At 38.0% G+C, this 122,367-nt stretch overlaps 2 protein-coding genes across 2 annotated transcripts in view; one reads left to right on the forward strand and one right to left on the reverse strand.

The window, feature by feature from the left end:
- The first annotated feature begins 28,973 nt into the window (after window positions 1–28,973).
- OSBPL10 (oxysterol binding protein-like 10) lies at window positions 28,974–108,578 on the forward strand. The gene is made up of 12 exons (XM_010007619.1): window positions 28,974–29,026; window positions 30,333–30,508; window positions 32,023–32,102; window positions 42,217–42,408; window positions 62,159–62,369; window positions 71,412–71,566; window positions 88,675–88,821; window positions 95,269–95,752; window positions 104,323–104,509; window positions 105,930–106,112; window positions 107,659–107,812; window positions 108,470–108,578. The coding sequence occupies exons 1-12, from the start codon at window positions 28,974–28,976 to the stop codon at window positions 108,512–108,514; spliced, it is 2,067 nt and encodes a 688-aa protein (XP_010005921.1). The 3' UTR covers window positions 108,515–108,578.
- A 6,233-nt stretch (window positions 108,579–114,811) lies between these two features.
- The window catches only part of STT3B (STT3B, subunit of the oligosaccharyltransferase complex (catalytic)), a 27,676-nt gene continuing 20,120 nt past the window's right edge, over window positions 114,812–122,367 (reverse strand). The window contains exons 11-15 of the mRNA XM_010007498.1: window positions 122,318–122,367; window positions 119,780–119,953; window positions 118,627–118,740; window positions 117,367–117,579; window positions 114,812–115,344 (exon numbers count right to left, since the gene is read on the reverse strand). The exon at window positions 122,318–122,367 is cut by the window's right edge and continues 122 nt beyond it. Of these exons, the coding sequence (XP_010005800.1) occupies window positions 115,264–115,344; window positions 117,367–117,579; window positions 118,627–118,740; window positions 119,780–119,953; window positions 122,318–122,367 (632 nt within the window). The 3' untranslated portion in view covers window positions 114,812–115,263. The remainder of the gene's footprint in view (window positions 115,345–117,366; window positions 117,580–118,626; window positions 118,741–119,779; window positions 119,954–122,317) is intronic.

Raw genomic sequence — 122,367 nt, forward strand, 5'->3', positions numbered from 1 at the left:
GGTGGGGATCGCCCTGCACCTTCTGTTAATCCGAAATGTCACACAAGTACAGAAGCGTTTCGGTTGGAAAGGACCTTTAAGATCGTCAGGTCCAACCGTTAACCTGGCACGCCGCCGAGTCCGCCCTAAACCCTGTCTATAAGTACGTTCCTCTGGGTCTTTTTTAAGCCCCTTTTCACGTTAGTCTCATTCTTCTCTGAAGTTGTACGACTAAAGTATGAAAAACCGTGTGAGAGCCTTCTAAAAATACATGGGAAAAATGTCAGGCTTTTGATTGTTTCTATTGGTTTGTTGTTTTTGTTGTTTTTGTTTTTTTTTTTTTAACTACAGGGTGGGACAGCTGAAAGAGTTACCTGTGTGTATAATAAGATCTCTCAGTTGCTATGTCATTCCTGTTTGACATACCCTACTTTATGTTGATACAGTGACAGGCCCCGGTCCTGCAATTTGTTGGGTGTGGACAGGCTGATGTACATCTGTGAGAGTCTCAGGGAAGGCCTGATTTTGAATCTAGAGTCTCAGTCCAGAATTTTTTACAGAGTTGAAGCCAAACTGGAATTAGTATTGCTGTACTGGGGTCTGTTGAAGCCAAATTAAACTCTGTCCTTTTAGTGGGTGGAGGAGGACGAGTATCTAAAACTTGACTTTTTAGTGTAAGGCATCACAGGGGTAGTTTGGAAGAGAAGCAAGTGCTATAGAGAACGTTTACAGGACTAGTTACACCTCTGCACAAAGCTTTATAGAACAACAAAACCCCAGATCTACCAAAACTTGCTATTGCTTATATTAAGTGCTCCCAAGCTGTGGGAACATGGGAGTGGCTGGGACCTTGATGTTCTGACAGAAATTTTAAAGCATTTATAAGTGGCAGAGTTAAAATACACAAATGCCAATCATGCTAGGATGCTGACTGGTGCGGGGCCAAATCAGTGGTAGGACTACTCTAGCTGTACTTCCTGAAAAGTTTCAGGAGCTGGTCAAATTCCATACACTGGAGGGCATGCATAGGTGTGCCAGCTGTGAGTGATAATAAATGTGTCTGGTGTGATTTGGGTAGACACTCATCTCCATAAAACTAGACTGCTTCACTGCAGACGGAAAGAAGACAATTTTCTGTGACTTGGTTACTGCACTGCTGTGCCAGATTCGCATTAGAGTTCTATGTGTTGATTTATGCAGTCCTCCTGTAGTTTTGTTTAAAAACCAAATAAACACATTTTGACACCTAAAACATAGGACTAAAATGCATGACTGAAAATTAAAAGCCCACCCTCCCTGTTTTTTCCCTGACATCTCCATCTCTTTTTGTACAAACAGTAGCTTTTTTTACAGTGCGGAAGTTTAAGGGTTTCTGTTGTATTATCTGATTAAACTTCAAAATAGAGGTCATTGCTTATAAATCTTTGGGTCCAGAATTGTTGTATTTGGGAACAGATGAAATCTTTTATAAGGCTGACAGCTTGACATAGCAAATGTAATCTGTGTATGTCCAAGAAACTTTTATCTGGAAACATAAATGAAAAAAAAAAAGTCACTTAAGCGGTTCTACCATAGCATTCAGAAATTAATGTCTGTTTATTTTAAGCAGTCTTTTTAATGCTGCTTTATTTTGCTTTGTCAACTGCCATTTTTTATTTTTTATTTAAAAATACAGCTGTTTGAGCAAGTGGTCTAATTAACTTTAGTTTGTTTGTCAGTGTTCATATCAGTTGTTTGGGATGGGGAATCTGATAAAAGTGCTTAACAGAACAGTTGAAACTTGAAGCTCACAAAAGCTGATCTTATTGTAACATCCAATAAATGAATAGTGACCCAGGGGTTCAAGCGTTGTTGTCTATTTGGCCTTCTGAGTATTTGTCATGGAGTCCGTTTTCTATGAATTGGAGCTCAGTCTGTAACAACTGGTATGTGACTTTGTAGGTAGCGCCTGCAAGTCAATCAGGAGTGTATGTATTGCTGAATGATAATACAAATTAGTTTTGAATTTACTTCATCTGAAAAAAACATGAGGTTGTTTAACTGTGTGATCAATACAGCCAGATGGCATGAATATAAATAAAATGGAAAAAGAAAGTGAAAACTGGCAGAGTTCAGTGGTCATAGATTTGGAATGCTCTTCTTTAAAGTTCCGTATTCATTGGCCTAAATCATTTAAATTTGTTTAATGTTAGTGTAGGCCACATGGTATTGAAGTTGAAGGGGTTTCCTAGGTTATCCAACATGTATTATGCAGAGTGGTCTCTACAAGTCTAAGGAAATTATTGTTTGAATTATAATAAATTAGTGTCCTTTAACGGATGCAAGGTAATCTTACTTTGGATGAGGCAAATGAGTATGAATACTGAAGCTAACACTGCATTTATAAGCATTAACTGAAGTAATCAAAGGCCTCAAATTCAGTCAGTTTGGAGAGTTGAATTACTTTAAGAACTTCTGAGTGTTTGCTGTCTCTTACTAAGGAGATCTATTCTGCTGTAGCAGGTGTAGGATCAATCTCATTAGGAAATGAGTGAGACGCTTCTTCACCTTAATAACAAACAGAAGGAAACATTGCTTTTTTTTTGTGGTTTTGAGGCAGTTGTGCAATAAAGGTGTCGGAGGGCCTGGGCATCTAGAGTGTCTCCACTAAAGTAGTTTTCTATGGATTTACACAGGTATGAATAAAGAGAATGGAACTTAATCTAAAGCACAGACACTGACATAAGAACAGTTGTATCTGGTCTGAGACATAGGGACATCTGTCTTTACTATGAAATTACAAATAATTATTTTATCAGAATTGAAGTATTATTACAAAGCATTTGCATTGGGATTTACTTGTTTTACAAGTGTGGGAGAGTAGTAGCTGGTATTTTAAGTGGGAGTTGTGTGGGTTTGATGGACAAATATGTCTCTGTAGAATCATCTCATGTCATGCAGAACGTATTTTGCATGGGTTAATTAGATATTAATGAAATACTTGTTGCCTGTGGCATTACTATCCTGTTTTTGAATAGATAGGTAAAATGTAAAAAATCTTAAAACTCCATTTGCCCAAGGTAGTGTGAAATTGGTGTGTTCTCTGCCTCTCCCTCTTTACTTTCTCCGTGAAAATATTTTTAGTACTTGTGCTTCTAGGGTTTTGTCCTGCAAACATGTATAAGCCCCTGGATCATCTGCATTTGGGCTGGGGCTTACATTTGGATTTGTAACAACAACAAACGGATCTCCAGCTCATGGGTGTTGTTGGTTTTCTGAGCTGAACTGCTCTGTGTAAATTGTTCTAAAGCCTGGGTATTTTCTAAACCATTTCTTCGGCCTATTCCAGTTGCTTCTCTCAGTTGAGAAATATATTGTTTTACCAGTCTGCATGAATTGTGCGTGATGTCCTTAGACGCCACCAGACTTCTTTGGAGGGTTAGCTGCGTTCCCTGGATGTCAACAAAAAGTGTACTTTGGGGCAGTTTAGGGACTTTTTTGTGCTCTCTTTAGTGGACTTCACAATGCTGTGGTGTGGTCTCTTTGCTCAGGTAGTTGCAGTGAACAGTTGCAATTTGCTGCCACCACAGAAAGACCCTTCCTTATTTCCAGTGTCCCAAACAGCAGCTAGGATAATGTCAGGAGAACCAGCAGGCTCTGTTTCCTGTGCTGTTTCAGGGGCTGACTTCCCAGAAGTTATTCTGCTCTGACCGTAGTAGCTGTTACAGGAGGGTTGTCTTCTAAATATGTTGACAAAATACATTGACAATGTTTTGTACTATAGCACCTACAAAAATCTGTAAGTAATTTTTTTTTTTTTTCTTCCCCATTTTATATATATTCTGGAGAAAGAGATTGTGACCTCTTAGGAGAGGAATTGATGAAGATACTCCAAATTCAGTAATAGCCCCGTTTTCCCTCCTCTTAATTAGCTAGCCCATCTTTTGCAGATTCTGAGATTGACACATCTGTTTGTGGACTGTTGAGGTAGTTAACACTTCTAGTAATTGCTGATTCTTCAATGGTACCAGTCAAGTTGTTCTTTCAATGATCTGTGGCCTTTTTCCAGAGTAAAAAAATGAGTAGATGGTTATTGTATAGGTATAGCTATACAACTTGGGAGAGAAGTCTGTCCAGAGAAAGAAACTGCTTTTTTAATGTAGAATAAACCATACTGTTAACTTTTCAACAGTAGACAGTATCTGAGAAGGAGAATATACCCATATGCTTATTTAATATTTGTGAAGTTTGCTGCAATGGGAACTTGTCATGTTCTTGAGTCAGATCACCACCAAGCCCTCCACTGGGTGTCTTTAGTGTGTTTCTTGCATATCTGTACAGGGCTTTGTGTAGTGTTGTAGTATCTTCCAGAATTCATTTGCAGAGTTTGGGAAGAGGGAGATGCTATTTTAAGGAGCTCTAGATGCAGCCTTCTCTCTTTCTTCTGTTCTTGGAAATCTGCTCCTTAGATTTTGGAACCTTTCTTATAATTTATTAGGAATTGTAGAAACACTTTACACTTTCAAGGCATTTTGATAATACTGGGATAACATTCTAATAAAGATTTTGCTTGCAAAATAGGTTTATTAGAAACTGTGTTGTCTCTTCACATGTAGATTCTGTTTGTAGTAGGAGGCAATGTGGAAAGGAAGACCACTACTTAAAGCAATGTGTTTTAGTTCTGTTGAAGGGGATGGGATAATTTCTGTGCTGAACACTCAGGAGTCAAATATTTTACGTAATTGAAATTAAGATGTATCTAATAGTTTCACATAAATTTGGAGTTTAAAATGTCAAAAAATCAGTTAATAAGGTGTGTTTTGAGTTAAGGCAGTAGTATTTTATTTTTTTTTCCCCCAATCCTGAAATCTATGTAGCAAAAATAATCACATTCAAATCACAGAATTGCAGAATTGTCATGGTTGGAAAGGACCTCTTAAGATCACAGAGTCCAGCCATCAACACAAAAAAGCCCCAAACCACCACAAACCCTCCACAAAACCACGGCCTTGGCCACTAGAGCATGTCCTAAAGTACCAAATATAAATGGCTTTTGAATACCTCCAGGGATGGTGATTCAACCACCTCCCTGGACAGCCTGTTCCAGAGCCTGATGACTCCTTCAGTATAGAAATTCTTCCTACAATCCAATCTGAACCTCCCTTGCTGCAACTTCAGGCCATGTATGTTTTCTGTTTTCCCTCCTCTCTTTCCTTCACTTTTTGCTGGTAAAACTTTTTCCTCTTAAGTATAATGACTACTCACCTAAAAAAAAACAACAGAACAGCAAAAGGAAAAAAAAAAGTGATCTCTTCAAATGTATATGCCTGATGTACTTGTAGGAAAATTAGGACTTTCAGTTAAGATGCACTCTGTCCTTGTTTAGTTAGTGGTAGATTAGACCTAATAGTGAACTGATTGATTTAGTTTGAATAGCTTTTGCTATTTTCTCTTAACCAGCTCTGTTGGGAAAATGAAGAAGGCTGTTCAAACAGGGAAGTCAGAGAAATAATCTTAACATGGTAATAGGGAGGCTGGGGAATACATCATTCTCTGCCCATCTGTGATTCTTACAAGAAACATTTGGAAGACAACTTTAGACCTCAGAGTGAAGTTGAAAAGGATGGTCTTGGGCTTAAGGAATTCATTTGCACTGTGGAAATGTGAATTCTGGCTGGAGAACTGCCACAGACTTTTCTCTTGTCCCCAGGCAGGTAGCTAAGTTCTTTGTTCTTCAGCTGGTGGTGCCACAGGGTGTCAGGCTGCTTATGCCTGTGCAGAGGATAAATTAATAAAATGCGTAACAATGCGTAAGCCGCTGGGTGATAATGCAGGAAAAATCTGTTTAAAACAAATGAGACTTGGGATTTTTCACTCAGGCTGTATATTTGGGATTTGCAAGTACACTTCAGGGCTGAGCAGCAGTCTTGTACCAGAGGGAATGAAGTGACAGGCAAAATAGAGCACGGTCTTCCTTTCACCCAGATGTCACACTTGGCTTTCAGACAGTGAAAAGAAGTGGCAGCTGGCACTAACATTGAATCACTTACTGACTCTTATCTAGGTGTTGTTATTACTAGCTCATCTTGCTGCTACCTTTTTGAATGGTGATTTTTGTGCTAAACAATGCCATGATAGATGTGGTTAGAGGGGTCAGACATGCACTTGTTCATGTAGAAGAAGTGACAGTAAGTTGTTAAACTAAGTAATGTGCCTGGAGTCTTTTAATGAGTATGTAAGTATTCAGAAGATTTCCGTAGTAATTTTATACTTAAAATTGTTTAATAAGAAGAACATACTTGTGCTTTAGCTTCTGCTGGTATTCTTACTTTTGTTCTTTATGATGTATTTAAGACTGCACCTTCTAAGTGAAAAGGATGCTAAAATTGCCATGGCTATTGTTTTTTAATGTAAAAATCCTATTTGTTAAATATGTGTTAAAATTAAAGATGAAACAAAAAATAATTGAATTCACTTCAAGTAAAAATGTTGAGCCTGTTTCTTTGGTCCTAATAAGCTTCCACAACTTTGTTTTCAACTATCTTGGCATTATGCTTTAGGTATTGTAGGCTTTTGTGGATATCTTACCGAGATGTTCGATTACTTTTTGAAACCTAATCCAGGGAGGCAAAAGTTTGCCTGGTATTGAGGTCTTGCATGTAAAAAGTGTTTCAGTAAATACTATCTAAATCCTACTACACTTCTTTCCAAAATTACATTTAATTAGTAGTTACTGAGAGTTGATGACTGTAGGTCCTTAACCTACCCAGTTCTGTAGCACAAACCATAGAATTTGTCTTGGTTTCTGTTCCACCTAGATTTGTGTTTGTTTTTGGTTATCTACCTAAGAATATTTCTTTCAGTGTTAGAGGATTCTTCAGCATAGCTATGGGAACAATTTGCCCAGCTATAATCACTACTTTAAAATTGTCTGTTGTTAGTATATGTCAGCTTTTCACTGCATTTCATTATGCTGGTTGTGTATCGGACTGAAGATACCTCTAATCAAATGTAATTTCTCTATGCAGTCTGTTTGGGCAGGCTAGGTTATCTTTTGTCTGTATTTGAAGTATCTACATCAATGGCGTTTTCTTACTGCAAGTCAGATCTCTCAGTAATTTTAATAATGTATGACAGTTCTGATTATTATTTGGTATTTCAATGCTTTTCATCACTTATGGACAACAGAACTGTGTATGATTACAGCTGAGGTTGCATTGGGGAATCAAATACAGGGGTAATCCATCCCATGTGCTCTGAGTATTCCCTGCTTAAAAAGTTAAAAGACTGTTAGCTTTCTAGGTCTCAGTCCTTATTTTTTGAAAACTAGGTTGTTAATTTTGCCTTGTAAGTCTAAGTGTTAGTCTAATTGCACACAACACTGAGACCAAATGTTCCCTGATGCTGCCTGGGTTCTTCAGACAGGTATGTTCATGCCCACACTCTTGCTATTTCCTACTTGCTTTCCTTAAGCCACCAGTGGCACAAGGCCCTGGTGCTTGTTATGCCATTTTCTCCTGATACCCGGTATACTTCTTGAGCTGGTAACATATGGCATAGTACTATCAAAATGAGTGCCAGAAGTGTCAAAATGAAGAGTAGCACTTAACTGTCCTTTTTTTTTTTTTGGATGGGAAGGTGATGAAAAGGAGTGCTGTAGCAGCTGTCTGCCTGCAATATGCTCTCTCCACGTTTAGCATGTTTTTGCATATCCCCAGTGATGCTTCTTGAGCTTTCTCATGATGTGTGCATACCCCGTTTTTAAGGGGGTAAAAGCAGTAGTTTTGTTACAAGAGACATTAATTTTAAAAATACAGTTGAGGAAACTTGATAATTAGTTAGAAGAATTACTTGGACAAAGTAATCAGTAACTTTTCCTTACCCTAAATTTTTATGAGTCAGTGCTTTTCCAGGTAAATTCTCTACCTTAAAATTATGACATTTTTTGTCACTAGATGTGTGATTTTATTTTGACAGTATTGCAGTGCTTTCTGTTTGCTGATGATAGCTGGTTTTCATGTAATCAGCAAACTTTATAGAATTTTTTTCCCCATCTAGGTCATTCCTAAGCACTCCAAAGCCAAAAAAATGTATTATTAATTGCTGTATGCTTGGTACTTGTTTAAGGACCTTTCCACAGGCTGAATAAGGTTGCTATTGTGTATCTTTTTAGTCTGGTGCACCCTTTCAGGAGTGTTGTACAGCAGTTGCAGGTTCCTTAAGATATTTGACTGAAAAGACCTTAGGCTGTTAGTTGGATGGTTGTGAGCTGAAATCCCTCAATTAAATTTTTTTGTGATTTTTGAAAAGGTTACTCCTACGGGTTCATATATCAAGGACATATTTCTCAGGGACTTGGGAAATGGCTTTGCTTCAACTGCGCAGCCTTGTAGAGATTATCTGTTGCAGTATTAAGAGTTGTGCCTTATATAATGTGCCTTTCATCAGGTTCCAAATTTTTTATCAGATAAGTCAATAATGATTATTTGATTTGTTTGAGAATGGACTTGGAGGACAGTTAAGAACTGTGATGGGACAACCTGTCTAGGTCATTCAACAGTAAAAGTTAGAGGAAGTGCATAAATATAAGTTGGGCCTCTGTGTGAATAAAGCTTCTGTGTTTACCTTATGAACAGAACTGTGAACCACATTCACACTGCCACTTACAACTGTCTTGATTGCTACATCTTTCATTGAGATAGGGTGATGCTTTCCTGAAGAGATGCATACCACTGTGGGAAAACCTATGCATTCTATTCAGGATAGTATGTTTAACCTCACCAGGAGTATGTGTGTTTTTCTAGCTTTGGAATATGGTGAAAGTCTTCCTGGTAAAAGGAGAATAGCTTAGTGCAGGCAAAATGAGGCATTCTGCTATTATTATTCTTAAATGTGTAAAAGTAAAGAAATTTTAAAAAAAGCAAATCAGGGGAAGAGAGGACGTAGCTGGCAGGGAACTGAAGAAGAGTTACATCAGGTTTCTCCATACTGCTTTTATCTATGGTGATAGAAGGAAGTTAATGAACTTGATAATGAAAAGAATACCTACATGTAGGCAAAATGGAGAAGCAAAGAATGTATTATGTGTTGCTGCAAGCATTGGGGCATTTTAAACTGGCACAAAATCCTCTCCTGATGATGTTTTTGGGTTTTTTGTATTATCTCATTAGTAGGCTGTGATTTTGTGATTGTTGGGTTCCTGTATCAAACTCTTATCTTTTTATTATGCAAGCAAGGGAAGGACAGTTTGGCAATAGAACAAGGGAGGAAAGAAGAGATGTAAATAAAATGGTAGGAGAGGTTTAGAAAAAGAGTTAAAGTCTCTGGAGGAGGACTGATAGAAGGAAGGGAAGAAACAGATGAGAGAAAGAAGTAGATGCTGAAATGAAGACAACCACTTAAAATATAAAAGAAAGTCTGGAAATCCTATAGTGTGAATTTAGAATGAAGTATTGGAAGCCCAAGTGAGATAATTTGCTCCTATTTATTAATTTTAATACTGTCATTAAAAATGGCACACAAGAAGTAGAGAGGAAAGTACTGTTTTCTGAATTGCAGAATGTGTAGTGCAGGGAGGATTTTTCTGGTTTTGCTTTCTTTCCTCTGCCACCTTCTGTAGCAGAGCTCATTTCAGGCTAGTAGATGGCTGATGCAAATAGCAGCCAGAGGAAGTTACTGACAGTGCCCACCTGGATATTTATCAGTGTGCCAGGCTTACCTTTGCCCTTTTAAACACAAAATTGTTTATGTGGAAATTCAAGCATATGGATGAAACTGTTTTCCTATTCAGGGTTTTAAGTGTTGTTACTTATTTTTTGATTAAAACAATGGGGATCTGGATTTTTGTAGAACAGTTCTTAGAAATACATATATATATATATAGCAGCAACCTAATGCATAAAGTTCTCTGGAAGTGGTTGTTGCTCACATAACTAAATATGCTTTCTTCAGAAGGATCACGGCTAATACAGTGCATGTCTCACAACATATTGATGAAACCACCCTCTGATGGACTCTTTGGACTCCATACATATGTTTCTAAGAAACAGTATTTACAGGATGCTCTGTGGTGAAGATGGTTGCATATCATCTGTCTGGATAAAGACCAAACATAGAAACTTCTCATTTCAATTAATTGATATACCTAAGAGTAAAGGCAAGGTAAACCCTATTGAACTCTGAAGTATTGGCACAGAGAGCTAGTAAGTTCCAGCTATCCTAAGATGATGAAGCATACAAGAAAGGTCTTGTTTCTGCAAAGCATTGTTTGAAGTAGCTGGAGTGGAGAAGATATGGAAATGAGCCAGCATACTGATCTTGCAAGCAAGATCTTTATTTGGTGTATTGTATTTTCTTCCATATCATGCGTACAGAAAATACTGCATGGTCTTGGATATGTTAATTCTGTCCAACAAAGAACTTTTAGACTATGGATTAAAAAAATAAAATAAAATTCAAAAGCTAGGAAGAACAAGCAGAAAAGAAAACATAAAATTCAGAACTTAAAAAATTCTTAAAGCAAGGCTCTAACTTGCCTTTTGTTTTTTGGTTTTTTTTCTTCTATATAAAGATATATTAAAAATATATGCAGCTCACAAAAAATGGAATTAGTGTAACATTGCTGAGTTTCCAGCCCCATTTATATGAGAGTGAAATGAATATTAGTTGTTGAACAGGTCCTGTCAGTGAAATAATATTTTAAATGAAACTTGCAGTTGGGAGAAATGCCAACATTCATGTGGTTCAGTTTTGAGAACCTACATGATAAATTACCTGCATCTTGGAAGTAAAAAATAACAGCTGCTATAAATGCTACAGTAAAAACACAGACCAAATTTAAAAACAGATGTTTTATTCCATCAACTTGCACAAAAAAAAAATTACTGTCCAAACAGATGTGTTCAGAAAGCATTTATCTGCTAAAAAGTATATGGTAGTCCATGTAATCACTTAGAATATATCATAATATTATGTGTCTTGAACAGTTACAGATAATATACCCTCTGTGAGTTATATCAGAAGTACAATGTGGAATGAGGGATGAATGAAGAATTGGTTTGAGGACTGCTGTGTCCTGGAATAATTTGGATGTCTTTCTCTATCTGGGTATTACCTTTAAAATTTTTGTTTCTTTCATCAGGTGGCAATCAGCTCTTGTCATGATCTCTTTCTTCCATGTAAATTATAGAAATAATTTACTTATGTCCACAAGCCAAAAATAGCTGGATGAACATGAGTTACCAGAAAAAATCAGGAAGTCATATTCTTGAATACAGAAACTTTATATATTGATATTATAACTCTGATGACCTAGATTGATGAAGACAAGTATACCTGAGATGAAAATGTGTTTCTGCCTGTTTACTTGTCTGTTTTGTTAGAAATGTTGATTAATAATACTTCAAGCAGGCCTTAATATATAACAGAAAAGAAAAAGCTGTCAGTGAGCTTGCATCCTTGTCAGATTTGCAATACATGGCTCAGTAAAAATAAAATACTTGCTAAAACAAAGTTGTAGCACAACCGTTCTCTTTTCTGAACTTTTAAAGACCATATTTTATGGTGACAGTGGAGTGGTGGGTTTTTTTTTTTCCTTTTTTTTTTTCCTTTTTTTAAGTTTAATTTTTAATCTGGGAATACCATAGGTGCTTTACAAAATTTGAGCAATCCTTGGATGTGATTCTTACACCACTGAGGTTAGGGGAAGAGGTGCTTGATCTCTAAATGAGCATGTCCTTCCTCATTAAATCATTGCCAGGTATAATATATATGCATTTATTTTCTTGGTGTAAAACTGAGATCCAGAAGTGGCTGTCATTGACAAGGTTTTCAAATCTAAAGATTAATATTTCAGTTTACAGAAAAGTTGTTATATCTTGAGGCCTCTTATTCCTTTATGTTTTTTGCTGTAGACTAGAAAATAACACTGAAGAGTTGCTGGCTTCTGGCAATGATTCTTGCTGAGGACAGGGCATTGCAAAACAAGGATGAGCTGTGAAGGTCTGGCAGAGAAGTCAGTGAACTGTGATACAACCTCTATAAAACTTTGCTGACTCTAGACAGCTAATTGGAAATTTATGCAATAATTTCCATTGATGGGATGTGGTTATGCTTTGGACCTCATTGGGTTGCATTATTGTAATAACAGTACAGTCAGTATCTTTCTTTTGATATGTTCTTGGTCTTAAAAAGTTGGCTTCAACAAAATAGCTTCTGATTATTGAAAAAATGTCAACTTGAAATCTAGTTCTCTTAAAATAAACTAAGAGTAGTTTTGGATATACTCAAACATTTTCCTGCAGTTTTTTAGACATATAGTCATAATACAAGCTACTTATGCTTGCCAGTCCTTATCATAATGTATACTGAGAAATAAACCCAACAATTTACTTAACATGCTAATCTTTACTAATATAGTTACTTCCTGTTGTAGATCTCTCTATAGAAATTCCATGGATTTATTTTAAATTGACTGTGCAGTCATACTGTACTTCCCTTCCATCTCCTGTCTGTTGCCAGTGCTTATGTTCTGTCTGGTTTATTTAAGCTTTTTGACATTCTAATGCATTTCTCTGAGTCCATATTCTGTTTGTAAACACTACAGCTATAGTTGATGCAAGTTCTGTTCAGTTAAGTGTATGTATACTTTGTATTTAATGCGTACCAGGCTTCTACAGTATGTCTGCTGTTGTTTAATACCCAGTAAGGAATGCAGTTCAGTGTGCCAAGTAAATTAATCATCACTGAGATAGTGAAATGGAAGGGATCTGGTGGTTGTTGATAAAATGTGTGGGTTGTATTTTTCTTTTCCTCTTTTCTCTCTCTTTCTCTCTGGGAGGGCACTTTTGTCTAAACATGCTCTTGAAGCTTATTTCAAAATATCCCCTTGTTCTCTCAAGTCCCAAATTGCACTGGCTAGGGGAAATTTAGTAATTTTCCCCAGCAGTGAAAGCTGGGAGGGGCATCTGACCTGGTGGTGGTTTTGTGTAGGTGGGTTGCTTTGCTCGTGAATGAAAAAAATATAACTAATTCCTCAGTGTTCTTCTGTCATTAAACAACTAGTGATCAAGACTACTCGTTATGCTCCCCTTCCCCCAGTTGTTATATTTTGATAGCAAAAACCCTGGTGAAATGTAATTTTGCTGGGATGATGATGACTTCACCGGTACTCTTACCCTTTTTAGTTAAGATAACAATTTAGACTTGGTAGTCATAAGGAGCTATGAAAACAGCTGAAGATGTAAGTACAGCCACGAGAATCGGTTGCAGATGGTTAAGCAGTCGATATCCTGTTGGTTATGACAGCCTTGTTCAGCTGCTCCGTCCTTTCCAGGGGGTCAGAGGTTCAAATTGCAAGTTTCATTCTGCAGCTTTCCAGTAATCCCGGTGCTTTTCCAGCCTTTTTGTCCTTGTGTGCCCTGTGCTGCTTACAGGGTGTAGGCGGGTGATACCTGCCTGTTGGGACACTCTGGAGTGTTTTGTTATGGTCTCTGATAGCTGGCATTGACATCTGCCCACAGCCCTGCTCTGGGGTGCTTAGTGCTGTGTGGCCTGGACTTGGTGTGTTCCTGTGAGCTCAGACTGGTGTTAGTTGTTGAGCTACTGAATTAATTCACAGCCCCTGGGCCAAATGGCAAAGGATAGGTTGTAGGTATGGTGTAGCATGTGCAGTGGTTTAAATGTTGTTGGCCAAAATACATCCTCATAATACATAATGGATTGTTGCTGTTCTGTGGACTAAAGGCTGGCGTGTTGTTCAAACGTAGACAGAGCTCAGGGCTCCCAGTAGCACACTGTTCTCATGCCAGTGTGGGAAAACTACTGGAAGTGTCTCCCCATACATTACTTTTTGTAAAGGGCTGTGAGAGCTGGTAGGGGACTTAGGTGGATGTTCCTTGGGCACAGAGGGTCTGGTGGAAGACCTTGAGTTTAGGTACAAGCCTCAGGAAATAGCTAGACCTTCTAAGCAGATTGTAGCAGTTTTTGAACTGTTAGCCTCATAACTTGGTTTCATATCTTTTCTCTATGCTAGTTTTTAAATGGAAAAATTAAATCTTTGAGGAAAAGAGCTGAGCAAGATGTCAGATAGTCTTACTCCTTTCACTAATGAAAAAAGTTGGCAGTTGAATGTGGAGCTTTTCTCTAGAATCAGATAAATGGTATGCATCCACCTGTCTTCCTTCTCATGTTCTAAGAATCTCTCCCATATATTTGATCCTGCTTTTTATACTGTCACAGCAAGTGTAAGGGGACTAGTGCTGTAGGAGATGGATTAAAAATAATAAAGTAAGGAGATCAGATACGAAAATGTTATATATGCTAAAAATTAAAGATGGATGAGCTGTGTGACCTCAGGTTCCAAAGAGGAGGCTAATGACATGGAGCCTTTCTGGGTTTGTTCCCCTTGAGCTTAAAAATGTTTTTTTTTCAGAAGTGACATTTGCACAGATTAAGAACAAGGGTTGTGGAATAGGTGTCTCACCCTTGGGAGCTGGAAAGCTTAATGCGACTGTAATAATAGAGAAATGGGACTGTAGTCATAGAGAAAGCAGCTGGTATAGGAAAAAACATAGTGCAGTGTCTCATAGATTGCTTATTTGAGGTAGTGTCAGCACATCAGGAACAGATGTCTGAGAGACTGAGAATAGCTAGTCTACTCACGTTGAGTTTTAACTTTTATTAAATAATTCCCTCAACTGGATTTAATTATTGAAATACTGAATTGCATACTTTTAAGAAGGAAAATAACAGAATTATGAAACTGTAACTTAGTTCTGGAAATGTGAAAACTACTGGATCTGTGCTCTTACAATTTATTTATTTGTGCTCTCCACTTGTTCTATACTTCCGTGTTTGTTTTCTTTTCCTAAAAACATTGGCATCTGTTAGGTACTTGGGCTAATTGTGATGGGTCTCTTTTGTTTTTTAAGAGTATTTTACACTTACGAATTAGTTTATTCTGCCTCCCGCCTTTCTGTAGGCATTTGCAAAACTAGGTTCGAAGGTTCAGTTAAGTTGTGGCATATTTATACCACTGAAGGAAAAATGATGACCTTATGTCTTGCCCTTCAGGGGAAGTATTCTGTTTCTTGAAATCCCTGCTGTTGAATTTCTTCCTGAAGTTCTTTTTCTGCATTGTTTCCTGCTCTGGTGTTGTTTCAGGGACTGCATAGTGGGCAAGCTGGCAATTGCACTTGGAACAGCCAGCATGGGGTTTTCTAGAGGAGTCTGACAAAACACTTCAAGTTATTGCTGGTGTTTTAGTTGCTTACCAAGGGCTTTTTCCTCCAGGTGTGTTTTGGTTGTGGGTTTTGATTTTTTTTTTTTTTTTTTCTCCAGTGGTCCTTTTATGATGCTGTCTGCTTGTCACTGGTCAGAATGAAACGAAAAGCAGAGAGGGTGCCTTGTCAAATGCTGCAGTGCAGGACCAGTGTGAGTACTGAGGAGTGTGGTGAAGGCAGGTAGTAGGATACCATAGAGCACTGCAGAGCAGGAGTGACCTTCAAATGTCAAATCTCTGTTAGAAAACAGGATGTACAGGTTGTGCTCCCTGAAGTGAAAGAGTAATACTTCTTTACAATGTTTTCTTTGGAGTAACATTAAGGTTATAGAAATGGCTGTTTAAAAAAAATGGGTCTCTTTAGTTCTCAGTTTTCAGTTGGGAATAACATTTCTTTTCTGATTTTTTTTTTTTTTTTAAATTTTATTCCCCTCATTTTTTTTTTGCTTGTACATTTCTGATTATAATTGGGATGGCTTGGGTACAGTGAGTGAGAGTAAGCTTTTTTGTTGGGGAAGGGAGATAATAATGGTATGTATACATTCTGAAGCTCTCAGATCGTATCTTGTCTGTTTGAGATGCCAGATAAGAGAAACTAACAGCTAAGGAACTCTGTTAAGACTATTTATAGCAAGTTGACAACCTTTGGAAATAAACTAAAAGAAAACTGAACAAGTGGCTAAACAGAGAAGTAATTAACACAGCATTGATTTTTATCACAATTAAGGCCAAGGAAAAGAAAAACAAATGGAAGAGCTTTTGAACTGCACTTGAAGGAAAGAAGTGAAAAGAAATTACTGAAGAGAACTTAGTGGAGTAGTTTTCCTTGATTCTGATTTTTAAAGCTGAAGACTTCTGGCAACTGAAGGAAAGCATATTGCTCATATCTGCTAGTTGAGTAAATAGTTAAGCTATAGCAACTTGATTTTGCTTCTTCCAAATCTCCCTGTAGCATTTCATTATTATGAATATGGAGGTGCACGATGATGTTTGTAATGTAGCTAAATGTTCAAGCACTGGAAAGAAGATTAAGGGTTCTGGCTGGGGCTAGAACCGTTAAACTCTGATCTCTTAGGTAAGGAATCTCAAGCCTTGAGAGATGTACCTGCTCAAGGGGAGAGGCACGTGATGTGCAGTCCAGCTGCAATTCCGGGAGAACTCAAATTTGGCTCATCCTGATGGTAGTATTTATGGAGTGCAGTTGTTGGCTGCCAGACAATAGCATGAACAAGATAGATGTATTTGTTTTAGCTCTGATATCTTGTTTTCTACTTCAATTATCTTGTATCTTTGCATTTCAAAATCACCTTTCAAAATATTTTTCCAAGGCACCTTCACTCCCTTGTGAGTGAGCCAGGAGCTTTCCAGCTTACAGGTTCACCACAGGGCACAAGACCTGTTGCTCCTTGGATGGCCTGAACCAAAGTACTGCTAGAGGTCAAGTGTATCTGTCACAGACCTACAGCTGAAAGTACTGGTTAGTGATTTCTATGTAATGCTCATAGCTGCAGAGGAAATGGATATTGTTCCCACTGGGTGGTTGACTGTGCGAAGTTCCTCTTCTACCAGAAGACTGGCGTGGCTGTGTTATCCTTTAACTAGCTACAAGTCTTTTTATTGTATAAGCTATACTGATGTGTGGTGCTGAGTGCTGCTACTGGCCAGTGATGAAACAAAGGTGGCACAGCAGTAGTTCTGACATGACACCTAATAGAGGAAGGCTAGTTCAGCTGAACTAGGCTTTTAAAGTGCAAATCAGCAATTCTTCCTTAAGAAGGGAGAGTGAGGAATTACAATTGATTTTCAGTTGTGCTTTCTAAGGGCAGCTTTTTTTCACTTGGCCCAGTTATGTTGATGTAACAATTTGGAGGAACATTTGCTGTTTATTTTGCACCATTTTCGCAGACTGTGGTATAAACATGCAAGACAGTTTATTTCTATCTAAAAGTGATTTAGAGATTAAAGGACTTGTATCTCATGTTTAGCATTTTTTTTGTTTGATTTTTTTTTTTTCCCCCCCGTTTTGATTTATTGATCGTAAAGGATTTGTATGTATTTAGAAATACCACAGCTATTTTATGTATTTTCTTCAGTGATATAGTTCTGGAATGGAATTGTTCACAAACAATGCAAACTCTTTAGAGTCTCCTATTGGTAACTTGCACAGAGTTAAGTCTCTGACTTCCTTCCAAATAAAATGTTGTAAAAGCAGGTGACGAGAATATGTAAAAGTTACTGCATAGTGAAGAGGAAAAAAATTAATATGACTTATCTCTCTTTGCTGGCTTTTGTAATGATTTAGCAGTTACAAATTGTTTTGCATATTCCAGTTGTTATTAGCATGAATGTATTTTATGGTTTGGGTCAACCTGGCAGAAAATGTCTAAAACAAACTGCTTTTGTGGTAGCTTGTACCAACTGCTTTCATGAGACCAGAGCCACTGTTTCACCTTCCTACTGTTGAATGCAAAGACAATTGTCTGTTCCTTCTGTATTTTTTCCCCTGGTTTAGCAAGTTGAATGTGTTCCCACTGAGTTTGACGAGCCCTTAGAGTATCCAAGGGATGGGTTGTAACCATGCAGCAGGGAAGGAAGGAGGGAAGAGGAGTGATGGTGAGCCCTAAGTTTGGATGAGGTTTTACAACCAAGCTGAGCTTTGACCATGAGGTGAGGTTAACTGTGCTGTGTTTTGTGAAAAAAAACCAAACCCAACAAGGTCTGGAAATGTAACCCACACTTGGCAGTAAGCCTGACACACCAGTATGTGAGGGAGAGGGAGGTGATAGTTTGTCTCAGTAAGTGCTTAACAGGCCTGTTTCTGATCACTTGTTTACCACTCATGTTTCTTCCTCACCCATTTAACCATTGTAGTAGAGATTTTGAGTCATCTGTGCAATTAGCTGCTATTGTTCATATTGTGGCACAATGTTACACTCTCATCTGCCATCAGTCCAGCTTTAGTTTTACTGAGCACAGGACTTTGGTACAGCTGGTAGTTTGCTGCTCTGCAGAGGTGATGATCTCTGGCAATGAAATGGAGGGGAGCAGATAATGGGGAGACATAACAGCTTATCCTGCCACAGCATGCATTAATGGCTCTTGTGAGTTGGAGCCTGCAAGTATTCAGTAAGAACTGTGACTTTTTATATTTTTAAATGGTACCTGTTTGAACTTTTTAAAGATTTGGAATGAAAAAAATGCCTTCTGAGAAAGCACACACTGCAGATGGAATACCTTTACTAACTCATTTGGATTCCTGTGTACTTTTGAGTATTTCCCTACTGGCTCTACAGGAATGAATTTTTATTATATATATATTTATTTGTTTAAAATTGTCTTCTAGTAGTGTTTCTAGCACATTACTCTTCCAGGAAGACTGGGAGAAAACTGGAACCAGTATCTTGAGGCTGATACAGCTGGAGGAGAGCATCCTAGCTGTTCATACATCAAGAAGGGACAAAGAGGGTGCTTTTTTTGCCTGCTAATCACTTTTAAGTGCAGCAGGGCTGATATAACTAGATGTGTACACATTATGCCTGAGAATGTTGAATGTACAGACTATAGTAGATTCACATTTTCACTCCTAGGGTTACTTTTTACATATATATAGGTTTTTATATTAGCAGCTGATAAGACAGAAGTCAAGAATATGACATAACGGAAAAATGAATGTGAAAAATGGTACTGTTGTTACTGCTCTGTAATTGAAAAATAAACCCATAAGTTTCAGACCATACACCATCAGTTGAGATACCTAGTAGTAGTGTTGGAAATAGAAAAGACCAGATGAGAATAATAGAAGCATCAGAATTATTCTCTACAGTTTTATCCTTGCTAATAAATATGGTAAAGCGCAGTCTCATTTAAATAGCCCTAGGAAGGCTTTAATGAAGTTTCTTGAACTGAACGAAGAGCGTGTTGTCAACAAAAGGGGAGCAACCACCTTTCATGTTCCTCTTTGCTCCTCAGTCCTTCTTTGCCATGACTCTGTCCTGTTTGTCATATGGTAATGGAATTCAGCTCACTAAAATGGCAGAAGATTAAACTGGCGAAAAAAGATGAAAACATTCTTAAACATATATTAGATATTAGTATCTTTCTTGTTAAGTACTCCAGCTTGAAAGTACTCCAGTTACATCTTTGCTGCTTCCAGTATATCCTTGCTCAGCCAATTGAAACTATACAGCTATTAGGATAAAGTTTAATACTCTTAAGTAGCTGAAAAGAGCAACATGAATTTACTGTCAAAGTGTGGTTTGGTGTTGGCTTTTCTGTCAGTCAGCTAATAAACCTTGGATGAAAGAACCAACTAATTATTTTTGTTAAGGATATGTTCGAGGTGTTGATAAAATAGTTTTGGTAAGAAGTAGGAATAGTAGTCTTCACTAACCTAATAATTAGCCTGTAGTAAATACAGTCCAATGCAGGAGAGTGTTTTGCTCTGGTGGTTGGAGCTCTAGCTAGTAGAGTGCTTTATCATTAACTGTAGTGTCAAAAGATTCCTCAGTTTTCTGATTAATTTTGGGTACTGAAAACATCCTGTTGCCAAACTGTTCTGTTTGTCTACTTCTTCATCCCTCCTTTGTTGATTATCCCTCGCCTGTTGGCAGTAGTGTTCACAATAAAGTTGAGGTTCTGTCTCCATAAGCTGTGACATGAGTGACTGCTCTAATTAATTTTCAGCAACATCTTTCTACTGAAAACTTCTAGGTTAGTAACACCTTTTTATTAAGGGAGTATATAAATCCTTTCTAACCTTTTATGTTTCATGTTTTATAAATAAAAATTAAGGAAGAGCTAAGTAACAGTGTAGACAGTTCTGTGATTTAGCTACTTTGTTCAGTGATTACTATAGACAATATAGGGTAGATTTCATAGCACAGAATTTATTATTCAGTTGCTTCCACCTTTCCTGTGACTTTGGGGATTTTACTACCCGTCTTAAGGCAACTTTGATTTCCAGTAAGCGGTAAAAATGAATTTGAAAGAATTCTAATGGCCAATTTGCTTGCATTGACATTTACCTTTTTTTATTTATATGCAGGTCAACTCCCTGAAGTTGCCTGACTTAACCACTACAGGCTATTACTGTTACTACTGTTACATATGGGACCACATTAACCTGTAAGAAACAGACTCATTACGGTTCACGTACGGAGATAGTTTCCCCACCTTTAACTTAGAGACATGTAGCCCAAATACTTTGGGTTGAGATAACAGACACTTTTTTTGTCTGTGTAATTGGCTTAAGCTATGACTTGAACAATATTCCTAATTTCTGTTCTCTCATTGTTAAATTGAGCAAAAAGCAGCACTTAAACTATTTTGCAGATACTCTAATTGAAGCTAGAGTAATCTTGTAATTTGAGCTACTTCTATTTGAGTCTGCTTGGTGGTGTGATTAACTGAACAGTTAGCCTCATATTCTCACCTGGAGCTGTTTATGCCATCCCTTGCCTTGCCAACCGGCAGTTCGCTTCCTCAGCTTCAGCATTCATGCTGTTGTTCAGGGTCATTCTCTGTGCCTGTGTTATTTGTTTCATTAATATTTCAGTCCCTGAAAATACTTTTATCTCCAAGTGAAATCCTAACTAACATCAGGTCTGGCATAAAACCTCAAAGTTATATTGGTTGTCTCAGAGCTGAGTGCTTTTTCTGTATACAGTCTAATTCTTAGCAGCAAAAGAAGGCTCTAAAAATCAGCAGATACTTGAGTTATGAGGGTGACTTCTCTAAATTGCACATAATATCCAACAACAGTAGTTCAGGGTTGAGTTAAGGTTATTCTTACCAGTGAGGAATACAGGTTATTGAAGAAGAGAGAAAGGGATTGGGAAGCGTAAATCAGAGGGACAGAAACCAGCTGCAAATGAGTGATTCATCATTGATGCACTGTAAGAGGACAGTGATACGAAAGTGTAGGGTGAGGCAAGTGGAAGATACTGTGTAGTAGGTGTGGGGTGTGTGTCTTTACTGATTCCTTCCTAAATTTTGGTCCTTCTAGTAACAATATCCATATCACTTACTTCAGAGTGAAATTATTAGTTATTATTAGTTATCATCTAGTTGCCTAAGGTGAGGGGTGTGGCAGTATTTCAATTGAATAAGTTTTTTTTGCTCAGCACCACCTTTTGAGGTTGTACATTTTTGAGATTGCCAAAATTTACGAGCTGCAAATTGTAGAGAATTTGAATTATGGTTGGTAGTGCCCTTGGTCAAATCTCACTTCATTATTTATGTCTTCATATATGATCTTCCTGGAAGTGTGTTCTCTGTGTGTGTGCATGTCCCTACTAAAAGTACAGACAGCTGAAAGAATGATATATAATAGTGGCAGTCACTGTTGGACTTGGTGCTCTGAGCAGCCATGTTCCCAGTGGCTGCATTCAGCGCTACCTTCTTTTTGATTACTTTCCTTCAAATGTTTGTGGAATGCTTACATTTTAAGAAGGCCAGTCTAGTGTTTAAGGTACTTGGTAGAGCCTTTGGTTCAGCATTTCAGGCTTCCTGAATTTGTTATTTGGCTTGTTTGAGAGGTGTATTTTTTTATACATTAGGCCCTCTTCTAAACTGTTTATTTCATACTGTATTTTGTAAGCACTTTGTGGAAGATGAGTTGATCCTAGGCACTAGGCATTTTTTGATGTGAAGTGTGCTTGCCAAAACTCAAATCTTACGGAACGCATTAAGTGTCAAGCAAAAAGGTGAAATGTTTTTATGGAAAGTCAAATATTTCTGCATTGTTTATAATTTTGCTGTGTTTTTTTTTGTTACAGGAAAGAATAGGCAATAGGACTCCTGATGTGGTTGACATTGTTTTGTGGGATGTTTAAAAACTTTGTAGTGATGCAATTGTGCCCTCAACAGCAGTTTTGACAGCTGCTAATGTGGGTTGAAAATTACAAATATTAATATGGCAAAGCTGCCTTCACAAGCTAGATGTAATTGAGTATTTTAGTTTCGAGAAGAAATAAGATTTTTTTCAGATTTTTAAGTTATCCTCCCCCCCAATAATTAGTTAGTTTTTTGTAGGTGATTTGTTATGGAAATGAAATAAAATGAGTCAATTTTCTTAATAAACTTACTGTTTCTTGCCTAGTTTGTTTATAGGTCATTCTAACAGTTGTTTTGCTAGATGAAACTTAGGTACTGTCCGAGTAGAACAATCCTTGTCTAAGCAAATTACATGCATTCAAGTCCTTTGCATCCTCTTGGAATGACAAGGTGAAATCTAAACATCTTAATGGGACAGGCCAATACTGCATAAAGACTTAGAGCAGAGAAGCAGTTGTTTAAACAAGCTCCAAAGTAGGTCTCTAATTTTTCTTTTACAAAGGAGGAAAATCTTGCTCCTGGTTAAGGTGGAGAGGTGGGATTCTGAGGGGTAAGTTAGACAGCTTCCTTCATTTAGTTGCCTGAATGACTGCAAATGACTATCCAGCAGATCTGGCTTCAGTGATACCCAGTTTAGCAGCAGAATCCCCTGTTATACAGGTCACTGCCTTCTTCTCAGGTGTGGAATGGAGTTGGTGCTTACAACTAGTTGTCTCTTGTACACTTCATAGAATCATAGAGTTATAGAATGGTTTGGTTTGGAAGGCACCAATGGGATCATTTAGATTCAACCCCCCTGCATTTCCTGTATCTTGCTTTAGAATCAATTAGAAGTGTGTCTCTATTTCATTTCATAAGCTCAATTTCATTACATGCAAATTATTTTACATGACGTTCAGGTACTCAGTTCTGTTTTTGTTTTGTTTTAGATCTTGTGGGTGTTTTTGTGGTGGTTATTGTTCATTCTTATAAAGAAAAATGTATTTTCCTATCTGGAAGGTCTGTTTTAAGTCAGTGACCTGAATCACACCTGATAATAGCACTGCCAGAATTCAGATTGCACTGGCCCATTTATTTCCCCAGTTATGTTACTGCTAGCCTTTTCTCTCTGGTCCAAAATACAAAAAATAGGAGTCTGCTTAGTTATTGAATAGTAGTGAATTTAGAGCCAAGAAAAAGGAAGGTGGCAAGGACTACTAAATGACACAAAATAGCACTGGTCAACCAGCTGGTTTGGCAGGCCATTAGCAGTAAATGCTGTTTATGGTATCAACAACCTCAACTGTCTTACCTTTTATTCACATTTGCCCCTAAATTGCAATTCTTGCCCCTCAGTGTGGCCCTGTTGTGCTAAAGCATAGATTAGTGTGATAAATGTACTCTTGCACAAATCTGTATGAATTCTAAGCCTGATGGGCAAAAATGGATGCATTATTTTTAAGCCTATTTTTCCTTCTTCAGTCCAAAAAACCAACACCTAAATGGCAGTGACTCTATTTGAAATTAGAGAACTAATATAAATATTTATGCTTACTGTAGTATCTTTTTAACTTAAATAAAATTTGGGCAGCATGCCTGTTGCTGACTGTATAAAATTTCAGACCAGTGAAAGTAATTGACATGGCAAGCAGAAGTTGATAAACTGATGAGCTAGTCAGTAGCAATTGTGGCTTCTGCAGATGCTGAGAAAGAAGTGACATTTTGGTTCATAAAGCAGGCTTGCTTGTAAACTTGAAGATTGACTGGGACTTGACAAAACAGGAAAGGAGATTTCTCATAAGATTTTATTTGTGTTTAAGCTCTGTTTAAGCTTCGTGTTAAAAACACGAAGGGCATGATAATCAGAAACAAGTTGTCCATCTATTAGCTATGGATAATACTTCCTTTATTTCTTATCTCCATTTAAATGTGGAACACTTCTAAAAGTATCCAGCAAATTGTAGTTCAGCTTGACTGGTATGCAATTAAAATAATGCAGAGAAATTACTGTTTTAAAAATCCAGTTTTAATTTAGAGAGGCTCAAAGTCGGTGAAGTTTTTAATGAATACTGCAGTTCTTACATTTTCTTATGTTGGAAAGTGATAAATTGAGGAACCTCAGCAAATTAAGGATGTTAAACTGTAGCTGAAATGAAAGCATGTTCTTCTAAGCACCTGTCTTTAAATGACAACTTTAGAGATGATTTTTAATAATAAAGTCCTTGACTGTAAATGTGTTTGCTATGCCTTATCTTTATTGGCATGAATTATTCCATTAATCTTATGGCTCAAGGTAAAAGAGATAAAACAAATTAAGCAGTTGCATAAATGTCATTTCCAAGATGGTCTAATAAGATACAGTTTTATAAAAATGAATTATTTCTATGTGACATCTCATTCAGTTACTGGAACCATAAACGTCGCTTTTCTTTGACACCTTTACTTTCCATCCTATAATTTTTACCTTGGTTTTTTGACTACATTAAAAAAAAAAAAAAAGAAAAAAAAAGGAAAAAAAAGAGAATTGTAGAACAGTTTGATTCCTTATTCTTGAAAATGTCCTGTTTTCGAGGATCAAGGAGTCACTGAAGAACACATCCTGTCAGTGAATGGAGGAAAGTTGAAACAGAGTGAAAGGAAAACAGGTGTTTCGAAACTCAAAAACATTGAGAACAAATTGGTAGAAGAAAAAGGTAGTGAAATGTTTCTGTTGGCGAGCTGCTTCTGTTTTTGTTTTCTGTTTTTCAGGATGCTGAAATGTGTAGTGGATCATAGTATTTGTCACATTGTCTGAAATAATAAATTCAGCAGTCTGAGGGAAATGCATGAATTATATCTTTTCTAATATGATAAGGAAGGTGATGTTACCTATCAAGGTTTTAAATCAGGGTGAAGACTTTGTGTTGTTTCAAATCAATGTATTTTATGTGAACAATTTGCATTTTTATGGTTAAAGCAAAAGTAGATCATAAAGTGTGTATTGAGAGTCTGATGGAGGAGAAAAGGTGTCAGTGGAAGAGCTAAAGTGATGTTTACAAAGAAAACCTCCTATGTCCATCAATAACAACGTAATTGGAGGAAAAAAAGTCTCTAAAAAGTTGAAACCAAACCTAGCCTGCTGCAGAAACCCTGCATGCCTCTCCATCCAGAAGTAGTTGCTGTGTTAGGTCATCATATAAAGAAAAACATTTTATTGTTTGGAGATTATGGAAAATTTTGTCTTTAGTCAAAGGATTTGTCTATGTTGCTGTGCAGTATTGGGGCATCCATACCAATTTTAAACAGATGAGCTCTGGGATTAGACATGGTCCAAATGTGAAGCATAGATACCCATGTAGTCTAGTTTATGAACTCAAGGAAGTAATTATACAATTATACTTTCCCAAAGAGGTGAGCTTTTTTAGCAGATTGAGTCCATAATTGAAGATTTGACTGGGATTGCAGTTGTCCAGTTGCAAGTCTTCTTAAAAACCTCTATCAGATTATGAATTCAAACTGTAAATTGTACAAAATCTGATCCAGAAAACTGATTTAACTGGGTAAGAAGGATGTGGGGAGAATTCAGATCACTCAGAATGCATTACATAATGGAAAGATTTGGCATTCCTACCTTGAAAACTTCTTGGGATTGTAGAGTAGTGAAAACTTATTTTCGGATGTTTAGTTTCTTAGATGTGTTCAGAATTGGGGGAGAAAAGAAGAAAGGTATATTAAGGGATGTTTTTTCTGCTGGAAACATACCTTTGGGGGTATTGCAGACTTGGATCTGAGTGACAGCCTGAGGAGGGAGCAGTGCACCATGTTATGGATGTGCAATTTAGTGTTGAAATATGTAAATGCTTAATTTTACTGGAAATGGGAACACTAAAAGTCTTAAATCTAGTGAGGTGTGTAAATTAGGTGGAAAATGTTCATATCATGTGCTTCTGATATTTTTGGGTCTTTTTTTCTTTCTTTCTATTGCTTCAAACTGGCATAATGCTGGAAATGTAAATTTTTCTCATGGAAGACCTGTGCAGCTGCTCTTCTCTATTGATAAACTATTATAATTTCCTACTACACTACCAGCATTTTAGCACTTTTAAAGCCATTTCTGTATAAAGTTAATTGTATGTCTAGTACGATCTAACTTGACTATGTCACCTCCTCTCTAACTGTTCTCTAGAGAGTACGTTGGATTTCATTCACGTTCATCTGTAAATTAATTACAGAAATGCGACAACATGGGTAAATGTGTACCCTGTGGGCAAGGTCAGTAGAGAAAAACAGACTAAGGTGGCAAGATTAACCAGTTCAGGAGAGGTTAGTGCTCTTATTTGCCTGGTGTGTCGAACAAATGACTTCTGTTAAAAGTTAACAGTTAAAAGATATGACTGTCCTTTTGATAGTTATGTGGGGCTTCTAAAATGGGACATGTACCAATTTCTTACTTCTATTCTGCTTTTTATATATATGTGTGTGTGTATATATATGTGTATGTATATATATATATATGTGTGTATATATATGTGTTTTTCCATCCTCAGTTAATGGAAGAATCCGGCCTTCATTTCTCCTGTGTTTTTGTGATGATCTGAACTGGGTAATGACTTGGTCTGTGGGTGCAATAGGATGTTTTTGAAAGCTTCTTCTGTTTCTTTTTGTCTCCTTTGTGTGAAGACTTGTGCTGCTTGATTTCACATTTATTTCTTTATTCCTTCTCCTGCCTTTTCCTGTCCTTTTAACAGTTTTCAAAGTGTGTTATCCCCATTTCTCTTGTGAGATTATAGTTACCTGTGCAGTTTAATCCTGCCTGTCTTTTCCTGCGGTACCACTGTGTGAAAGGTGAAGAACTGTGCATCAAACTATAACTCTTGAAAAGCAAAAACTTGATTCCATGTGATATGAACAGTGTCACAGTCAGGATGTGAAAACTCTGAAAAAAGTTCCTGAGCTCTCCAAAGTCACAGGAAACCTATTTTGTTGACTCAACTAGTTTTTGTTGGGCAGGTGGGACTTAGTTTCTGTAGATAATTCTCTTTCTCTTAAGACTTTTTAAGATGGTAGACAAAAGCTGGTTCATCTGGGACAAGAAAGAAGAGTTTACTTGAGGAAGGTGATGTAAAGGCCTGCAAGAACTGGTTACTTGTTTCTTTCTTAAAATTACTACTGGAGTTCTGGAAATATGTTGCATACTTTTACAGGCAGATTAGACAGTGTCATGTGTACTGAAAATGGAAGGTACAAGGCCAGTGATAACATTCTGTTTTTCTGAGACTACATAAAATAGGTTATGGTTGGCTAGAAGGTGCTGTAGCTGTGATAACAAGGATGTGGAAAGATACTGTCTCTGCACATGTGGATCTGCAGAAGTTGCTGTTCTCAGATGCCGTTATTCTGGTAAAGGTGTGTTCTGCACTTGAGTGGCTAGTTTCTGTCCCTGGAGTGGCTAAATGGCAATGCAGAAGCCCATCTTTGTGGAGCTTATAGTCATTCTGGGAGTGCTTTTCTGGTCTAACATGCAAAGATTTCTGAGTTGAAGTGCTCATAGTATTTATTATGTAACTTAATAGATTCTGTTGTAATAGACTCTGAGGAACTTTTTTCCCCAAATTCTTTGATCCTAATAGGGAAAGGAAAAATTATTTTTCTTTCTGCTTTTCCTCTTTTTTTCCCCTTAATTTTTCCTATGGGACTTTTTTTTTTTTTAAAAAAATTCTTGTTCCTCCTTTTGTTTTTTTTTGAGAGCTGTACTGCAGTAACCACAATGATACTATCCAAGGTATTGATTGATAAAAGACTGTTGTTCAGGTACAAATCATTTATTACAAAGGGACAATGAAATTGTAATGCGGATGCCCGCAGGCTCAGAATGGACATAGCTGTGTATAAAGCCTACACTTGCTTGCTAAACCCAAAGAGATTGCTGAAAACTTCTTAGCTGGTCAGAGAGAAGCACTTGTCTCAGAGACATGGATCCCTTCTGTCTAGTTCTCTGATTTTTTCTCCTGAATATGGAACAGTCCAAAAATGGACAAAGAAAACTGAGAATGACAGATCACTGGAATAGGCTGCCCAGAGAGGTCATGAAGTCTCCTTCGCTGGAGACATTCAAAACCCGCCTGAACAAGTTCTTGTGTGATGTGCTCTAGGTGACCCTGCTCTGGCAGTGTTAGACTAGATGATCTTTTGAGGTCCCTTCCAACCCCTAGGATTCTGTGATTCTGTGAGAATGAGTAAAATTGAAATGTACTGTGGAATATGCAAGTCTGACTTATTTTTGTTTTCCAATTCTCCTATTTTCACCAGCAGTTAAGTACATCATATTTCCCTCCTAAGCAAGTTGAAGAGAAAAAATGCTTTGTAAGTGGGAGAGTAGCATTGTAAAATAATTTAAAAGTCAAACCATAAAGGTTATGGGCTGGTGCAGTACAAATCAATAAGGTAGTATTAAAAATTTTTGGCAGTTTCCATTTAGGGCCTCTTTATTTTTAATGCTACTGTTGAAAATGTTGTGGTGGTTGGCATTCAGCTTGCCATTTTTCTGGTCCTTTTTTTTTTTCTGTGGTGAAGATCACTGTAGAGGGAAGGTTAAGAGATGTGCTTCATGATTACAAAAGTTAGGCTTTCTATTTGTTTCTTGAGGGAAGGGATGCAGAGGTGCTTATGGAAGATGTGGAAGATGGAGTCAGGGCAGAAGTGAGGGGTGTAGTGATGCATTCTCTTAAAATTTTTGGGACAGGCATTGTTTATCTGTAATAATTTAAAGAAAATTTGATCTTTGTTCTGGAGCAGAGGCAGTGGCAGTAGAGAGTTGTGTAAAGTATGGTGAAGGAAGTTGCCCAGGCAAAATATCTGAAGCTCGGTAAATCCTGGGCAGTGATCGCTTGCGTCATGTCCAGTCTTATTTAGCTTTAATAAAGAGATGAGCACAAAGACAGCAATGACTTTAACAGGCTGTGAAGACAATCCTGGAAATACTCTGTGGTGTGAAAGGTTAGAGGTGTTCTGCATATGGGGATATTGAAAAAGAGTTAAGACAAAATGTCAGTTTCAAAACAACGTAGTGACTTGAGCAAATTTGGGATATACAAAGCTATAGAAGACTGAATAATCACAGTTTCTGAAATGTACACAAATACATATGATCTATAGTATTCCTATCTAGAGGAACAGTAGCAAATAGTATGCCTTCCAAATGCCCAGCTTAGTGATATTAGCCAGATTGTTAGGGCTGATTTTTTTATTAGAAGCTAAGAGGGTAACATGCATTTGTGTGATCTGCACTCTAGTCTCTTGCGAGACTGTCCTTCATTCATGTGAGCCAGGAGGTAACTGTCCATCCCCTCTTGGCAGAGGGTTAATGTGTTAAATAGTTATTCAGTGTAACAGCATGGATCATTTCCACAGGGAAATGGAATTTAAAATCTGTGCTATTGTGAAAGATTGGTTTATTTGGGGAAAAAACCCAGCTCTTGAAGCTAACATGCTAAATTCCAAGCATCTTCGCTTTTATTTAGTGCACTTGGACAATGCAGTTAGTTTGGTTTTGTTTGTATGATCTTGCTATCCTAGCAGTCGGTTTATCGTGAAATTACTTTTCTTCCAAAACTTTTTTTTTTTTTAATTCTTTGTGGTTACTGCATATTCACTGGCTGAGTATTTCCTGATCCTAAATATATGATGAGCAATAAAAATGTTTTTTCCTTGTTAGAATTTGTCAGCAGAATGTTAGCACAATTCTAATAAAGTTTAGACTTTTCTTTCCCCCTGATTGTTTTCTTACACATGGGTGTCCATACTTCCTATCTGTTACTTACTGGAAACTGAATGTTCAATTCCCTTGGCCAGTTTTCAGAATTACACTCAACAGCTTTATGTAAAATATTGTCACACAGGTGGTATCTTTAATTGTGTTTATCGTTCTCCAAAACAGTGTCACTTTTTCACAAGACTAGTTGTGGGGAGTTAGTTTGCCTTTCAAGGTTATAAATGGAAAAAGAAAAAAGGGAGAGGCCAAAAGCCCCCAAAAGGCAGTCTCATACTTCTGACTTCCTTGCTTTAATGTCTTGTATGTGAACCTCACCATTAATATGAAACATAAGTAAACAAATAACTCACACATGCCCTTTTCAAATAAAACTGGAATAATAGTACCTTATAAAATTGAGTTATTAAAAAAATGACTTGAACCTCTTTTTTTAGTTTATGATCTTGATTTAAGATTGCCCTGTGCTGCTCTTTGAGTGAATGTTAAAAAGCTCTAACAGAAATATTACACCATTGCAATTTCTTTGAACAGGTACTTTGTGCTGGACTTTGAGACGGGAATTCTGCAGTATTTCGTGAATGAACAAAGTAAAAACCAGAAGCCACGAGGAGCCCTGTCTTTAGCTGGAGCTATAATAACACCCAGTGATGAAGTGCCACACATGTTGGTGGTCTACTCTGCTAATGGAGAGATGTATAAATTGAGAGGTACAGTGCAGCTTAAAGTGCCAGCTGAGTCGGTCTCTTCCCACTTCTTTGCTTCTTCTCTCATGTCTCATTTCTTTCGTACTTCTCTATGCTGTCAGAAAGTAGTTAAGCTATGTTGTTTCATAGCGTATTATAAAACACAATGGAACATTAGTCTGGAGTTAAATATGTGTGAATTTACAATACGTAAACTTTCAGGGCTGGAAGATATCTCAAGATGCCTTCTATAAGCTGTGATTGTGGCATTTTGACTGTACAGTGTGTCTTGTTTGCTTATGAAAGAAGAAAAAGCTGCTTTTATGGCAGTCCATAGCAAAACCTTCTGAAGTATTTTCAGTATGTTTGATTGATCTGGATACTTCCATGTCAAACAAGCTTATAAAAAAATAAATTATACTTGAAAAAGTTACATGTCTAGCAGAAGGTTAAAATGATGTTAGTTTTATCCTGACCCCAGTTTATCAGTTGGCTAGCAGGACAGAGTGTGCAGGACTCCCCTGTGGTACAGTGTATTACTGTTTCGTATGTAGAACTTAAGTAGAAGAACAAACAGGGAGAGCTTCTGTTAAAATGTTTTGGAATTTGCACAGCTAGAAGTCATGAACACTTTGGTTTCATTATCATGCTTTTCCAGTCACTTGCGATTATCAAACACTGGCAATGTACTTCTTTTAATTATATGAGATTTAAGAATTTGTTTCAAAACAGTAAATAATTTTTATGCTGAGTCAATAACCATTTAGACAAGTAGTAGCAGAGAAAGTAGAAAATATTGATGGAAACTATCCACTACGTGTTGATATTCTTAATTGGGGTTACTGTAGTAGTATCTTGTTTTGAAAAAACAACAACACACAACCAGACTTCTCTCCTAAATATACTTACTAGCATTACACAAGAGCCACCAGATACAGATGGTAGACAATTTTTTTCAGTCGTTTTTAAAGCTGTTTTTTGGTATGGGGGGAAATTGTGGCTTTTGTTTTTAAGCCGCATGTGAATGACAAACAGGTTTAAAGAGGGATTTACCTGAACTACATTAAAACAGAAGTAGTCAAGTATCTGAGGAACTGCTAGCTTGCCTGGCAGCTGATTGACAGACTGCCTGAAAGTAGAGGTTTCATTGATTTAAATGGTACCGTGTGGCCCTTGTCCTTCACAGAGAGAGATGAATAAAAGGAAAACAGATGTAATTATTTTATTTTTTAAAAAAGTAATCCTGAGGTAATTCTGCTTTTAGTAACACTTGGAGGAGATAAGGTAATGAGTCTTCTTCGTAATTACCTCTTTCAGCAGGCCACATCAGCTTAAGTTGAGGTTTAGATTTGTTGTACTGAAGAACTTACATATTCTCAAATTAAGTAGTATAAATCAGAATTTATATTGCATCCTGACCAATAAATAATCTCTCTCCTCCCTGCCCCCTACCCCATCACATTTTATTATGCAAAAAAAAGAAAAAAAAGAGTACTAGTTTATGTGAGCTTCCTTGCATTTTCTTGTTTCTGTTCTAGCTGCTGATGCAAAGGAGAAACAATACTGGATAACTCAGCTTCAGTCCTGTGCCAAACATCACAAGGAAGGTAATTCTAAGGTAAATAAGAGAGAGAAGTAACTGTTATGTTTTAAGTGGTGTAGGTGAAGAACAGCATGATCTGGGTGATTGACTGCTGTGGTTAGTGGGTTGACGTTTATGAATAAAAGCAGCAAGTTGTCATGCGTCTCCAACAGGAGGAGGTTTATGTCTGCTGGGAAATCATAGTAAATAAACATCCTATTTGTAAGAAATTAAAGTACATTTTGAATACTGTCAATACGTAGTTAATTAAGTGGCTAGATCAACAGTTTATAAATAAATACCTGTGTGATGTCCTGCTTAGTGTATAAAAGTGTTAACCAATACTAGTTTAATTTAATTTTATAATATTTAATGGCTCTTATAGAAGCTTCAGGTAGGTTTTAGCGGTGGTCAGTCTTCAACCTCTTTAACACATATGAAAGAGGTCATAATATGAATATTTATATTATTTATTTCCCTTTGGAGGTGATTTCAGAAGTTTTGTCTTCAGATAAATATTTTGGACAAAAGCAAAAAAATGCTTGCACTTTAAAAATAGTAGATGGATTGATGGTGTCCCTTGCCTCTGACTTTTTTTTTTTTCCTTATCTTTTTGAGTGATGTGGACTTGTGAGGAAGCAGTTGTGGTATTATTAAAAACCTTTTTGAAATTAAATAAGTAAATTAAGTGTTTTGATACTCTTCTAGTTCTTATGTATGACAATGAAATATGGCTTTTGTTTAGCTGTGGCTCAGTAACATTCACAAAGGTGTAACTTGGTGAGAATACTGTTGTGAATTTGCACCTCAGGGAATTCCTGTGCTAGATAGAGACAGTAACTTTCTGTACTAAGTTGCCATCAGTGAATTATTCCTCAATAAGTCTTCAGGTCTATTCTTGAACCAATTTAAATGTTTACCATCTACATTGTGTTGTGACGAGGTAGTAGAACTGTTGTTTAGTATATATTGTATTAGAGACTTGTACAATAGTATTGTATATATATAGTATTGTATATACAATAGTATATATAATATATATGTATATATATGTATATATAATATATATGTATATATAATAGTATATATATAGTATATATTGTATATACAATAGTATTGTATATATAATAGTATAGTATTGTACAATAGGTTCTTATACTTCTACTTTATTCTTTTGCTAATATTTCTTAAAAGTGGATTTGTTTTTCTCGTTTTGCCTGCTCTTGATAAATAGTTCTGTAGATGTGTCTACTTTAATACCAAACTGTCATCCCAGGGTGGCAGTAATTGAGTTGACACTGATCTTTGTGTAAGTGGAATTTGGATAGTTTTTCATCCCTAGGTAAAAACAATTGCATTTAGTAATAATTTATGTTCAGAGTTTTTAATACTGTTTCTCCATGTTGAGCTCCTGCAGAATTATCTATGTATTTTTATAGGCTTTAAATTAATTACTATGTCAAGGGAAAAATCTTGTTATTATAGCAGTAAAATTGCCCAGCAATTAGTAGTGATCAAAAATAAAATAAACCCGAATAGAACTTAAGAAATTACCAGGAAAGGAGCAGAGAGCAAAAGGGAGAATCCACGGCTGATCTAACTCTGTCAGATGCTCATTCTTGAATACTTTTGTTAGTCCCCTTCCATTTCTGAAACAGAAACACTGGACTGGGAGAACGTACTTTTCATCACTTTTGTTACTATTCTGTACAAAATGAGCTTTGTGATGAACCTTGAGTAGACCGGAGTCTTTCTGATTATGAGAATGGAAAGGGCAAATCAGGGAAGTATAGTGTTAATACATGCTCTGGGGTGGCTGAATAGGAAATATTTGCTATATATCAATATGGGAGAGCCTCAAAAAAATGAGCTGAAAACAGGTTCAAAGTAATGATGAATGATAACTGGAGATTATTATTGGATGCTTTGGATGCCAAAATTTATACAGATTTGAAAGGCAAAATGTTTTGACCAAGTGAGTGGGAGTTTGTTAAAGACAGGAACAGCCTCTGTCACAGAAAATCTTAGTGCAACTTTTAGAAACAGGAAGGGCTTAGAGTAGGGAGCATCTCTCTGGGCTTGTTCTTGTAGTCTTGCATAGTGATCTACCACTGCTGGGGCTTTCTTCTGGTTCCTAGGCACATTGTGCAAGAAAACACAAGGATTTCCTTGATTTGAGGGATGGTGGGCATATCTAACTGATGAACCAAACGAGTCATTATTTCAAACAGCAGGAGAGTTCTTGCATTTTTCTCAGAAGACTGACGAGTTACAGAAACTTGGCATAGAATGCTGGAATATAGATGGATTTTGATAGGTACAGCTACTCACACATTTTAATTAGCTTGGATCCATTTAGTACAAAATAGAAGTACTGAAGAAAACTTAAAAGATTTTTCTTAGTAGTGTGACAAGTCTACAATTAAAATCAGGCTAGGTCACTTTTCACTTGACGTGTTTGTTAGTGAAGCACTCTTAATTCTCCACTTTTGTAAGCCACAGAACAAAAAGAGAATTTATATCTTCTGTATTTTTAACCTTAATGGTCCAGAAAATAAAATGTTGGGAGTTTATTGCTTCAGGTGAGACTTGTGATGAGACTACTTCTTACTCCAGAAGTGTCCTGGACTTGAAGCAATGTTGTACTTACCTGTTCCTAGGAACCTTTCTCTTGAAAAGATTTCTCTCTTGTTTTTTAATAAACTTTTTTTCCTTTTCCCCCCTCCATCTTCTCAGGGTTAGAGTATTATTTGAGAGGCAGATTTTCCCTGACTTCAGCATTGCACGTAGTGCTAACCTCGATTTAATCTACGATTAAGTTTTAAAGCTTCTTTCTGCTTTTCTTTATAAAAGCAAGTGAACAAGCTTTAATGCTACCATGATTAGACTTTGGAGATCAGATACTGGTTACAAGGGAGTGCTGCTTCACAGAGATTCCAGAAACTGGAAAAAAATGCATTTCTGTAACTTCTTTGTTGTAGTTTTTCTTGAAATTTCTTACTTCAGAACCACTGCCTAGTAGGAGGTAAGGCAAGCAAGAACTGCTGCATTACTCTTTTTCTTTCTCTTTTAGATCCAGCTACTTCAATATAATAATTATTAGCATGGGAGTGGAAAGGGGCTGTTTAAAATACTTTACATTTACTTAAAATAGCATGCTGCTATTTTAGCCACCTTACTCTTTCTTTTGTGTTCAGATTAGGGACTGGAATTACGCAGGAAGGTTTGCAATGACAGAGAGAAGGGTACGTGTTTGAGTTAATTTTTTATAGTTGAGGACTTGACAAAAATCTGTACTTTTGGATTGAAAGTAGCCCTACCATTCATAGGACTGTCATGATGTGATTTGTTGTTCTACCATCAGCAGGGCTGGATCTCTCTCCTCCTCTCTCTCCCTATATTTAGAGGGCTGTAGTAAGTGATAGCCCCAAATTGTCTGTCTCATAGTTCTGTCATGAACAGACAGATGGATACTCTGGTGTTTTAAGCTTCTGGAGTTTGAACACAATCCGAGCTCTGTCTTTGCTGGGAACAGGCATGTTTCTGCATCTGGAAATTTGGAGCCTGAGTGTTTGCTCTCAGCTTCTTCTACAGACAGCTTCAACTCACCTTTTTCACAGGAGGAACAAGAGGCAGAAATTTCTAGCTGTTCTTTAGAAGTTGTACACTTGAGAAGGAGTTGGAATGGGAATTGTGAAGTATGCAGTGAGGGGTATGTTTTAGCTTATGCAAGTGGGATATAGCTTAACAGGCAAGAAGTAATGTGATAACCAAGCAAACAGTGGGAAGGTTCCCAAGAGTACCGGTGAAGCAACTCTTAGGTAGAGGTCTTTCATATTGAAGAGAGAACACATTTTTGAAATCTTGAATAGGTATTATTGGAAAGAGATTCATAAGAAAACATGAAAATTTAAAAAACATTTTTCAAAGTTGAAGCTGCGAAATATTCATAGGAGAGCATTCTTTCTTCCTGCACTAAATCTAGATCAGCACTGGTTTTCTTTCTTTTCCAGAGCTGTACTGCATGCTTCAAAATGCTACTGTATGACTTACTGTCCTTGCTGTCTTTAAAGCTTCAGCTGCAGACTGTAGTGGTAGAGGAAATTAAGCAGAGCAGTGATTATTTTTTTGATTATTTTTTTTTAAAGTTGTATATTAATGACTAAATTTAGTTGCATCCCAATGAGTGCAATCCAAAGGTGAGTTATACAGCTAACAAGAGGATGTAACACAAGCTTAGACTGTCACTTTGCTTTAATTGGATTTTACATCTCAATGATAAAAAAGCAGTAAATGGATCATACTCTCTGGCAAACAATTCCCATGGTGTAAGATAGTCTTAATGTTCTTGATATTCCCATATACATCTCATTTTGCTTAATTGCTCAGGCTCTGCAGAGTGCCAAATCACACTGTTTTGGAAGAAGTCTTGTATGTCTGGATAGGATTACTGGTTTTTTAGATTATTCTAAGTGAATATTACTGTACAATTTTTAGTTAAAAAACTAGTCAATTCAGTGATACAGGAATTAGGGATTCAGTAGTGTAAAGTGCTTCTAAGATGTAGGCTTATGTATAGTTTTTGTGGTAAATTCCAAGAGTGATTTTTTTATCCATAAATATAAGTCTTCTGTTTCATACCCCTTTTTTCTTGACCATGTAGTCATGGTGCCCGTAAAAGTACTACTAAAAACAAACACATTTTTTATACCAGCTCTTAATTCCAATGAGTGGATCAGTTGCTGGATTGGCCTATAACCCTTGTATTTCTCAGTGCTTATCAAGAAAGTGGCAGAGAACAGGAACCTTCATCTTTCGAAGCAGCTTCTGTCCTGCTGTCTTTCCTCTGAAGCAGTGCTTCTGGTGCCTGTTAAAACCATAATCCAGCCCTTTGGAAAGGCAATTTTGGGAGTTAAATCAGCAGAAAATTCTGTATGTGTGTCTACATCTCTGTTTCTCTTCTCGTTTAACTCCCTGGAGTGGCCCTCCTTGAGGTCAAGTGGTCTTCAGAGCCAGCATGGAGACACGATGGAGAAAAAAGTCCAAACCTTCTCCTTACAGTTAAACTGCTACTGCAGTCGTCACTGTAATGTGAAACAGCACGTGTAGTAATGCCTGAAAGTTTGAGGTCAACATTTTATAAAATCATTATGAGGAAGATGTGTAATTTTTCTCTACAGCTGGAAAAATGGCTATTATAGATCTTTGGTGGCCCTTCTTCTGTTGTATCAGGTTTCTTGCCTTATTAATAAATAGCCACAGAGATACCTTTAAATTTCTTAATGTATTATTCACTGGGTGTTTTTATCATCTGCATGATAAATGTTTTCATAAAGCCAGCTTAGTGAAAGTTTCAAGTCTTTGAGTGTTGTTTTGGTTCTCTCATGCGCATCAAACCGTTTTTCCTTTTGAGCAAGTTCATCCTTCCCTCCTCTGGTATACTTGCCTGCTCTATCCTCTTGTTCCTAACCTACAGAAGTCAGCTAAAGAATGGTGCTTCCAATTAAAATATGCTTTGGAAATTACCATGGTGGTAAGACTGAGAAGGAAGCAATGCTCGGCTGTTAGATTTTTGTGTGTTGGACGCCCTTTTTACCTCCCTTTGGAAGCTACATAAAGATAAGAGTTGCTCATAGCTCTCTGCTTTCAAAACCCTCCTACAGAAATGGAAAAAAAAAAAATCCATTTAGGACCGAACATGAGCTTACTCAAATGATTCTCGACAAAAAAAAGATTGTATGGAATTATTATCATAGACTCTTGCTATAGTGGAAATGAAACAGATAAAATTAAATCTCCATAGTTTTCTTTTTTTCAGTGTGGTTTTTTTTTTACTTAGGATGCACTGGAAAAGAAGCAGATGGGAATTAAAATACTGAATGGTGGTGTCTCAAAATCATATTTAATTTCTGATAGTGTGTGACTTCTCATTGCTCTAAAGCTGCATACACGACTTGGTCCTTTGCTATATATTTGCAGAGGAATGTCATTTCAATATTTATTATTCCGTAGAATAACATCTGTGGCACAGTGCCTGTGAAAACTATGGCTATCAGCCATAAACAGGTATGACAGTTCACTTCAGAAATTAATTTATTGATCTCTGGAACATTGCTTTTACTTTCCAAACTGTTTGCGTCTGCTTAATGGTGAAAAACACTTTAGATTCTTTGTGAGCACAAATGGCAGTCTCCAGGGAGAATGAGTCATGAAAACAGTAGTATAGTTGGAACTTACTGTTCTACAATCGCATTGTTGTGATTGCTAGGATTTTTGATACTCAAATGGAAGCATTAATTATACTGCTTTTTACCTTGAAGATGGCCAGACTATTAAAATAAAAAACTTAAACCAAATCTGTGTTAGCTAAGCATACTTTAGTTAGCTTTAGGCCATAAAACTAAGATGAACACAAGTCACAAATTAAGCTTTTTTTAGCCTTTTTACTCTTGTAGTTTTATTAGCATCCAAACTGTTGGAATTATGGTAAAGTTTAGCCTCAGTAAAGAATACTTGTAGTGCCTTTGAGGTGCTTCAGCCTCTGGATTTCCTGACTCATTGCACTATGCATTACTGATTGTTGAAGACCTGATGTATTCCTTCCATTGGAACTTTCAGAATAGCTTTATTTATTTGCAAACAAGAAAGCAGTAGGACCAAAGGAAAAGATATATGGTAATAGTTAGAGGGGAAGATCAGTCAAACCAGCAGTGCTAGAGAGAAGAGCGGGGGATTAGAAATAAAAATCCATCAGTTACTGTCATTCCTTTGATTTCCTGGGAGTCTGACTTTAATGATTGTCGTGGTATGATGTATAATTAGAGTGCTTTTAGCTGTGGAAAACACCACATAGGTTCCAACAAAAATGGAAAAAAATTAATTTTTGTACACTTGTGTATCAATGCAAAAGAGATACTTGCCATTCCCAGTTTTTAATCTGAAGAAGCTCTGCAAAAGAGTGAAGTAGTTGGCTGGGACGTAGGTGTTGACAATGTGTTGTAAAATTCAAAAGAGCATAAGGGGCTGAGTGTAGTTCCTGGAGAGGCATCTTCTGACAGTGGCAGGAAGAAGCTGTCAGAAGAATTTAGCTGCCGCCTCTGTCTCCTTGGATGAAGCAGGCAGAATGTTCTGCTGCTGTTCTTTGTGGTATTGAGGAATGGAGCCCCACTTCAGAAGATTTTGAGTAGTTGTAAAAATTGCCTTCTGCAGACATTCTCTTACACTTTGTGTGTGACTGTTTTTGCAAATTTAAGTTGGAATTTTTTGCATTCATCATGGGGCCTTGCCTTAGGGTTATCTTCATGGGTAGGCAGAGGTAGAATCATAGTCATAGAATGTATTGGGTTGGAAGGGGCCTTTAAAGGCTGTCTAGTCACAATTCAGGAGAATAGTCGATGAAGCCCAGTGAGTTGTGATATGAACTAGAGCAAATCTTGCAGGAAAAAAAAATGCGACCTGGATTAAGAGACTCCAAAAATGGTGGATATGTCTGTTTCTCGGAAATGTGTTCCTTATTTGTTTGTGATAGAAAACCAGTTTAAAAAATAGCAGCTAGGTAGCAGCATTGGTACTAACAGTTCACTCTCAAATTTATGACTTCCAACCATAAACAAGGTTTGGTGAAAGGTTTACTGTGTTAGGTGATATGATGAGATAAAAGGTGAGGTGTGAGCTGCAGCCATGGTGTCTGTTGTGATCTGTGAGCCAGCTGCAGATCGCTCACTGCAGTTTGAAACACTGTCTTGAGGAAAAATAGCATTGAATTGCCAAATAATATCAATGATATAGATATTAACTTATAATGAACATATCTCTCAAAATGTGCTGGTTAAATGAGATTATTTTGACAGCTGTTTCTCCTGAAAGCTAGCTCTCCTAGAATTCCTTCCTGTTTCTGTATTTGCGTTCCGTTACTTTTGTTATTTGCTGATCTATAACATGCCCTACCCCCCAAAAATCACAACATAATAAAACTTCTGTTCTCACAGAATGTTGTTTTCTTTCAAGGAAAATTAATGGCTAAACTCGCTGTTTTATGTTGCTGTTGTTTATCTGAGCTTTAGGATCAGTTTAGCTGTATGAAGGTAGCAGTTGTATATTTTTAATGTCATAATCACATGATACTAGAATGTCTTTGATTCTCAGAATACTTCATTCTAAAAAAACCCAAAAAACTGTTACTAATGGAGAACATGAGTTGATCTTACGTGAAAAAAAAATATATCTTTTTTCTCTACCCTAAATTTCGTTTATAAGTTTTCTGATGCTAATTAGTTTAAAAAAGAAACATCAGTGGGTGAATTCTGCTATTTTATACTAGGGATAGCCTTTTTCTGTGAAACCTTTATTTTAAAAAGGAAATTCAGTTGCTACCAGCTTCCCTCATCCCCTACCTTCCCCCAGATACCTTTTCCTCTGGCTCTTATTTTAATTGTAGTTCTGTCTAAGCAGTGCTCTTGCAAATGGAAGATGAATTAAAAGCCTGGCAGCCTTCTGTGCCCTTCTGGGAAATTCCATCCCCTGTGAGGTTTTTTTTTTTAAATTTGTTTTTGGTTTTTTTTTTTCCTTATATTCAAATCCAGTTTTAATGCAATTGTGAGTTATCAGCCAGGACGGATAGTTTTTGAACGTCTGATTCTACAGATGCTGTTTATAATCTGATTAGTCATGGCAGTAAAGAACGTATGAGTTACGAAAACACAGACCATCGTTCTTGGAAGTGTTTGTAAATGTAAGGCCAGACCAATGTAATAATGCTCATTTCTATGACTGTAGAAATATGCATGCTGGGAATGCAATAACCCATTTTTTAAACCTTCAAATGCCTCAAGAATTCATAAATCTAGTTTTGTGTGGGAGTGGCAGAGGAATCATTTTACTTACTTCACTCTTCCATTTTGGCAGTGCCAGATAATCTGCCTTGTCTTTTACAGTCAGTGCAGTGGTAACATGATGCCTGACTTTAATTCTAGTGCTAGTTGGAACCTGTCCACCTTGGATTTCAAGTCTTCTAATTACCATAGAATTGCAAAGTTTGACCTATTAGGGGTAAGAAGAGAGATTGTACCCAAGTAATATTTCTGTGCACTCGACAGCAGAGTCAAGGGTAGTACCCCAGTTGAGGTAACTGCTGTAGCAATGTTAAAAGTTGGCATTGTTGTGCAGAGTTTGCAGGAAAGGGGAAATGTTTTTTCACCCATAGGGCTGGATACTTACCTAACTTAAAGTGCTACTAAGTGTCACTGTCTGAAGTGATTTGTGTTCCTAGAGGTAAGAGTTACTCTGTTTCAGTTTTAACCTTACAGATGCAATCAACAGTTCAAACAGAAATGAAAAGCTCTTTTATATTGCACCTTTATATATGATGTCCCCAGGTACTCTAGTGCACATCTGAGCTCGATTTAGAATTGCTGTCCTAAAGAACTCCAGGAAAATTCAGGTTTGAGGGCTGCAGAAAACAAACCTAGACAACAACAGTGACAAACGGTTAGATAAGAACACAGAAAGTTCTTCAATGTGCAGACTGATTTTACAGGTTATGTGTTAAGACTATTCATGCTGCAGATACTGTGGCCTTTCTGTATTTAAGGTTTATCCCAAGCTTACTCTGAAACGTAGTGACTCTTTAAGTCATTTTTTGTTTTAAATATTAATGTTTAATTGGTATGTGGAGTAGCCATGGCAAAATTGCAGTTTCTCTAATGTTGAAAACAGCTCTGTAGCATTTCAGAAGTTTTTCAGGTTGAAACTTTTCTTCATGATGTTCACACCAGTTTTGGTGAATTATAGGCTTAATAAAAAATATTTGTGTTGGTATTGTTATTATTCTGCCTGCAAAATTGTTCTTAATCTTACCTAAAAATTAAGGTTGTAAGAACTTAGCAGCATGTTAATATGTAAGAGTCTGTGAAGATTTTTGCAAAGGCCAATTTCAGACAATCCAAGAAACTAAGATGATAGCCACAATGTTTCCCAGAAGATTCCTGCTGAGCAATGCAGGTGGTTCAGAAGGAATAAATCAGTTTTGAGCACAGTTACATCTCCACAGTTGGGTTTGTGAGGAAACTAGAACAGCACAAATCTATAGCCTGAAATGTAAGTTATTTACTTCTGCAAAGTGCTAATATCAACATCCCCTTGCTTGTTCTAGAGCATTTCATCCTCGCGAAGTAGAAGCTCATCTCTGCTGCCACCTGGAACAGTTAATTCTGCATCTCCAAGTGGCCAGAAACATATGAATCAAAGTGGGCCAACTGTTGTAACCATCACACATCATAAATCACCTGCAGCTGCTCGAAGAGCAAAGAGTCAGCGTTCTGGTCAACTCCATGAAGTAAGAGAGGTAAGAGATAAAAATATGCTGTTTTTTTATAACTTCTAAATGCTTATTTTGCTTTAGAATAAGAAATGGAGTCTAACAAGTTAAGAGTTCTCTTTGTTTCCTGCTTTATGTTTGACTGCTTTATTTTGTTCCCCTTGATGAGCAAAAGGTGGTCTTTAGTTCTGGTACAGCTTAAATCTGGCCTATACAGGGCTTTTTTATCCCAATGTTAAAGTTATTGTGTGCACTTGTTCAGAAGAAGAGCTCAGTTGGCCACAGCTCTCAAACTTTGCACTGGTGTGGCAGTGCTGGAGGAGCTTCTCTTTTAAGCTACATGCAGCAAAATCTTTCAGATTGGAAAGAGGGTCCTGAAGCACTAAATATAACTAGAAAAAAACCCCCAAACTTGAGCAAGTCTGATGAATGAATTTGAAATAAGGCACAGCTCTCCATACTCAGCAGTTTGTTTCTATATGATGTTAGTCTTAACTTTGTTGTCAAGTTGCTGTTGCTGTCCCTGTGATGGAAGAATGCTGTGACTGTATTAAACACAAGAAAAGTAAACTAGAAAGTTGTTGTCTTTCAAAGTGTGTCCACCAGGGTTCAAAAAGTATAACAATACCAATTTAAGTCTGTCTTCCAGACAACAAAAATAGTACAGAATTTTAAACTTAAACAGTCTGTCAGACTTTTACAGAACTTGCCTTCAATTTTCTTACATCCCTTGTATTTTTGCTTGGTTTCAATTTCTTGCAGTTCTCTAGTAGCACCTTTGTAGCTCCCCCTTCTACCCCTTCTACCAAAGAAACTGTTGGCAGCCTAGCTGTTTTTATTACATGGGTTCGAAGTATCTACCCCAATCCTTGAAGCTGGAATCTCAAAAATCTCCTTTGCAGTTTACACTCCCTAAATGTTTTATAAATGGAGACCTTTAATATTACGAACTTGAATAAATTCTTAGTGTGTGCTCACAATGAAGACTCAAATTACATATCCTGATAAAGAATGTATGTTTTTATTCTAATAACATTAAGAGTTCTTATTCTGTAGATTATAAAAAACACACGTGTTTTTCATGGAAATATTTTGTCTTTACCTACCAATCGTCTCCCCCAAGTTCTTTCTACCTGACTAAATGTATTTGCTCTTGAAAGTTTAGTTTGGAGTGTACCTTAAATGTATTAATAAAATAAAGAATGGGAGCTGTTGCAACTTTGTCAAATGACTCTTGCAAGGGCTGGAAGGAATTTAACAGATTTAGTGAATGTGCTGATCATAATAGCTAAGAACTACACTTGGGAAGGAAGAAATACTAGCCTGAATAAGAATAAGGAGCTACTAGGTATCATTCCTGCAGGGAAGGCCTAGGGTTTGCTGACTCATTTGTTTGCAGTTTTTTGTGATGTGATATCATCCCAAAAAAGTTAATATTACAGGGCTTTAATCTGTAATCGTGGAAGATAATTATATTGCTGTTTGATGTGGGAGATACCTCAGCTGCAATACCAAATCCTGTGAGAACAACTTAAAGGGCTGCAGTAAAAAAAATCTGAAGTCATTGAATGTATGGTAATGCTTGAAGTTTAAAAAAAAATGTGTTTTTCAGTGAGTGAAAATGATAGTAGATAAACAATGCATAAGAATGCATAAGAAAATTTTATAAGGAGGCATGTGAACTTTACCTATTTGTGTATAATTTTTTTTCTTTTATGGTGTGGTGTTTCTTAAAGAAGAGTTTATCAGGGGAAAAATCAGTCCTCGGGCCTTCTTTCCCAGTCACATGTAAAAATGTCCATCTTGTGAAAGGATAAATCTATTTTTCCAGATTAAGGAAGCAGACAGATTTCATTTCAATGGCATGCTCCATGTATTTCCTTCTCCCCCCTTTCCCAAACTGAATATAGATCTACCCTCCTTTGTTAAATTTTGTTAAATTTTACAAGTGTTAAAGGGGCCTTCAGAAAAATGTGCTTAAATCTGTCCAAGTCTTTTCTTTTAATCTGAAGCAAGTAGAAATATAAACTAAGAGTGCAAAAGAGAGTTATTTCCCTCCTCAACACCTAATTTTTTCTTTTTATTTGGAAATTGGTATTATGTGGATGAAGGGAAGAAACTGTAAAGGGATTATAGACACTAATGTTCCCCTTATAGAACAGTAATTGAAGCTTTGAAATGTAAATAAGCTTTTTTATTGTACTATAAATAGGACTACATTAACTTCTGGAACATGCTTCTGGAAAATGAGAAGCAGTATGCATTTTTAAAGTTTTAGAACGTTATGTTAATACTGCAGTATTATATAGAAGATCTGTGGAAAACAGGAATGCTGTAAAAGGGGCATCCTTCACTTGGGACATATGATCCTCACTAGCTTGGACAATGTCCCTGGGAAGTGCTGAGCTTGAAGTTTCTACTCAGTTCTGGACCAGTTTTTCTTGATTTGGCCATGTTATTTGGAAACAGTGAAGCAAATAAGACAAAACTTGCTTCTGTATTTGAAATAATGTAAGGATGCTTGGTTCTTTTTCACCTTTTTTCCTTTCATAGTAAGAATAAACACATTGCTTTCTTCTGTTGTTTGTTTTGGCTAAGATTATTATTCTTTTGTTTTAGACAGCATAGAGAATTCTAGTATAAAACATCATAGCAAAGAGGTCTATTTAGCACCAAACTGATGTGCAAAATTCTTTAAAGATATTAAAAGGAACTGAAGGTCTTCAAAATGACACAAGTGTTCCTGTTGTGAAATTGGAACGTCACCTTTTTTCACAAATTTGGTAGGTTAAAATTGAGCATGAATATGGAACTTTGGACTGCTAGAAAAAGTTTACTTCTAATACTCAAGCTACTTTTGTATAGCATTGAATTGAAAAGGAGCTCAGGAGTGTTACTTTTCATAATGTAATATTTTTGTTTAAAACAACACTGTTCTCTTAAATCAGATTTTTGCTTAAATTAAGTAGATGTTAATAGTCAAGTCTGTACTGAATGTTATATGAAAACTAAAATCCATCATGCACTAACTTGGGATAGCTGATCTGCTATGTGTTCCTTGTTATGCAGAATTATTTGAGATCCTATTGCTTTATATGGGCCATAACTCATCAAAGGGGTGCTTTCAAATGATTTTTTTAGTAAGTGATTTTATGAAGGGTAGTCTTGAAACTGAATTCTGTTTTTTTTTTTTAAATGTTCATATTATTATCCTCTTAGCAATTTGTGATGAGAATCATGCTTACAGAGTTCCTTACTGTAGGTGATTAAAATTCACATAAATTAAACATAAAGCCAAGTGGCCACATCACACTTTGTATTGAATTTTAGCTGTCACTGAACTAAATAATAGTGGCACACTTCATCTTGGCATGAAGTTTATTTTGGCTGAGAATGTCTTGACTATTGTACAATCCCTACCAGTGTTACCATTGCTGTTAAAGAAGAAAGAGTTGCTGTATGTGAACATTCAGTACTAGCTTACATTAATTATTTACTGAGGTTTACAGAAATTAAGTGGAAGTAACCAGAAGAAGTTTGGAGAATGTGTTTCTCCATAACTTAAAAAAAAGATGGAGGAATTTCTGATCCCTTTGAAATCTGGTGTTTATTACAACTTTTGCTACTGTTAGTCATCAGCATGTGTTTCTGAACATCCAGTACAGTGAGACCCACATTTCATGGGACCTCCACCAGAGTGACATCTATTTTACGTGCCAGTAGGCAGTTCCAGAATTTGGAAATAACTGCTTTTCGGTAAGATGACAGTCCTACTGCTTCTTGCGTGTCCTTTGCAGTATATAAACATAGTTACCATTTGATTCCTGCAGGAATTATGCAACTCACTGATAGTTATTTGCTTTTTTCCTTACAGTGTAGGAAAATCTAGGACTTGCGCTTAGGGCTGTATGGAGTGAGGTTGACTGACAATTTTGTGGGGCTGCAATTGTAACACTTTATGTGGTTACTAGGAGAAAAACATGATTCTTAAACGCTTTGGGGATCTTCAAGCGAGAAGTGAATGTCCTTCGGTCACTGTAATATTTGGATTGCAAAATTTAAGAGCTGTGACTAGCTGCTGTTCGCCAAAAAGGATGCTGTTGTGTGTGGAGAACTGTTTGTTTTGTTACCGAATTCTAGCACTGTACAGACAGCATGATAGGTGAAAAAGCAGATGCTGTACTTGAATCATTCAGGAAAGCATTTGGGCTTGCAGGACTTTCACATATGTGAAGACACAAAGAAATACACTAAGCTCTGGGTACGTTGATGGTAAAGCTTTATATAATTATTATTTAAGCTGCTGTTAGGGGTCAAACGTACGATTTTTGTTCCATGCCAAATTTTACTTTCCAGCTTTGAAAAAGTCAAGTTTTGCTGTTTATTTCAATTTTGTTATCCTCCTTTTACTTCTCTGGAAGTATGCTCATGAAAAGGTCAATGGATAGCTCCTATCTAATGCCAGTTCTAGCAAAAATAATGCTGTAGCTCCTGATGTTTGGTGTAACATTGAGGTTATGTGAGGCTGTGTGGTACAGACGCATGTGAAAAAATTTACTTGGATCCTTGGATATCATGTATAAACAGTGTGAACTGTGCTGAAAGAACATTTCAAAAAATCCTGCTAATAACTGAAGTGTTTTTAAAGTATGTGTGTAATTTTGGTTAGTTTTATAAACTTCTATGTAAGTGCTATGTATTGGAATTATTGCTTTAATGGACAGTTCTCATCTTGATTTTGGAGTGTGGGAAGATGAGAACTGGCTTTGTTACAAAGATGACCTTTAGGACTGCATGGCTAATAAATCAAATATTTGCTTTTAGAAGAAAAATGGTATAATTGTGCTCACCCAACTAAAAGCTATGGATGTAGGATGGACAGCCAAACTATGCTGACTTCTGTCTTGCTGGACTAGTAATGTAGGTGCTTTATCAGGGAGAAGCCTGATAACCGTGGACTGTGGCTGCAATAGCCAGGCTGAACTCTGTGCTGCTGTGTCTTTGCTAAGCAAGTTTAAAACTAGTTACCTAAAATCATGTCTGTTTTTTCTTCTAGACATATTTTAGTATAAAGGTTAGCTTTGTGGTGTTTTCTTTGTAGCAGTGTGTGGTTGAGTCTTTTAACTAGAAACCTTCTACAGTTCAAAACTAGTATAGTAAATAATTATATTATCAGTTAGACTGAGCAGAGAGTTTTATCTCGGTAGTTTATAGATACTGCAGAAAGTGTTTCACTTTTGTAGTCTTAATATCCTGTTTTCTGTTTGTTTGGACAAATAATACAGAGGTACAGTGAGTGGCAGTATTGGAAAGAAAAGGGGAGGGACACAGAAGCGGAATCTTAGTTATAGTTCTCCAGTTTTTTTGAGACTTGCATTTAAAATATCTTCCTCCCACTTCCTCACTATACATAATAAATTCAAAGACCATCTTTTTGATCAAGTACATTGTATCATATGCAAAATAGGTAATCTGTAACTATAGATGGATGCTGGTCAGAAAATGAGAAATGTGACTTAATAGGTTACATCTTAATATCACTGCATCTATACTTTATTGTATGTATTACATTTTAATTTGTCTGCAAACTCATTGTCACAAAATTTTCATTTTAATTAGCAAAAGTGTGGAAAGCAGGGACTTAATGTTACCTCTCTGAAACAGATAATGAAAAAGTGCTTGCAAAAAACCCAAACCTCTAGCTGTTTCTCAGAAAGCATGATTTCTTCTTGGCTAGCAGTAATGAATAAAATATGGCAGAAACCTTTGGGTCCACTAAAGTAAATGGAAAGTGATTAAGGATGTAAGTCTTTATTCAGCTGTTGATATTTGTTTGGCATAGAATGTATTCATGTAACTTATACTACAGCTACTACTATTTAACCTTGCTTAGAAACACTTTTTCAATTGAGAAGCATTATAATAGAAATTTGTGTTATGGTTACATTTAACTTTGCTGGCTAATATTGAAAGGATTGCTCCCACTGTGTTTCATTATTATATATAATTATTATATAAATTATTATAATTTGTTTAGGGGCATTAAACCTGTAACAGTATAAACCAGTCTCAAAACCTAACCAGATGGGCTAAAAGAGGCAGCTGCAGATGTTACAATTGCTGTATTTTGAATTGGTATTGGCTTCAGTTCTAGAAATGTGTATTTCTTGTATAGTATGAATGTATGAGTGCAAACATACAGAATTGTTCTTCTGGCATCTCAGAGTAGTTAGCATGATTGGCTGGTATTCATGCCCTTATAGACAAAAAGCAAATTTAGAGCATATAGAACAGATTAAATTATTTGGTATCTCCTGTGACAGTTTTTTTGGCAGCTATTTGACTTCTCTCTAAAAATGTCATCTCCTATGTCTGTTTATTCTACTTTAAGTTAGTCTTACAAAGACCAATAAAAATGACTTCTCAAGGGATAAATGGGATGCTTAAATCTCTGGGAGTTGCAGTCTAGTACCTTCCTAAGTAGTAAATGTGCATGTGCTTATAAAAGTTATTTAGTAAGTAGCATAACTGTCTCACTTTGCTGATGAGGATATGCACACTGTTATAATACTATAAACCAGTAATTATTAAATCACATAAACATGAGGTGAATACTCTTGCATTCTCTGAATCTTTACCTTGCCTTTGCAGTATCTTTGAGGTCACTAAGAGTGCACATAAATTATGCTTTTCTAAACAACACCTTGTTCTGTGAATTTGATTTTCTGTTCATGCAAAGGTTGAGTCATCCTGGATTCCAGATACCCAGGCAGGGAGAATTAAGGTTGCTATGGGAATCATAGAGCAAATGTTCTACTAAAATAACACTGTTTGTCCATGGAGGTTATGTCAAGAGTGAACCTGGTTCATTATTTCTGGTTTCCTTCCCCCCAGCCTGAAATATATAAATGATGCAAACATGGCTTCTTTTCATTAATTATTTTTCATCCTGTAGTTTAGTAGTAATTGAGCATGTGCAAAGACAGTAATTTTCAATTATTTAATAAATGGCAGTTTACAAACTAGGGATAATACAGTATGTATGGTAGGTGCATTCAGAGACTGCTGCAGCATTCATTTTCTTAAGCAATTGCAGAGAAGGAAAGATTAAGCTTTACAGTTATTAAAATATTTCATTAAATTTTAACTAATTGTCATGCTCCCAAAGGAGCATGAAAGAAGTCAGATTTTAAGGGAATTCAGTCTCCGGGTTCTGTATGCCTTCAAAACGGTCCCTGTTGTACATAACCAGAATTCAACTGTTCTGTTTTGTATCATAGAATCATATCATGGTTTGGGCTGGAAGGGACCTCAGATATCATCTAGTTTCAACCCTCCTGCATGGCCAGAGTTGCTTAAAGCCTCATCCAACCTGTCCTTGAACATACGCATATATAAAATCTGCATACCCTTACCTACATTTTTTGAAAGCTATAAGGCTGTTTTCTTTGACAATTATAAAGCACAAATACTGCAATAGTTTTGATTTAGACTTGACAGTTTGAAATTGAAGTGTTAAGGAAAGCACACTTCAGTACACCTCTTCTCATATTACATTATCACATCTCATGGTTTGTTCAGTGGCCTTGCTTTCAGCACAGGTTTCTGGGTGGCTGGCTAGCACAGCTGTGATTTCATAGCCAACCTTGAATGTGGCAAGGTGCACTTAGCTTCTGTAACTCTGTTTTTAATGCCAATTACTGTTTCCAAGATTCATGGGCTATTTTTTTAACCCACACTTAAATGCTATTTTTATTAAATTAAGTAGAAGATATTTTTGAATGTTCTAAGTGGTAATAGATGACAATATAATATTAGGTGGTTGGCCAAGTTTCAAATATTAAGTACAGCAAGTACTTACGTAAATGCCCTCCAGGAGCAAGTAACCATAGAAATGGCTCATATATTTCAAGTGTACCATTCAGTTTACATAATTATACATGCTCATTGAGGGACTTACTATAATCTTCAACTACTTGCGTAACACCTGAAATGCTGCATGCTAAACTAAAAAATTCAGGAAACACTTTGATTTTACAAGTATGAGCAGTAAACACTGTAGCTGTCGTTGGTTATTTAACAAAGTCCTGATGTCTAGCAGCTTTTGCCACATATACTTACTGTGATTGCCATCTCTACTGCTTGGTTTGCAGGTTTTGAATGCTTTAGAAGCTTTGTGTGTTACACAGATGCTTTTAACCAGCTGCTTATCTGCTTTGTGGTTGCAATTCTAGTTTCTGGCAATATGCTTTTAAAATATGGCTAACAGCACGATGGCTAGCAACATTTCATTCAGCAAGCTAAACTGAACTATGCCTGCCTAAATTTGACATAAACTTCTAAGTAGCTTTGTACAACAGGTGCTGAATGTATACCTGTAGTTGCTTAATTATTTTTAATTTTTATTATGCTTCTTGTATTTGCCTCCCACTCAGGAAACAGTCTTAGGTTCTTACAGATGCACCTTATCATGTTCTTCTGATGATACTTACAGTGTTCTGGATGACTGCTTGTGGATCTCGCAGAGATCCCCAGTTTTATTCTATTGCAGTTTTGTTGGTAGCTTTAGGTTGGCAGGCACAAAACACATGGATTTGTGGAAAACTTGCTATGTGAATGCAGTTCAGCCATGTCACAGTATGTCATAAATTGCCTACTCAGAATCATGGTAGTGTCATCATTGTAATGCTGTGAAGTTGATGATGTCAACTTAAACCAGCTGAAAGCCAAATCTGTGACATGGGGAGAAGTTCAAAGGAGTGGATTTGGAATGCTTTGTCACAGGTCATAGGAGGTACCTGTTATTTAAGGCTCAGGAATGGCAAGAGTAGATAGCTTTGATAGTGACAGTTTGCTTGCTTTTCAGAACCTGAAGTTAATTCACTGTAAGATGGGGAAGTAATATCTATTCTGCTTAGAACTAAAGGTCATTCCAGTGTATATTACACACCTGAGAGTTGTTTAAATGACAGAAATGAAAATTTATTTTGTGCTTGGACACTACAAGTTAGGTGGCTAACCAGGAGGGGGAAGAAAGGAAGTATAAACATTGCTGGGAAAGGAAAAAATCACTGGATCCATCAGAAATTTGAGTAACTACTGTTTGGGATATCGGAGTACTCTGAACAGGTGTATGTGTGTTTCTATATTCCCAGGTGGAATGGAATAATTAAAATAAAGAAAAAGAAAACAGTTACGTTTTCCAGCAACATGTGTTCTGAGAGAAACTTCCTTGTCCTTGAAGTTACACATATTGAAATGTGTAATTTATTTTCAGTACCACATGGCTTTTTATCTTCTGAAAGCTAATTTCACTCGAAGTACAAAAAGCAGGTTTTATCAGTAATATGCTGTATTGTGGTAAGTGAATAGAATTTTTCTGTGAATCCTGATGTTGACTTAATGACTATCAACCTTTTAGGTGCTCTTCTGAATGTTTAAAATTCACAAATGTGCCGTAATTGCTGGTAATCAAAATATGCTTTCCAGGTCTGTGCTATAGCTATTAACTTCACCAAGGTCGTCCTTCTGAACTGCCACTCAGAAGCACGCAGGCAGTTACATCTGCTTCTGAACAATGTTTAATCACAAAAAATAATTACTTTCCTTGCAGATTTTGTGGTAATTTTTATAGTCACATTGTGTACAAGTGATTTCCTGTAAGATGTTTTTTGTAAGCTGTGTTCTCAATGCTGCATTCTGTGCTTTAAAACACAAGTGTGCTTCCTGCTTGGCTGCATGAGAGCCAGTTGTATCCAAGATGTACTTGAACTTTTTCCTTCTCTAAGTTTTTGTTCCGGATCACCAGAAGCAACTTGGGGCAGGGGAAACAACCTTGGCAACCACTGCCTGCTTTTTGTGATTATACCTCAAGATTCCAACTCCCTATTCCCCCTGAGTTGTATTTTGATAGTAAACAGTAAGTCTCAGTAGGTGACTATTAGTAGGATATGGTTAATATAATCAGTGCTCAAGAAGAGAGCTCTTGATGGAGGAACCCAGCACTTTAGGAGTTGTGGTTTGGTACAAACTTTATACTGGTAGCAAATGTCATGCGTTACCTTCACATTTGTGGAGTATCTGCAGGGAGCTGTTGCATAAGAGACAAAAAGAACAACTTCCCTGTCTCCTGCAGTAGATCCTAATCTCTGGACATCTCCTCCCTCCAGTGGCAAAATGACTAGTGCTAGATTGATACTGATAATTTTGCAGAAAATGTATAGCCCACCACTGATTTGTGGAGAAAAGTAGTGCTCATTGTTACATTTTGTCTGAGTCATGCTCTTTCATGTGAGTATTTATTATGGCAGCCAGCTCTTACTAAAAAGCTTTGATTTCTCACCTAAAGACATGTGGAATAACTCCATGAAACACTCTGAAGGTAGCTGGCAGTATCAGAGGAATTTTATTTTCCTCCACTATTCTAGTACTTTGGTTTGTTTGTAAATCTTTCATGGGGAGAAGAACCTGAAATGTATGTTGGCTTAGAAGGGAGAAGTTTTCTCCTCTTCACATCATAAGCAGGAAGAAGGGGTTCTCAGAATAACTGCAAATTTTGGGAGGATGACAGGAAAAGGTGGAGGGTTTTCGTTTGGTTTTTTTTCAGCCAAAAATATGAAGCCATTCCAGGGAACCTGTATAGCTCAGGGTATTGATTAAGATTAAAAGCATTCTATGGTTTAGAAAATCCAAGCTTGTCTGTTTGCTAAAGCATTCTCTGGCAAGATTGGAACTTTTTGTCCTAGTCTGTCTCCATGACACAGGGTCTTTTCTGTAATTCCTCTTCTGCCCCTCCTCCAGTTTCCTTTTTGTCATTTACTAATTTCTCAGGTGAGGAGAAGGACAGATTGAACACAGAAAGAATGCATTTAACCTTCAGAGTGGAGTTGCGATCATAAAGAGGTGTGGTAAGCCGGAGGTAGTGAAGGGAAGAATGTGATTTTGATCATAAAGAGGTGTGGTAAGCAGTCAGCCGGAGGTAGTGAAGGGAAGAATGTGATTTGTTTTGGCCTGAAGTAGGTGATCTGTTTCAATGGGATTTCTGGAGGCGTTCTCAGAACTCTGCCAGAACTGCCAGATCCTCTCTATTATTAGCATGTGTGGTGAACCTCTTTCTTGTGTTTCTCTATTTGCCCAATGTAAGAAGCAGAGTTTGTAGAAACTCACTCACTGTGGACAGTCAGATTGTCTTTGGGAGTATTTTGCATCCAAATCTAGGGTGCGTGAAGTCCCAGAGGACATTGACAGTTACAGATGTCATATGTTCTTCGGTATTTGAAAAGATATCTGTAAAGTATATCCTGTCATTTTTTTTGAACAGAGAGATGCTTTTGTAAAACAGGTAGTTAGGCCAGCTCCTTTTCTTGTTGAAAAAGAAGTTGAGCTTCTGCCTATTTCAAAGCATTGAAGAAAAGGAGCAGCTATCTGATTTGCAACAGACTGGGAATTTCTTGGGAAGGCAGATTACTTTTTCTCCTCTAGTTCTGGAAGGAGTGTTTCAGACTTGAAGACTGATCAACAAAATAAACCCTTCTTCCCTTTTTCCCCTCTCCCCCAAATCCAGCATCCTTATGGGCTAAGGCAATAGCATGCAGACCTACAAAAGACAAAGTCTCATTGTTGTATCTGTGCAACTAACAGCAAGGAAGACTGGAGGTTTGACTCATAAGCTGTGGGGTTTACCAATGAGTAAGAAGTCTGTAGTCCATCAAATGATTAATGAACATTGTTCATTAAAATAGAATGATATTATGTTGTAAGGATACATAGCATGTGTCCAAGTTTCAGAATTTAAAGATGTAAAATAGGAATTGAATGTGTAAAGAATAGTGCATAAGATCATGTCTAATATATGAATAAATTAACTAGCCAATGTAAAAAGTGCATGACAGGAGTTTGTAATTAACATCTGCTCCCTGGAGTGTGCTGAGGTCCGTGGAGAGCTGATACCTCTAGAGGTACGATGGCAACCACTGGAACAGCAGCAGCATCAACGGAAGCAGCAGATTGGAAAGAGTAGCTAAGAACAGGAGATGGTTGTGCCAGACTGTATCCTCCACACCTTCTTTTCTTCTAGTTGTCTTAGACTTGGCTTTTAGAATCAGTCATAATGATATTTGCTCCTCTGTCCTGTAAGGTTTTCCTCACAAGGAACCACCCTGCAGAGTGTGCAATGAAAAGGCTGAACAAAAAAGGACAAAACAACCCCCCCTAAGGAAATAATGTTTTCTTAGCTGAGACAATGAAGATATGTACCAACTGGTCTTTCAGTTGTTCCTTTAACAAAGATTATGTGGATTTCTGGTTAGGGAAAAGGAACAAAATAATGGATGGGGTTAGAGGAATTTTATGTTCATATTCCTCCAAGGGAAGAAATAGAATTGTGAAAGCAGAGGCAAGGACTGAGAAGAGAAAGAAGTGCACCCTGGTGATTGTCAGAGGTATAATTCTGTTTGTTCCATCACTTTTTGTGGCTCTGTCTGCAAATTACATGCCAAGTGAAAATTAATTTGCTCCTTTGAAGCTTCATTGATAGGATGTATGTGTTTAAGCCTTAATAACTATTATGTAACAAGTCATTCCAATTCTACTGTTCATTGTTTGCTTCTTTAAAATAATTGAGGTCAAGCCAGCTGCCACCCTGAGGTGACAACAATGGAGAATTACGTGCTTATTCTCTGTAATGAGAGGGAAGCATTAATCAAGAAAGGACAAATGATATGGATGTCATTATTTGGTTCTATCTTTCCAAGGTGCTTTCAGAATATCTCACTTGGTGTTCTAGGATCTTCTCTTCAAATACTTTTTCTCATTAGCATAGTAATATTCACAGGTTACTGTGGATCTTCATCCAAATACAAGCTTTGTGGATAGAATTCCCTTCTGTTTGCAGCTCAAGGTGAGGTCCTTGATGGTCCTTGTTGGTTTTATTGTAAGCAAAATGGACAGATTAGTTATTTATGGAGTTTAAGCATGTTTGTGGTCCTCTGGCTTTGTACCTGCTTCTCCGCTAGATGAGTTAAGCATGTTTGTGGTTCTCTGGCTTTGTACGTGGTTCTCTGGCTTTGTACCTGCTTCTCCGCTAGATGCCTTTAAAAATGAAATGCAAAATTATCTTCGTAAGAGTTTTGGGATATGTATTGCAGTACTTGTAGGAGCAACTTATGTGTATGTAGCTCTTTCACTTTAGTTCTATATTACACTCTAATTTTGCCTTCTTAGCTGGCATGCTATTGATGGAATCCCATTAAAAAATCTATGGATGTTAATTTACTGAAGAATGGAGAAGTCTATAAATCCTTATCAGAAAATGTATTATGTCAAGTAGTAAGATGCACATAGCATCAAATGACCTTGAGTAGTCTGAGGATGCTTTTTGGAAGTTAAGCCAAGGCGGAAGTTCTCTTGTTCTGCAGTGGCTAGATACAAATGTTTAACTTAAAAATGCTTTACATGGGGATTAAAGAACTTGTACGAGTTACCTTAATTTGACAGAATTCTCAATTGGAGAGGTATACCTTTTGAGCTGGTGATTAAGAGTACTTACTGAAATCTCATTGCATTTGTATTTATGCTCTTTCCTTTTTCACAATAAGTAGTTGAATGTGGGAAAGTTTCATGGAAATACTAAATTGGAATTGTGAACTTGAACTTAATTGGTAGCTAGTACGTCAAATTAATGACTGGTACAATTTCTTTAGTGACATTGGAGGTCCAGGTATCTGTGTTAAGTTTTGATGTATACTTGGTACGTGTATATAATATATATAGTGTGTATAATATAACATGTATATATTATATGAAATATATATTTTTACAGATATTGGTTGTCTCTTTTAACTTTTTAATTTTTACAATATGACAGTATCTATTGTGGTTGATGAAATACAGGTCAAGATTGCAAGAGGAGTCTTTGCTCAAGGTCAGAATCAGTGACTGTATTAGGTTTATGTGGCAACCCAATGTATTTGGTTTACAATAACTTAAAAGGTTTTTATTGTTTATGTGTGGACTTCCTTCTCTTCTGTCACCCATCTGTTTTAGCTTTTAAGAAAAGCAGTGTTTAAAAAAAAAACAAACAACATGCCCAAATCCTGTGATGTGTGCTTGTTTAACAATGAGAACCAAGGTCCTGACTCATGTCACAACTTATTCTAGGATGATTTGAAAAGCTGGTCCCCCCTCATGTCCTTCCTTAATCTCTTCTGAAATGTTTTTCTTTTGGTGCTATTGTCTAAAAGCAAGTTATCAATATTTCCAGAAAGTGTATATATGTGCCTGATGGAGAGAGATACTATGTTTTCCTATCACTTCTTAAAAAAAATCCAAAAAAATGAAGAAGCAAATGGGCAATTTCCCAGCCTTTGAAGGTGGTAAGCTTATCACAAGGGCAGCTTGACTTAGGGTTGGTAAGACAGTGATCTGTGTTGCATTTCTGTTACTATTTAAATATCTAAACCTTTTCCCACACAACTGTCTATTTTTATGGATGCTCTGTTTTTCATATAAGCATTGTGTTGTTTACTTTCCCATGTTTTTAATAATTGTTTTCAACTTGCCTGCAGGCAGTAATGGAAAGGATTTAAAAATAAAAATCACTACATTAAATCTTTCAGAGGAATTGCCTAGAGATAAGTAGGCAGACAATGTGCTGCTGCTGGTGTGCAGGGAATACTACAGTAGAGAGGAGAGTTATTAACTGACGGAGCTAAATGTCTTCTTGATGAATGATTGCTATCACATCACAGAGGAGCTTGACAATACAGAATTTCTGTGAGTTCTCAGTGCTAAAATAATATTTTCCTTTTTCTTTGGAGTGTTCTGGGTTTTTTGCTACACATGAGTATGCATATCTTAATGCCTACTATAGAAGGATTCAATATGTGTGAAGATACCATAAAAGGATAATGTGAAATGTTAAAATTTAAGTGGCTCAGAAGGTCTGAAGAATCTTCCTCAGGTTTTATATTCCAAAAGAAGGATAAGAAGACCTGAAGTATTTAACTTGTTATATTGAGAAAGATGGGATTGGTGACACTACTTATTTTCTTGGTCTGTTCCACATGGCCTGCATGACAAATGGAAGGCATCTGCTTGCTCTTTGAGGTAATATGGCTGATGCAATTCTTCCGTTGCTTCAGGGGGCTTGAAGTCACTGTGTCTTGAGAGATGCCTCTGAGAAAGCTATGGTTTGGGTAGTTTTGTAGATGGCTTAAAGCTGGTGTTTGCTTTAGGTTGTTGTGATACACTGTTTTAGTTTGCTGAAATCCTGTAGGATCGGTAATTCTAGAAGGAAGGATGTTCTGATGATCATAATATCCATCTGGGCTGGACAAGAAGACTTTAGGCCTGTTAGTTCTGGAGTCTGGATGACAAGAGCATTTCCACTGTAAGTAAAATAATGTCAAAACCAGTCATATGCTCTTTCATTTAGGTGTGGCTATTCAGTTATCTGCCTTAGAAGTTTCTATTTATCTTTGTTTTAGGATGAGAGGAAAAATACTTAATAACTGGGAATATCTCTCTCACTAGTTTCAGAAACAAATTGAAGTCTTAAATAAAAAAATGGCATTCAGGTTTTGTAAGATGATTTCTATGTTTTGAAAGATAAATATAGCATCTAGTATTTTAACAAAATATTGAATAACTAATTTTCTTTTAGCACAGAAAGTAGCACCTCAATTTTTCATTATTATTTCTTAAATTAATTTTTAGCAGCTAATTTTAGCTTATTTAATGTATGACAACGTTCTTTCTCTTTATTACATCTGACATAAATTTCTTTGCAATTCATAAAATTATAGAATCATAGAATTGTTAAGGTTAGAAGGGACCTTAAAAATCATCTAGATCCAAATCCCCTGCTATGGTAGGAGTCCCTGCTCAAAGCAGGGGGGTTGGAACTAGATCTTTAAGGTCCCTTCCAACCAGTTCCAGGGTATCTTATAGCTTTTCCTACCTATCTTTTACACATTTTGGTGGTGACTCTGTGAATAGAATAATTTCTGCTTGCCCATTTGGGATCTCACCACGTAACTGGTCCCATACATCATGCTTGGGAATACATTCACGACAGGAAGGTTCAGGAGGCACAGTTCCAGCTGCGAAGGAGTCATGGCTGGGATAAACAGGGAAAGCAATTACACAGGATTTTAAGATCAGCCAGGGAGAGGAGGACACAGGCAGCAACAACAGCTGTGGATCAGCTGTTTTGGAGGGAGAGGTACAGAGAGCAGATGACCTACTGAGGAAAACATCAGAGATGATTTCCGTTGCATTCAGTCTTCTGTGAGGATGTAATCAAGTAGCAGGTTTCTTTGTGGGTAGTGTTATTCAGAAGAATTGTGTTGGTGGCAGGTTTTGGTAGCAAGGAGGGGCTGTAGGGGTGGCTTCTGTGTGAAGCTGCTAGAATCTTCCCTATGTCCAATAGAGTCAGTGCCAGCTGACTCCAAGGCATATCTGCCGGTGGCTGAGACTGAGCCAGTGAGTGACGGTGGTAGCACCTCTGTGATAACATATTTAAGGAGGACAAAGAGCCCTGCATAACAACTACAGCTAGAGAGAGGAGTGAGAATGTGTGAGAGAAAGCAACTTTGCATACACCAAGGTCAATGAAGGAGGAGGGGGAGGAAGTGCTCCAGGCATTTGAAAAAGAGATTCTCCTGCGGATTCCCTGTTAACAGTGGAGCACATATCCACATGCAGCCTGTGGAGGACCTGACGCTGGAGAAGGTGGATGCACCCGGAGGAATCTGTGACCCTGTGGGAAGCCTCACACTGGAGCAGGCTCCTGGCATGAGAAGCCTGTGCTGGAAGGGGTTTGTTGGCAGGACTTGTGACCCAAGGGGTACCCATGCAACAGCAGTCTCTTCCTGAAGGACTGCACCCGGTGGAAAGGACTCACATTGGAGAAGTTTATGGAGGACTGTCTCCCATGGGAGGGACTCTGCACTGGAGCATTGGAAAAGATGTGTGATGATCTGGCTGCAATCCTCTTCCCCCTCCCCCTGTGCTGCTGGTGGGGAAGAGGTAGAGAAGCTGGGAGCAGTGCTGGGCCTGGGAAGAAGGGAAGGGTGACAGGGAAGTGTTTTAAGAGTTGGGTTTTATTTTCTTATTGCCCTACTCTGATTTTGATCGTAATAAATTAATTTCTGGCAGTTGAGTCTGTTTTGCTCATGGTGGTAATTGGTGAGTGATGTCTCCCTGTCCTCACCTTGACCCACGAGCTTTTCATTTTTTTTCTCCCTATGTCCAGCTGAGGAGGGGAGTGATAGAGTAGCTCAGCAGGCACTTGGCATTTAGCCAGGGTCAACCTGTCACAAGAATACAGACAATACCTGAGAATTTCTGGCAGGCTAAAAGATCTGCATCTCCTTCAAGCTTCAGGAAAGCTGTTAATAGGGAGCACATAGTGTGGTCTGCTTCTTGTCCTGCTGCAGGGTGAAGATGGAGAAAGGAGCAGATCATGCATATGAGCTGGTCTCTTCTTAGCCCGAGGCTTCCTCTTACTTTTTACAGTTAGGTAAATGCAGACCTACTAATGTTAGATCTATGCACACACATAATTGGTTTTAATACATACAGTCCTGATAGTTATTTCGGTTTTTCTATTTTATATCTAGCATAGAGTTGTATTTCTGAAGTTTGAGTGCATTTGTGGAAATAATACAGTTTCTTTTCCATCTTATGAGAAGCTATTTATTGCTGAAGAGGGGGTGCCAATGCTGAAAGAAGAGTGGAAAGAGAAGTGGGTTGAGAATTGTTGAGGAGATGGGGCAAACAGTCTTTGCTGTTGATGAAAGTCAAAAACTGTTACTTTGAGCTGTCTTTATTTGCAGACAGAGAGCTGTAAGGTAAAAAAAAACAGCACTCCATGGAAGTAAAGTAATTCAATATTAAGAAAGTTATTTTATGTTGGAGAAGTTAAGTTACAATTTAACTTTCTCAAAATCAAAGCTTTTCATTCTCATTTTGAAACCAGCTTAGTGCATTGATAAATCAAGAGCCCTGCCTCCTCTCTTCCCAAGACAGCAAAAAGCAGAGGATATTGCTATAGCTGCATAGTCTAGTGTCTGTCTTTTTGTTTACTCTTTTTTGAACAACCACTCTTCAACTCTTAAAATCTTTTGTCAAGGATTGTTTAAAAAAACATTGGCATATAAAAAAGTTGTTATTTCAATAATACACATTCTTTCCTTCCCCTTTTGCCACAGAGTCGTTCTGTGACTCTAGAGACTTTTATACAAAGCGGGAAAAGGAGAGAAGCAGTTTTCCAGACAATTATATTGTGCAGTCTTCCAGGGAGATTATATTTTTCCTTTTAGCTGTACCTTCAGTTTCCCTCCCTGAGCTCTTCTCCTGAGGGAGGAACTAAACAAAAACAAGAGCACCACAGACACATACTCATCCTTTGAAGCAACCCTGTGTCTGTGCTGTGGACCTCAGTTACATGATGTGTGACTTCTCCGAGCACTGCCTGGGGTTCCAGTGGTTCCCTAAGGCTGCGTATCGTGGGGGTCTGTGTCACCTTCTGACTAATCTTGTTTTTTGTCAAATGGAATTAAAATTGACTGTGGTTCTACTGAAGTTTTGACCTCTCTTTTAAATGTTGACTATTAAAATGTTATTGTAACCTTCAGCAAACCATTTAGCTAAAATTTCCATACGAACCTTGCAACAGCATCTTTTCACTTACTTCTGCTCTAACTTCTTTGGTTATTAGGATGGTTATTTGCATCTTTGAGTTCAGTTTCCTTTCTTGCATTTCAGTGCACTCAGCATACCCAGTCTATTTATCACTGCATAGGGAAGCTACAGGAAGCATGCCAGACTTAGAAAATGTAATAAATATAATAAAAAAGTAATGAAGTTCATACCAATACATTTCTATGGTATAATACTTTGGATAAATGAAGCTTGAATCTTTGTTGTTTGTGAAGTCTTCAGATACTTTTTTTGCAAGCTTTGGGTAACTCAAGTATGACCTATAAGGTTTTGCAATAAGTTTTTTGCAAGGTAAGTGTAAGAAAAGAGGTTTGCCATGTGCATGTATAATATCCTACAGGCTGTAAAATTTGAGAGAGAAATTTCAAACACTTCCTTTTTCTTTTGGCTTTAGGAAAGATTTTGGAATTCCTTTAAATAACTGCCTGCTCAAATAATGTTTTTATCTGCTATACAAGCATGCATTTTGTCTTCATCTGGATTAATCTAGATACATTAACTTTCTCTATGACAGCTGTTACTCATATCTGATAGTAAATCAGTAGTATAAGTTGCATCCTATGCTAATGTCTGTAAGCTGACTAGTTACTTTATTTTGTAAAAATAATTCCTTACTGATGCTTGAGAAATGAAAAATGTCCATTCTTAAACTATGATTAGAAATTTTATGCAGGAAAGGAGGAGGAGGGACAATGTAACTTCCCTGTCTCAGATCACATACAAAGGAAAGAAAATCTGAGCCTAAATTAAGAATGGAGAAGGAAGTAGAATTTTCATACCTTTCCTTACAAGATTTTCAGAAAGTGTGAGTGACACTATTAAGCCTACTATGAACCTCTTATTTTAAGAGACAATTTTCTCTAACATAGTCTTGACATTTTTACAGGCCTTTGATAGTCTCAAGCTCTTCATTTTTGTAGGTAAGTATATGGTATGTTTGGATCAGAACATTAACATCCATTTGTGGTAGTTCTTCACATTTAGTCACCCATAAGATTTTAACAATTACGTAGTGGTATTTCCTATGACAGCAGCTGTTTTTGGGCCTTTACAGATCATGAGCCAAGTTGAGGGACAACAGAAGAATCTTGTACAAGCCATTGAAGCTCTCCCAAGTTCTGGGCCCCTTTCTGCCTTGGATCAGGACTTGCTGCTTTTAAAAGCTACCTCTGCTGCCACCCTGAGCTGCCTTGGAGAATGCCTGACTCTGTTACAGCAAAGCATGCATCAAGTGGGCCAGCATCATAGCAGGACACTGTCATCGGGTGAGAACAGGCTCTCTTGGGTATAATTTTTGGTGCCTTGGGGTTTTTTTATTAGATACTGTTGCAGGAAAAATTAACCACACATCAGAGAGGCAAGTTGAGGTGGGCAGCTTGTAACAGCTCCACAGCCTCAAGTATCGCAATTTTTTTATTTGCCTAAAAAAAATATGCAAAATCTATTTAAATGAAAAGAGAGGAGGAAAATAGATTGTACTAATCCTTCTCAGGGAAATAATATTCTGAAGACAGGAAGACAAAAAAAGGGAGGCCTGGGGAACAGGTAGACCATAGAATCATGGAATCATTAAGGTTGGAAGGGACCTTAAAGATCATCAAGTTCCAACCCCCCTGCCCTGAGCAGGGAACCCTACCACTAGATCGGGTTGCACAAAATCTCGTCCAACCTGGCCTTAAAAACCTCCAGGGATGGGGCATTAGCAGCCTCCCTGGGCAACTCATTCCAGTTCCTCACCACCCTTATAGTGAAGAATTTCTTCCTGATACCTAACCTAAATCTCCCCTCTCTCAGTTTAAGACTATTACCGCTTGTCATATCACTATTTTCTCTGATGAAAAGCCCCTCCCCAGCTTTCCTGTAGGCTCCCTTCAAGATATAGACCAGTTGGAGAGGGTCCAGAGAAGGGCCACTAAGATGATCAAAGCGCTGGAGCACCTCTGCTATTAAGACAGGCTAAGAAAATTCGGGCTGTTTAGCCTAGAAAAGAGAAGGCTTCCAGTACTTGAAGGGGGTGCAACACTGATAGCTCGTGTCAAGCTTCTCATCTACTTCCACCCCCAAGTCCTCCTCAGTTCTGCATACAATCCATTCTCCCCCCAGCCTGTATTTATGCCTGGGGTTGTACCGACCCAGGTGCAGGACTCTGCTCTTGGCCTTGTTGGACATCATGGGGTTGGCACTGGGCCACCTCTCCAGTCAGTCAAGGTCCCTCTGGAGGGCAATCTGTCTGGATAGATAAGCTTATCTTTTTAATGACAGAGCAAAACCTGCTTCTTTGTTTTAAGTTTTTTGGATTTTTTTTTTTAGATTGAAATAACAATACAGATTTATTTTTTTTTAAATAAAGATGCCCATAATATTATGCAATACTATACTGAAAATAATATTTCTAGTTGTCTACATGGAAGAATGCTGTTAAGGCAGACTTATTCCAGTATATTGTTTTCTTTGAATCTGGAAAGACTTCTCCATGCTGCTATTTAAAAGAACAATCAACAAACCCAAAATGGTGGCAATTTTTTATGGTTCTAAAATGTCAGACAGTGTGATTCTGCATTGAGCTCTGCAGGCATGAACCTCTGAGTCCCTGTGTAGCTCAGCTTTTTCAGTTCACCCAGTTCTACATCCTAGTCCACGATGTTGGAAGTTGAACCTTTAGTTTTCTGAAAGGGTGGTCAATGTTTTTCCATACACAGACTGGACTGCCTAGTCTAAGAGCAGAATCAAGACTTAATGCAAGAGGAGTAGCAGCAGCAGAACTCTGGAAGCCAGGTGGCTTTTTGTGCTTTCTTCAAGTGCTTTAACAATATCCTCCCCTAGCCTGACCTTACTTACAATGGGTTTATTACAGGGCAGGATATGCCCTCAGGGTTGCTGAGACAGCTAGGTAGGAAGCCCCCTGGAGAATTCCCATTGTGGGGAGAATAGTAATGAAAGGAGGTCAACTGAGAAGTGGGCAAATGATGCAAAAAGGTTCTTGGAAGAAACAGCATAAAAACACCGATACGGTATTTAATGACTTTTCTGCATCCAGATGTTTCATAAAGGAACATAAATTGACACTTTTTTTCTTGTTTTCTGTATTCTGGTTTTCTTGTAGAAAATGCAAAAAAACCTTGCATCTATCTAAATAGTAATGATAAGATGCATTTAACTGAACGTCAAAATATAATTTCATTTCAAAAGAGTGTTTTGAAACAAAACTTAGCGTTGCTGCTGAGTTGGTAGAGTTTCAGAGTCATCAAAGTTGCATAAACTCATACCTAATCAGAATAATGCCTTTTAAGTAATCCTCTAGCAAACTCTAATTCTGAGAAATTATATATTCCGTTTTGATTCTCTGTTGTCCAGGTGATTTTATTATTTTTTTAAATTTCGTACCCAGAAGGTGCAGCCAAAAGATGACCTTTACTGTCACCTCTTGATACTGTTGGATGAAGTAACTCTTGTTAGTTTTTAAAAGCAGTCTTTTACTCTGATGGGGAGTCTCAAATGCCTTTCCCATGAGAGATGACAGCCTCGTGAAATTGCTTGCCAGGTGTTTCCTTCTGTTGCTGTCTATCTCATTACCTGCTGCATGGTGTCCAAGATACTAATGGGCATTGTGGGGCGGGATCCACATGATTCTGTAGAGAGACCAGATAAGAATTTGGTCATTTATGTTTTTGCTCCTAGCCTAGTTTATGAGAGCAGTCCAGTCCAGCAATGCAGCACAGTCCTGCTCAGTAGCTTAGCTTTGGCTATTTGAACTTACCCTTGAGTTTAATTTCCTTCAGCATCTAAAGCTCTCACTATTATGCCATTAAGAGAGAGAACTGCCTGAAAAGTAGATGTATATCTACTTTTTCTGCTTTCTCTGTACCTTTGTTCTGCTTTTGTCCTTGAAGTATTCATGGCTGATTATCCAAGGATTGCTGGTTTCTGCTCTGTTCATTGTAGTCTTTACAATCTTACTGCTTCTAAAGCAAGGAATTAAAGTAGCTGCGAGTTTCTGACCTAGTACTTACAGAATGCACACATGAAGATTAGAATGAAATAGTAGCTATTTTAAACAAATGTAAGGACCTTTATAGTTTTAAACAGGAAAACAAAAAAGTCTCCTTTCTTTTGGTGTAAATACTTTTATTGCTTTCCTTTCCAGTAATGTCAGTAAGAAAGAAGCAGCTTGGCATTAAATTTTGTGGACTCTTAACCAGAATCTAGGATTGTGAAGGTCTTGATTTTAAATATTTTATGGCATCCTTTGTTACGGAATAGTTTAAGGATGCCAGCATTTTTCCTCTTCATTTTTGTGTTTCTCATGAGTTGTCAGTCTTGGACCTCAAGCCTACAAGCAGACAAGAAGATTAAACCAAAGTCTTCAATCTTGTCTTGAAGGGTAGTCAATACCTGTTTTATTTCTACCCTAAAAAGCTTCAAGAAAGGGTTTTTGTGATTGTCTTTCAAAATCCTGCCTTGTTTTTCTACTTTTGAGTCGAAATAATGTCAAATAGTGTCAAATTAATTTCTAACTATTTTTAGTAAAGATACGTACATTAATCACTGGCTACATTATTTGTAGGGTTTTTATTTAACTGAAAAATATACTCGATATTATTAGGTGTTGTTACAGCTAATATTATTATTAGTTACATCTAGTGAGTTTAGGGTGAGGGATTGCATCTTTACAAGCATTTTTGCATTTAGGAATTTTGTTCTTTTTGTAGGGGGGAGAAAATTATCAAGGATTTTCTTATTGGCAAAGAGTGGCACCACTTAGGTACATGTTAAGTATTTGCTAATCAGTGTTAAATGTCTTGTGACAAGCTTGAGTTCATTTGGTGTGCAAGCAGGAAACAGGTGCCTTTTAAAACAAAAATGTGGAGAAGAAACCTTTGTCTTCCCTTCAAAATTTTTAAACTCTTAGTGTTATTTTTTTCTGTCAATGTAGACTTTGGCAGGAGAATATCTCTAGAGCCTATTGACTGCTGTGGTGAACAGCCTTCCTTCCCAAACTGCTAACAGAGTATACTTGAACATTTGTTTTATAGTAGCTATACTAGCTTATGTTGTGTTTTAAGTCTGCTTTTTTTAGTTTGTTTTGTTTCAGTATTTTGGCAGAAACAATCCTGTCTTGTAGTAGCAGCCTGCACAGATATATCCATTCTTTCATCTTGCATTTGACGTTAGCCATTCATAGGAGTTCCATCCTATATCCTTCTGTTTCTCACCCATTTTTCCAAAAAGTAAAAGAGAATGTTTTGTTTTTTTTCTGAGGTTTCTTTAAAAACAAAGCCCAAAGTCATCCTCACTATGGATTTTCTGAAGGTCATTTGAAAGTGCAAATGCTGCTTATTTTGGCTCTCATGGCAGCAAATGGATTGAAGATGATTCTGGATTTGAGGATGGGAATGTACTTGCACTTTGTTTTGGTGCATTCTCCATTGCTTCCTTTTTGGAGAAGACAAATGATCAGAGAGGACAAAATTTAAATGCTTTCAATTTAGCTACAAATGACAAGGAGGGACTCTCCTGCAGCTGTGATAGCAGGAGGAGAGAAGAATGAGCAGAGGAGTTCTCTTTATTGCTTACATCCCCTGCCCCTGCCACCACCACCCTACCCCCTGAAATGCTTGTGGGCAGGGAAGAATAATGCAAGAAGACAGGGGAGAACATATTCTTATTGGTGTAATTTACTAAATTTGGGATGTTCAGTCAGGTCTCTCTTAGATGTAACATTACTAGACTTGTGTCTTGTTGAGAGTAACCAAAACAATTTGCTTTTCTATCTAAATGCTAATACAATATTCCTTATATATACTTCTTACTGTGGAAAGGTAATAATATTTTCTAGTCCCTGCACAGCCTTAGCAAATGTGACTTTTTTAATATGAAAAGCAGATGTGCAGCTGCCACTTGCTGTTGCTGGTTCAGCCAGCTGTAGGATTCAGCAGAGAGACAAAACTGTCATTATCCATCCCTGGCAGGGGAAGGAATCCAGACCTAATCTTGGTCAAGGCCTCAAGGCCTACCTTTGCATTGTTAAGGGGATATTTATTAAGAGTATAGTTACAGTATATTGTAAGAGTTTTGTCAATAGGTGTTAATTTACAATTGTGCCAGGAAAAACCGTGTATTTTCAGTATATAAACCACAACCAGAGGACTTAAAAATAGAAAGGTTTTTGTTAGAGAATTGAGATAGGTGTTAAGCATATTTCATGCATCAATCATCATGCAAAAGCATAGTTTGAAGGTACATCAGACACCTAGAGAATCAGAACCAACAAAAGAAAATTATCAGCATTGCTTAACTCAAAAAGTTCCCATAAACCTTCTCTTTGAGGGGAATTTCCTTCCCTCCTGCTGTGTGCACCTGTGAAAAGCAAACGTGTTTCTCCTGAGGGCATTTGTGTGGGATACAGCCTATTGTGCCTTCTGGAGTAGATGAAGCTTTGTGAACAGTAGTGTTGCTATAGGGAAAGGAGAGTGGGTTGTGTCTGAATGCTGTACTTTTCTTGTGTAGAAGCATTCTCCTGTGCCTTGGATTTGTCTGCTGCGTGTTCATCACAGTGGAAGTTGGTGTTACAGGGAAGCAGGAAAGAAGCTAATTTTTGGGTATTTACAACAATTCTCATTTTGTGTGTACATATGCATTGAACTTTCAGAGTAATCAGGCTTGGGTTTACACTCCTGGAGTCACACAACCAACGCTGGGCAGGTAGAAGAGATCTGGCTGAATGTACTAGTTGTGTATTTGGGACATCCTTTCTGATTTTCTCATAGTTACTGCAGAAGCAGATGTTTTATTTTAATTAGTGTGGTGCTTTGCAAAGTAAAGTAGCTGTGTGGATGTGAATTCTTTTATATAATTTATGGCTGTCTTTCTGGATAATTTCTTTAGAATGGTGAAATGTGTCAAAATAAGAATGGGATTTACCTGTCTGCCAGCTGTCTTTGGCTATGACTAAGAGAGCAAAATTCTGCCTTGAATATAAAACAGTGACAGCTGTTTCTTCTTATTCCTGTCCAACTTTGAAGATGAAATTTCTTTCACTTAATATATTTAGTTTTCTCTGTATTTTTTTCTTCCTGAACTGTTTAAAAAAACAAGAATGAACTAGTGGTAGAAAATTTTAAGTGCCATAAAGTGGCAAAGATGGCAACTCCATTAAAGTGGATCAAGTTATATACAGACTGGCAGCTTAGTCTGTGGAGGGTAAATTCCAATAACATAATTTGATTTGATAAGGGACAAAGAATAACACCTGTACTATCTTCTGGTAAGAATAATTTCTACTAGTGCAGATAAGAATGTTTTGGATGTACAACTGATAATGTGAACGAAGTAGGAGGTATGTTGTTGTGCCACTTTCTGTATATATTCTGGTTTTAGTTGATTTTAAGATTATTTCTGATGAGTTCTCTCTTCATACTTTGCTTTTGCCTGAAAAACAGGCTGTTATATTAGTTATATGCAACTCCCTTAGGGTGATAAAAGAATGCTGACATCTCAGAGTGAGATTTGTAGATTAAAACATCATCAAAGGTTCCCTGGTGGCACTTTGAAACTAAGTGTGGGATTTTTTCAGCTTGTTCAGAGGGCTGACTGTTTATTTAGGTTTCTATGGCATTTGATTAATATATTTTAACTGTGTGTGTCTCTTCTGCAAAGTAGTGAAGTTCCAGGCAGACAGAATTTAACAAAAAAAATTTTCTTGTATGCAGAGGTGTTGAGGAAACATGTGCTTTATCCTTTGGACCTTAACTCTTGGTGTTGGCTAGGTCATAACATGTTGCTAAGATCTGTTTTAAAATTGATAAAGCTTGTAAGATTCCTTGTTTTGTGAGGGTAGCATTGCACTTGGGACAAGCAGAGAAACATACTTCCATAGTTCTTGCATTTTCTGTTTCTTCAAGAGAGTCTCCAAAATGTGTGGAGAAAGATGAAGTAGTCTTTTTATGGTGGGTTTGTACCAAAGAGGAAAACTAGTATAGCATGTTGCAGTGTATTTATTGAAGTGGGTGCTTTTTATTGTCCTTATTTACAAAAATTGTTTAATTAAAAATAATTGTTTACAGTGAGGGCCAAGTAGTTTGTGTCCATGAAAATGATGAGATTACTTATTTTCAAAGACTGGAAGAGAAGTTAGTTCAATTTTTATTTTTTTAGTCTCTCTGTAATAGGAAAATAGCATTAATAATCCTATATTCAGCTGTTCTGAATATAGGAGAAGCAGAAATACACATTGAGATTTGTTACTGTAAAGTAACAAAGAGTCAGAAGCTTAGGCACACTATAAAAGTTGTGTCAATTCAAAAGTGAAAGAAGTTTATTTTAACTTCTTGCTTTTTTTTTGGTCTTTGAAATCTGTACTAATTAACATAAAAAAGAGCGAACATTTTATTTTACAGTTTACAGATGTGTGACTTCCAGGCAGCCAATGTTTTCATTTAAATTTTCCATTTTAGTTCTGTTGTTCATGCTGATAGTATGCTTCCTGCCTCCCATGCAGGGACAATCCATTTTGGAACTGCCAAAACAATCTTCAGATTACCCTCTGAATCGGGGCTTGTTTTGAGGAATCTGGGTTTATCCTTTGTTCCTGGCAGCAAATTGCTCAGGCAAAGAGATACCACAGCTGCAGTCACTGTGCTCTTCCTTCTTTGACATGTATACTAAGATTGTGTGTTGATTTCACTACATCTTTGGAATGGGGCAGATGTTACCTTCCTGATGTGTAGGACCAGTGATTAGAGCCAGTCCAAGAAAATGACCTTTTGTTTGATACTTGCATTTTCTCTCACTTGGTTTACATAGACCGACTGAGACTTATAACATGTACTGGCATAGTCCTCAAAGTCATTTGAAACATAAAAAGCTTAGCAGTATGTGGCCTGACAGCAGAACCACAGAGATTGTTTGTTCTTTGGCAATGGGAAATTTGAGTAATTGTGTGAAATACACATTGAAAAAAAAAAAAAAAGAAAAAAGGCCAAACAACTGGATTTTTTTCCCTGGTGGTTACTCAGATCTTTGAAAATAATTTTATACTTAACTGTTTGCTTATTGCTTCTTCCAAAAAAAGAGGGTGCCACACAGTCACACTAAGATGAGAAGTTTTGGCATGTCATTGTAACTTAGTGCCATTTTAGAGGAGAATAGTGTTCTGTAAGTATATTATCTTCAGTAATTGGCAAGAGGTCAGCTGTAGGAATTTTGGCCTGTTTTTAATAATGTCAGTGTTAATATAATAGTACTCAGCATCACCTCACCAGATCAAACCATTTACTTTAATTAGGAGGCAACCTGTGGTAACACTGGTGACATGGAGAAAAGAAATTGCATGTTCCTTAATGTACTTTGTGTTGATTTGGGTCATCTTAAAAAAAGTTGTCTGTGATAAGAAAAGGAGATCCTCTCAGTGGTACTAATTGTATTTTCTTATACAAATTATGGTAATGACTGAAGAGCTGCAATTTTCTTATCCATATTGCTGCATTTTATGGCAGCATGTAATTAATAGCTGAAATTTAAGCCCTATGCTGAGGGCTACTGATTTGAATGTTGATATTAAGTTTTAGAGCAGCAAAGGAGGAACGACTGCAGTCACTTTAGCTGATCATTCTTTCTGTCTTGGCATCCTTAAATACTGGCCCATCCTGGAAATCGGGTGTCCTCCCAGAAATAAAGGTGGTTCTGCTGTCTGGCTCTGATTCATATTTAGTGTGTATTTTTCTAATGAGACCTCTTCTAAGCTGTGGTCTTGGGGCCAGTAAGGCATTTTGCCACTTAATCTAGACAGATCTTCTAATAGTACAGAAAAATGAAGTACAGCTGCTAAGCTTAAAACTCTGATTTCAAGCAGAAGAAAAGGAGAGATGGGGAAGCATATTACATGAACTAGGCTTTGGACTGGGGTCTGATGCAAAAGCAGCATGACTCATTACCTTTCTGGTGCTAATCCATATTTATAAGATGTAGCAAACACCTGCACTGTATCAGTAATGTTTACTTGGATAACGTAATAAATATTAAAATACTGGATAAGAGAATACTTGCTTAATACTGGATTATACAATCTTTATGTGTAATCCTATCTGGTGGTAGGAGTAATGTTTTACAGTCTTCCTTCACTGACCTTAAAAAAAATAAGTTATCACAAATAAATTGGCATAAAAGATGCTAGAGTTTTTTTGTTACTGAAATCAAACTGTGCATGAAAACAGAGAAGAGATAGCAGTTCATTTGTATTAGCAGAATGATGAGATGAATGTAGAAGAAAACTGTAATCCATCTCTTCTGACACCCATTTTCTGCTTCAGAAGGTATCCTGGGATGGGCTGGGCCCAAGTCACACTCCACGGAGCAACTGAAAAATGGTGCCCTCAGCTCCTTATCATCTGCTAGTGCCAACATTACATGGGCAATAGTACCATCGGCAGCCCAGGATGGACAGGCACTACAACCAAATGCAGAGGTAAGCATGCTAGGTCTCTACAGGCCATTTCTGTTTTATCTGACACTTGATGTTGGTTAGATGAAAACCATTTAAGATGGTGGATACTTTATTACTTTTTGGCCCTTTCTTCTTTATAGTACCTTATTTGTTTGAAGTTAGCTGTGAAAGTGCAAAGTGTCACGCAAAAGTGCACTCTGAAAACTAGAAAAAATGTTTTGACAATATTGGTGTGTGCTTTTGCTTCTCTGATACACTTTGGACAGAGACAGCAGACTGTGGCAAACACAGAGTCTCTTCTAGTTGTAAAAGCACTTAACAGATTGTCAGTACACATTTCTGTCTTCAGGACATGCTCTAGTGGGCATGGTGGTTTTTTTCTGGGTTGACAGTTGGACTCTGTGATCTTAGAAGTCTTTTCCAACTGTAACAATTCTGTGATAGAAAGAAGCTGGGGTTTTTTATGCTGGTTTAAGATACTTAGGAGACACTGGGATGACAACATCTGCTTGCTACTTGGTCTTCCATGTTGCTGTTTCCTCTTGGTTGTCTCTTGAGTATAGCTGACTGTTCTTTGAATTGAGAAACTATGTTGTTTTCTGACCCCTTTTCCTGTTAAGTGATTATGGGCAGAACTTGCCCACAAAATCCTACACCAGCCTGTTGATTTGTGCTTTTGTGGCATTTACTTGGTAAAGGGCAGTTCTGAAGCATCGACTCTTTGAGGAGGCTCCCAGCTGCGTATTGGGCATCTCATGCACTGAAAGTCTCTCACCATGACAAACTTCTCCACCTTCTGCTGTCTGCTTTGGTTACCAGTGCTGCCCACCAGGAAAACACTTCACTCTGAGACCCCACAGATTGTAGGGCACCTGGAGCACCTGAGACCTGGAGATCGGGGAAGAATTTTGAAAATGCTGAAGAAAGCCTTTTCTACTAGCAAATGCTCTTTGGCAGTTGGAATGGCTTAAATTAAATTATATTGCCTTTAATAAAATGTATAACGGCTGGGAACATCAATAAAGCTGTTTGGTTTTCCAGTTCTTTTGTAGTATCTTGAATTGAAAATAGTTAAAAAAATTCAAGGCTAAACCAGATTTTAAAAATTATTTTTATTTAAATATTACATTTCACTTTGGTCCTCGTCCATATCTGTCCTTAGATCGTAATTTCCAATTCTGTTCCTCCTGGCATCCATTAACCACGTTTAAATTACCCGTAATTGCTTTTTATTAGGAAGTTGTGTAATTTATTTTCCAGCTAAGCCAACTGCAGTTCTTAATACATGAGGGTATTTAAGAATCTTGTTTTGAGAGTTACTGCTTTACTCACTGATACACTGCAACTTGTTTAATTAGATTTTTTTTTAGATGTTTTTATTCTTGACCACCTGGTAAAGCCAAATGAAGTGTGGAAGCATGGCCTATGCAGCAAGAACATAAAGAGCAGCAGCTGATTTAACTCATCTCAGGGTATAATTTTGCAGCTGAGTTGAGCCATTTATGAGTTATTTTAAATTACTTTTTTTTTTTTTTAAGTCCAGTCTCCTCCCCTTTGCTTGCTGATGAGTGACATTGAGTTGCACATGTGGCTTGAGGCACCACTTTACTCATGGAACTCATGATTTGTTGAGAAGGGAGTAACCCTTGAAGAGATGGAAATGAGCAAAGGAGCATAGCACTCTGCAGTACAGAATCCTCAGTGCTTTGTGGGCAGTCTTCCTGGAACCAGCAGCCTGCACTTCAAGGCACTGGGGCCCTAGCCCTTGAAAAGGAAAAAAAAAGGAGAAAAAAGAAAAAAAAATAATAAAAGAAATAAGATTCTGAAGTTAAGCCAAAGATGGTGTTTTTGACAGATTCAGTAAGTGGAAGTTTGTGAATTGGTGGAACAACAGGAAGCAGCATGATCCATGTATATAATTTTTATTATGGTAGTATAATCTATGAAGCGGAAATTTGGTTTTGCTCCAGGAAAGTGGCCTGGATCAGGATTCATTCCAGGAAGCTCTTTCCAAACTTTCATTTTTCCTTCCTCTGATTGCTTATGTGCATTGTGTTGTCTGAGATTGATACTGTTGGCTCTCGATTTGAAGTGCTCTTAAATATAGCTGATAGATTTTTGCTAATTTTGATTAAGATATCAGTGCTCCGTTGAAAGGCTGAAGCACAAAACCTGAATTGTGCAAGAGGTAAACAGCGGCATCTAACATGACTTGGAACTTTCGTGTTTTCATGTTCATCTTCAGATCAAGGAAGTTTTCATGCCCTGTTACAGAGGCTACACAATTACACCCCTTGGCTCCTATGGTCAGATCCTTTCCTGAGAGAGGAGGTGAAGTTTTCCTAGAGTGCTGCAAGTTCTCTCCAGCTGTCCAAGCTGAGCAAAGTGTGAAATAGGAAGCTGGAGCTTCTTGTTCTTGAGACTAGGGAAGGGGAATGTGGGAGAACAAGCTCTTAAGAAAAGGAAAAATCTTTCAACCAGCATAACTGTTACCCTACTAAAGATGCTATTTGAGCCAAATAGTCACCCAGGAGATGATGTCTGACACCTCCCAAAGTTTTAAAAAATGTTTGCTTAACACACTTCAACAATTCTGTGTGCAGTATTTAAGCATATTTTAAAATATATTCTGACTGTTGTGTGTCCAAGGCAGGAGCCTTGGTTTGGCTGAAATGTATAAAAGTACTGACTGTGCTAATTACTTAGTATGTGTAATTATGTATAAAAGCAATTGCAAATCATCACACTTCATTTGTTTAATAGTCAAGATACATTGTTGTTAGCAACTCTGCTGGCATCAGCAGGGAATGAGAAAATGCATGTAAATGCTTTTGACATTGAAAGACCCTGGTTTTTATTTATCTGATAGCTTCTTTTAAATGTAGAAGGAAAGAGGAATCCACAAGTGTCATTCAAGTGTAGTTTGTTTATCTTAATGACTTTATTTAAATCCCAAACCAGGCACTGGGTGATGCTAATTTCTGAAGAAACTGGTAGTTTATTAATAGATCTCAGCTTTGAAAATATAACTGCCAAAAGCAGTGAGCCTTGCTTTTACAGAAGTTAAGAGAAGAAAGTGCTGGTTCCTCTATCAGTGTTGTGAAAATTAATTCCAATTTCTTCTTTGATTGGGCCTAGATTTTTATTTTAAAAAAATCTGTACTTTTTATGATACAATTTCTGTCTCTTAGTCAGAATCTATACCCCAAAGGAATGGGAGAGAGCTTTTCTGCTAACACTCAGCATAATATAGGAGATGTACCAACCAAACAAATTGTGAATTGACCTGTAATCTGAAATAGAAAAAGCCATTAAATTACTACCCTTGAGGAACAACCGACTCAGCTGCTTACATTACAGAATGTTATTTATAAGGAAAAGATAATTTTAGGTACCTGGATGAGCAGTGACTTTAAAAAACAGAGATGTTTGTTATGTTGTTGGGGGAGGGATGACTGCTGAGGAATCTTTCCCATCTCACGGGCTGCCAGTGGCAGCAGTTTCCTGGCAACATGACCAAGTGGCTGAACGTGTTTAGTGATAGCTGTGTTAATTCCCAGCACAGCATGTAGACACTCTGCAGCAGTGCATTAAGCAACATCATTTAAAAAAAAAACACAATTACTTGTTCTCTGCCATATTTTTAAATATGTTTTTGAAGAAGTCTGGATCTTTATAATCCTCCACTGGAACAGGGCTCATCTGATGCAATTTTCTTTGAATACTTAAGCATTCTTGAGGGATTTAATAAGTTCTGGAGTTGAGTTTTGATGCCAGAGATAACTGAAGTAAAAACCTTTATTTTTGGCCTGTAGCACTGTCAGAGTTTCAGGAATGCAGTTTCTCCCCTGGTGAAATAATCTAGCAGCTACAGATTCTGTGTTGCTCTATACTTCCTTTTGTTATTTAGGGTGCTTCTTGCTTCCAAATGCTGCAGGGATATCATCTGATATAATACAGCTAGTTCAGAAAATCCAAGATTTTGTGGCAGAGATTTTTGTGTGTGTGTATTCCTTGCCTATTTTAGCATCTCCTTTGTTGATTTTGCTGTTTTGCATTCCCAGATAAGTTTTCTTTTAGGATCATGATATAGGACAGCATGAAGTTAAAGCCTGTTATCTTCACTGAAAGAAGTAAACCCTGACAGCAGAATTCTGGATCAAGCACCTTTGTCTTTCACTTTAAATATTTCTGAGGGCTGTAAGTCTCCAAGTGATAGCTAGTTTTCTTTTTTGGGCTTTTTTTGTCTGTCCACTTGAAACATCAAGTGGAAGCAGGGATAAGGGCTGAGCTGAACAATACTATTCTTCATCTGATGTGAGTTAATGTAAAATAGTTTTGTGCATTCCCTAGTGAACCACTCTGGACTTTTTGGCAGAACCTGTTATAATTTCATGGTATTATTTAGGGTTTTTCCCTTAAGGCAGAACAGGACTAATCTGGTATGGAATATGCCAAGAGTACACTCTTCAGAGCTGTGATATGAACTTGGTCTATGCCCAGTCTGCAGTGAATGAGACCCTGATTTCTTCATTTAAGAGTTTATAATTCTGAAATTCCTTTCAAGAAATGCTGAAATGGATTAGTTTTAAAATATTGAGTCTCATAGTAAATGTAGTAGTAATAAGCTTGTTGCTAAGTAGAACAGAGGTGTGAATCACTTCCATGTGTGAGCTAGTGCTCCAGTTCAGCTAATTGTTGTTTCGGGTGTCAGAATTTCCCTTCTGAGCTGACAAAATGTAACTGCAGGCCAAATGTTTCCTCTGGCAGCCAATTACACATGGGAAACAGGCTGCTTTATGCAAGATCTGAGAGGGAATGCACAGATTTCTTTTTATCTAACAGTTTAGTTAAGAATTCGTGCAAAAATCATGCTGCAGCTACATCTGTGATTTAGCTCTCTTCATGTGATTTTTATGTCTTAAAATGCCACGCCAGCTGTGGATCTGGTGTCTGTGCAGTCTCTCTGCTTCCACGTCCCTGACTTTCTCTTGCTTGTGTGCATGAGAAACCGTACACTTTCTCCATATTGAAGTGTCTTTTTAATAGGATTGAAGCTTTAGCTCTGTAGGATTGAGGCTTTAGCTCTGATTATCTAACTGCTAAACCAGGTTTTAATTGTGGTAGTGATTGCAAGGGCGGTCAAGTCCGGGTCATTAAAGATATTTCGTTTCCCTAGATGATCTGAACCCTGATGTTTTCAACTGTAAGAAGGAACTGCACTATTTACAGGAGGTACTGAATTGTTCAGTTCTTAATTTTAAAAAGATAATGTGTTTTTTGTCCAATCTCTTCAGGTGAAGGTCACTTTCAACCTGAGGTTGTTTTCTATCTGTAGGTAGAAAATTATGCATCCTAACATGATGATACCTTATTCTTTACAGGCGTTGTAATGGCTATTAGAGCTATTAGGAAATGTGTTAGAGATGCTAAGAAATAACTTTAAAAGTGCTTCTGCAATTTTAGAAACTAAGCTAGAGACAATAAACTCTTTCTAATTCTGTATTACCTTATCTTTACATATCTCTGTCTCAGCAGACTTGCCTGGGACTGTGGATTGTTTCCTAGCATAAATTGTTCCTGGTGTTTCCTATTTCCTTTTAGTACTTGACACAAATCTGTGTCACTGATGTTGGGAGATCATCTTAGCCACGAGCATGCAGTGCTAGCCACAAGTGCAGTAATGGAAAGAGAACAGATCAGGGTGGGAAAGTGAGATTTGCAGTATTGCAGAGTGTCCTTTTTCACTGTTTAGTGCAGACATTACAGGATTTCTGAATGTGCTCTGCTTTTTGCCTTCTGCATGATTAAGTACTTTTTGGGCTGAAGAGCACAGTAAATGGCCTGTAATGATTTGGGTAGATAAATTAATCCCTAGGCAAAGATGGTACCAGTTAATCCATTCACTAGCAGACCATCTAAAAATGAAATCTGAGATAATCAATTGAAGGTGTATTTAAGGATAATCAAGGGAAAGTGTATCTAGGGATTAAATGTACAATTACACTAAAAGTAGAATTAAATGACCCTAAGCCTGCTACAGCAGCACTGATGGTGACTTAGATAGCCTAGCTAATTTTGATTTTATTTTTTGCTAGCTTTCTGGAATAGTGTGACAGCAAACAGTCTCTAGTAAAATTGTTTACGCATACTAATTAATAAAAATTTAGCTTCAGCCAAAGTAGTTTAATTTTGTTGAGTCACTCCCACCTCCAAAATGCATGTATTCCAGCTGCTATCTGTATATTATATTTGAGAGGAATATTCTACCTAAGATAAAATATGGTACTTTAGTACAAAATTTGAATATGATTTGCATAAACACGAGGCTCTGATTCACATGGTATTCCATAACTACTAGTGAAATTCAATGAAAAACTAATCACTGGAATATCAAGAACACAGGTTCCCTTGCTGTAAAACTTAAAAGTTGAGCTAAAGTGGATTAATTGCTTCCTCTGCTCATTATAAAACCTGCAAAATGAACTCTGAAGCCAATGCTAATTTTACTTCAGGATTGTATGCTAATTGATTAACTTTGTGCTATCTATTTTATTTCTTATATATGTGGTTTGGCAATACTGCCCATGGGTAAGCTTACCCGTCCCAGCAAGATTGTCAGTAACTTTACTAAGTTGGACTGAACTCTTCTACAATGAGTATTTGTCTCAGGTTGGAATTGCTTTATCTTGCTTGGTGAATCATTATCCAAACTGGCTTCAGCTGTTCCACCTGGTATTGAAAGAAAAAAAAGATAGCTTTTTCTGCTTGTGGTGATGGATTTTAGTGATTCTTTATTTGAAAAGCCCTGAACATGGAAACAGGTGGGATGAAAGTATTTAATTATAAAACTTTATCTCAGAGAAGGAGTTGGAAGGAGAATATGAAAGAGGCAGGACTCTTCTACATTATAGTGTAGAGAGACACAATGGTTGGCTTCACAGTCTGAAATGGACCAAGTGATTAATCAGGCTGAGAACAAACCTTAGAAGCTTTTCAAGTAGAGTTCTACAGGCTTCAAGATGTTAGCTGCATAAAACATGACAATTTTCTAGGCTCAGTTTGTTTCACATATACGTTGAATGTTCTCCTGGTATGATTTATAATGGTTTATTTTTCTTTTGACAGACTGGAGCCTGTCTATTCATTTTGTGTGTGTGGCAGCAATGAGAATGTGCATAGTGGATGGGACAAGAAATTGCAGGAAGAGTCAGGATGGTTCAATAAGCATGTTGCCTTGAGGAAAGATTTTTAATACTGCTTATATGAGAATGTCTTTACCATTTTTCTCCTCTTACAAATAATGCTGGCATGTCATACTGCATACAAGAAGTAGCACTGGGAGAACTAGATTTACATATAGATTAGTATTGCAAGGCCAGATGACTGTAAAGGTTAAATTTGTAGCTGTCCATCTTTTTGTGCCCTCTTTGCATATGTGAATGGTATATTATTAACGTGGTAGCAATTTTCTGCCATAAATTTGCTTAGTTAGCGTGCAAAGCAACATAAAAGAGACTCACAGCTGGCTGAACTTCTTCAGTTCTATTGCTTCCTAACTTTTCAGTTACAGAGCTTTGCAAGCAGAATGATTATGCAATCTCAAAGTACTCTGGGTTGAAAGGGACTTCCAGAGGTCCTGCAGTTCAACACTCTGCTCAGCTGAAAGCAGAGCTGATCAGGTGAGCTTGCTCAGGGTTGTGTCCAGTCAAGTCTTGAACACCTCCAACAGTGGAGGTCCCACAATCTCCACACACTTGCAGTTTCTCTAGGGTTTTTATCAATGGGAGGAAAGGTTCAGTTGAGTTCACTTCTTATCAGTGTGCTGGTGGGCAACTAAAATCACCTGCTGGGTCTGTTACAAAAAGTGTTTGTTTTTCCCTACTTTGTGGGGAGTATAAGGCAAGTTGCTCCTAGTTCCTCAGATTTCTCAACAAGGATCTTGTTCTAGAGAGGATTCCTTTTAATACAGGGGAATGTCTGCAGTGTATAAGCCTCTGCTATACTTTTCCTCCATGTTAGTCTTTGTCTCCAACCTGCAGCTCAGGTCTTCTGTTATAAAGTTATAAAAAAAAAAAGTTATAAACACATGACTTTCAGACCCCTCATGATCTTTGAAGTCCTGCCTGGCCAGTGATGTGAGTCTGTCCTGCTACACTGTGTAAGCTTGTAAATTCTGAGTAACTTACTGTGAATAGTGTCAGATCCTGTATATAGCTGTCTTGCTTCTAAAAATTTTGATTCTCAAAACAAAACTTTGAGGCAATTGTTCTTCACTACTATCTGTAGTGCATTAGCAATAGGTTTTGTTAAAATTGTTTATGATGTGATACTCTATTTCTTGTGGTTTTAGGTTAGCATAAATTTTACTGTTGTGATTTATGCTAGCCTTCAAGGTTTTTTGCTTCAATTTAGGACAAGTCTGTGGGGCTTTTCTCGTAGCACATTTTTTTGTAGTCTCATGTTGCTGTTCCTTTTTGATGAGACCAGTGGAGAAAAGTATTTATTCCCAGTTCTTACTGAAGTTGTGCAATACTGCAAAGTCCTCTTGTGTTTTAGGGTTCAGAATAAACAATGCAGTGCTTCTGTAGCCCTTTCATTTCATGAAAGATATTCAGAAGATGTGTGGACTGGTGCTGGTACTTAGTATTTTCCTGTGGAGTCTGTGGTTGAGAATTAGCTGTTTTCAGCTGATTTTCAGGACTGGCTACCTCACGTTTATGAAAATCTAAATTTGCAGGAGGAATTGTCTTACAAAGAAGATATGAACACATAGGGAAAAAGTTGTCCAACAAGCATTATTTAGTGTGTAATAAGATTACAGTGCTGTAGGTAACCCACAAGGGAATTTCTTTTTACAAGGATGTCAAGTCACTGATTTATTCTTTATTCTTAAACATAATCACTTTCACGGTTAGTGTTGCCAGCCGATGCCAGGGGGGCTGCTGGCAGTCAGGTGCTTCCTCAGCTTTCCCCCCCAGTGTGAAGGGGTTTTTGGATGAGACTGAGGGCTCACATGGGGCGTTCGCCTCTCACAGAGGAGCTGCAGCTGCAGGACCTTATTTTAGTACCACCCTTACCATGCTCACAAATTGTTACTGAGACCAATGTTTCGTTTAGGAATTAACCGGTTTCTTAAGGGTTAACATAAGCTGAGGAACCAAGGTTCAGGAGAGGTAGGCTAGGGATATGTCAGGGAAATAATTCAAGAGTGCTATGGTCTTACTAAATGTACACTCCGAGGGAGAGGTGTGGAATTGATGGAGTAAAAGGGTAGGAAAGTCAGAGAATGTATCTTTGTGTGTGTGTTTACCCTTCCGTAGCTGTGGCTTCTGGGATGCAGCTTCTGTCCTGCTGGCAGGGCTCGGCAGCAGGTCCGTAGGGAGCCGGGTTCCCTGCACCAAGGGCTGCCCCCCAGCAGCAGCAACAGCAGATGGACAGTGCTCCCATCTTGGGGCAGAGCGGCAGGAGGGCTGGGCAGGTCTGCTCCAGTGCTGGGCCGGGCAGCAAAGCCAGGCAGGCTCTGGTGGGCAACACTCCCTTGGGAGCAGGCTGGCTCCCCTCAGCGCGGGTGCGGGCAGCATCCCCTCGGCTCCTCCGGGCAGCAGTGCTGGGGTTCCAGGGGCTTCTGGCCCCACAGCAGGGTCTCCTCCCAGGCAGGCAGGGAGCCCTGAGCCTGCAGAACTTGTCCTCTTTTATAGATCAGAAGTCACTGTTTGAGAAAGTACGACTGTTCAAATTAGCACTGACCAGGTACGAACTCTGTCAGAGGCATCTTTTACCTATTGTCCATTTTGCTGCCAGGTATCATAACCCTTGTGCTCTTTTTTTGCTGTGGACTTACTGGTAGAGCAAGAGGCCTGTTCCAGTCCGACCTTAGCTGAGTCAGCAAAAAGACCCCACTCTTGTTTTGCTGGCTTGAAAGGCATTTTGTTTAGTCTTATGTGGGGGGAGAGAAGATGGACTGTTCCCCACAGTTAGTTTCTAATATTTTCTTTCTGAAGGCTTACATAGGCTATATTTCAACATACATATAGATGCCCTTTGTTTTATGTCACTTGCATTTTTCCCTCCTCTGTTAGCAAGTCAGCCCTTTCTCTCCAGAATTCTCCGTTATCTGGTCCTTATCACTGGTATATTGTTATGTTTGCCCCTAAATATGGTCATAGGTCACAGTTAGACACATCTGTATTGTAAGAACAGAAGGCTTTCTGAGCTGCTTCTTCAAGGATGAAAAGACTTCTGTTTCCACAGATACTACTGCGAAACATTAACAAAAGAGCATTAGTAGAGATCTCAGAATAGTGAATATCTAGATAATGTGCTTGCCTCCAGATGACTGGCAGATTGGTTTTGTTGCGAAGGAAAAAGGTTGCAGACCTATTTGTCACCTAAGATACAGATTTTGTGATTTTTATTTGCTTGCATTACCTACATGAATCTGCTATTGCATGTCATATCCAAGTAATCATGTGTGATAAATGGCTTGTGTTACTGTACTTTGATCCTTGCATTTGTCCTTAGATGTAGAGATTTTCTGAACATGCAGTGTGTTTAGTACATTCAGTTAAAAAATGCCAAATGACAAACCACAATATACATATATATATAAAAATTATCAATACACAAAATAAATATTATGTTTTAATAACTGATAGTCCCAGTTGGAAGAATTTTATTTTCTCTGGAGACCTGAATTACCAAACACACATAACAAATGTGGTAGGAAGTTAATATTTGGGCACTTTGTTTACATTCTTTTCTGATGCAGGCTTTTTCCTACCAAATATTCTATGGTTTGACATATGAATGATGAACAATGTATTGAGGATTACATAAAAGCTCTGACCTGACTCTCTTCCACCTCAAACCCAGATGCAGCAGTGACTTACCTAACCAGATAGATGTGCCTGGTTTATTTATAAATGCTGGAGAAATTTGTAGAAGTTGGAGAAGTGCATGGATTTTGATGGTGATCTCAGTCCTTACAGAAATTACACCTCCTTTGAGAGCCTGCTAATATGCTACTCTGTATATAAAATAGTTTAATAAGTGCAACTTACTGAACAACCTACGTTTGAGATTCATATCAGTGCTAATGCAGGATGGGTGCAGCAAGCTTGTATGTTTTTCTGTCAAGTGCATGGCACAGCTGGTAAGAAGTGCAATTAAATATTTTGGAGGTGGACATGCTGGGAGAAGACAAGTGATGCATTTAAGTTGATGCAGTTTTGTTGTTTCTGATGCAGTGCCAAGCCCTGTAAGAAGCTAACGGCTTACTACGTATCACTAATTTTGTGGTATTCTTACTGCATCTACTTTACAAAGAGAATTCTAATTTTAGCATTGAGACCAGTGAAAATCTTATAAGGCAAATTTGTCACGTTAGTGTAAATGTGCTAAAACTCTCTGACCTTACAGAGTTAAATTTAATCTTACACCCACAGAAAACCTGTTTGCAAGCTCCCAAGTTACCCAAGTGCAAGTGTAAATGATGCTTGCAAACCTGTATCATTAGAAAGGGAATTTGAAAATGAGGCCTTTGACTTTTGTGTGCAGTAGTAGAACTAATTGTAATTAGATGACTCTACAGAAAACATGGCAATCCTTGCCTAGGCTGAAAATGATAATCCTGTTTTAAAGTTGCTTCTGAACAAGCCCTGCAAGTAATTTATTACATCTTTCTCTCAATGCAGAAATGTGTCATATGGCGTTATTTTTTAGTATCTTTTGCAATTTAGAAAGAATTAAGGACTATTTAGCTTGGAATATTATAAAATTATGTATTTTTATCCAGTTGTTTTAAGTTCTTAAGATTCATCCTCTTGCCATTGACTACAGTCCTTTTTGTAGTACATAAAAACTTCTCATGCCTTAATGAAAATTCTTAGACTTTTTTTTGTGTAATTACATGAAGAATTGCCTTATGAGTCCTATCAATTCTTCTCTGTGTCCTTGTCAGGATACATGTGATCTCTGTTTATAACTATGATGGAGGAAAGGCTGAGTTATGCAGTGCCTTGTTTGACTTAGTCTTTACTGGTGACATCAGCCTTCAGGAAACCCAGACCTCTGAGAACTGAAAGAAAATCTGGAGAAAAAATTAACCTTGGTGGAGAAGGAAGAGGTGAGGCAGCACTTAAGCTGCATGTTCGTAACTCCATGAGCCCTGATAGGATGCATCTGTGAGCATGGAGGGAGTTGGCCAATATCATTGTATGGCCACCATCTATTGTCTTTAAAGGGTCACGGTGTTTGGAAGAGGTTCATGGAGACTGGAGGAAAGCAAATGTCACTACTGTCTTCAGGAAGGAGCATCTCCAGATGTTCCAGTAACGTCTAGGGAGCCACATATTGGTCAGCTTCTCCTTAATCCCTGGGAAGATAGTGGAGCAACTGACTCGGGAAAGCATTTCCAAACACATGGAGGACAAAAAGGTTATCAGGAGTAGTCGACATGGATTAACAAAGGGAAAATCATGCTTAATCAACATGATAGCCCTTTTCAACAGAATGCTTGGTGCTCGTGGGGAGAGCAGTGAATGTTGTTTGCCTTGACCTTGTTTGACCTGATCTTTCATAACATCCTTATAGACAAGCTGACAGTGGATTAGATAAGTGGACAGTGAGATGGATTAAAAACTGGGTGTCCAGGCCCAGAGGGTTGTGATACGAGGTCCAGTTGGAGACCCACAACTTGTGGCATACCCCAAGGGTCAATACAAGGGCTAGTACTGTACAATATCTTCATGAATGACCTGGATGATGAGGCAGAGTGCACCCTCAGCAAATTTGTAGATGATAAAAAAATGCGGAGGAGTGGCTAATGTTCCAGAGGGCTGGACTATCATGGAGAGGGACCTTTAAAGGCTGGACAGAGGAATCTTGTCAAGTTCAACACAGTGCAAAGTCCTGCATCTGGAGATAACTGAGGGTAAGGCCCTGCACCAGTACCAGCTGGGGGCTCACTGGCTGGAAAGTAGTTCTGCTGAGAAGACCTTGCGATCATGGTAGACAACAAGCTGACCATGAGCTGGCAATGCACCCTCATGGCAAAGAAGGCCAGCAGCATCCTGGGCTGCTTTAGGATTAGTGTTGCCAGCAGATGGAGGGAAGTGATCCTTCTCTACTTGGCACAGGTGAGGCCACATCTGCAGTGCTCTGTGCAGTTCTACGTTCCCCAGTCCAAGACAGACATGAACTTACTGGAGTGAATCCAGCACGGGTCCACAAAGATGAAGGTTCTGGAGCATCCACAACTGTTCAGTGCTAAAATTAGAATTCTTTTTCCTCCTTCCCTATAACAACAACAAAAAAAATGAGATCCATGTCAATCTTGACAGTACTGTTTTGGTTTGTGAAGTATGTTGGAAAGCCAACCTGTGAGCCTTATAACTGAACTAATGATCTTAAAGTTAATTTCCAGCACAGCAGTTAATTTGAAAAATTAACTTGTGGAAGAGGCTTTGGAAGAACAGAGGCAGGTTTGTGCTTTGACAGCAATGTAGCCATTATCTCTGTGGTTCTATCACAGGTTGGTTTTAGTGTCTTTTTCCTGAAGACATTTATTTTTTTTTTTAAATGCAGAGTTTCCTTCTGAAATAATTTCTTCCCCTGTTGAAAAGGAATCAGCATGTTTTCCAATATAAACTGCTGACTAGAACATCCATTTCGTATCCTAGCAGATGACCTCTCTAAATTAATTGATCCCAGTCCTAATTAAGTGACCTGTTTAAAATAGACCTCTGCCAGTGTGTGTTTTCATGTCTTTAGCCTTCAGACTTTGAAGTGAATCCTTTCATGGGATTTCTAGCAATGATCTGTTGTTTTCAGTTCAGATTTTTCTGAAAAAAACCCAGTGTTTCAGCCCAGTGTTGGAACACAGTTTAATAATTTTGATTAAAATTATTTTAAATATAAGCCCCTTTTTGGTGCTTGTTGGCAACTGGTTCAGTATTTGATTCTCAGGGTTGGCATCCAAGCCTGGCTGTGCTGTTCATTCACAGGCTGAGCTGTGCACAGCTCAATAGCTTTTACATGATGCTCTGTCCACACAGGAATAGAGCAAATCACTTTTTTCCTAGTTCAGCGTTGCAATTATTTTTTTTTTTAAATTATATATTTTGGGGGGGGTGCGGAGGATGAGAAGTATGTCTGTGGCTGATAATTCAGAAAAGCTGCCATTAAAGGATGATCACCAACATAATCCTTTGCATGCTGCTGCATGCTTACACTTTGGGTATTACTAGACTACGTGCTATTTCTGTGGAAACAAAAAGAATTAAAAACCTGATTGGACTTTTGTGACCCTTGAAAGATACAGTAGCCTTGTATTTTGTGGCTCTGTGTCCACACAACCCTGTGTTGTGCTTATATGTTTGTTTTTTTCTTTTAAGAAAACATGCATTGTTAGAAAAAGAAATGTCTATTTCCTGTGCTCTTAAAAAGTAGTTCAGGAACTGACTGCTGTTCAGTTCCTGTGTATTGTAAACTGCTGCTTAAGTTCTTTCTTGAAAGGTGAGAAAAGATGCAGACAACTGATGTTATTCTCTATGCACCAAAGATCACTAGTATGTTGATTAATAGTGAAGCTGTGGGATTTTTGGTGCCTTTGCACATGTTCTTGAAAGAGGGGATAGTTATCATAACTAAAATGATAAACTTTATTGCAGAATGGGCATTAAACACGCTGAATCCTCATGTTACATAGTGCTTACCCTCCCCAACGATCAGAAAGCCTTTCATGTAAATCAATGCAAACACTACTTTCCTCAGCACCTAAACTATTTATAGGGTTGCTTGCCCTCGGTGTGCACATTTTGCAGTGTAGCAAGGAGAGGCAGTTGCTGTTTTGTTAGTAACACTTTGAAAGGCACCTAATACCTATTTTAGCCCAAAAGACAGAAGGATTTCTGTCCCTGGCTGAACGTGCAATCTTCAGGAGAAAAAGAAAATTTTTTCTGAATTATTTAGTGTGTTAGCTTGTCAGTGTGTGATTTGTTTATTTTCTGATGCTGTTAACAACTGAAGGTAACACAGCTATTACACGTTCACTTGAAGGTTTGGTAACTGCTAGGACATTCTCACGCTCGTGCCATCTCTCTCCTGCCCTCCACCTGGAGGACAGCCCAGGATATCCTTTGGGAAAGAGCAGCACCATTTCCCAATTGGAGCTGTGTGCAGTGAAGCTCACTGATCTCAATGCCATGTGACTGGAAACACAAGGAGCAGATTGACATCCGGCACGCACTCCCCAACTCATCGGATAGCCAAAAAAAAAAAAAGAGGGGGTGGGAGTGAGGAGGGGAGGTTCCCTTGCCTTTTTTTTTCCCATAGCATTATTAATTCCTGCCGGAGCTTATTTGCTGCAAGCTCGGTTTATGGCAGTAACAGAAGCAGCAGTGCTTACTTGGTAGCTCAGTGCTCTCAATGAGGTCAAGCTGGATCAGAGGGAAACCTCCCGTGGAAGCATCTACTGTAAGTTCTGATACTGCTTTTTCCATGCTCCCTACAAATGCGTTGTAGCTTGTACAACTCAGCCAGGCTTCTGTGTTTTGTGTCTCCCTGACTGATAATTTTGTATGAGGTCATCAGGGTTTGTTAATTGAACCTGTCAGTAAAGTATCAGTTGGATAAAAATGCTGTGCATTTTGGGAAGAAAGGGCTTATCATTCTATGCTTTTATTTTCTGAGGGAGCAGGAAGCAGAAAATGTATTTTTTATCCTTTCGAACAGCTCCAAGCTGTTCAGGTTACAGCTTACCAGATTCTGTTTTATGTAATCTGCATGTTCGACTTTCTAAATAAAGTAATTGTAAAGCATATTTTAGATTTCCTTGTATTTCACCATAAACATTTATTTATTTAAAAAAAGAAGAAAAGAAAAAAAAAAGAAGAAAGAAAAGAGAACAGGAAAAGAAGAAAAGAGAGAAAGAGAAAACACTATTCAAGTCTTGGAAACATCTGTAGTAACTAAATTTCAGTGACAGTCTCCTTACATAAGCTGCTGTTCACCTGAGGGGTCTCTAAAGTGATAATTCAGAAATACTTCTTTGAAACCCAGTTCTGAATATCAGCTGCTTTTAATGAAACTTTCTAGTTGCAAAAATTTTCACAGATGAAAAATTTCTCATTTTATGTAACAAACTAGCGTTTCTGCAAAAATGCTGCTTATCTTGAATGCTAACTTTTGCAGTTAGTGTTGTCTTATTTGCAGCATGGAAACATTGGGGAATAATGAGGTGCTGGGCCATAAATTTTTCAGCTATATAATCCAACTCTTCTTTTAAAGTATAAAAAACACCTGAATTTATATCTGGAAGTCTTGCAGAGTGATTTCAATAGACTGAACAAAATAATCACCACCGGTTTGGGTTATTGCTATTAATATATTGTAAACACTGTGGGAAAATAAAGCAACACAAAGAGTTATCCCTTTTTGCTGTACAGCTCCTCTTGAAAGGAGATGGCATGATGGCTCTCTTTTGATCTTCAGCTGGTATGTCTGGACACTGTGAAGTATTTGTGTTACTGTACTGTGAAGTATTGTCATGTTGCAACTGTCATAAGGACCCATGGTTTTGTTTCACCTCCCAAAATCAAATGTATTTAGGGTTGTTTTTTTTTTCCCCTGAGGTGTGTACTTTAATTATAGTCTTCTTTTTATTTCAGTTAATATTCTTGATTTGCCTAGATATATAACTTAGAAGTTGGATAGAGGAAAGGAGAAAAATAGTGTGAAAGCAGGTCATGCAGCATCTAGGTGTGAAAGATGAATATTTGCTGGAGAAACAAACTCTTCAAAACTGATTTTGAGCTGTGTACTTGTATTTAATAAATAGAAGATCTGTTACTTCAATATGCTGTGATTTTTGGCATCACTGCAATGTAAATATGAGAAGATAATGTGTGAATTAGCATCAGCTACTTACCACTCTTGTTCTGAGGTTAGAATCAAAAAGCTTTATGAACCCATCACTGGATATTTTTTATTTTAAATTTGTATTCTTTCTTGGTTTTAACAGTGGCTGTCTTTGGTTCCATTGAGACAACTCAATTTTTAAAGATACATAGTGGAAAAAACCATAATTTATCTTTTTGTTCAGATGGTGATGTTTCTTTTCATTTCAGCATTCAGCTTCTGAGTTGATCCTAGTTGAAGATGAAATGACAGATACTGAAGATAACGAAGAAGAGGATTTAGGAGTCATGGATGATCAACGTAGCGTAATCCTCCATCTCATCTCTCAGCTCAAACTTGGCATGGACCTTACCAGGGTATGGACACTGTATCTATTTTATAATTGTTCATTCTTTTTTATTCTTCTCATCCTTCTCTGTGTGTGCGTGTGATTCCTGTGAGCATGTTTCACCCCCGTGGACAATGGAGTTTGGCTCTTTAGAAAGGTTCCAGAGAGCTGTGGAGTGCTGTCTTCTACTAGGCAGGCTTAGACATGAAGTGACCACATCAGATACTTTAGGGAAACAAGGTCAGAGGGAAGGGGAAGAGAAAAGAAGAAGAAAAAACCTCAGAAACGATTCCTTGTTTTCTTCAAGTCTTTCCAAATAACCTTATGCTGTGTATGTATTCCATGTGTATGTTAAAACAGGACTCACTGCGTGTTTGAGGAACCATAATGTGAGTTTTATGGAAGGAGTTATGTGCTTGAGGTACTGCTCTGTGGATTGGAGTCCATTTAATTACTTAGCAGCTTCAAAAAAAATGATGGTAAAGAAATTAGTCTTCAATGTAGCCCTGTTCTTGTCTGTGCTGAGCAGTTTAACCTTCTGTGCATCCTCCTGGTCCTGGAACCAGTATTGTTGTGAGCTTATCCATACTCATATGATCTGAGAAATTTCTCATAACTCCTTAGAGTTTTGGAAATGAAGTAGATGTTCTGGAAATAGGAAATGCCTCTTTTTGAGTAGTCCTACATTCCAGTGAATCCTTCTCAAGAGACTTAACAACCAAGGGGGTTTTTGTAAAGATATGGAATACCCTTTTCTTCCACAAATAAGAAGAGTTAATTCTGACTTACTCCTTCAGCAAATAAAAAAAAAGTGTAGGATGACCAGAGAATTACCCTTCTGTGTGAAGTGACTATGCAGGGCATTTTGGTATTCTGCAGAGTTCATCTGCTTTCCTTTTGATCTTATGTACTAATCAAAATCTATTTTTGCCATCGCTTTCTTACAGTATAAAGCTTTCACAATATAGTCTTTTCTGTTTCCTCTGGAACAACTGATAGTATTTAAAAATACTTACGTTTTTAAGACTAAGCAGTCCCGTGATCTGCTGCCAAGTATAGCTTTTGAGTAGCTGCAAAGAAAATTGTTTTGTTCTAAACAGAACAAAAGTTTCATAATTTCATTTGTGAATAATTTATACCTGTCACTTTTTAGTATGTCTGGAGGTGGTAGGTACAGTTCATTTTTGGTTTTGTTTTTCTTACATTCCTCAATTTCTGATAGGTGTGTGTTTTCTATATTGGTTTGCAAAGACTGTCTCAGTCCATAAGGTTTAAGCAAGATTAAGATTCCTTATCTCTAGTTCTTGTGTTTTCAGAATATTTTGTCTTTGGTAGTGAACAAAGTTGTTCTTCCCTGATTTTCAGTGTCATCTTTTTGTCATGGCAGAGGAGGCAAAAACCCCAAAGACATGCAGCTAATGTAAATAAGAGAAGTGTAGACACTTTAAAGTAGGAAGGTAAATATGTATGTTAACCTCTTTCTTACATAGTGTTCTTAGAGCATGGTTTTTGAGGACAGTGATGAATATTATCTGATCTATAGTATTACCATGCATGAATGTGTGTAATATAATACTGTCTGAAAAGAGGAGCAGGCATATGGCAGAGTTAGATCCAGCTCTAGTCTGTGTGATGCATGAATACACATATGATGAGTATTAATGAGACATGCCACATGTGCATATCACTTTTCTGACCATTTTGAGGACTAAAAAATAAATAAATTACAAGACAGCTGGCTGCTTTTTTTATTAACTTTGCTTTGTGACATGAGGCCCTTAGGGCCACAGATGTGTGATGATAAAGCTTGGTTTGTTGGCTGCAGTCCTTCTCATTTTTCATTATTTGCCTGAAAGTCAGATTTCTGATAGCCTTGATGCTAGTCAGCGTCTGCTGGAAGTGGTTGTGGCACAGTAGTTGCTAATGTCAGAGGATGTTCTATGTATTTCCCTTTTCCTGTGCCTTTTCCCTATGGTTGTTGGTGTCTTTTTTTGAGCTATGGATTGTAACATGATAAATATGTGAACAAACAGCTCTTCTGTGCCCTTGGTGGCTTTTGGTTCTGGGTGCATAATTATTACTTCATGTATTATATCAAAGGAAACAGCATCTTTTCCTTTTCCTATGGGGAGGTTTCTTATTCTAGTGTTGTCCTTGCCTGTGGTGACAAGAATTTCCCACAGTGACGACAGCCACATTTAATGTTGCACTTTTGTAATGTGTCATGGTGCCATGCCTTTTCATGAAGTAAAAATGTCCTGCAAAGGAAAACAGCCACGATGAGGTAGTAAATCTGCATGGGGATTTGCTAGACCAGGCTAGGCTCTATGGTGGCCAAATAGTTGCAAGAGGGAGTTGGGTGGGGGAAAAATTCAAAGCAGCAGAACACAATACAAAACTGATGCCTTGCACTGGGCTAGGACTTTAAACCTCATTTAAAATTGGAATTGCTGGAGGAAAAAGAAAGTTGCTAAATTGTTTGTTCTTTGAACTTTTAAAAAATGAAAAATTACACCAAAAATGACTGCAGCTTGATAAATGTGTTGGCAAATGGCATCTAATGGATTGAAATGAATGCTAATGTTTTGTATTAGTATATGGGCAATCACTCCCCTGCACCTGCATTCCCTCACCTTCCCTGCACAGTTAATGTGCCAAAAATAAAGGGCTGCCATTCTGTCTAAAAGGGCTGTCAGTAATTCTGCAGAATATCACCCTGTTGTGAATTATCATTGTAGTATGTTGTTGATGCCCGAAGTTTTTAATTTGCTTGTCAATATACTTTCACCTTGTAATTTTTAACTGTAAGTGGGATGAAAGCAGCCTGGTTTATTCCCACAGCAACACAGATGTCATTGGGAAGCTTTTGTACCTCTAAGAGATGCACATCTCAGCATGTGGTCAGATTCCTGAAAAAAATAGGGAATGGTGCTGACACCCATGTTTTGCTTTGCAGTAAATAGTAGCATGGATAAATATCCCGGGTCTTAAGAAGTCATTCTCTTTTCTCAGTTGCATTCAGATCTAATTAAGTATAGATAAATTGAAACCTGGGAGATCATGATCAAGCTTTGAACCAATATCCTCTTTTAAACCTCAGTGAAAATGGAAACAAGCCTCTTAAACTGCTTCCTTTTCCCATGAAGCCTGAGAAAGAACAATAACAGAGATTATTCAAACGTTTTAGAGTGCAATAATGAGATTTTTTTTTTTTCTTTGGACTTCAGCAACTTAGCATTTGTTCTAGAGAGATTCTTTTGCCCATTTGGTTGTCATGCCAGCTGTTTCTCAGAGGAAAAAATCAAGTAGCTTTGACTTTTCATGCAATTACAAATGAAATACTAAATTGTTGTAGTCCAAAGCCAATATAAAGAATGTAGGTCTTAAATGTATTTTTCTGGACAGTGCACTCTGGTTGCAGAAGAGTTGAAAACTTCTTTCTTGGGAAAACTAGAGCATTAGCACAAGTCAATGACTGTCCCATGCTGGCAAGAAGAATGTGATATGCTTCTAAATTGGTTTATTTCTGTTTTGCATATTTCTGCAGAAAAAGAAACAACAAACATACAAAAATCTGACTAGTGTGTTGTTTTTTTTGCCAGGGTGGAAGGAGGGACTCAGTGTGTGGTGGTTGCATATTGAAACACTAAGGCTATTAGATTAATTAGTAAAAGACAGTGTTTTCTAGGTATATTTTGTAGTCGTGGAGTTGCCTAAGCCTTAAAACTCAATTTGTTTCATATATAGTTCTGCCTCCTTTTGTGGAAATAATTCAGATATTCTGTGATTTGCAGTGAATCCTTTCCTGCAGGAAAATTAAGGATGTTGTGTCTGTTTTAGTTGTGCTTTTAAAGCAAGATAATTAGAGCTGGAGTTCAAGCTTTTTTCAGATTTTAAATTGAGTTTTTAAATTGAGTAGTAAGGGTCCAGTGATTTGTATCATCTTGGTTACTGGCTGTGTTGGTGTAGCTGTATTAACTGTGTAGCTGCAAAGCACACAGCTAGTACTAGTGAGAGTAGATGTGAAGACTATATGATCACTCCAGCAGGATGAAACCACAGGAGCCTTAATGTTGTATCAGAAAATTAGCATCATCTTAAGTGTGGTCTGTAGTTTTCTTCATCTCCATTTGTGCTAATAAAGGTCAGTCTTCTTAGAGAGACACTTGGGCATAATGAGATGCAGAGTGCTCTTTATTCAAATGAGTTTCTCTGCCTTTTCAAGTCTGTGCAATGAACTCATGATATTTACTACTAGTACCCGTAGATGCAAGCGATGGGGCAGCTTTTTACTGTGTCTTGCTGTCAGTTTTGTCCTTGGTAACCTGGTCTTTGAGTGCACCATTTATATTAAAATGAGATATTCACTACTGCTGAATTGCATTTTCGAATTTATCAGATAATGAATATTTGGTCAGAATGTGAATGTTGCAAGTAAGGCAGAATTGTTTAAAGGACAAAAAATACGGTAAGAAAATCTACTGCCTTTCTACTTTGCCTTCCAACGTTTTAGATTTCACTTTAAGAAACCAATCTTCTCAGCCCCTGGCAGTCAGACCACCATGGGGGCTTTGGGCTGTCTTTAGAAGTCAGTAGTTTGCCATGCAGTGTGTAAAATTAAGGTCCTGCATCTTCCGGACCTTACTAAGTTGGTAACAGAGACAGCAGAGTACTCAAAGCTTACAAAGTAGAGTAATATTACAGGTGGAATTTTGCTTGGTTTATATCTAAACTTGTAAAAATTATTTGCCTATGAAAGACTGTGTGTAAATAACATACAGGAGAGAGAGAATGAGCAGGTATGTTAGCAAGTGGAGCAGAGATCTGTTTTTTGTGGTTGTTTTTTGTCTTACTTGTGTAGCTGTTAAGACTGTGTTTGAGCTGTTGTTACTGGAACTTTTCTTCCTGTTTACAAGTTTTCTTTGACAAGAACTAAACAATGAATACAAGTTTGACAGCTTCTGTTGCATTACCCATGGGGTCTGAAAGGACTGAACTGTGCTTTGATCCCACTTAGAATAGCAAGCTGGGGCTGAAGCAGGGAAAGCGAATGTGTTTATGTTTTAATGGTGACTCCCTGCCTGCAGTAAATAACCCTTTCTTTTGGGAAAGGGAAAAAGTAAATGCAAGGAAGAATTAGAGAAAAGCAGAGGAATTGCTTTAATAGAGGACAGTTGTTGGTCTTCATCTGGCATAATTGAGCCACTTTGGATTCTAGACAGATTTGTGCGTATGGCAGAATTTCCTTGTTGGTCACACAGGAGTAACCTCCTGAGCGCCTCTGGGATGGTTCTGCACAAAATGTGGAGGGCAAAGGAGAAGGAATGGAGAGAAATACATTATTTTAGGTACTGTAGCCTTTGTGTATCTTGCAGTGCACTCCAGGATGTTTCACTGAAAGGTTTTAACAAAATGTTATTCCTTGGTGGGTGACTTTGGCAACATCTGCATTGCTAGGTGAGCTACTCAAGGCTGGCTCCCTCCAGTGCAGACTGCCTGGTACTCAAGTCCAGATACCCCTGGAGCCTCTCTAGTCTTAGAACACTAGTGTAGTTTGTGCAGTTTTGGGTTGTTTCAACTTGCTGAAATAAGGTGAAGTCATGCAGGGGCCCACCACTGTAGTATGGTATGAGCTCAAACTGATGGGATGTGCTGTGTGCTTGGGTGTGATAGGATCGTGTGGAGACAGCAAGGGATTTGACTGGGAGGTGGGAGGGGACATAACTCTTAGGATGACAGTGTAGGGCAAAGGGAGTCAAACCAGAGCATTTTCTTGCCCATAGCCCTTTGGGAAGGGTCCTTGGCATAGTTTTATACTTGGAAACGCTCAGGAGATTTGGTTTTGGTTGGATTCTACTTGTCTTGGTTTGTTAGAGGCTTGAAGGCACCTAATGCATATGCAGTGGGTGGTCAAGGGCCCAGAAGTGAAACTGGGAGCCCAGATGTTTTACAGAATGGGTACATCTACCCCTAACACTCTTTACCACTTAAAGGTTGGTGAGGTGTATGTTTATATAAAACATTGATGTTCTAGTGGTTTGAGAGGGTGTGCCTGGCTCTTTTTGGAGGGTTGTGATCCATTGGGTTTGTTGATGTTTGATGTAAACTAATTTACACGAAAGTATGTTTTTATTTCCTGTAAACAAGGAGAACAATGGTTAGTTTGTTAACTGAGAGGAGAGGAAAAGGCAGATTTCCACGTGAGGGTCACAGCTCATTCCTGTTGTGTGAGCTGCTGTTGAGAATCCTAATGAAATAGGAAGCAGCCTGCATGGCTATCAAGGCTGCTGCTTTTTCCTTCACTAATTATTTACACTGCAAAGAAAATGAAATAGCTGTGACAGGGGAGGAAAATGTGCTGTCCCAAGACTTGGCAGGGCCAGAATTGCAGCTTTCTTGACTGTTCCCCCCCCCTTCCCCTGCCGTAGTGTGATCATGGGGAAATCATATCTGCCTTTGTCTGCTTTGCATACAGGTAGTGCTTCCAACATTTATTTTGGAGAAAAGATCCCTGCTGGAGATGTATGCAAATTTCATGGCCCATCCAGACCTGTTTTTGTCAATTGCAGCTGGAGCCACTCCTGAGGAAAGAATTATCTGCTTTGTGGAGTATTATCTAACAGCTTTTCATGAAGGCCGAAAGGGAGCGGTTGCCAAGAAGCCCTATAACCCTATAATTGGCGAAACGTTTCACTGCTCGTGGGATGTGCCTAAAGATAAAGTGAAAGGATTCAGAACTAACGGTGCCTCCGTGGTTTCTAAGGACCCAACCAAGGAGTTTGGCCAGGACCCATCCATGTGCTACAAGCTGAGGTTTGTAGCTGAACAAGTATCCCATCATCCACCAGTGTCTTGCTTTTACTGTGAGTGCAAAGAGAAGAAAATGTGCGTGAACGCTCACATATGGACCAAAAGCAAGTTTATGGGCATGTCAATAGGTGTTTCTATGGTAGGTGAAGGTAAGAAATGTGTTTTAATCTGGGTTTTTTTGAGCTAATGTTGTGGGTGTCAACAGAAATTCAGATGTTTTCCTGTTTTTTTCTACTTCTGACCTTTCATTTGACTATTTGTGAAGCTTGGAATTAAAACTGTACGCTTCATGCAACTTTTGTCCAAACAGGGTGTGAGACACCCAATATGTGTATAAATGTGTGCTTATAATTATGTGAGATAGTCAATTAGATCTGAAGTGTGGTTGTATCTTAAGTGGCAGTAGCAAATGGCTACTGACAGCATATTCTGTAAGAATGTTTTTATTTGTCTTGCTCTTTCACTTTTAGAGTACTATGTGATTCAGTACGGGACAGTTTCTCAACTAGAACAAAGCAATAGGAGAAAACACATTTTTGAAGCCTAAAATTGTTGTTTTTCACAAGTTCTGCAAAGAATCATGGTTTCTGCAGTATTTACAAAGTTACTGTATTATCTCAAGCTTAAGAGCAAGCAATGTATTTGAGGTATAAATTGTGATTTGCTATATCACACATATACAGTCTGCTTTTTTGTAAGTCTTTGCTCAACATGAATTCAGAAATACAGGTAATCCTAACAAATTAACGGATGACCTGAACTGATAAACATACTTGTACCATTGTCGTTACTGACTGCTAATGTCTTGATTTAATGCTTCCAAGCAATTCAGTCAGTCTTTTTTGCCTTTTGAGAATAGTTTCCTGTGTATGGTTTTGAATGTTTTAACTAGTTTTTTAGGCTGTAGTCTCAGAGTTATAAGGACAACTTACAGTAAATGCTTTTTTTGGTCATCATGATGTTAAATACTATGATATTAAAAGTAGCGAAAAAGTAGAGTGGGAAATGTAGTGATTTGGTTTTGCATATTAATAATAACAAAACAATTATGGTGAAACCATGTGGGTATGTGTTGCTATTTCTGCTAGCTAGAACTGAAGAACAAACTCAAACATTAAAAGGGCTACAGTAGCTTTTTTTTCTGATGTCACTATATTCACTTTTTTGTAGTAGAGCCACGAAATTTTAGTATGGAACTAAGGAAGTTGGGAAGGGAGTGTCAGAAGGGAAATTGGTCTGTTTTGTTTCCCGACTCTACTTAATACTGCCAGCCTGAGTCACTGGTTTAACTTGCGTTTTTCCGGTACGTGCTTGTTTCTAGTACTGTTTTTCTCAATTAAGGGATCTCTTTCATGGAAATAAAATGAAACACAAAGTCAGTTATGATTATGCAGGAATAGGGAAATTCCTTTTTCTTGCTGTTAGAACACAGAGATCCCTGGGACTGGGGGTATCTACTGTGGTATTAGTTAAGACTTCAAAGTCCTGAAGTATCCCAGTTTTGAGAGGGAAAGGGTCTAGGAATTAACCACTTCCCTATTCCAAGAATTGTTTAATAAGTATTTGTGAGAGTAAGTTCTTCCCTAAACCCTTTTTTTCTATCCCAGGAATGGAGGCAGGCTTTGAAGAACTGCTGCAATGGTGAACTCCTACTGCACAGTTTGCTACTGTTTTAATGATGGGCATTTTGAGAGGAAGTTTGGGTTTACCTGTTTGTAGTTACCATTCATCTGTTTTTGCTCATGCGAGCAGTGCAGCTCCACAGTGACAGCATTTCTGGGCAGTGATGGAGAAGCTCCAAGTGCAGCCCAAGCATTTCTGTCGAGTGTTGAGGACTGGTAATAGGCAGCAAGAAGTTGTACCACTGAAGCTTTTCTGTTGTCTGAGAACATCCAGCCTACACCTGATTGGCTTGGTTTAAAATGTTTGCTTTGCAGTGTGGTTCCTACACTCAAAACTACACTTTCTTAGGTGTGGTGTGGATGTTTTTTGTTTGTTTTTGTTTTGTTTGTTTGGTTTGGTTTTTTTCATGTATTTTAGTCCCAGAATGTTGGTGTGTCAATTTTTCAAGCTGTACAAAAATTACAATCTACTGCAGACACTCATTCTTGTGGGCTTCATAAATATAAATTCTGTATTAGATTGAGGTCAGAGTGAGTACTGGGAAATAGATTGCTGAACCAAAAAAATTAGTAGCTGCTCTACTTACAGTGTGGGAGAACTATGTATTTACATGTCTGGTAATGAAGATCCTAATAGTTTTTTAATGTGAAATACCATTTGGAGAATTTTCTTCATATCTAAAGACATTTTATGTACTGCAGCATTTCAAATGGACTGAGTTAGTCTAGCAAAGAGTAGCTTAAGAAAAGATCTGCTGTTAGTCAGAAGGCTTGTGAAGGGGTAGTTGAGATAAGCAGAAGCTTAAGGTAGCTACTAGGAGAAGCTTTCTGGCAACAAGGGTGGCTAGAAGGGGTTTAGAACCTTATTAGTGTAAACTGTTAAAACCAGATTAACCAAGTTCCTCAGGAATAACTAAAATGTGGCTCATCCTGTCATCAAACTGACATCTCACAAATAATAGAAATCCCTGTGGGTTGTTTTTTTTGTTGTTTTTGTTTTGTTTTTCCCCAACTGTGCAATGGCTGACCTAACTAATCAGGTCTTACTGTTGATATTTTCATGCTCCTTTTTTCTTCCAGCTCCTTTTTCTGGCTGCTTCTTGGGTTTACTTAAGTACATGTGGGTTCCTTTGACTTTTTGTTAAGATTAGTAAGGATTTTAGATTCTGCATGATGCTACTTGAAAGACAGTTTCCTTGATAACTCTAAGATACCTATGTCCATTCTGTGACTTAATTTAAATCATTCTGGTGGTGTCATAGTAGTTAGCCTGTGCTTTCATTCAGCACTGTTTGATGTATGTAGGAAAAAAAAATTAAAAATCCTTCCCAACAGAGCATTAGAAAGCTGCAATTCATGTTTTGGATAATTCAGTGGTAGGGAGTTACCATCTTGTTCTAGTTCAGTTATTTATCAGGACAATTTTGTTTGACCTGTAACTTAGTTGTGACCTTAGTGTTCAATATAAACAGCTGCGATTTGTTTTGAAACTCTGTTTTCTACTGAATAATTTTGTGTGTGGCCTTCAAACAATTCAGTGAAGCTTTTTTCTACTGCAGTTGGCTATTTACAGAAATAAAGAGATGCTGCTGGAAATGTGTGAGAAGCTGTTTTATATGCAAGCTCCCTTCCTCTGTCGTTGTGAGGGGTCTAAATCTGGCTGGGTAATGAAATGTCTCAACTTTTTCTTCACTACATAACAAACACCTATTCTTGAGAGAAGTCAGCATTGAATTTGCTCAGGAGAAAGCTACTCTGAAGAGAGTGTATTTTGCATAAAAGAATTAATGTTGCATGAGCAGTCCCTAATTCTGGTTAGTGTTAATTATGTACTAATGAGAGAGTGAGGGAGAGCAAGAGAGTGTAATGAATAGAACTGTATTAGGATTAAAATTAGCAAGGGATGAGAGAGTCAATGTAAATGTAAATGTTTTTTATGTGATCTAAACAATCTTCAAACAGATGCTGGTTGTAGGATAAGAATGCTTCAGTGGAAAATGCTGCGGTGAGCACACCTCAGTGTGGAGCTGTGCATGTTCCTTTTCTGGTCTTGTGTTTTGTTCCAAAGCAGCAAAATCTAACAAAAAGCGTCACCTTTGATTCATGGGTTAATTTTGCTGAGAGGATAAACTACGTTTAAGTGGTTGCTCTGTATTATCAAATGGTTAGTTATGTCTTGTGTTTTCACTCCTGCTGTTTTTAATGTTTTGAAAACTAGTGAGAGAGAGGCTTCCAAAAATTATTTTTTAAATTGAAATCAATGTTGGAAAGATTTGATGGGAAGGGAAAAGGTTCAATGCTCTTTCCGGGATAAAACAAAATTAAAGAAATGAATGTTTTTTCTCTTGCTTATTTTCTGTTCAAATATACATATGTCGATGTGTTTATAGATGTAGGTCCATAATTTCTATTTCTAAGGCATAAGCAACTTCTAAATTTAGCAGTCTCAAAGACTGACTTCTCTATGCAACTGGAGCTACCAAAATATTTCCCTAGTGCTAATTTTTGTATTAGAATTTTTTCGCCCAGTGGTTTCAGAACAGTTTCCATATGGCATGGCACTCATTACTTAATTGTGCAAGTGGCTCCATTCTTTGGAAAATGAGCAGTGCAGCATAGCTTGGTGGAATGTTTATGAGACAGTAAGAGCCCGGTTCTGGCATCTCACATTGTCCTGTCTGAACCTGCATGGCTGGTGAGGCCCTTACCCCTGTGTGGGCTTCATTCTGTGTATAACTCACTCCTGTTTGTGCTGCATTACCAAATAATGCAGGCAGAGGGTAGAGCCTGTTAAATTAGGAAACTGCTCTAGGCCATTTGTGTCCCACGTACCATTTGTTGTTCAGATTGATCTCCATACAATCAGTGGGAAGCACTAAATTTCACATGCCTCTTCTGCAACTTATTGATCCAGAGCCTCTGCTGGGTATTTTGTCAATAATGTGTTACTGGAAAATCAATTCACAAAGCTGCAGCATCAGTGAGGGACATGTACTAGTCAAACAGGGAAAATTAGATGGCATGAACATCACTTCCTTTAATGCAGGATGAGGAGTTGTGGGAAGGAGCATGACTGTGAATGTGCTGCCTTTGTAAAAAGCAGGAGTAAATGGTGTTGAGGACACTTCAAGGGGGGAATTTAAAAATCCTGCACTTGTTTATAAAAAACTCACTTTCTCTGTGGGAGTTTTTCCTGATAAACTAAATTACTAAATCCACTGTTCCTCCCAGCGTACTTCTCTGGTGCATTCTTCCATGCATAATAGCTGCCTATAAATACTTAAGGGTTTTTTTTAAAGGTCTTTGCAGTTTCTGAAATAATTCTTTGATGTGAGAGGAGGAAACATTACTGAAAAATGGGGCAATCTTCTGCAACTTTTATTGTATATTTACTTACAGCCACTTTAACTAAAAATGAACAAACCTTTACAGTGGGGAAGCAAGGGAAGAAAAATAACCTGTGTATTTTCCAGCAGATATTTTTAAAGATCAATTGCAATGTAGTGATACTTACAAGCAGATCTTAAGAGTACAAAACACTTAAAAAAAACCAAAACAAAAAACTGTTAGATTCTAGTTATCTGCCTTCAGTTTCTTCAGATTTAGACTCATCAGGGTAGGGCATGAATTAAAATCATGGTACGAGTTACACGCTGACCCTCTGTGTCATTTTGGCTTCCTCTTCCCAAAGAAAGCATGGGTCTCAGTCCAGACATGGTGCAGCTACAGTCTCCATGGTGCTTCAGTTCAATGAGGTTTTGCATGTGGATGCTGGGAATGGTGGAACGTGAAAGAAACAATCATGTTAATGCTACAAGTAGTACCAAGTTGTGGATATTTCAAGTCTTCCCTTTGTTCTTTTGTAGATCCTAATTATTGAGCTGGAGTCGTATTTCAAGTGAGATAGCACTTCATTAAAAATGTATTTATTCAGGTGTTTAAGGAATTTTAAAAAATATGGTGCCAGGTGCTAAAAATACTGCAAAGAGAGCTGGCTTCAGTTTTTAATATCTAACTGGCTGTGGTGGTTAAATATTTACACTGAAAGGTCACTGCTGTTATTTGCTGTTCACTTTCCAGTGTGCTAAGCAGCATTCCTTAGAGCTCTGTGTCCCTCCCACTCCATGATGAAGAAAGCTATCAATCCCATCAGGGAGACAAAAGCGAACCTATACTAACCCAGAAGGAAATTGTGTTTATCATGATAGTTTTCTCTCACATGGGGACATGCAGTTACAGTCAGAGGATGATGGCTGGGCCTGGGAAAGTAGGTGGTTCTGGAGAAGCTCACACGAAGGTGTGGTTCATAAATACAGTGAGGTTCTCCCCTGCTAGTGAGCAGCTGCTCACTGTACTGCTACTAGACATTTTGTCTTTTAAAAAAAAAAACAACCAAAAAACCGCCCGAACAGACATGAAAACCTTGCAACAATGAACAGCCCAAAACTGGATATGGACCTGCTGGAGTTAGTCCAGAGGATGGCCATGAAAATGATCAGAGGGCTGGAGAACCTCTCTTCTGAAGACAGGCTGAGAGAGTTGGGGCTGTTCAGCCTGCAGAAGAGAGGGCTCAGGGGAGACCTTATAGCAACCTTCCAGTACCTGAAGGGGCTACAGGAAAGCTGGGGAGGGGCTTTTTACAAGAGCAGGTAGTGACAGGACAAGGGGTGATGTCTTTAAACTGGAGGGGTGGAGATTTAGATGAGATAATAGTAAGAATTCTTCAGTGTGAGAATGGTGAGACATTGTAAGAGGTTGCCCAGGGAAGTTGTGAAAGCCCCATCTCTGGAAATGTTTAAGGCCAGGTTGGGTGGGGCTGTGAGCAACCTGGTCTAGTGGAAAGTATCACTGCCCATGATGGGTGGTTGGAACTATATGATCTTTAAGGTCCCTTCCAACCCAAACCATTCTATGATGACCAGTCTATTGGGAGCTGATGCTTTCAGGCAAACTCTGCTTTTTGACTGTGTGAGGGTTGTGTCTGCTTAAGACTGGGGAAATGTGACCTCATGGGTAGCACCACAGGCCATTTCCCACAGCTGGTTGCTGCTACATATCTGTTCTCGTAACTGCAGTGAAGAAGGTGGAGAATAAATGGGAAGAGGAGGAGAAAGGAAAGCTGACAGACTTGGGTCTAACACCTGTTGTAGTTCTCTGTGGAAACAGCCCAGCTGCAGACAGTCAGGTTTCCTTTCTGTGTTTGATCAATACTCATTAGCTTTCTTTGATCCTTTTTGAATATCATGTAGTTAAACGGCCTCTTGATTGTTCTTTATTAATTTAATGTTCTTATAGCATTCATTTAGTGAGTTTGATAAGCAGACTTGTCTTTTGAAGTAAAAGTTGTTCCTGGCTGTGTGCCCCAGGTGATTTGGGTAGTTGAGCCTCCCTGCAATGTGTTCAGCTGGGTTTTACCTGCAGGTGTGGAGCTGAGGAGGCAAAATGTGTGTGTGTTGCAGCTGTGTCCTGGCTGTTCCCTGCTTGTGAAGGTTCAGGACATGACATGAGGAACTTGTGACTTGCCAAGGCAAAATGATTAAAGGTCCTCTTAAGACATTGCTGCTCTGTGTTTGTGCTTTTGTACTCTCCAGCTTATTTGTGTCAGACTTGCTGGAGTAGAAGTGCTCGCTGTATTGTTGCTGGCAGGCTGAGGTTGCAGAAGTCCTGAGAACAGCTGCATAAAACTTTAATGGTTTTCCCATGGAATGGTTTCAGAAAGCAGAAGTGACAAGTTGCAGAGCTTCCCATGCCTGTGTTTAGTTGCAGTAATTTGAGCCAATATTTAAGATGATGATTCTGTTAGAGCCCTGTGCTTTAAAATTTTGTCTTTTTAAGTTTGTGTTTTCATGTAGCATTAAGGGCATATCTTGATGTTGGCAGTAGTAGTGCCTTGTTCCTCTTCATTGCTTTGTCATCATTACATGTCAGATCACTTTGCAAAATTAGTGTCATCGTTCCCTTAAAGAGGTAGACAAACTAATCAATACCACTACCAATATGTTCTTCACCTATCTGCCCCAGGGTGAAGGCAAATTGGCTTAAGAACATCTTGTTTCTAAACAGATACTATTACTATGTCAAGATCGTTTTTCTGACTTTTTTTCCCAAGTATTCTGGGTTCTGAGTGCTTCCTGTGATGGGTTATTTTCAAACCCTTTTGTGGAAAATTATTTTAAAGCTTCAGTTTTTGCCTCTAGGCAGTTATTAAATGGGACACAAAAGAGTGTAAAACTCTAATCAAAATTATACTACAGCTGTTTGGCATGATCTGATTTCCTGGGCAAGGTTTGAAGTGCTGTTTACCTGCTCTTACATCCTGTTCACTGTCATCCTGAAGACAAAACTACACCTGTGGTGGGGACAGAGCTCTATCCTTAATCCCCAGGGGAAGCTAAGATCTGAGCTGATGTGCATCTACCACTGGTCTTGGTGGTAATAGAGCAGTGGCCCTCATGACCCCATGTTGATTATGCTAGACTTTTGCAAAGGCTGTGTGGGAAACCTGACATTTGGAAATGAAGGAGCAAACTTAAAGGAAATATCTAGATAGCTTCCTTAAGCGTGTTTCCTGGTTGCACCCAGGCAGACCTAGAGAGAGCCTTTTGCTCCCTTCACAAATACATCAGTAAGAAATTAACAGAGAGGACTTGATCATGTCTGATTGAATGCAGAACAGAAGAGTCCTTTGGTGATGCCCGTATTTTTTCTGGAGACAGGTTATGACAGGACACTGAGAGGGCATCTGAATATTCAGTATTGCTTTTTGCAAGTAAATGTTATTTTTTGTTTTTCCAGCTTGAACAGTTCATTGCTTGTCAATAACACAGAATAACAGATCCAGTCAGGTTTTCTGATAAGCCGTTTGGTGCCTTGGATACTTCAGGGTACATATTCAAACTGTACTTTTGAAAATATTTGCTTGAAGAAATTTCTTCCAGAGGGCAGACTTTATTTCTTACAAGACAGTACCCTCCTTCAAGGCCAGTTGTACATTGTGCTCTCTGTGGGATACTTTCTGATGACAGTAACTGGTCAGTGACTGCCAGGTCTTATCAGGGAACTTTTGTAATTTAATTGTCAACCTTCTTCCTACGTAGGTGTTCTTCACCTGATGGAGCATGAGGAAGAGTATGTTTTCACCCTGCCTAGTGCCTATGCTCGCTCAATACTTACCATCCCATGGGTGGAACTTGGAGGGAAAGTCAATATCAGCTGTGCCAGAACAGGCTATTCTGCTACGGTCACGTTCCACACCAAGCCATTCTATGGAGGAAAGGTCCACAGGTATGGGAATCATTGTCTTAGTCTTGTTTACCTGGTCCTGGATTTCAGTGGGAAGACTCTTGGTTATCTGTTCAGTTTTTCTGTTGGAATGTTTTATGGACAGGTATCTGAATTTCTTTTCCTATGAGTGTCTGAGATGACTTTTTTACGCTTTAGAGCCTGGTTTATTGTGGTTACATGTTTTATGTTGTTTAACTGAATTGGAATTGTTTCTCACATTAAACCAAAGTGAATGTGTTCTTCCAGTCTTTGTTGCTTAAAAAAATTGCTGCAAGTGCAGGATTGGAAACATGTATGTAGGAAAGGCAGTATTTCTGGTCCACCAGCTGCTGCCTCTCTGTGAACTGGTGTTCGAAGTGGAACTTTTGAAGTGTCCCTGCCTGTAGTGGTAGCTCCATACTGGGGACTCTGACTTCTGCACTGAAATTCCAGATGATGAAAATATTATTTATGTGTCTTTGGTTCCCCTTTATTAAGGGTGTGAAGAGGCACAGTACAAGATACCTTCCTGTCTTCCTGTGTTCAAGTTGATGGCCCAGTCACTAACGTGCACAGACCCCTTTCTTGTTCTTGCTGCAGACTGTAGCAGTGTCCATGAGGAGGCTTTGCTTTTGCATGGTTACCTCCCTTCTTTTTCAGTTGGTTTAATCATTCTTACATATGTGTGTCAACCGTTACAGTGTTGGCAATTGGCAATGTGGTTCAGTTCAGGCAAATATAAACATGGGCTGTTTGGGCAGGGGCTTTTCTAAAAGGTGTAGATTAATAAATGGTGCCATCAGGATGTGTGAAAATTGGGGAAGGTTGTGCTGTATTAGTTTAATAATTTAGAAACTTAATTGAGTTTACAGATTACTTGACATGGCTTTTTGAAGCACATGTATGTGTTCATAGAGATACACGTACACACACACTAAACTTCTCCCTGCATTTTGATTTTCCAGTCCTGGCTATCTATTTTGCTCACTCTCAGGCTGTTGGAGCACCGAGGTAGCTTTAATCATTGCCTCTCAGCAGCTTGTTGCTTATTGCAGAGCTAAAGAAGAAAATAAAGGTACCTGAGGTCCTTGACATAGGTATTTGATAACGTTATGTCCAGATGTGAAAATAGCACGTGTGCTGAAAATGTCCCTTCAATGCAGGAGTTGTTTTTCAGGCAGGTGAAGCAAACAGTTCTGGGTTAGAGCTGCATGTGAAAGTATTGAGTTGAGTTACTACTGCTGGACTTGGGGAGAATGTCATCCAAAAGCTATTGATGGCTTAGCAAAGCTTTCTTGGGCTGAGTCTTTCTTTTTGGAAGCTGCATGAAAAATTACTTTGCAGATGGAGAAAGGTGCTTGTAGCCTTAGCTGCTTTCATGTACTGATAATAAATGATACCAGTTATTTCTGTCGTCTTTTCTTCTTCCCTCTTGAATTAGGGTTACAGCCGAAGTGAAACACAATCCCACCAACACCATTGTCTGCAAGGCACAGGGAGAGTGGAATGGTACGCTGGAATTCACTTACAGCAATGGAGAAACCAAAGTGATTGACACCAACAAACTGCCTGTTATCAGGAAGAAGATTAGGCCGATAGAAAAGCAAGGCCCACTGGAATCAAGGTAAGGGCAGGGGCGTTAACAGTGTTCTGCTTCTGAAGCTCCAATGGGGACAGAACAGGGAAGCAAACCGCAGTTCTGAGTGGTGTGGTTCAAAAATGCCTTGGTGCCTAGAGCACATTAATCTAGGCACAAATAGCTGAGGCTGTGTAGTGGTTCTTTGGAACATAAATTACATTACAGTGATGTATACATCAGCTTTGTAGAGGAGGAAAATGCTTGTATGCATTTTAATAAGCATTTGGAAAATGGTAATTCAGTGTTTTCACCTGCCTCTTTGAGTGATTGTAATGTGTTAGTCAAATCAGTCAGTTTGTTGCAAGTCATGTTGCGTCTTACAATTTACATTGGAATTTCATGTTTTGTGTATTTTAGAATATATATATATGTATAAAAATATGTAAAATATACTGCAATGTGAGATACAAATACACAAACACGTGCTTTTTAAGCTCTCAGCAACCCTCATCACATGCCTAACTGACTAGGTGCATTAGAAAAGACTTGTTCTGCTGTTCACTGTCAATAACTGTTGACGCTTATCTTCAGAAAAATCAATTTTTAAATTGAATTTAGGAACATTTTATTGGAGGATTTAAAAACATGAGTTAAGCCTCATTTTGTTATCTGTAAATATGTTCTCTTTATTGCATGAAGGTGTGTTGTGAGTCATTGTGCAGGGTCAGATAACATTTTCCAGCTTTCTAGGCATTCTCACTAATCACAAACTCATTTTTCCCCCTGTGGTTTAGAAGCAGAAAGGTTGGAGTAAATAAGGAAACCATTAGCTCTGCAGAGTATTTATTGTATTTTTTGGATACTAATAAGCAAATTACAATCATCCAGTGTTTCTGCAGGGTACACAGTTCATCAGATTGTAAACAAAAACTCATAAACACCCCTGGAAATACATGAAAGCTGCACTTGGTTTCTTTTCTTCTCAGTATTCTTCTGAGCAAAGTTTCTGGTAGGCTAATGCAGCGTGAGAAGGCATCTCATCTGAACACAGTCAGTTGTGTGGAAAAACAGCTTGGTTATCTACTAATAGTTATGGTTAACTGGAAACATAGAGCACAGACCTAGAAAGGCTCCCTTGAATCAGTACAACAATTTCTCTGTTAGTAACATGGTGGGAACAGTGTCCCAGTTTAGTGTACTCTAGGCTTTTGGTTGACATTCCCTTATAATTCAGAAATCTAAATGCAAATAAACATTTGGGGATGGATCATCAGTAAAGAACATGAACAGGGAATTTTAAAATGAAATCTGTCTGCTTTGAGGAAAAGGCTCAGGTGGTGAAGAGTCAGGAGCATGAATGGAAGCTGCTGAGAAAGTTAACTTGCATGGCAAAATACCAGGAGTCGAGCAAATCTGAAAATCTAGTCCACAAATGCAATAAATATCCTAAGAGAGGGATGGTCCACAAGCGCTGTGGCTTGCAAAACTGGCATGGAGGACATGGCATCTGTCTCTCCCCGTCCTGGCTGGGCACTCAGCAGTGGCAGAAGTGCTCTGACTCTGTCACTTGTGCTCCTCCTGTGTCACGCAGGCGCCTTTGGCAGCACGTCACCAGCTCCCTGAAGGAAGGGAATATTGATGCAGCGACAGAACACAAGCACCACCTAGAAGAGAGGCAGCGAGCGGAGGAGAGGCAACGTGTGGCTCTTACAATGCCGTGGAAACCAAAATATTTTGCCAAAGAGGTACTTTAATTGACTTATTTTAATGACCCTGGAGCATGTTTCTGCATACAGGAGGATGCTAGTACAAATTTTTACTTTTTACCATGGGCCAGTACTGTTAATGTACTACTGAGTGTTTTAAATTCTATTTTTTGCCTATTTTTTGGCTATGATTTTTACCTTGATGTCCACACCTTAATTTGCAAATGCTGTCCGCTCATATCACCTGCTAATCTTGGGCTCAGCATACTAAAGTGAACATGTTCTAGGGATATTTGTCCAACATTAGTAAGCATGGACATCTTAAACATGGTCTTGGGGCTCATCTGCTTGAAATGAAACTCGTTTTACTTTTCTTTTTCTTAGAGGAAAGGTGGAAGGGAAGTAAGCCTGACTAAAGGAATTACGATGTGATTGTGGTGTTATGTTAAGCAGTGTGTGCAGCTGTTCAAACCAGCGGTTCATCTGTTGCATCTTCCCATTGCTTCTCTTCCCTCTTGTAATTTTTTTTTCCCTGCCACCCTGATAACCTGTAAATTCATTAGTACAGAATGTTTAGATTACAGGATGGTTTCTTGTATTGCTTAGTGTTATTTTAGTTTTAATGTAGACATAAAAAAATTATATCTATAAAAAAGTATCTATAAATCTTGTTTGTAAACTCTTTTTTTCTTGCAGGGCGATGGTTGGCTATACTTGAATCCTCTCTGGAAGACCCATTGACGGGATAGAGCAGTTGTCTCACGACTTTACCTTAAAGGCATTAAAATGATATAGTATATAACTTCAAGATGTCATTGAGTAGGTTTTGTTACCAGAAGATACAAACAGGAAGCTATATACTGTGAATGATGCATCTCAAAATAACCACAAGCTCAAGTTTATTCAGGAGTCATTTTGTGTGTATGGATACACAAACACGCACGCACATGTCCATATATACACAAATATATACACACAGTGTGTATGTGCTTGTGTGTGTATTATTTACACTACATGTAAACAATTATAAACACTAACAGTGATTTAAAGACCTTTTCCTCTAAGTGTTAGGGCACAGAACTCCGGCTGGACTCAGCTGGGGTTCCCCGAGTTGCGTGCTTGCAGCATCAGGCCCTATGCTAGTATTTAAGAAAATACTTTTTTATTAGTACTGGTTAAGGTTTTTCTATTTTTCACTTTTGCCAAAAATGTTTTGCACTTAAAATGTGATGTGTCTCTTAATGGCAGTCATTCTGTCTCAACAGTCATAGAGGAACTCACTTTGACACAAGAATGATCCGCTGACACTCTTGGGGGTGCTGGTGTGAGAGCATGTTTCCTGTCACTTCTGAGGGTGAATTTTCTGCAAGAAGTAGCAATACCGCCTCAGCAACATTGTTTGCACGAACCCTCCCACCCCCTGTCCTCCCTTTTTAGTTGGTTCATACTTCCAGCTGTTTAATAGGTCTCTGGTCACCAGTGAGGCAGCTGCTCTGGTAGTTTTGATCTTCTGTGTATGTTTTGTGGCTACTGTCATGCCGTTGCTTTTGAGTTACGTGTCCTGCTAAATAGCTGCTGCAGACACAGCTGTGGTGTTCCAGCTCACTCTTGCCTCAGCTTTCCAGCCCTGCCTAGCAGAGGCAGGGCAGCCTGTTGGGCTGTGCCTGAGGCACCCCTGCTCACAGCTTTGCCTGTGTGAAGTTAAACCACTGTGGATGCATTCTGGTTGAAATGCCAGGCTGGGTAAGAGACCTGTGTCACCTGAGAGCCTTCCCTACCAGCCAGGAGGCAGGCCCTCTACACTGCTCTGGGAAATCAGACTGAGCTCATTTGGTCAGAGCCCTTAATTCCATTTTAAGGCACCAAGCAGATCTGTATTTTGATTTCTTTTGCTTTTAACCCAGTTGCTTGGCTCTGGATGAAACATTTGGATGAATAGAGATGATATAACCAGCCTTCTCAGATGAATAGTTTTCTGATGTAAAAGGAACAATTTAGTAAATTATTACTCTGAGACAATAACTTTATTAATGGAACAACTGAAATGGGATAGAATTTGTTTTATGAAGTAAAAAAACAACCCAGTAAGTGCACAATCCTGTAGTTTGCACTTGCTTTGTAAGGTAACCACTGTGACAGTAAGAAAGTGGATCCCAAAAGCGTGTTAAGGCTTTGTGGCTTTGTAGTTCCTATTTGTTGAAAGTGAAGGTGTGTTTGAGAGAAGTAGGAAGAAAAGGCAAATGTAAAATGTGCTAACTTCTGCTACAGCGCCTCGTAAAGAAACCACTGTATTTCTAACACACTAGCATGGATGCCTACCTTGCTGTAGTACTGATTAATTTTGTGCCTTTTTGTTGCTTTCTTAATACAGTAACTTACGCTTTATAGATACTACACAGATATATTTAGGTCAGAGTGCTGCTTATATCTGTTCTTGTGCATCCTGCCTTTTAATCATTATTATTTTGGTAGATGTTAAAGTCTCTGGAGTAATTCAGAAGGCTTGATTGGAGGTGTGTGCGCAAGGAAACATGACATTATTGTTCATCTGGACATAATAGATCTTTACAATTGAACTTCAGATCCTATTTAATGAACCTTTTTCCTCCTAAATGCTGTTTTGTCTGCTTTTTTTTTGCACATTAGAAAGATTCATGTTACAAAATATTTAAACCGTATTTGAAAACAGTCAACTGTATGAGCTTGGTTTCGTAATTGACACTTTCTTTTTGTTAAAAGGAAAAAAAAATCTTATTTTTAGGGATAGTTGATGTTTTTCTGTAACAAAATCAAAATGATGCTGTCATAGTAATCACTGAACCACTACCAAGTATCATTAGGAAAATGTGTACTTTTGTCACCTTCAAGAATTGACTTTATACTGGCTCCACTCTTGTTCTAGAGGTTAGTTGAATCCATAATTAGAAGCATTCATACTGTTTGTAATATCATGACAAAGAACGATCAAAAATGTAGTCTTAAACACGTGGAACATCCTCCTAGAACTTTGATGTTCACACACCAAAGAACAAGCCACATACTCAGTAAAAATAGCCATTGAAAACCTCTCTCTGCCAGGCATGCAGGCCTGGGCACCTGAAAGAGTTGACCTCTTTCAGCTTTGATGGTAGGACTGTCAAGGCTACACTGACGCAGTAGATGTTCGTTTAAGGAGAAATTGGAATTATTTTATGCTTGTAATTTATTGAAGATTTTTTTGTCTGCATGGTTGGTTGTTTCTGCATGCAGAGAACATTCCACTTGTGCTCTGATAAATGTTTTGTTCTGATGCTGTGAAGAATCCTGATGCCATGACCGCCATTTCTTTTCCAAAGTAACTTGGGAGATGCAAAGATAAAAATAGTCCTTTTTGTAAAGATCCCATCAGCGAGAGAGTCCAGAACAAGACTTAACAAGTGTAATTTTATTTTTCCTATAGTATATTTTACAGGACTGAAAAGTAAATATTCATAAGCCTTATTCTGTAGGTTGTTCCAATAGCTGTCTTGGACTTGAAAGCAGATTTTAATTTTCAAGTAGCCAATGTACACTCTGAATTGTAATGTAAAAACCCCCATGTACTTAATTTTTTTTTTGTGCACACCTGTAGAAAGCCTATGCAACCTTTTTCTTTCTCAAATTAGAAATGTGCAGAAAAAAAATTTATACCTTTATCACCTAAAAGATGCTCTGGCAGTCTCTTCTGATTTGCCTTCCTTTCATAATTTGTGAATTTAAAATGACAATGCTCATTAATAAAAAAATTGTTTCATTTAGTAGAGGGATGCCCTTTCTCTTTCCCTTGAAGCACTAGTTAACTGGCATCAGTTTCTCAGATGTCCAGGAGTAGTGTAAAAACTCAGGGCACCTGGGAACTGTTTCCATAGGTCTGATAGAAGGGGCTTGTCAAGCTGTTAGTGGCATTCTCCCCGGGTTGGTGCTGCCTGACACCACAGAGGTAAGTGTTGATTCCCACTGGACAGCACTGCATAGAGAAAACAGGGCTGGGCAGCATCCCAGCTTTAGGAAAAGGCTGGGGAAAATACAGCCATATTTTGACAAATAAAAAGGCAATAGGTTTGGTTCTGAAAATCATATTTAATCTTTGTCATTAAGAGATATTCTTGATTAGATGCCTCATAAAATACAACACTAAATTATTGCAGCACTGGACACTTGCACAGGGAGAAAAAAAAAATGTTCTTAGAGGCTTCATGGCTCCTGGTAACATTTTACAAGTGTTAAGATAATGCCACTCTGGTCTTTTAAACACTCATGCAGTGTTGGAAACCATCATGCCAGAGCACTGTTTTTATGGCAAACAGAAAACACCACTAGCTGTCAATAGGGCAGGAAGCACTGCCCAGTTGTGTTCCTTGCCTTTTGTTGCTTTCCTTCAAGGCCACGTCTTGGAACATTTTATACCTTTGATTTAAAGACATTGAGTTTTAGCAATAGCCAAATATGATTTCTGTTCAGTTTTTACTCAGTGGCATTTAAATGTACAGAGAGCTAAGTCAAAGATTTTCACTGAATTTTTAAGAGTAAATCTATCAAGATACTTAATGACTTTTCTTCCCCTCTGTTACGGAATTACTTCCACATGTCAAAACATTTCTTCTGGGATCACCGATTGCGCTGTCTGCTCTCGCTGCTTTCAACTGGGATGATTAAGTAAGTGATGCAGAAATTATGCAATACTGTCTTCTAGACACTCACAGTTTTAGTTCCTTAGCAGCTGAAGCCTGGAGCCTGGCTTCAACTTTTTACTTTTTTTTTTACTCTGAGTTTTGTGGTAGTTATGCTTCAAAATCTTCAAAATGTGACCTAGTAGAATGACAAAAAGATGGCTGTGGCTAAGCAAATAAACTAGTGTGGAAGGTTTGTTTGATAATCTTGGTATGCTTCACTAGTACAAGTGTGATTCATCTCTGAGAGAGAAGAGGAAGTTCATTTAGCTGAGTAGCTCAAGGATACAGGTGGAGAACCAGGTAATGTGCATGGCACAGGATGGTTCCTGAGGAACCAAGGGAAGTGATACAACAGCTGCCAGGGCTGCTTTTATAACTTAGAAAAAAACCGAAGTGGCTGCCTTAATGACTCCAACTTTGCATTGTATTTGGATGAAACAACATGGGCAGAAGCCTTCAAGTTAGATTTAAGAAAGCTCAGGTAAGTGGTTAGGCAGCTCGAGGCCCAGGCTGGCTAAGATGCCTGTAGTTAGCTTGTTTTTCTTTCCCATAGCTTCCAAAATGCTACAGAAGCTGACAAGATTAATTATTCCTGTGTTAAAAAAGAACACTGTCAGCTAAGATGGAAAACAATCAGACAAACTGTAAAGACACCTAAAGGTGGGAGGGCATAATTTTACTACTTTTTTTTTTTTTTTAAACCAAGGCTGAATTGCTGCCAAACCGCAGACTGACCACCAGCAGCTGTTCTGCTGCCTTGCAGCTGTTCTTCCAAATGTTAGATCCCTGATTTCTTGCCACTGATGAGGGGGCAGGATGCAGAGCTGCTTGGAAGACACAAGATACTGCAAATGATGCATCATATCATTACCCCTTCTGTTTGTGTGTCTGCAACTGGAACAGCTTGAGCTGCTCCAGATGCAAGAAGGATTTAATGCACCATGTGTTTGGGAAAGACAGTTTCTGTTCTCTGGAAATACTACAGCCAGCTTGATGTCATGGCACCAGAGGCCCTGCCTTACCCTTATTTAATATAAGCTGGAAGGATGTTAAGTAGCTGCTGTGGCTTCATTACAGCAACTTCATGAAGCCAGATTTGCTTTATGGAGTTTGAATGACTTAATTTTATCACTATGATGATTAAGCCACATGTTATCAAGTTAATCACAACAAAACTGACACAACACCCTTAACACAAAACTTGAATTAACTTTATTTTCCCCTACAGTCAACAACTGGTCTGCATTGAGCTTTAAAGCAACAAAATAAAATGAAATCTCCAAACGACAGGGGGCCAGAAATCCAGATTTAATTACCTTTGTGAAAATGTTGCAGCTGTAGTATTGGTCTGTATAAACCATCAGAGTCAAAAATGAATTCATAAATCAAAAAAATATTCTACACCTTGGGAAAAAAGTCAGCAGTAACATTCTCACAGAACACTGTAAATTTACATTTTCTTCATGAAAGGTACATACTATTCTGCATTTTACATCAAATTATTGATGCAAGTTTCATTTCTATAAAAAGTTACAACCTGTGGCAGGAAAGCAAACTGCAAAACCCTTTCATTTTAAAATTTTCAAGTCTGTATAAAGTTTTCCTATAGCTGGAAAGTGAACATGTTCAGTCTCCATTTATATTTTAGTGCATTTCATCTGACAGTTTTCACCACTTTTTTTTTTTATTTAAAAAAAACCAAACCAAACAGTATAAAAGACAGACAAAGCAAATAGCACTATAGCAGGAATTTCTTCAATTGATTTAAGCACTCTAAATTAAAAATGCAGAGAAACAGATTTCCAGAAAAATTTTTACCCTCACAAGAGAAGGCAGTGAGGGGAAGAAGAGGTTTGCATATCCTCTACCTCTGACAGCCACAGAAAAGGGGTTTGTATACCTGTCAACCTTTTTTCTTTTCCCATTAAACAGGCTATACTTGTTTAACCCAATGTAAACATTTCCTTTAAAGCAGTTCAATTTCTGTTCTGCAGCACCAGCTACTACCTGGTGCTCAGCTGCTTGTTACTGTAGCCTTCATTACTGTCATTGCAGATTATTTTTTTTCAGGAGGATACAAATTTAGCCCTTGTATCTACCATGTGCAAGATGTGCCTTGTCCTACCGCATGAAATGACAGTGTAAGGCAGCAAAACTGCAATCCCAGATTAAAAAAAAAGCAGCTTGTCCCATCTAAACCAGCATCCAAGTAATCTGTCCTGTCACCTCCTGTGAAAACTGCAGCTTTGCTGCTTACACTGCAGATCAAAACCAGCCTGCAGCAAGAGTAAAAGGACACTGAAAAAAACCCCAAAAAACAAACCATTTGAATAACTTCTTTTGAAAGTTTAATTTCAAGAGATCTCTACTTCCTCCTAGTTGTTGATAACAAGTAATATTTAGATTTCACCATTCCAGTTTACATACTGCTGCTATTCAGCTCAACAGTGTTTTCCAAAAAAGATTGACAAGTATGCATGTGCCAAGGACCAAATTACAGGGTTCTTTGGTGCAGTCAGTCCAAATTCTCAACAGATTTGAAGGATAATATGTACCAATAAAAAAAACCTGCTGCTAGACTTTGATAGCAGCTCTGTCTTGCTTCACATTACAAATCTAAAACAGCTGTTCTCAATAAGCCAATATTTTTAATCAGACATTGCCTGAAAATTTTGTACAATAATCTGGACCAATGATGGTTCTGTACCCTCATGTTGCTGTGAAACATGACTTGAGCTAAAGGCAAAGACTGGTTATCTCAAGGACAACTGCTTCGTATTAGCAATCAGAACAGTGTGTTTAAACTGTCTTCCTGTTGGGTCTCTTGCCTTTCTTTAAAATTAGTTTATTCTTAATGTAGCCACGCTTCCTTTTCGAGGTCTAAAAAGAAAAACAGAATAAAACGCATTAGTTAATGATTTAGTCTTGACCGCGGTTTAGTGACGAGCATTTCAATGTCTGATCTTTACCTTGCTTTTAAAGAGCTTAAATGGTAAATCCTCAACTAGGTGTTACCAAATTGTTATTTTTCAAGTTGGGATTGTTAATTCATGCCCAACACTGTTTTTTGCTTTTGCACAAAACATACTTTTTCAAGTCCCATTTACCAGATCCATAGAATTATTCTGAAAGCCTGTGCTGAGGCAGAATTAATAATTAACCAACAGGATAAAGCTCTAATGCCCAAACAGGAGAAGTGGTGTAGAGTTAGTTTTGTTCGGAAATACCTTCTTGCATCTTCTGCATTATTTGATTCTCTTAGAAGTTTGCAAGATGATAATGATAATATTTCCCCAAAGCAGCATTTAAAAAAAATAAGAGGAAAACCTCATTAATAACAGTTTAGTCTTTGGTCCTCTGTCACTGGTTTGCAGACTAGCTAGCTCTTTCTGCTTATTTGTCTTTATCAGCATATTTTAGATTATTTTTTTTTTAAGGTAGTAATAGGGGGAAGCATTAATATTAATCTTTGATAGTATTAACTTCAAAGTGGTAAAAATAGAGTGAGCTCATGGCAGCTAGAATTGTACATACAACATGCCTGCTACAACAAATGAGAAAGCAGGCAGCTCCCACACTTGCTCTACTTTGCTGTGCTTACCAGCAGGCTCCTTTATGTCCATTAAATATCACTTTTATCTTTTAATAAAAACCACAATAATAGTGATATTATAAAGTGAGAGACAAACTAGTAATACTTGAACATGGAATATCTCTGAGCTTGAGGAATGTCACTCCTGACATGGAGGAGTGATAGGATATGGACTTAATTTCCAGTGTGGAAGCAACTGCTGGAAACCTGTGGCTACTAGGAATTGATGAAATCCTACTTGAGTGATTCTTGCCCCAGTCTCTTTGCTGGTTTTCTGATTTCTTAATGAGAAGTAGAGCCTATTTGTACTGCAAGAGTCAGTGGTGGATCAGAGTTTGCATTAACTTTTATCCTGTCTTTTAGACAGAGATTGGACACATCCACCACTTAAGTGGGATCAATGCACCTATCATTAATAAATATAGTCCCGCTTGTCACTTAAGATCAGAAGTTACACTGTTAAAGTGTACGACAGGCACAGTAAAACTTGTATTTTCCTTTCAAGGTAAGTTTAGCTTCAGTGGCATCTCCCAAATACTTATTTTATGAACCTCCATCAAATCACAAAAATTAGCATCTTTTCCCCTCTAATATTCTTTCCTTGTATTTCCATGACACAGTGTGAGTTTACTACCTACACTAGTTTAGTTTGCTACATATTTGTTTCTGACAGGAATCTAGAATTCCTTCTACAATGCATATTTGAATATATAGAAAATGGATGTTGTGAAGGAGAGGGCTGCTAAGTCTCCCCACCTCCCCTGGAAACAAATCTTTCTTAATAGTCTGAAGTAGCACACCATGGCTAACACTTTTAAGACCATGAAGATGACTTCAAACAGTAAGCAGCCAGACACTAAAGTTCCGTCAACAAAAGTTTCATATTTAATTTATTTCATACAAAATTGCCATTTTTAAACTCCTAGGCATCACTACTTTCAAACAAAGTCAGAAAGCAACTTCCACATTACTTACTTAGTGAGCCATAGTTACTGAAACATGAATTGATGTACTTTAGAGATTATACTTCCAGTTACATGAAGACTTAAGAGTTGTAACAGCCAGTGACACACTCTATTTCCAGTTAGCATTCTGCCTAAAAAAAATCTAGCCTTGTGTCTTCACATGCTTGTAAGTTAAGCAGACAGAAAATTAACAATTATTACCAGCAGGCAGGTCTGATATTGGACACTAACATGAACAGTATCCATAACATTCTGGCTTGTGGAAATACATAATTCACCAGCTGTGCGATTTACTGTTAAACTGCCATCTCCTGACCCCCTTCCATTACTTCACTGGGAACCCACCTTCTTTGACAAATACTTCTGTTTCGGTACAATGTTGGTTACTCTAGGTTTATGATCCAGTGTCTCTCTGTTGTCTAGTTGTTTCACCTTGTATATTCTAACAAGCCAGTGCTCTGAGGTAAAGGCTTCCTCCAGATGTTTAAATTTAATGTCTTTGTTGCCTATCTCAGCATTGCGTGTACGATCAAATCCCGGGGGTGTCCGAAAATCCAGCTACAAAATTTAAAAGTTGCATATTAGTTGGAGACAAAACCCAAACCACCCATCACTGCAAACCATGGTGCTTTATATCTCGAGGCAATGGCTTCAGCTGTCTAGTCGAAGGACAAGCCTTCTGTTGCATCAGTTACTACTACACAGAAAAACCTCTCAGTTTCTTTTCACAATTAAGAAAGAGACAAATTTATTCTTGCTCCTGCAGATGTTGCATATGGTGGCACTTCACGTCTCAACAGAAATATCACATCTGCACTCAGAGATGAAATCACTCAAGTGAAAGTCTGAGGTGCAGCAGCTGTGGCAGCTTTTTAGCAAAGCTGCTCCCTTGTGTTCTCTCTTCTGTAGTGCAGTAATTTGCACTTTCATGGTTTTCCACATCAGTTGGATATAGTTCATGATATTCGGTTAAATTTGACCGTGTTACAAATAAAATCCACTGGCCTCAGTTTTAGCTGAATAAAGGACTCTTGTGCTAACACATCAGAATGAAGGGCCCATGGCAGGGCTGGGAGGGGGGAAGAACAGGAAAGACAAAAGCAAATGAGGCAGATTTTTCTACATTCTTATGCTTGATGATCCCAAAGGGGAGTGACTATTCCCTTATTATTCACGTGTATTGTTGTTTAATACACTAACGTGACTTGGGGGAAGAAATTGGGTAGTTTCTGGCAGATATTAAATAGTCAACTAACAGTTCCACTTCTGTGCTGCTATTACAGAAACCGAATCTGAAGCTCTCCATAACGTAACAGTTAATGTTTTAGCAAGTGCACTGCATAGTGGAATTAAGATGCCTATCTGGGGCAATATGAAGGACAGCAAAAAGCTAAGCACAACTGTAGGTTAGCAGCAGAAATTGTTTTTTTCTAAAGGTTATATACAGCAGACCATGCCTACCTGTGTTCTAATTTGTGAAGCTGACTCTTACGTCTGATTCTGCTACTACAAGCAACACTCAATCTAAAAGATGGCAAATATATAAAAAATAACATTTGTTTTATCACATTTCAATAAAGATTCAGTAGAAGTTGTAGCACTAACCTGCATCTCTCCAAATCTGTAATAGGACATTTTGTACATGAGGCAGTTCAGCAAAGTTGGAGAACCCGCCTTGTCTACCCGGAATTCTCCCTGAGGGGTGAAGTAATCACTTTCCTTTAAAAAGAAAAGAAGATAGAAAAAGTCAGTATTAACTAAACTTCTATTTAAGGTCATTTCTCATTCCCTTTTCTACAAAAAACACAAACCTTTACAAAGAATCTCAACTGACTTTTACAGCTTAAAAGCTGACTTAAGCTAGTCTTAAAATAGAAAAAAATATATGGTAAAATAGTTGCAAACTATCTGCTTGTAACCCCAACCCCAATGGGCCAATCTTTCTAAATCCTCATTATTGTGCAGGTACAAGTTTTGTCACTTCACAGTAAGCAGTTACTGGAAAACTGATCTCAAAATGTTGAAGTTAGTTGGGCATCTATCAAAATCATTCTTCAGAAAGGTGAAAAGCACTGCATTGTTAATAGAAAAGGTTTGCAGTGTTACCATAAGCTTCCTATGTGCACAGTGTTGAAACAAAACATTTCTGCCATTTTCATCTCCAGTACAAAATGAAACTGTGCACATGGGCTCCTCCCTTAAGCCTGTGCTCAATATCTACAAGGTTTTTGTTAGGCTTAAGCAAATATTACTCCAGACATCTGCAATCTCTGAGATGTTTGAATAACTTAAGCTCTACATAAGTCAATATTAGCACTTCAGCTCTTCTCTTACTATTACAGAGTTTGAAGAAATCTGTAATGCCAACCATTTAAGCAGTTCAGACACTCCTTATAAAAGTATGATGGTGCACAGTGAGAGACATACACAAAAATTACAAGAGATACCCTGTACTTTTAGTATCATGCAAAAAAAAAAAAAAAAAAAAAAGAGCTTTTCGAAACTTTCAAAACCATAATTACTGAAATAACAGGGTGACAGGCCCCTGCGCTCTTAAAAGTTCTAGGAAATCAATCCACAACACATTTTTTCATGTAAAATTGCATTAAGTAGTAGAGACTTCCCTGCACTGTATTGAGCAGGAAAGCAACAATATAAAAAAAAATAATTAAGAAACCAGATCATACAGAGCATGATGAACAGAGAGAAATACAGTATTCAGCCAAGCATGCATTTTCCTGTGTATGTTTCCACTTACCCGAATATCTTTGGGATGTTCCCCCTCTGCTATTCTCACCATCCACAAGAACTTATTAATATCATCACCAGAGTAGCCAATCACACCACCAAAAATGATCAAAACGTAATCCACATCCAGGCTTCTCATGATCTCATAAGCTGCTGACTCATTTGATGACATTGCCTTTCCCACCTGTATCATTAAAAAGTATCTTAAATATCTGCATAGCTGCCTCTTGAATAGATCTGCAGATCAATAACGTGTCAGACCAAAGCCCATATATTAATTCTAGATTAAAAAAACAGATCATTGTCTATTTAAGAACTCAAAAGCCCAACCTAAACTATTTCCTCCTCTGTAAGAGAAGTGCTGCCTGTTGAAGTATTTCATGTGTAAATGTAGTGATAAAGGATTTTCTTTTGTGCCACCTACAGATTTTTCAAGTCATGGCTGCATTGCCAAAAACTCAGTGTTGCAGAAAACACCTAATTACAATTTATTTTCAAAGCTTTAGACACAGCCTGAAATGAATACTTTGAAATGTTAGTAATTTCTTAGCTTGACTATTTTTTCCCCTTGAGCTCTGTCCTTCACTAATGAAGCAGCCATGCTGCACTGCACTCAGTACCATACAGGCACCCTCAGTGTCAAACTCAAGGTAAATTTATGCAGAAAAAATGTCACAATACAGACATCCTTGAGTTAAAAGTCATAACATAGTTTTGGCCTTGTAAAACTTTTTAAAGTAAAGTAAAACTTTTTTAAAGTTTACGCTTCCATACAGGTGACTTCCCACATTTGGAGAATTCACTTAGGTAAAGAACTGGCATCCAGTTCAGTCCTCTTGTTCACTGTTGAGGCTCTTGTACTTAAGGCATAATAATGTATCACTGTAGTAAAAGGGAGTAACTGCAGTGTAAGTAATATTGCACCCAAAGTGGTAACATTCAGTTAAGAACATAATTAGAAAACACAGCGTAGGCTGCAGTCTGTCTCAGAGACTGAGAACCTCAGCTTCTTGGCCACAGTCCTAATCAACGTGGAGTTATTTGGCAGATTTCCATTTCTGTGCAGGAGAAAGTCATCTGGCACATATCTCCGGGGCACACCTCATTTACAGCAGAAGTTCAGGTCTTCACCACAACACATGTTTATTGCTTGGGTTCCCCTTTGTGGAGTATTCATTCCAAAATGTAAGCTGACAGTGCCAGCAATCATCCTGGAAAGCGTTCCTTATTAAAAACCATCATTGCTAATTGCTGTTATGCAGAAAGTTACTGTGCTTATGCAATACAGATGACTTCCACAGTCTATTCACATGATGCACCTTGTCCTGCAGGGATCTGTTGGTGTAGATATAGTACCTGCACTGCTCCCTCTTGTAGAAGAGGGAGGCACAGAGAGGCCTCAGAGTTTAATGCCCACCAAAACACACTAATGCTGTCAAGTCAACAACCAAAATAAGAAGTGCCTTAGAGTACATGGGAAGTCTTGCTGACTGGTATTAGCACCATCAGTACAAATTCCCAAGCTTGCCTTTGGCTCATGTGAGTTTCCCACCCCTGTAAAATGCACATACATGTGATCCCCCCTTCCTGAACACACATTTTTTTCAGGACTTTATATGCTCAAGGCACAGCTTAACTCGTGGATTTTGAGCGCTGCTTGTCTGCAGATGTGGTCCAACTGCTGTTCCAGCTACTGACACAAGACATAAACTATCCTAATACATTCCTTAAGCCCTTCTCCCATTCTCATGTGGCATGATGAAGGTCTTCTGGGAAGAAACAGCTACTGAGAGATGAGCAGTGATGAGTCCTTATGCAGCCCCTAGTAAGACCACAACCCAGCTAACAAGACAGAGCATTCTTCTGTTTCTGAAGTAAGTTGCCCAAGGTGGTGTCCCTGTAACCAACTGCCCTAGGCAATGCTAGCACCCTGCTTTAAGCACATGCACAAAGCTTAAACCTTCTCTTCAGAAGTGAAAGAAATTAAATGCACCCATCTTTTCTCTAACTGAAAATTTGAGAAGACAAAATTGCATACATTCTGCAATAATTCCATTGCTATTCCTAAACCTTCTCTAATTCCCAAGGTGCCTGAAAGTTTGTTGTTTCATGTGAGCATTTTTCATGTGATGTTCCAGGATCCAGTCAGCAAAGATACAGCTGAACTGAAACCATCCCTATTTGAACAGTAAAGCAGTGGTACCACATATGCTGTCGTAGCACTAATCACAAGGGGAATCACTGCATTAGATTTTGTCTATCCTCCCATAAAGAAAAGAAGGGAATATGAAGTGGAAGTGAAGTTTTGGAAATGGCGAGTAAAAAAATGGGAACTCCAGAAGCAAAAATCGATCCCTTCTAGCCCTAAAACTCTTTATACTTAAGTTCTAATAAATGAAAAAAATTTGCCTTCCACTTCTGTGTTTCCCACTCCATGGAATTTTTCCTTAACTATCATGCTATCTATCAACAGACATTTACAATTTCACATTTGACTGCAAGGTAAACATATTGGCTTTTTTGCTGCATAGAAAATTGCCACCCTTACCAGGGCAATGTGGCTGTTGTTCCAAGTATTGTTATCAACCAAGGTTGTCC

Source organism: Chaetura pelagica, unplaced genomic scaffold (assembly GCF_000747805.2).
Source record: "Chaetura pelagica isolate M959 unplaced genomic scaffold, ChaPel_1.0 scaffold10, whole genome shotgun sequence".
In the NCBI taxonomy this organism is placed as follows: domain Eukaryota; kingdom Metazoa; phylum Chordata; class Aves; order Apodiformes; family Apodidae; genus Chaetura; species Chaetura pelagica.

Excerpts from the sequence above, each read along its gene's own strand:
- OSBPL10 (XM_010007619.1), top strand. The coding sequence starts at position 28,974 with ATGACTTTAACAGGCTGTGAAGACAATCCTGGAAATACTCTGTGGTGT. Across the intron at positions 29,027-30,332 it reads AATACTCTGTGGTGTGAAAG|GTACTTTGTGCTGGACTTTG; the intron begins GTTAGAGGTGTT and ends TTCTTTGAACAG. Across the intron at positions 88,822-95,268 it reads TTGGCATGGACCTTACCAGG|GTAGTGCTTCCAACATTTAT; the intron begins GTATGGACACTG and ends CTTTGCATACAG.